The sequence below is a fragment of the Leptosomus discolor genome, chromosome 9 (genome assembly GCF_034619465.1).
Source record: "Leptosomus discolor isolate bLepDis1 chromosome 9, bLepDis1.hap2, whole genome shotgun sequence".
NCBI classification, from domain to species: domain Eukaryota; kingdom Metazoa; phylum Chordata; class Aves; order Leptosomiformes; family Leptosomidae; genus Leptosomus; species Leptosomus discolor.
This window is the reverse complement of record NC_141399.1, coordinates 21,545,909-21,690,087: the sequence shown is the minus strand read 5'-3', so window position 1 is coordinate 21,690,087 and position 144,179 is coordinate 21,545,909. Positions and strand designations below refer to the sequence as shown.

The 144,179-nt window shown below is 38.5% G+C and overlaps 1 protein-coding gene across 1 annotated transcript; it reads right to left on the bottom strand.

Moving 5' to 3' along the window:
* Window positions 1-32,872: 32,872 nt before the first annotated feature.
* On the bottom strand, window positions 32,873-136,500 carry SLC6A11 (solute carrier family 6 member 11). Its single transcript, XM_009946887.2, has 14 exons — window positions 136,281-136,500; window positions 132,370-132,504; window positions 132,060-132,200; window positions 130,608-130,698; window positions 107,709-107,841; window positions 86,288-86,422; window positions 52,289-52,392; window positions 46,217-46,341; window positions 44,042-44,154; window positions 42,506-42,643; window positions 37,351-37,453; window positions 36,408-36,508; window positions 34,893-35,063; window positions 32,873-33,025 (listed from the first exon to the last, which is right to left on the bottom strand). The coding sequence occupies exons 1-14, from the start codon at window positions 136,498-136,500 to the stop codon at window positions 32,873-32,875; spliced, it is 1,863 nt and encodes a 620-aa protein (XP_009945189.1).
* Window positions 136,501-144,179: the final 7,679 nt, after the last annotated feature.

Genomic DNA, 144,179 nt, shown 5'->3' with positions numbered 1-144,179 from the left:
CCAGATTGGCTTTGCAGTAGCAGTGATGCAAGTACTATTTGATGGGATGTAGAATGAGGCCATCAACTAATTCCACATGGGAATTAATTAGTTCTCGTGGAAAATGACTGGCCACCCATGAGCTTAGACCTGAGTTACAGACACTGAAGTCATGATCTCCACAGCTCTCCACACACAGATTTCAGGCTCCCTCTCCTCAAAATCTGAAAATCACGGCAGGTTTTCCTGCCGTGGTAGGCAATGTGGCCGGTAGGCACACTGTTACGGAAGCTTACACCTAGCTTTAAGGAAGGCAGGCAATCTCCCAGGTTGCAACCTGCAGCTCAAAGATGTCAACTGGCACTGTTCCCTCTATTTTCATAACAGAAGCAGCTCTCTTTAACAAATCAATTCCAAACAGAACAAGCTGTTTGATAATCATAATTTTGAACAAATATTTCCAGCCACGCGCAAAACACCGTGGCAAAAAAAGCAAACTTTCAATAAACAGAAAATAGATGATTGTTCTAAAATTACAGCTTTCATGCTGTTTATCCCAAAGGATCCTCAGAGCTTATGTAGTATGAAATAAATTTGCCACTGGTTAAAAATGTAAATTCTTTAAATACATAAAAACCTAACGAAAAGGCTTGTAACATTTCCCTTTTCCTGATTCCCACTTTTCTCTTTTTATCTTCCTAGAAGAAGATGTTGATTGTAATTACAGTGAAGACTAAAATGTATGCTTGATTTTGTGTTTAAAAAATTATTTGGAAAGTAGAATAGGCTCTTAATATATGTATGTGGCATTAGGCATGTGTATGTGCTTCTACACATGCATGCATATATGAATTTTTCATGGCTTATAAAGAATTTTCTTTTAATGCACCAAGTACATTTCATATTTAAATGCACATAATTTGTAGAAAGCACACCAAAGAGAGAGCCTGCCTATGGAGATGAGAGACAAAAGCTGCTTTGAGATTCCATCACCTCTTTGATACTTTCAAGAGGCATCGTAATGCAAAACACAGGGACTGACTCTGCCTTCCTAGTGAAGCAATGAGGACTGCAGGATCAGTGCCACAGCCTGTCACTTTCTGCTTATGGTTAGCAGGAGTTTGTGAACATCATTGCAGGGTCAGCTGTTGTCAGGTCAGAGTATGCTGCAACTGATGCTCAGTCTCCACGGCCCTGGAGGCACAGAATGGAAGCTCAGGTTTGAAGCACAAAACTCAGACTTGCAGTGGGACCAAGCATTTGCTAGTTAAGTGCACTGATTTCAGATGCCTTTTTTTAAAAAAAAAAAAATAGGATTTCCAGTTCAGCTTATTCCTCATGGAATTGAGGAACTAAAAGTGAAACTAACAGGGAAAGTAATGGTTTGCCTGTGTGGGAGCTGGGTGAAAAGAATGCAGTTTGGACCCCTCACATCCAGACACAAAAAAGACCAACTTGCTGCTTTAGTTCACTGTGTCTACTTCTACACAAAGTGAACACACAGGTGTGGGTTTTCTGGGTACTTCATCTCCCCTCACAATTATTCTTTTCTTTCCTTAGAAACCTCATCAGCACAGGTCCTGTGAGCAAGCTGCCCGAGTCCTTTAACAGATAACACATAGCCACTGCATATGTGCAAATCAAGTGTGCAACACACAAGCAGTGAGTCCAACACAACTCTTACAGATGGAGTAGCAGGTGCAATGTGCTGGACTTAGGACATACACACAACAAAGTCATACGTACACAAGTCCAGCGGACACATGCACCTCATTTGGGCAGAAGTCTAGTGCAATCAGAACACTTTAGCCTTGCTTACATATCAGACAACAAAAACGTGATTTAATGACTTTGCTAGGTATCCAAAGGTTATGTCTGCATCTAACCCAACAGATTATGATGATCTTTAGAAGTGTGACTACTAGAGCTCCACTGCATAGATCGTTGGATCAGAGAGCAGATGATCTGGGCCCTGGTCTCATCACTCCTGTTCACTTGCTGTACAGCTGTGTGAATGGTAGTTCACATCTCATTCTTTCTTGAGCAAGCAAAAAAGATCCTTTTGCATACCAAGCTTCCCTTGTCATGCTTACTTAGGTCTCATTCTCTTGGAATGTATCTCAGTGACTAAAATGGCTAGTAGTCTTTTTTTTTTATTTTCAGTTTCAGTTCACAGGGACTGAAATAACAGTGACTGCTGTGCTGCTGCCTGGTGAAATGCTGTTTGACAGATCAGTGCTGCAGGTGTACTGTGTGACATGGGTGCCATGCAGTGGCCTAAAGACTTTTGGGCGTCAGATTGTTTGAGATGAAGCACTCCTAGCGGGGTATGGACAATGTCAAGGCTACTGGAGTAGTTTCTGGAAAGAACTCTCCTACGGTCTGTGCCTGGGTCTCCTTTTGGATGGCAGCACTGAGTTCTTAGCAGATGGAATCCCAGGAGGAAACTAACAAGCACATAATACTGACAATCAGTTCTAGGGACCAGGGCTAGCCCTTATTCTTGAAGCTCAGCTTGGACTGCTAATCTGGTCATATGTAAGGATCAAAGATTAGAAGGAAAGATTTCCCTTGGCAAAGTTGTAGGTACAGGCAATGACTAGTTAGCTTCTTTGTAGTGCTGAAGCTGTAGTCGCAGTGAGCTCTCAGCATCAATGCATAGCCCGTCTATATTCTTGTTCCCACCCCTTATTTGTAATTATTCCCAATTCATACAAGCAAAAGCTAATGATAAGAGAAAATTTGTTATTATCCTTTTCATGATTAATGCTTTCTACTATCCTCATCAGAAGGTGTCTGTTGTGGAATTTCCTATACTTGCTTTGCCCTGAGCAGAAAGATACTAAATTAGATAAATTACTGTTCTGCTCCAGTGTGGACAACCCTACAGTGATGCATACATCTAGTCTGAATGCACAACCAGTAGCTGAACAACATCAGAAATTTTCAGTACATTTTGGATGACCATCTGTGCAGAATGCAATATCTTCTCTGGAGTGAGGCAGCTGAACAAAGAGCCAGGGTCCAGAGATCCCTTTATAGGGATCCTTAGCAACCTAGATCCTTCTCAGCCTCTTTATTTTTTTTAGTGAAATCAGCCTAACATCGTTTTTTATAGTGTATGTCTTGCAAACATTTTCTGTCTTTTTCTAAAACGTTACTGGATTGCCAGATATGACTCCATTAATGACAAAAGAATTTGAAAAAGTGTAAAATAATTTGAAACAAGCTAGACCATTTGTTGCCTAGTCTACATTTTTATTGTGGACTAGAAACGAAGATGTTGAGAAGCTTTTTTTTTTCACCCCAGAAGTGATTTATTTATGTAAAATATAAGAAGGAAAGGTTGTTTAGTGGAACAGATATCCCCATTCTCCTACTAATACTATTGTGTGGATTGAAACTGGTGGTAAATTAACATCAGAAGAACTATTGCAAAGAGGCTAGTAATTCTAGGGATGTGATTTCCAAAGTTTGTTTCAGGATTGTCTTCTTCACTACCACGAAAGGATTCAAGAGTTCTCATGAATGAAGGTTTTTAATACCTTTCTTCCATGTTGGTTTCCTTAAGTCAAAACATGACAGTGCAGCTTTTTGCTTTATGAGAAAATAGATTAAATTCTATAAATATAGCATCCTTAATAGGTTGGCTCTCCTCTCCTTGACCACCTGTTTTCAGGAACCTTAGAGGAATTTAATGTCCTAAGCTCTTTGTTCCTCTATCATATTTACCAAGTACAAAAATTACTGAGGGCATGATGAGAAAATAACTGTCAAAACCTCATAAGATGCATTTCCTTAGGAACCTAAGATGAAGAGAATTAAGTTCTCAAACATTTTTAGATAAAGCCCTGGTTGGAGAACTTTGCAGGCTTGCCTCTGGGCTCAGCTGGGAGCAGTTGATGCAGAGTTTTTCAGGCTCTTTCTCCTATTCCCACATCTCATTGTTTCTGTGCCAAAAGAAAAGAACCAGAAATCTATTTTTGTAGTAGCTTGTTCTAGCTAAATACATCTATCATCTTCTGAAGATATTGTATGTGGGTGAACCTTCTCTTTTCATTCCAAACCAGGCTGTAGTTTGCAAATACGATTTGCAATTCAGGGAGAGACCAGCAAACATGACTCTATTCTTCGGCATGCTACTGTCAGCCACACACGATACTTAAGAGGTTTTAAGTTGCCTGGCTTGCCCCTACAGTTTCTAGCCTGGATTCACAGAAAAGATGCAGAAGGGACTTTGCACCCTGCTACTACTGCTTGGAAGTCTCTGTATGATAGATTTGTCCAAGTTATTTCTGTTGAAAGCATCTATAAATAGCTTGTATAATGCCTCAAGTGTGTTATGAAATTATTGGGAGTTTTGCCTGATTAGAAGAAATAAGAAGTAAAAGCTCTGAGAAAAGAGCTCAGGATTTTACATAGTAATAAAGAACAGTAATTGAAGGGCCGTGGATCTATTCATGTGCTTAAAATTAAGTATATACTCAAGTGTTTTGCTCAGCTGGAGATACTTTGCCTCTGAAATAGTGTTGGTCCTTATTTTCTCAATACAAAAATGGCCACAAAATGTTTCATCTCACACAATATGTGTGTTAGATCAGAACTTTTTGTTACTATCAAATAATTTATTCATCAGTGTTCTCACAAAAGACTTGTTTATTCCGTGTGTTTGGATTCCCTTTCTTTCCATACCCAAGATCTGGAAGTAATTTCTCAGTAGGTGTCTAGAGGAAAAAAGAAAAGGCAATTGTATGCTAGAGAATAGGCAACAGCATCTTTGAAGCAAAAGATGCATCAAATTATAGCTCACAGGTTGTGTACATTTCCATGCCTAATGTCCAAAAGGACGTATCAGGGTTTTGAATAGTGCTATGGTCAGCTACTGCTGCTTATCCATTAAACAAAAGAAGCAACTAAACACTAGTCAGTACTGGTTTTCGAAGAGCAAGCAGCGATCGTGAGATGGTGGAGTTCAGGATCTTGTGCGATAGGAACAGAATACCAAACAGGATCACAACTCTGAACTTCAGCAGGGCCAAATTTGGCCTTTTCAAGAAATGGCTAGGGGAAATCCCATGGGGCAGGGTACTAGAAGGTAAAGGGGCCCAAGAGTTGGTTTATATTCAAGGATCGCTTTTTCCAAGCTCAAGATTGGAGCATCCCAGTGGCTAGGAAATCAAGAAAGGGAGCCAGGAGACCCACATGGTTAAACAGGGCACTAATGGGCAAACTCAAGTGGAAGAAGAGAGTCTATAGATCTTGGGAGGAGGGGATTGCCACTTCGGAGGACTATAAGACTATTGTCAGAGGATGTAGGGAGGCAACTAGGAAAGCTAAGGCCTCCTTGGAGTTAAGCCTTGCAAGGGAGGTCAAGGACAACAGAAAGGGCTTCTTCAAAAACACTGCAGACAAAACTAACACTAGAGGCAATGTAGGCCCACTGTTGAATGAGGCGAGTGCCCTGGTGACAGGGGATACAAGGAAGGCAGAGTTACAGAATTCCTTCTTTGCCTCTGTCTATACTGCTGGAGACTGTCCTCAGGAGCCCTAGACTCCTGAGGCCCCAGAGGAAGTCAGGATAAAGGAGATTGACTTGGTTGATGAGGACTGGGTTAGGGACCAATGAAGCAACCTGGACATACATAAATCCATGGGCCCTGATGCAATGAAGCCATGGGTGCTGAGGGAGCTGGCAGAAGTTGTTGCTAGACCACTCTCCATCATCTTTGGTAAGTCGTGGCGAACAGGTGAGGTGTCTTAGGACTGGAGGAAAGCAAATGTCACTCCAGTCTTCAAAAAGGGCAAGAAGGAGGACCCAAGTAACTACAGACCAGTCACCCTCACCTCCATCCCTGGAAAAGTGATGGAACAACTTGTCCTCGGTGCTGTCTCTAGGCATACCGAGGATAAGAGGGTCATTAGGAGCAGTCAACATGGCTTCACCAAGGGGAAGTCATGTTTGACGAACCTGATAGCCTTTTATGAAGACATAACCAGGTGGATAGATGATGGTATTGCAGTGGATGTTGTTTATCTTGATTTCAGTGAAGCATTTGACACTGTCTCCCACAGCATTCTCACAGCTAAACTGAGGAAGTGTTGTCTGGACGATCAGGTAGTGAGGTGGATTGTGAATTGGTTGAAGAAAAGAAGTCAGAGAGTTGTTGTCAATGGGACAGAGTCCAGTTGTAGGCTTGTATCTAGTGGAGTCTCTCAGGGGTAGGTACTGGGACCAGTACTATTTGGTATATTCATCAACGACCTGGATGAGGGAGCAGAGTGCACTGTCAGCAGGTTTGCTGATGACACAAAACTGGGAGGAGTGGCTGACACAGCAGAAGGCTGTGCTGCCATTCAGCGAGACCTAGACAGGCTGGAGAGCTGGGCGGGGAGAAATTTAATGAAATACAACAAGGGCAAGTGTAGAATCTTGCATCTGGGAAAGAACAACCCCATGTACCAGTATGGGTTGGGGACTGAACTGTTAGAGAGTAACATAGGGGAAAGGGACCTGGGGGTCCTGGTGGACAGCAGGATGAGCCAGCAATGTGCCCTTGTGTCCAAGAAGGCCAATGGCATCCTGGGGTGTATTAGAAGGGCTGTGGTCAGTAGGTCGAGAGAGGTTCTCCTCCCCCTCCACTCTGCCCTGGTGAGACCCCATCTGGAATAGTATGTCCAATTCTGGGCCCCTCAGTTCAGAAAGGACAGGGAAGTGCTTGAAAGAGTCCAGCGCAGAGCCACAAACATAATTAAGGGGGTGGGACATCTCCCTTATGATGAAAGGCTGAGGGAGCTGGGTCTCTTGAGCTTGGAGGAGACTGAGGGGTGACCTCATTAATGGTTATAAATACGTAAAGGGCGAGTGTCAGGAGGATGGAGCTGGGCTCTTCTGAGTGATGGCCAATGATAGGACAAGGGGCAACGGGTGCAAACTGGACCGTAGGAGGTTCCATATTAACATAAGGAAAAACTTTTTCACTGTGAGGGTGACAGAGCCCTGGAACAGGCTGCCCAGAGAGGTTGTGGAGTCTCCTTCTCTGGAGATACTCAAAATCTGGCTGGATGCATTCCAGATGCATTCAAGTGTTATCTACTCTAGGTGGTCCTGCTTCAGCAGGGGGGTTGGACTAGATGATCTTTTGAGGTCCCTTCCAACCCCTCACATACTGTGATTCTGTATGATTCTCTGAATAGGGAGCATCCCTCTTGTCATAGGTAAATATATATCCTTTGTAACTGATGCAAGCCAGAATGAATAGCAGCTTTATTAAAAATTGTTTTCATGTTTGGGTCATGCACTAAGGAACGCTTTATGTTTCTTCTGGAGCATGGAAACAGAGCAATCATCTTGCTCAAGTTATGTCCATCCTTCACAATGCTCCCTTACGGATTCATTTAAGAACACATTTTTCCATCTCTTCACTGTCAGGTAGCTAACAGCATACTCTTTGGAGCAGTTTAATTGTATACTTGTATGACTATAGCCCAAAGAAAATACTTCCCTCACATTGATTTTAATGTACTTTACATTAGGCCTCGAGAATCAAAACGCATTCACCGCTGTGATTTACAGGTGAGGCAAGAAGGATATGTCCACAGCGTATTACGCTACCTTATATTCATTTCTAAATGTGGATCAATTTACTACAGTAGTAGATGGGTCAGCTTTTCTTCTAGTCTAGCACAGAGCCCTTTATCTCACATACACATCAAACCTGATGAGATGCTGACTGAAGTTTCACTTAACTGGAGCAAAAAGCTGACTGCACTGAAAAAAGTGTGTACACTATTTTGTGTACATGGTATTTATACTGAGTATTTGTTTTCAGGGGATTGGCAGTAGGACAACAGGTCTGCAAAGCTCAGTTCTGATTTTTCTTCTGGAGTTGTAGGTGGCTTATTGTTTATTTCGTGTATATACGCTTAGGAGTGGACTCACGGCATGTCTTTGAAAACCTTGTAGAGAGTTTCTTTTTACCCAGCACAGAGTTAAATCTCCTTACATTCCTGCTTTTTCAGCTGTGTCTGAGTCAATCATCTGAGTGGTATTGCAGGATGAGACTTCAATCTGAGATAAAAGGATTAGATGAATCTCTCTGCTTCTCACAGGACCCCAAATCTTTAATTCTCTTTTGCTGCAAATTCAGCACAACAGTAGAAGCTTTTATCACCTTGGGTAGTGAGCTGCTGTTCTACTTGGGACCTAAATTATATTGGGTTTTGCTAAGGTGACTACCTACTGGAATAGCTTCAGAAGTTAGTTTTGCATTCATATACCACAAACCCAAGAAAATTTTCTCAGTTGAAAAGTTTTCTGCTAAAACCCACGGACTGTCATTACCTTTTGTAAGTGGCATGCTCAGGAAGAGCTGACCTGATGCCCACTAAAGTGACTGAACAATACCTGTGGCCTTGAATGGATATTTGATAAGACTAGCAATTGCAGAAAAATCCTGCAAAGATGCAGAGAGATCAGCTCAGTCATGCTGATGCCATATTATCGTATGCTATGGATGATGGTAAGAGAAATTTGGGTTTTATCACATGGCCAAAGATGTTACAAAATGATAGTTAATCTAAGCTAACCAAGAGCATCAGGCATCAATGACATCCAAAGGGTGTGATTTCTAGATTTACTGATCATAGGAGAGTTTTCTGAAGAAGTGACTATTGTTTAACTATGGCCCAAATACATATTTCTCTGAATAAATATGAACAGCTTAACTACCCATCAACATGGAAACTAAGAACTCATATTTTGCATGACTCAAGGCCAGAGTTCAAGAGCTAAAGAGCTAGTAAGCAAAGGGTTCATATTCCCAGCCTTCAAATGTAGCACTGCCAGCTCTACCTGACATCCAAGACTTGCCTACAGAGAACATAGTTCACAACCACCAACCTCCCCTGCAGAAGAATTGCTCCCCTCTCGTGCAAGGAAACACCATGTTTTCCTGGTGTGGTTGCTTAGTTTCAACCTGAACAATGTGTTATATACAATATCTTAAGCAACACACTCCAAACATGTTATAGTGATGTATATCTAAAACATTTTCTTTTCAGAGCAGCAGGTTTTGGCTTTCCTCACTATTAAACCCTTTAGAGAGGCTGTCCAAGGACACTGTACAGAAGTCAGCAGTTTCCTTCAAACAATCAAGCTGCTTCCAGTCACTTGAGAGCTGAACATCTGTTACTTAGCAACTGGGGAGGCAATCTGGGAGCGTACACCACCCTTGCCACTCTCCTGCAAACCTGTCACAGACCCAGCTACTCTGTACAAGTAATCCTTTCCACAAAGGCAGGAGGCTAATGTAAGAAGATTATGCATTTCCAGAAATAAAACTTAACTTCAACACTTCTCTAAGCTATAGTTAGGGAAAGTTTAGTGTATCATTTTCTTCACAACCGCTGGATACTTTATGCAGCAACTGATCAGTAAAAAGCTGTTTCTAGATCAGAGACACAACTTGGGTAAAACATTTAAGTAAAAGTGAATTCTTCTTTTGGTCAACAGTAGACCTGCTTGCTTTTACAGTTCAGAGAGACCCAGTGTCTGTATGAGGTTTTTGTTCCATTTGAGAAGCTGCTTGTAATCTCAAAGCCTTAAGTTGTTCATATAGACACATTATGTATGTTAGACACTGGTGGATTTATTTAAGGATTGGCTTACTCCACATCATTCTTTCCAGATAAAACAGGTTGTTATGATCTTGTGTTAATTTCTATATTTACTTTTGGTGCTTTGATGGTAGTTTCCTTCATCCTTGGTCTTATGTATTTTGAATTGCATCTTTCTCAGTCCTCAACTCATTATTTCTAGTAATGATTTAGAGTTGCAATTGAAGACCCTACCAACAAAATCATGACTTCAACTAACTGGTTTGGTTCTCTTGCAAAAAGGGCCATATTTACTTTGCTTTCTGCAATTTTGACGTGTCTTCGTCATGGGAAGAAGCACTGTAGGTGATAAGCCATTCAGGTGGACTTTTTGATCATCATATCAGCTTTAACTTTTGTTTCATGCTTTCTTTTATTCTAGTTTTCATGACAGTTATTGTTCCAAAAGAAAATATATTTGTTTTGCTTGGCATTTTTTAAGCTTTCCTAAGATTCACATAAGCAGAATGTTTATACACAGAGAGGTTTAAACCTGTTGAACATGTCACCAGATGAAGCCTTTTAAAATAACAACCTTTTTTAAATGAATTGCTTTGTCATCAATAAGAAACAGTTTCCTAGGAGTTCTGTGATTGCTCATACTAACAGCTGCTTACTATGTGACTAAGTTCGGCACATTTTCAGGCATTTTATTGTTGACTTGATAGGCAGGACAATTCACAACCTTTCTGTTCCAAGTTGGACAGCCAGGTTTAACTACTCAATCTCTTCTCCCTATGTCATCATCTACTTGGATAGAAAGATATTTATGTTCAGTTTCTATGGAAGGAAAATATAATGAAATAAGCAATGACAGTAAAGAGTAAGAAAAACCCCAAAGCATCCCCTCAACTATTTCATGAATATTAACAATAGATTTAGCAACACATCTTAATTCTATGGAAGGCTAATACAATCAGACAAGTCTACTTTGAAAATATGTATGTACAGCCTTGAGATATCAGTGCATTACAACAGTGCACCAAATCAGGAGAGCAGCTGATTACACAGAAGAAAATTACTGCATAGGTTTTCATGTTGTAAAGAGCAGAACCAGAGAAACATGCAGCCAACCCCAGTGACATACATGGTTTTATTATTCTTCCGACTTTATTGCTATGAAGCTATTCTGACTAAAGCTTGAGTTAATATATAGGTAGGCTACTAAATCTAGTGCTCTTTTTGCTTGAAGTGAGTAGGAATACAAAATTGTATTCTGTTTAAAAGTAATGTGTGTAGGTGACCCTATTTGTCACTGGCACCTGAAGACTGCTGCTACACACCCCCATCATTTTTCCAACATTCATGGTCACTGTGTCTGGGATTTACAGCTGCTTTCAACTGTGTTACCCAGCTGCAACTAAGAAGTATGGTCCTAGGTTGTATTTCCTCCAAACAGGTTTTGGGCCCAGGTGCTTAGAGTACTTCCAAGACTGTACAGTACATTTGCAATCCTACTTTCATGTGTGAATTTGAAATTTGTACTTTATGTGTTTAGTGTGAAGGAAGAAGAGTTGCCTGTGGTTTACACTAAGTTTAGATGTAGAAATTCATCTACTCCATTGCACTGGGGCGCTTTTATGTTCTGCATTTGCAATCTAGGCTCAGTTATCTAATTATGTTTGGGATAATGATTATATCTCCTTCCAGCTCTCTCTGGCAAAGACTTCTGCAGTTAAGGGAGTGTGGTTTGCTAAAATAACTTCATGCTGTTAAAAAACTCATAGAAGATCCAACACAAACTCCTAAATGCTTCTATGATACAGGTAGTTGTTCCTATTGTGGTAACTCAAGATTTAACCTACAGGTTACAGTAGAGATGCATCAGTAAAACTATGCGCTATGCAGAAAGAAGTGCAAGTATTAATAAAGAGGCAGCAAATATTCTTTAACAAAGGCTTGCTTTGTTACTTCAGTCTCCAGAAATGAATCACCTGAATTTTGGAAAAGGAATCTTTCCAACTGAAAAGCTAGCGGTAACAACTGTGGTAAAATGAAAGGAAATGCAGGATTAGAAAATATTTTCTCTTAGTTTTTCTGCTGTCACCTTGAATCTTCTTGCATAAATCCTTAAAGCTTGTCTAGCATGTAAATGAATTGAATGGATGATAGTTCACCATCAGTAATGCTTTGAGTCTTCTAAACACATTATTAACAGTTAATGATTTCCAATTATCTTTCTGTGGCAATTAAATTATTGGCTTCTTTTCAAGTATTAAATTAGGATTTTTGCTTCTCTATGCTGATACACATTTGGCATATTATAAGGTAGCCTGAATACTGCAATGGTGACATTTATACACACAGAATGGCTCCTGTAACAGAGCTGGAATGTATTGATGAAATGAAAGTATTTGTTGCTGGAAAGTGATCGGTGTGTTTTATGTAAAACTTGCCACAAAGCAGGTCATTTAATCTGAAGTCAATTGCAGTTTAAAATCTCAATGATTTAAAAAAAATCAATACTTCAAATAGCAAAGAAATCTTATTTGAGAAGGACTTTGAAGAGCTATAAATGCTCCTTCTTATAATTAGATTGTGAGATGTAGCCACAACCATATTACTTTACACTCTGAGATTATAAGAGAGTAATCAACTGTTAGAATACCTTAACAAGGGAAATAATAAACACTTTATCACTGAGGCCTTTAAATCAGCCTCACCATCTTTCTAAAGCATGCATTACAAGTTACTACACTTACTGCAGCAATTGTATGAAATATCTGGTTTGTGGCAGGCAGAAGCCAGGTGATGAGCACAACTGTCCTTTTATGGGAAGCCACTGGAAGACCTACTATAAGAAGGGAAGAAACACCTCAAGTATTGCTGGTGAAGACTGCATGTAACTGCTTACACAACAAAGCAGTACTGACACTATCCCAGGTTGACAGACCCAAGATTTCTGCAAACAGCTGTAATTTAAGCACCAACATGAATGAGATGATGTTAGAGAACTGATGGCACTGTGGTCAATATGCTTAGTGAAAAACACAAGATCACTTGGGGTCATTAGACAAGTGATCTTTCACTGATCAAGTGTCCTTTTGCCTAAGCAAAATTTGCATCTCACATATCATCTTACAAAGGAGACTGGCTAAGCATCTTTCAGTATCACTTCATTTTCAACAGTTTATTCTGCTAAGACATGAAGAAGTTTGAACAGGTCGATATGATGAGCTTAAAGGCTTAACTCTCAAGCAGTGTGAATAGCCTAAAGGAACTGTTGCCTTCAGCAGTGAAATTTGAAGTTACAGGTTGTTATGGGTTCAGACAGCAAGCACAAGGAAATTAAGTATGTAAATTTTACCATGATGCACAGTCAATCAAGTTTCTTTTGTAGATTTTCATAAAGAGGTTTTAGAAAAGAAGAAAAGGTGGCTACAACCTGTTTCCTTATATCAAGAGAAGCAGCTCTATTTTGAAATGTTATAATGCAATACAGACAATATAAAATGCCTTACCAAAGACAATATTTGTGCTCTGGGAGAGCACAATGAGCTATCTATGATTGCCAGCCTCTTACTGATAAGAGCTATGTGAAAACTTTATCTAAACCCACAACTAACTAGAAGCTTGTAATAAAGAAAAAAATAATCAGGCTACAGGCTGGGTGATGAGTGGATAGAGCGCAGCCCTGCATGGCCATACTGGTGGATGAAATACTGGACATGAGCTGGCAATGTGCAGGCCAGAAAAGCCAACCGTATCCTGGGTTGAATCAAAAGGAGTGTGGCCAACGGGTGGATTCTGCCCCTCTACTCCACTCTGCTGAGACCTCACTGGAGTACTGCATCCAGCTCTGGAGTCCTCAGCACAGGAAAGACATGGACCTGTTGGAGCAGGTCCACAGGAGGGCCACAAAAATGATCAGGGGGTGGGACACTTCTATGAAGAAAGGCTGAGAGTTGGGGTTGTTCAGCCTCGAGAATTCTCTAGGGAAACTTTATTGCAGCATTTCAATACTTAAAGGGGGCTTATAAGAAAGATTGTGTCAGATTTTTTTTTAGCAGGGCCTGTTATGCTAGGACAAGGGGTAATGGTTTTAAACTAAAAGAAGGTAGATTCAGACTAGATATAAGTTTTTTTACAAGGGTGGTGAAACACTGGCACAGGCTGCCCAGAGAGGTGGCAGAAACCCTATCCCTGGAAACTTTAAAGATGAGGTTGGATGGGGCTCTGAGCAACGTGATCTAGCTACAGATGTCCCTGCTCACTGCAAGGGGGTTGGACTAGATGGCCTTTAAAGGTCCTTTCCATCCCAAACCATTCTATGATCCTATGATTCATTTTGCACAATAGGCTCTTGGTCTATGGATCTGGCTGGACTTCTGACATTACAATGCAAATTCAATAGCCATCATCATCATCTCAGTCCACATGAGCATGAGCTTAAATTTGCACAAGAAATTGATAACCTTTTAACCACATTGGGCTGAGGGCAGAGTTTGTAGCTTCACCTGTATTTAGGAGAGCTCTCACTTACAAATATTTCACAGTCCACTGCAGATAAAAAAAGTTAAACTTAGCCCAGAAGCATGATCTCACCATTTTGCTTTAACTCACTAGATTAAGCAGGAAGATTTTTATTAAATCTTTTAAGCAGATTTTCATGAAGTCACCAGAAACTTTTCATGAAAAGCCTTTCTAGACTACTCACCCTGCAAATTTCTTCTTAGGAGTCTCATTCATCCAGATTTATGAGAGTTATGAAAATACACTTATGCATGAGGACAGGTATTGCTAGTAAATCCATTACTTAAAGCAGAAAGTAGCCCCATCTTGGTAGGAACCTTGGTTCCTTCCTGGCTTTGTTTGTAATCCCAGCTCAGAAGGTGTTTATATATACACTAGAAACCTGTTTAGATAGAGCTGAGGTGGCTTTACAGGCCCAAGGCTCTGGCATCTTTACCAAGCTCATACAAGAAGATAGATAAAAATCTTGGCTAGTAAAATACACACCCCAGAACTCACAACTGAGCTACCTCCCTTGAGAGAAGATCAGTGACAATTCCCACTCAGTTGCATAAAGCCCTTTAAATAAGGCCTTCTGGAGTGAATGTGACCATGAGAATTCACACACACACACAAAAAAAAAAAAACACGTAAACTAGTAAATACTGTTTTAAGGAAAAAAAGTCAGGTTGGATACCAGCATAGATCTGCTTTTCTGTTCTGTAGAACCTAGGTTTGTATTTACACTAGAGATGGAGCAATTTTCCAACCTAATGGATATAGCACATTGAAGTTTGGTCTCCTCAGGTCTAGTCTATCTATGTGACACAGACAAGCAGCCTCTCTTACATTTCCTCTTGCATCACAAAGACTTCAACCAGAGCTGTGTCTCACAAAGAACAACCTGTACGCTAAAATTTTGCATGGCAAGAGTGACATAATAATGCAAGCAGTTGATCCCTTTCCTAAGATTACTACTAGTAAGGACTTTCATTACTGCTTCAGGCAAGTAACTTGGTAATGACATCCATGACCATTAGTTTGAGCTAACTGTGGTTTGTATCACTTGCAGTTAAATGCACCAACAATCAGACGATATAATCAAGCTTCTAATCAGGAAAGTAACCAAAATACCTTGAAGTAGTCCACAACTACCTGTTATGAATTGATTTTTATTTTTATTACTGCTTTAATCAGACTTTTGTGAGGTGCAGTAAAAGAAAGAAAGAACGAACCTTTTTAATGCCCTAGGGAGGAAGTTGCCAAAGTGAGGCAAGGTATTAATACCTTTATGACTAAATGAGGCCAATGTTATTTAGTGAATAAATCAGGATACCTCTGCAGTGTTGAGAAAAAAATCAAGGATCCACTGCAAAAAAAGCCATAAACTGTGTCACTACTGCCTCACAAGTACTTGTATTTACCACCACTATCACCATTACCCCCAGCTCCCTAGCATTTGGTTAAGTGTTTGGAAGAGAGTATCATACAACCCTGAAAAAAGGATCACTGATATTTGACTCCTTTCAGAGGAGTTTGCTGGCAGCCTTTAATTCTTCCTAGGTTAAATAGGTGAATCTCTTCCCACCTGGGGCAGTAGGTAATACAACATAAGTCACAAGTCACATTTCTGCTCTGATTCACAAGGCTGCAACATGGGGATCTTGCTCTGTTCTCAGCATTCCCTTCTTATCACATTCACTCACAAACCTAAAGTTGAAACTGAGCCCAACATACCCAGTCCTCCTAAGTGGATATAGACAGTGTTTTTGTAGAGACTACCACATCAATTCAGGTAGCTTCTTTAAGGGGCATCTCATGGCCATGAGCTGACAATCTTAGTAATGAGAAACAATATTAAATCTCAGTGGGAATATTGTCAGAATAACGTGCAACTCCCATCTTCAATGGCAGCCATCACCCATGCAATGGGGAGAGATGAGAGTTGGGGCTTTTGCCTGGGAGAGAGGTCTGTCTGACTTTAATGAGGTTTTGGAAACCTGGAAGTGTCCGAAGACTCTATTTTTCTGTCGATTTAAGTGAATTATAATGAGACACATGGGGAAAATGAAGGCCCCTTCCTGACACAGGGTTGAGCTGTTTATGTATCATCAGGGAAACATTCATTGATTTCACACAGACGAGCTGGGTAATGAAATTCAGAGCTTTTCAGTTGTAGCCACTAAATCAACTGCATAACAACAAAGAATCATCCAGTTGCACTTTGGCAGTATACATGAAGCCAGCTTACATCACTAATGCAAATCTTGCCATGATCTCATTTTGTATCACCTCTTCAAAGAGCCTCAAACTACAATTTCTAGGATGGTACCTCTGAGATTTCTGTTGTTCCTCATGAATTTTGATGCCAGCAACCCAGATAAAGCTATACCAGGAAATAGTTTGCTACATGCCAAAACCATCTATAGTAGTGTTCAAGTTAAAGGAGAAAAAGTTGTATGACTCAGTCAATTAATTACATAATTAAAGTTTTGTACAGTGCCCTGACATTATTTTCTATTGTATGACACATGAAAAATTATCCACCTTGCTATAGCAAGTATATATTTTAGTAGTACTTGCTGGATTTTAGTGCTATCTGTATTTGGTATCAGATATATTGTAGGAGAAATTAGTAAGTCTATTTAAATTTTAAGCAGCAGCTGCAGCCTCTGTGCAAGCGTTTCAGGACTCTTTCATACCAAGATTAAAAGAATGGTGGAAGATAGCTATTCCACCTCTGCTAAGGTGAAAAAGGTAGGGAGAACTAGTCCAATCTGTGTGAAAGTGAGCAAGGTCAGTGTTTCATGCAGGTTAGCCAGAATGTTAAGGGTGGTAAAATCATGTGTTCAGCAGATCAAGATGTCGCTGTGCCTCAAGGAAGGATCAGCTGTTCCTGGATGTGAAACATTAAGTTACTCTTACAGTCTTTCAGTAATGGAGATTCTCTACTGGTGTACTTTAGTGCTTCTCTACACTCCCTAACATCTTTGGAGGATGCTTATCTATCTCTAAAGAGTGCCCACTTGCATTTATAGCTTTTGCTGATTTGTGATTTAATTTCTCTGTGCAGCAGCTTAACCCCTTTACTTTTGTTCTGTCCTCAGTTGAGTCCCTTCTCTGGTGAGACATTTTATATATGAAGCTCAAAACTGGCAGCAGTCTTCATCCCCGAGCTAAATTATCCTTTAGCAGATTTCTGACCTACAGCTTCTTGTCGCTCTTTGGAAACAGAAATTTAAGGAGAGGGTTAGATTCTATTGACTTTTAACTGCACTTGAATGCACAGCTTCCATGCTCTCTGCTTAAATTCTCAAACATGTATGGACATGGGACAGAAAAATAGCCAGAGTTGACATTTGCCTTGCTTCTAAACCCAAAACAACCCATACAAGGTAAGGTTCTAGAAAAGAAATTTTGAAAAATTCACCACGGTGGATTCAATGTTGATTTGTCATCTCTAATGGTTTACTGAAAAAAATGAAACCTAGTTGTCTTTTGCCCAATGTCATACTTATGTCAATGGCTTCTTCATGGGACAGCTAACACAGCTACTTCTATATTATTTTGCCCTCCTTTTGCTGAGGAATCCAGAGTTTAACAGGCTGTACACTGTTTTATAATGGAAGTATAAAGATTTGTACTGTCAAAGTACTTTGAGCTTTGTTAGAGTGACATCCAGTGGCATATAGTTTTCTTGCTTGTGGCAGCATAAAGCGGATAAATCTCTACTCATATACTACCAGCTTTAACACCATTTCTTTTCATGATCATGTAACTGAGACATTAGAAGGAAATGCATCAGCTGAAGTCTTCAGACAGGGTTGCCTGAAGTAGGATATGTAAATTGATTTTTAACATATCTATACAAGAGACCTGCTAGTGTTGAGAAAAGGAGAACACAGCACTTTGTTATGGAATTTGTGAATGCCCGAAACATCTGAAGAGCGTGGGTCTATTACCCACTTCTGAAAATCCCAGCTCATTTGTTTCCAAGACCACTTTAAGACAGTTACCTCACAAAATTCCTAAATGTATACCTCTATGAAATAACTAGATACTCTGCTGGGAATTGAAGAATTAATACCTGAGAAAACCTTATCTTTTCTTGCACAGCTTTTTTAATCCAGCTGTTTTGACATAAAAGGCATTAGAACTTCTAAATTAGATCCCTGTACACATCTTCACTCAAGTCCTGCAAAAAGGATCCTAACAGGGCAAGTCAAGGAGTCAACTTGAAGGAGGGTCCAATGTCACAGGAAAAAATGCTGGTGATTGCAGGCCAAGCTAATATTTATCAGTGGAAGGCAGGACCAGGTTTTAAGCAGTAGAGAAACCCACCTAAATTAATTCTTTAGTGCTCAAAAACCAACAGGGAGACACAAAAACAGTTCAAAGGCATCTTTGCCCTTCTCCACACAGGGCCCGCTAAAAAAAAAAAAGTAAAGGCTCAAATTTGAGGTAGAAGTCTCAAGCCAGAAAAGAAACATTAGACCAACTTGGACATGTTTTGCCATTCCAGTAAGAATTATAGCCTGTACTACTGCCTACTTCTTCTGCATGCTGACATTTAAGATTTATTCATTGTTTTATTTAGCATCTATGAACAGACATGCCCAATCTCTCAATCAGTTTCAACAGTAGATCATAGTTTAAACATCCTTCTGTACAGCAGGATGGTAGAACCAGGCTCTGTCCAGCAAATATTTTTCATTTGAAACAAATTTTGCATCGATATGGAGAACATACTTCCATCTAACTCCAGACCTTCAGTGTAAACTGGTGGTCCAAAGAACAACATAAAAAGGACAGAAAGGCAGTGTCTGGCTCAGTGTGCAAGACTGGCAGAGGTAATCCCATGTTCATATTTCATGTATTTTCTGATCTTCGTAACTAACTTCTCCCATTGAGAAGGTATTAAATCACAGAGGAAACTACATCCTTTCTAGGCTTATGGGGACATTTTCCTCCTAGCTTGGTGTCCAAATGCTCTGAAAACATTTTTGCCAGGCAGCTAGAGAAACCAAAATGAGCCCCATACTTCGAGCATGGGGCCAGTTTGAAGGTCTGATAGAAAATGAGATGAAACAAATCCAATTGCACCTTGGCAGCACCTGGAGACTCAGTCTACTGTAGCAGAGGACTGATACATCTGTTGAACTGTATGGTGCTACTGAGAGTGAGGTCACTGAGAATCTAATTCTTAATGCAATTTCTTTTGTGAGGAGGAGAGGAAAAGTGTGCGTATGAGGTGAGCCCTAGGCCAAACGAGTGTACTTCAGGCAGGAGGAAAGTTGCAGATTTTGAGCATCAACTTTTCCAAGAAGGAAGCCACTGGAATGGAGAGAGAGTTTGTACCAGAACAACTGGTGAGACAGAACCCCGAAAATTAACAGCGAAACAGACCAATGTATTTGTTTCTCTTCCTCCCTCCTTCCCCTTACTGTTCTTTGCACATTGAGGTGGAAAACATAGAAAAGGTGTTAGGGGCTGATAGCACTATCATAGAATCATTTAGGTTGGAAAAGACCCTTAAGATCATCAAGTCCAATCATTAACCTAACACTTCCAAGTCCACTGCTACACCATGGCCCTAAGCACCACCTCTATATAGCTTTTAAATACCTCCAAGGATGGCAACTCAGCCACTTCCTCAGGCAGCCTCTTCCAGTTCTTGTGTGAAGAAATTTTTGCTAATATCCAATCTAAACCTCCACGGTGCAAACTTGAGGCCATTTCCTCTCATCCTATCACTTGTTATCTGGAAGAAGAGACCAACACCCACCTCACTACAACCTCCTTTCCCCTCAGCCTCCTCTTCTCCAGACCGAACAGCCCCAGTTCCCTGAGCTGCTCCTCACAGGACTTGTGCTCTAGACCCCTCACCAGCTTCATTGCCCTTCTCTGGACATGCTCCAGCACCTCAATGTTTTTATTGTAGTAAGGGGCCCAAAACTGCATGCAGTATTTGAGATGTGGTCTCACCAGTGCTGAGTGCAGAGGGACCAAGCCTGTAGTGCTGCATGGGGTTGTTGTGACTCAAGAGCAGGACCCAGCGCTTGGCCTTGTCAAACCTCATACAATTGGCCTTGGCCCATCGATCCAGCCTGTCCAAGTCCCTCTGTAGAGCCTCCCTACCCTCAAGCAGATCAACATTGCCAGCTAACTTGGTGTCATCTGCAAACTTACTGAGGGTGCAATTGATTTCCTCGTCCAGATTGTTGGTAAAGATATTAACCAGAATTTGCCACAATACTGAGTCCTGGGAACACCACTTGTGACCACCAGTCACCAACTCAATTTAACTCCATTCACCACCACTCTGTGCCCAGCCATCCAGCCAGAGTTTCACCCAGAAAAGAGTAAAGTCTCAATGCTGACGGTTTTACAGAAGTCAAGTTCTAGAGTGCAGCATTTCCTTTCTCCTAGTGAAGATGGCTAACAGAGGAGAGGAACTGGAAAGAATGCTTTAAAAGACAAAAGTAGTTATGCTGCTTAACATTGCTGATAGTTGCTCAGTTAACTTAGAAGTGCTCCCATCTCATTCTTCTTGGCATACATTTTATTCATAACATTTGATACATAACTACTCATGTGATGGGAGATCAGTTGCAAACAGACTCTAGGTGTAGACCAATGTCTTCATTTGTAGAAAAAAGAAATCATAAATCCAATGCAAGCCAAGCTTTTGTGCTAGAATGCTAACAGGCAGATCCCTACACTACCACTAACTTGGTAGAAAACACCCTGGCTTTCAGCACATTCAGAAGGTGTATCATGCCTTCAGCATGCAGGCCTAAAAAAAGAAAAATCTTTTCATATGAATTAAGAGGCCTTGGAACATCCTAGGTAAAGTACTGCACAGCATGCAGCAGTTGCACAATTGTTAAGAGCTTGCTCGGCACATTTTCTTGCTGCAGCAGGAAAAGCAATACCATGTGTACCAGCATTACACAAGGAAACTGTAGCAGAAATGGGGACTTAATTTGTCCCTGTGTTTTGCACAATGCACACAAAACTATATATTAGACCCTTTTCTCATATGATTATAAGAACAGACCTCTCCCCTGCTTTATATGTGCTTGCATATATATGACCAATCCAGTCCATTTACAAGTGACAGCAGAATTCAGCCGCCATCAATCTGCAGTAATGCTGTGTTGTATAAGCAGAAAAAAACTATTTCTGGTAAAGCAGGTACAGGATAACATCACACCGTTATGTACACTCTCCTTTGTCTCCTGCAAATGTAATGGTCCTAGAGATTCAAATGTACATACATAAACATAGTTTAACATACAACACAATTTTCTTTAAAAAGACAAAAATCGCTGAAGCAATTTTAAACATTTTCAGAAGCAAATGTTGCTCAGAGACAAATCTAGTTTTGACATGCACTGCAAAAATAACCACATCAGACTCAGAATTTACATCTACATAAAGAAGGTTAATGAACCAGGCAAATTGTACTGCACAGGAAACAAATGCCAAATATTGCTCTTAGCTTTTTCTTGTGAGTCAGTGGCTGCTGTGGGAATGGGGATACTAAAATAAACAGTACCACATACTTAGTGAAGTTGGAACACTCAAAAATGCCATGAAGCTGTCAGTCTGCATGTCAGAATCAATGTGCAAGCCTGTCAGGAGAAAGGCAGGGTAAATTTAGAGCTTTAAATAGACACCATCTTTTACAGTTGTTTATTAGCAGTAATGGAAGGAAGGCCTCCTTATGATTGCAAATGAGGCTCTTTATTCAGAGCTGCACTGCAACTACCTTTTTGTGTGAAATTTGTAAGGAATACATATTTATTTGTGTCTGAAAGAAAAATCCTCATCAGAGGTGACAAAACAATTCAGATTATTTGGAGATGTTCAGAGCTCCAATCCAAGATTAAACTTGGAAGCGTTAACAAGGTTTGGAGGAAGGGAGGGGATTGAGAAAGCAGAAGAACAATTTTAACTGATATTGTCAGAAAGTCAACAGTGGAGCTACTGTGAAGAATCACAGAATCCCTAGGGCAAACCCTGAGAGTCCAAACTCAGTTTTTGAGGAGCTGTTTCAAGTAATTCTCAAATTAGAGCTGAAGGACCCTGATCGACCACCAAAAGTCCAGCTGCACAGCTACTTTAATGAGAAACCTCCCACTGACTTTAATGGTCTCTCAGTTGAAGCCTTAATGTGAATTGTTCCTTACTTGTCCTACCTAATCTCAGGTGGCTTTTTTCCTCTCAGCTACTTTCCAGGCCCATTTCACAAGGAATATATAGAGATACTGAAGGCTTTCCTTTATATGCATGTACAGGCACACACAATTAAATCCATATCTGCACCTTGTTCCCATTTTCCTTTGCATGCTGCTTATCAAGTTCAACCCATCACCTTACCTCTGTATACAAAGCTGTGTATACAGGTACTAATTATACCTTCTAATTTAATAGGATGTAGAAGGTTTGCTTCAATTATTAATTCTCCAATTCCCAGATACTCAATGAAGCATCTAGGAACCATAGTCGTCATTGAGGGTTGGCTGACAGTGAGGACATTTTAGTTGTGTAGACTGTATATTCTGAGACATTCTTCAGAAATATTTGACAGGATTCAGACAGAGCAAGAATAATGTGAGGGCTATTTCAAGGTTCAAGTAACTAGATCTGTGCAACAGATCTAATTTATGCACGTTACCTTGGAATGAAGCTCGTTTTACTGGGTGATCTGGCTCTTTGGAGTGGTTTTTTGGTGTGTGCTGTTGGTTTTAATTGTTTTTAAAAGAAACACACTTCATCACAGATCCACAAGTTTTCTACAAGTCTTCCGAAAGGTCTGAAGCAACTCTTATGTCATTACATTTAGGAATATAACAACTTGAAGAAAATCCGATTAGGTTCCCTTCCACCTTGGTGCATACAGCTTGTTTCAACTACTAACAAGAAAGCTGTGGTCCTGCAGTGTCAGTGAACTGCTGTAGACATCAACATCCACGAATATATAGGGATACATACACTTCCAAGCTCAGAAATTACTTTGGGGTCAAACTACATACATGTAGGATGCAATTAGTTCAATCTATTTTATATTTGGTACAAATATGAGAATCTGAGGACCAAATAATTATGTCGTCTCTACAGATAGTGTTTTTACTGTTTGACAGCAGAGGTTTTGTGGAAGCAGAAATAAAAGTGCTCTGCAGCAGCTGACACTAGTTAACACTTCCAGTTGACACCTGCACATTAGGTGTGCACAGGCATACAAGCTAGCCATCTCTGGTAGCATTCTTTGAACAGATACATTCAGTGAAGGCCAGTAAGGAAGTACCAAATCGCTCATCGCTCTCACAGTGCAGCTTCTGAACCAACTTCCGCAGCTCAGTGCAGTGTGTGTCCTACAACAAATATTTACAAATACCTCCTTATTGTGGCCTTGAGAAGATAATTACGAGAATTACTCATCAAAACTCAGATGAGGGGTAGTTGTGTTATGATCTAGACCATCTCTCAGACAAATAGGACCATAAACACTTGAGTGATCTTACCAGTAATATTTCATTTTCAAAAAGCCACATCACTTTTCATGACCTGTTTCCTGTCAAGTCGATTCCTTGCTTGATATTTCTCTGTTCAGTGCAAAGTATGACACCCTTATTCTCTTTATCTTTTCTATTTCACATGGGAATTACAATTTAATTCTGCTCCAAAGAAAATGCCATGATTTTTTCTTGAGAACACTACAACTGTTTAAGATAATTTGGTTGTGGTAGTAATGCCTCTCAATCACTGTGGAAAATATTACTGTGAACATCTACCTTCTTGTTTCCACAGGATATGTTGTGGGTCATCATTTTTCATTATTTCCCTTTATTTTAAACATCTGTTCCATTGCAGTCTCATTAACAACTCTAACACTACAATGGCAGTTTCAGCATGAACCTTTGGTGATATTTAATAAAAAGACATTTTCTTATGGCTTCTCTGTAAAGACTATAAATGCCTTCTTCATATGACAGTAGGGACTAAGGAATCCTCTCTTGACTCCTTGTCCCCCACTTCAGTTGCTGAGCTATGGGGACAGAATGATTTTACGTTGGCATGTGCTGGCACCTAATGATACAGAAACCATGTCTTTTGACGAAAAGACTCAAAATTGCATCCAAAAAAGGGGCAACTGCAGAAAGGGCTTGCAAACCTAATCACCTGAAATGGCGCATGTCGAGCACATGCAAAAAACTAGGAAAAGCCGATAATAGAACTGACCTCTACTTGCCTGCTGCAAACAGCGGGTATGCAGATGTTTTTTATATTTGTTTTTTATATTTAAACACATAGATTCATCAGGTTTAGACCAATTCTAACCAAAAGGTGTCCCCACTGCGCCACAGAAATGCTGTTAAAAAGTCTCTGAAGCACCGAACAGCCAAGGAGGCTGCTGTTATCCAGTACCTCAACTCTTCACCCGCACCAAGAAAGAAAGCCTTTCCTAGGGAACACCTCTACATCATGGCATAGCACAGAGGAAAGACTGCAAACAGCATAAGCCATTTTCTCCCATTTCAGTTCTGAAATGGAAGTCTCAGCTGAGGGAAATCAAATTTTTAAGTCAGAGGTTTTGTTCATTATTTCCATCTTAATAGGAATAAAAAAATATCTATTTCAGCTAATCCCATGTAAATGAAGAAGGGTAGCTGCTGCAAGAAAGCAGCACTCCAGTGTTTAAAGAGCACTGGCTTCACTGAGTTCAAGTACTCCTCAGAGTTCTGTTAGTCCATGAAGCTACCACAGTAGCTTTTATTTAGTAACCAACGTAAGAGACAGTTACTGCCCCCAGTGCTGTATCTTCACTCTATTTTACCGGCATATTATTTCCCAAATCAGAACAATGCAGCTTCCAATACAGAGCCATCTATTACAACATTTGATATTTTCATACACAACCCCAAAACTCTACAAAATACAGGTAAATTAAAGTCCTTCAGCTGAATAGGTAAAAGGTTACATTTACCCTACCTTTATATACCAACTCAAAGAACACCTAAGCCCATACATGGAGCAGGCTTACAATTTAAACTGTGCATGGGTGGGATAGATAATACAAGAACTTACAGAGGCTGAGTTTGGCAAGGACAGCATCAAGGGTTGAGGCTGGGCCAGCCACTAACATGTGACAGACCCTGTTTCAGCCCAAACCAGGACAGATAGGAACAATCAAGGAACAACCCAGCCTGCACATTCTATTAGTCCAAATCCTGCAACAACTTTGCCAATTCAGATCACGGCACACAAAAGCCTCCAATACAATCCAGAAATAAGTGAAAAGCTACAGACTAATTCCAGACCTTACAATGTTAGAAAGCTAGCCAAGACAGAACTCTGTTGTCCACCCCACACTTCACAATCCCTACCTGTTACACACTTGAGGAAGGTAGAAGCAACAACAATCACCCCATTCCTGCGCTCAGCCAACCCAAACCTTTCTACCTTCTTCCCAAAGAAGGTTCTCCCTATCTTCTCTTATATCCCTTTCCTTTCCTGCCCCAGTCATGGTCACCATGTGTTGTCAATTACTTTTAATTAATCCAATTAGATAATAGCCTCCAAGACAACCACTTTCTCCTCCTTCTATTGTAGAAGCAGAGCTTGTATTCTGAGTTGCACTAAAGAGGAAGCACAGGTATATAGAAGGAGAAAAGTGGTACCTACGGAAGCAGCAGGCCCTAAGGCTTGGCAGGGGAGGAGGAGCAGGGGACGTCTGTGCCCCAAGACCCCAGCAGCTTTTCCATGAAGTCTGAGGCAAAAGCTTGGCAAACAAGCAGAGACTTTTAAATATAACCTGGGCTAGCTTTCTGGAAAGAATATCTAAAAATAAGCAATAAAAGTTAAAAGCTGATTTAAATGTCACTTGTAATACATCATGCTTTCATCCCTGAAGACAACACAAAAAGATTGTTGTCCTTGGCTTGTCATAATAGCCTATTTTTCTCTTGATTTCTGCTTACTGACCTGGTACTGCTATTATTTGGCTTGTAATTTTTGTCTGCATTTCAATACAGACAACAAAACTAATTTCAGTGGAAAAGGGGAAAAACCGAAACACCCAAACAAAGCAAGCTGATAAAGCCCAAACTAATTCCTGGGCATGTTTCTGTTGAAGGTCATACATTTGTTCTTCTAAATTAAATTGGGAGCAAGCTAAGAGTAGGGCTTGATTAGAAAGAACCACAGTGTTTTGGCATGCCTACTTGAACAGAGCTCAAAGCAAGGTTGTGCTCTGCACCAGCTTCTGCTCCACAGCTCATGCAGCTGAGCTTGCTCCTGCTGACAAGCTCAGTTGTGCTGATTCAGATGGAAGGATGTAAACCCAAAACCACCCCTGACACCTCCTGTTACGTATGAATAAACCACAAAATACCTTTCCCAGATGCGTAAGGCTTGTGAAGGCACAAGTGGTACAGTGTCTTTCCTGTGTCCCTTTAGCATACTTTGTGTTGTCTTGATGTGTTCTACCTCTCACTCTCGCGTGTGGGTGCCAGGGCTTCCTCACACCAGTGCTGATCAGAGCACAGCTAAATTCCATGTCACTGACTGCAACCAAAGTTAGAATTGGCCCTGGAGGTGTCCACCTGAATAACTGTAGCTTGCTCTTTTGAGCATGGCATGCCTTAATTGCAGACAGTCTTTAGCCCTTTGGGAAAAGGAGAGGAATGATTCATCTGTGTATGGTATGATAATTAAGTGGGTGTTTTCATTTAAATAAAAAGAGATCAGCCAGCACTCTCAGTGTTTCTGATAAGATGTTTTACAATAATATTTAGGAAAAGCTGCAATGCCTCTTACATAGTGCTGTAGTAAGTGCTGGGAATGGATAGTGGAGTTGGTTGATGGCCTATATTACATGAGCTGATAGAAATAGAAAGCATACTCGGATATTTTGTTGCTAACCATTTATAGCCAAGAACTCTTGGCTATCTTTATGTCGCTCTTCCTGTTCAACTGGAATACCTCAGTAGCAAAGACTCATTTTGAAAGCCATGGACCTCATCACAATGTAAAGGACCTTCTCTATCAGCTGACAGTAAGATCTTGTGAGAAACAGGGGCCTCGCTGCAGCTTCTGGCAGCACTAGCAACAATTCCTGGCAAGACATTTCTCAGAACATGCAATAGATTTATTTCTTTCACTTAGGATAACATGTGATACTTGAGCTTCTGATTTGGCAGTTCCAACAATACAGCTCAAGGCTATTCTGTTTGCAGGATGGGCAAGCACAGGTAATGATCAAGGCAGCTGAGGAGGGCAGATGCAGAAAATTAGCTTGAAAGTCCAAAAGCAGCCTCCTGCAATCAACATGAGCATCGCCAGCCAACAAGGAGGTGGATGTGACTGGAATTCAGAATGACTTGTAGGAGAGCAGGACATGGCTGAGGCTGGTTACAGCTCTCAGAGAATAAAGGCTAAAAAAGATGAAGGAGCTGATCCTTTTAAAATTGAAGTATGTAAGAAAAGGGGTGTGCAACTCCCCTCAATTTCTCACATCAAATCAGCACCCAAATCTTGGTCCCTTTTGCTGTGTTACATTGTAATGAATAGTTTGTATTTTAAGATTAGCTTTAGGAAGAAGAGCTGGAAAATGTCTTGCACTGTTAGCACTCACCCCTTAGTGTTCATATAGCCCTGGGGAGTCTGAGCAGTTGTGCATTATGCCTTAAACTTTTCAGCCTTCTCCAAACCTTTTTTAAGAGAATCCCAGCCAATTTTCTCCTTTTATGCATGTCTGTGCAAATTTTCACACCTTTTCCCAGCCAAATGTCCAAATACATAATCCACCAAGACATTTTTGATCTAGTCAGAAATCAGTGTTTTTAGAAGTCTTCACTAGGCTTGCTACTGCACTGTGGGTGACCAAGTTCAGGTATTCTTCTGCATGGGGAGTCATCAGCATCTGAGGCCAAATTTGCCGATACATTCAGATTTACTCAATATTTAGTTGCAAGATGGGGCCAAGAACCTTGTAATGCTGCCTGACTGATCCTAGGTCTGCCACGGGCTGCTGCTGCAGGTGACAAGGACATCAACCCTGGAAAAGGATGCACGTCCTTCCTATGGTATCTTTGCTGCTGGGTAGAGTAATTGGTACAGTCAGAGTGGAACTGAAAGGCTTTGTCAAAATCCATAGAACATTTTCCTTATTATAGCCATGCTTCATTAATCAAGATGAGAAACGGCCTTTAAGAAAAGAGCTTTATTTCCTCTGTGGCAGGCTACTATATAACAGCATGCCTCAGGGCAGAATATCAGAATGTTTCATCAGTCTGTCATGTACTAAAGCAAGCATTTTTCCCTATACATGGACCACTGACGCAAGAAAGAATCACAGAATCACAGAATGGTTTGGGTTGGAAGGGACCTTAAAGACCATCTAGTTCCAACCCCCCTGCCACGGGCCCAGATTGCTCCAAGCCCCATCCAACCTGGCCTTGAACACTTCCAGTGAGGGGGCAGCCACAGCTGCTCTGGGCAACTTGTCCCACTGTCTCACCACCCTCAGTGAAGAATTTCTTCCTTACATCCAATCTAAATCTCCCCTCTTTCAGTTTTAAACCGCTACCCCTCATCCTATCACTACCCTCCCTGATCAAGAGCCCCTCCCCACATTTCCTGCAGGCTCCTGTTACATACTGGAGGGCCTCTGTAAGCTCTCCCTGGAGCCTTCTCTTCTCCAGGCTGAAAAACTCCAACTCTCTCACAGCCTGTCCTCACAGGCCAGGTGCTCCAGCCCCACGATCATTTTTGTGGCCCTACTCTGGACCCGCTCAAGCAGGTCCATGTCCTTTTTGGGCTGGGGGCCCCAGAGCTGTACACAGCACTGCAGGTGTATAAAAGAGTATAAAAGCATAAAATCACAGTACAAAAAGTCATCAAAGGGACAGAGCATTGGCCTGTGGCTGAGGCCACGGTCAGGAGGTTATTTTAATCCAGCATAACGTATATAGCAGCTGGAAGACGTAATTCACCTTCCTATGGTGTCTCCCTTCAGCACCAGCATTTGTGTGGCCAGGCAGTAAGCTGGAGGTACTGGGCACTAAGCATAGGCTTTTGCTGGGTGACATTCCAGCCGTGCCTGAGGTGGCTCCCTGTGTGGCTCTCTATGCTGCCAGCGACACAAAGAAGGCCACAGCAAAACATAGCCAGAAGTGGGAGGGATGGGGGTAGGAAGAGGAAAGTGGTGGCAGGTCTGCACTTTTCCATGGCAGCATGGATTTATATTAGATAATAGTGACATTAAGTTATGAGATCAGGAAATTTCCGTTTGTTTCAGCCACTGATTTACTGGATGAGCTCGAGTTGCTAAAATTTCTCGTTTCAAGTTCCCCATTTAAAATCAAGGGGCATATGTCTGCCCTAACAGGGTAGCTGTGATTACTTAACTTGTTAGCTGAGGGTCATATAAAATACATTGATATAAACTAAAATACACAGAACGGGTTTTGCCCGTTTCCTTTAATTTTTGAAAACAAGTAAGAGGACAAAATCTTGTGCCCTTCAAAACCAAACAATCTTTCTTTGTGTAAAACATTACATGAATCTTAGTGGTTGTTCATTTTTATTGTATTATTTTTAATAATCCTGCAGATATTTCAGAAAAGGGCAATATTTTTTTCTACTGCATAAAAAAATCATCACTATATAGTTGTTTTTTTACATTTTCCCCTTCATATTGTTTCAAAAAAACCCCAAACAAAACACAAATACTATTAGGAAATCTACCCTCCCACATCCCCCCCCCCCGCAAGAAAAATATTTTTTTTTAAATTAGTAAGGTGTTAAACAAGTCAGCTATTAAATGCACACATTTACAAGCACAGCACATTAGTAATACTGTATATAATACTTTAGACCATGCCAAACCATATGTATGTGTATAAAGCTACAGGTGAAATGGTTCATAGCAGCAGAAGAGGAAGCACGTTCCATACAAAGTACATCGTTCCTGTGGAGATATTTGGATGAGTACAACCGTTCAAAGTATACTGACACGCTAAAATGCACAAATCACGTTTTTCTGCTACAGCAGTGTGTGTTATGATTCAAGGGGCAATCTTGACTTCCTGGGATTTTCATTTTGTGTCTAAGGGATGGCTAGTTGAGTGGCACGCTTGACTGTAAACATTCATGAGTCCTGATTGTTGAAGATAACTTCATTGCAATCAAGGCCAAGCATAACCTAACAGTGCATCTACATTTGCACATCCTTCACTGATAAGCAAACGAAAACGTGTTTACTCTGGAAGGGAACATAATCCATCCCAAGGCCCATATGTGGCTTTGGGACCTTCGTTCTGCAAGTGTGGTGGGTGGAGAGAAAGACCAAAAAGGGGCACTGAATTAAAAATATTTGTGACTCATTAGGACTTCCAAAAATGTTAATTTCTAGGTTTTGGAGTGGGCATTTTTTCAAGGTCAATATGTAGCTTTCAGTTGCTTCTTTGTATATAACTCAATCTGTCTTTCAATTCTGGGAGCATTTCTCTTCCAGAAGTATCATTTTCCAATGGACTGTGATTTTTATTGGTAACCTCCAGTTCTGGACGCCAAGCTGAAGACTCCCTCTGAAGGAGGCCAGCATTCACAAGATGATGGTTCTGTACGTTCATAAAAGCAGGCTCCTTCAAAATGTCCTTTCCTAAGCACCTAACAATGGAGACATGCAAAAGCAAGCAGGACTCAAAATATTTGAAGTAGGATTGTGGTATAGAAGTTCCCTCTTAGACTTCTACCTTACCACACAGAAACTAGTTCGGTAAAGTAAAATTAAATAGATCTATTAGATTTAATGATGTGACTTGAGACAAAGTGATTCTATGAAAATGCTTTTTTAAGAGGTAACCATAAAATCTCAAAGAAATGCTGACTACGTGTACAGTTCTATGTAATAGTACAATACACCTAGTGACTTCCAGGGAAATGTTTCCTCTGTAGAAGGCCAGCAGCCACTTCTGTTTCTAATAATTCCAGAAGCTGGTGTCTGAGCTTTGGTGATTTTGAATTGCAGAGAAGACAGCAGATTTTATGACACTTCTTCGGAGCTGTCTTAGGCTGTTGCTTGTCTCTCTACATCAAATACTGTGCATTGTAGTACAGTATTTCTCCACGTTTCTCATACAACCATTAAATAAAAAAAAAACAGGAAAAGAAAAAACAATAGTTGTCCAGAACAAATAATAGTGTTTGGAATATTGGCAGAAAAAACCCCAAACAACCTAAGAGATAGTCTAGAGATTTTGATACTGGGACTAGCGTTAGCATATCTCATGGTAACAACCATCCATCAGCTGGATTCACATACAAAATCTGTTTTAAATTAGGGGAGACAGTTTGTACAATGGATAGAATAAAAAGGCCTGACATCACAAACCCAATACTGCTCCCTCTGTCAAACAGAGAAGTCACAACCTCTCTGTCTTCATTCCTCCATCTGCACCATACATCAATTACCTCCTGGAGCTCCTGGAGAGGTTAAGGACCAATTACTCTAGCCTTCCACTGAATAAGCTCCTATTCTGACTACAGCACAAGCCTCAATACTATTCACATTAGAAGAATCAGGGCCTGATCTGAGAGTATCTAGAAAGTACCTTAGAGATAAGAAAAGCTATATAGGGGTGCACATTGTCATTACAGGATCCCTGATCTCTTTTGAGGGGAGTGAATAGATGTACAGACGGACAGACTGGCAGAAACACACACAGAGAGGCCATGCAGAGCTCTAAACCTGCTCTTTTTTTCCTCAGAACGTCTCCAGATATATAAAGTCACCTTGATCTCCTGTTGTACAAGCACAGACAAACACATTTCACTTCAGGGGATGGGAAGTGACAACCAAAATGAAGTATTGGCTACCCTGACACTAGAGAAAAGACATTTTAGAGGTCTCCTGAAGCAGTACACATCACCTTAGAGACCATTAACTTACAAGAGCAGCAAAATTCATAGCTCTTAAGAAATATTCTCTATCCAATCTCCAGAAAAACAGTGACTCAGAAGTGGGCCCATTCCACCACGTTTTTAGACCTGTTGAAGGAAATGGAGGGTGGAGGGAAGGCGATAGGAGCAGCTGAGATGGTGCTTCTTGTCAGCTTCACAAAACTCAGCTTGAAAGAAGAGCTTTGTTATGTGCAAAAATCCAGTCTGGCAGCTGCCCTAGCCCAGGGAAAGGCTGAATTGCACACAGCCTGGTGCAAAAGCCACTGGCCTCAGCTGGAAAGGCTGCCTCTGATTTCAATGGACTTTGGATGGAGCAGCCCACGTTTAGACAGTAGTACGCAACAGCAGTTACAAGTCATCCCCCCAGCCCCTCACAATTTCTTCCTATATAAACAAAGGACATTCTGGTCCCCTTTATATACATACATTCAAAGCGGAAATGGTCTGAAATGTTTACAGATTAGAATGCATATATCTATACAACATTACATCTGACAGAAATCAAAGTAGAAAGTTTTACAGCACATTATACAGGTCCCTCTAACTTCTAAAAAGTTTACTGAAATCACCATATTACAAGAAGTCACCACTAACATACCTTATAATACTATTTCTTTTTCTTTTACATAATCATCACTTATACAGCAATTTAAAAAAAAAACAACCACTTTTAAACAAGTATACAATTTTCACTTTAAAATTAACTGGTTAATAAAATTTTATGCAAAACAAGCCAGCCTCTATAATTAAGTGAATTTCTTTCTTTCTTTATTTATTTATACAAAAAAAAACCCAAACAAAAATGATAGTTCTTTCAGAAATGTGTCTCCTTTTCTGTGATGGTTGAAATGGTGCCATCCCCTTTCAGTTTGGCATCGCAGTCATTTATTGCTGCAATGTAGGCTCCTCCTCCAAGTTTCCCTCTCATTTTCAGATCTGAGCTAGGTGTAATTAACTTCCGGAATTTCTAGAAAATTTGAGAAAAATGGAAATCATTATCTTTTTCTTGGTGACAGACACACATTTCTTAAACAGACTGACTATAAAACTCTGTTCTTTTGCATGTCTGCTCCTCACTTCCCTGTTAGTCCATCCATAAAACCGCATGCTGCACAGATCTTTACAAATCGAATCAGACCAAAGGCTGGAGAATGAAGGCAAAGACAAAGTCAAAGTGAATTTTCATGCTGATTTCGAGTAACATTCCTTTCCATGAAGAAACTCAGCACAATGATCTGGGTAAGGCCTGTTACACAGGTACATTTTGTTTCTCATGGTATAGTCAAAGGACGTACATTGAAAAAATAAATAAACAAGAGACTGCCAAAGTGTATTAAGCTACAATAAAGGACAGAAGAAAAATATATTGTTCAGCTGAGAACTTTCTCTTTTGTAGCAATAACATCAGTAGCAACGTTGCTGCTTACAGCTTGGGGAGCTGAGATGTCGCAGGAAGTTGGCTTCCTGAGAAGGTCTCCACTGTAATTAAAAAAACCGTCTCGTCGTTCATGTATGGGAAAGGTAATGACCTGTCTGCAGTGCTTCAGACTACAAGGCAACGCAAAACGGCATTCTACAAACAAAGTCCATTTACTTGCAGAGACCAGATAAGGTTGATGCATTAAGGAAATATTTAATGTTAAGATTTGTGCAAAACTTCCTTTTTTGGCATGCTAAGAAACTGTATTATGGACAATTCATCTTTTGTTTATGTACCCACAGTAAAGATTTCTTAGGTAGTCTCCAGGCCATAGCTTAATGGGGTCATTTCAGCATGGACTGCCATCAGCCAGCACAACAAATTGCACATTCGCTTCTCCATTCAAGAAAGCCGTAACTATTACACTGAGATGTACTCAGATATCTTGAGAAGTCATACCCTTCGGTTCTGAGTGGAGGATAACTTTGAGTGGGGGTATATACTGTGAGACAGATCTCTCAAACATGCCAGGTAAGTAGATGAGCCCCAGGCATCCTAGACACAGAAATTCCTGCCGTCTTGTTTTTTCACTTTGGAATTACCCTACAACTGCCAGAAAGACAGAAAGAGTGAGATGGACTGAATAAAGTCCCTTCCATCTACGTATTGAGATAGAAGGAGGCAATACTGGGATACGTACTTTTACTGACTAGTATCTAAGAAACTATAGATGACAGAACCAGGCTTTTCTGGAATATGAGAAATCCCAAATGGCCAAATAAGATTTATATTCTTGTTTCTTCCATTATAGCCATCTTCGCTGTTTACCTTACGAGAAAAGGTCTTATATTTAATAATCTTAACCTCAGCCTAGACCTGAGATAACCTGATACCAAATGTTAGTAAATTGCACTGAATATTTCTTTTTGCCTCTGTTTCTCCCTTAGAGAACTGGAATCAGGAAAGCTGTCTGGAAGACATATGTGAGTGTTTGCTACCCAGCTCCTGGAGGAAAATTCTGGCAACACAAACATTAGTTACCAAAGCCACAGAAAGGCAGTAGCTGACCTAAATGAATGAATGGCCCATACAAACCTTCTTGAGAGGTTTAGCTAATGTTACAGACATTTTAAGCTACAAATTGATCAGAAACAGAGCACCTGAAAGGTATAGTATTGGTTAGTTTCCCACAGGCTGAAGTCAGTGCAGGCAGAAGAAAAAGAAATTCAGAAGAAAACAGAGAAAATTCAGGTGCCTCTTTCCACAGTGCCCGAGAGGCCTAACCCAAGCTGCCACTGAAACACATACGTTGCATTGCTTTTTTGATTAAACTGTGCTTAGTCTCATGCAGGTGAGGACTCACATTCATTTCCACTTCTTTTTTCAGTATCATGAATCTGAAAATATAAATTACCTCTATAAAAGTGCCTTCTGCCTTCCACAGCTTAATGCAGATCCACAAAGGGATACAGATCATGGAAGAAAGCGCCATCATCCACCCTATGCCATAGCCCCAGTCAGGGTATATATATACGTTGTTGTATTTCAAAGGCTTATATTTCACCAGGAAAAAGATGAAGATTCCCTGAAATAAGCAGAGAAACGTATTAGCACTATTTGAAAAAGCATTGCCTGTGTAACAAGAAAATGACTGTTTAGGCAAGGCCAGTCTCTCTAAAGATGGAAAGCAGAGGTAAGCTTTTCAGTCAGAGAAACGAGACCCCCCCCAAAAAAAAAGAAACCAGCAGTATCTTGTTTTATGTACAGAACATGTCTCAGCAGCTTCCACAGAAACAAACAACCTTTCAAGTTTAACTCCTATTTACCTCTGGATGACAATAGAACCTGCAATTTAATGGCAAACAGTACCTGGGCAGGAAAGATTAAGTTTTGCTACCGTGAACCAGCTGTGATTCAGTAACACAAGCTGTCGTGATGAAAAAGGAAAGCCAAAATTTTCAAAGTTGCCTTAATCCACTGTCTGTATCTGCAGTTCTGCAAGCCAACTCTTTCATCCTCACAAGAGCTCAAATATATCAGAATTCGACAGGTGTCTAATCAAGCAGTTTGGACCATTTAAATTTGTGAAATATAGAAAAGTTACTATGTTACTTCTCCAAAGCAGTGAAAAGAATGTACAAGTGCAAGTGATATTAAGTTCATTTCAGAGTTGGTGAAAATAAGCCAGAAATTTTCCCAAGTTTGCAAATGAACTGACAGAGCTCAAGGGAACCTGGATCTCCAGGTGCCCCAGCATCTGTGGTTCTGCAGTTTGTATCATTTACGTATTGGACAACTGGAAGGTTTTAGTGTCTAATCCTCAATCACTTGTGGATCAAATTTATGGGCAATCTGGTCATGCTCCTTTTGTAATTTTGTCCCTGTTACATAGCCACAGCAGATTGCCAGAGTTGGCAGCAGTACTGCTGGCTTCTGGTATGGCAAATTCCTTACCCTTCTTCATGCATATGAAATGTGCTTTTCGCCTCTCCTGCTACTTTTGGTAGAAGAAAAAATGTCCTGTCTTCTTTGAAAAATGTGTACTCAGCCAAAGAGAGGGAAGGAGATAGGAGGCTGGAGCACCAAGTAAACGAGCACACATCTGGAGGAGCTGGAGTTATGTTGGGTAGACACAAGGCATACTAGCGATGCAGTGAAAAAAAAAACCCGTTGTACTGGCAAATGTTCATTTAGGGCCCTGAGTTTACTTTTTTCCTATTATGGCATATACTAAGATTTCTCACAATTCACAGAATATTTAACAATTTTTACAGATCCTAGAGTGGTTTTTTAAATTAAAACATATGCTACAAATCAATAGGCATTTTTCTCAACTGTTATAAACTATTAGCAGCAGCAAATTTCTAAAAATATGCATAGAAAACCCTATTCATGTCTAAACCAAGTTATGTGGATATTCAGTACTTACTGCACAAATACCTGGTGTTAAGACCATCCAGCACCACTTAATCAATGACAGTGGTTTGTACCCAATCATATCTTCAATGTTATCATAAAAGCGATTGCTGCCTGCCCCAAAAAAAAACAGATGAAAAGTAGATGTAGAACGTACATGTAAGAGGTCAGTATTTAAAACAGTAAAGAGAAAAACATAGCTTCTGACAGAGCTGCAAACTCTGTCATCTGCTCCATACTTGTGGCAGAGCCTGCTGCCTACATCTGTATCTGACCAACAGGAACAGAGAGTAGGCGTGGGCTAGCTGTCAAACAGAAATGGCTTCTGGTCAGAACAATCTGAGCTAGCCCAGTTAAAGAGTGTATACATAGGCTACAAGCTTGTGTGTGAATCCCTAGATAGCCAGGGACACATGTGATCTGATGATCAGATGTTGTTTTACACAGTAAATTGTCAGTCCTTTGTGTGCAAAAGCCACTTGAGGATGGAACTATGAACATACCCAGCATTGTGGTGGTTTTCTCTTGACTTTGCTGACAGACAGACAGAAACAGCAGAACTAGGGACACTACTATGTCCCTGTTGTGTTAATAAGGCATGAACTCCAACTTCCCTGGATTTATCTGCAAGTGTCAGAAGCAGAAGGGAACATGCCCTGCACAGCTGCTTTGTGAGAGAAACAGACTTATTGCCACCCCTACTTTCTAAGGCAGCAAGGACTTCCTGGGTGAAAGAAGGTGGAGGTCGGTCCTGACAAGGACCAAGGGGAGAAAGAAAAATATCTATTCCACTGTCTTTGTTATTCAGAGTGGAAAAAAAGGCATTCCCGACTTTTGGTATGGCATGGGAATGTGGAGGGCCCCACTCCATCAGGGTACAAGGCTTTCACACTGCTTTAATGCAAATAGAAAACTTTCATAAAAGCTGCAAACCACAGCAATTTTCAGCAACTCACCGTAAACCCAGCCTATGCAGACACATTCAAATATGGCAACAAAAAGAAGGCACATGCCACTAGCTGCATAAGAGTCAAATAACTGAAAGACGTACATCCCACCCTGAAAGTCAGAAACAGAAAAAGGAAAGAAAATATTGTGTTGGCACCAGCAGGAATATTTCATAGCAAACATGGCTCTAATTACACAGTCAATCTGTTGGTTCCCTGACAATCTTCCTACTAAATTTGGTTCCTTCTTGAACATAGAATATTCGTTTCTCAGTGATTTCTTACTGTGAAAGATTTTTTTCTCCTATAGCCCTTTAGATTATTCCCTATGCCAGTTGAATACTGTGCATTTGCTTTAAGGTAGTAAATTCTGGAGCAGAGAGAACTAAATTTGGCTTGTTTCCAAAATGCTCTCCCACCTCTATGCTTATTTTCCACTTCATTTGTTAACACATCAACCTGTAGACATCTACATCTGCTTTTGATCTCCAGATCACTGCACATTAATATGCAGGGTCTTGTTTCTGTGTCTGTGCTATTAATATGTAAAAGAAATAATTAAAATCTAGGGAAGGAAGGCAAAATCTATAGCTACTAGAATCATTCTCAAATGGCACAGGGACTGTAAAATGAGTAAACTGATCTATAAAGTTTGAATGTAGCTCACAGCCTTTAAGCCACATAACTGAAACAAGTCATTATTATTTGACCGGAGGAAAAAAAAAAAAAAAAGAAATAAGAATCACCCTGACTCCAAGCAAGCTTTTAAAAAATGTTTTCCTAACAAGTTAAAAATTGTTCTCCAAATGGCTTTAAAATAGCAACCTCCGCACTTCCAGAAAGGAGAGCAACCAAAGCCAAGCAGTGTCCTAAGGCAGCACAGCATCCACAGAAAAGGCGCACGATGCTGTCAATGGTCTGTATTTTTCTGCATACAGGGGTGTCACAATACCAACCAGTATGAAAAAGGTAAATGTGCTTCAGACATCCTCACTGTCTGTTTGACTATGACTCAGCTGTATCAATTGTCACATCCATCAAAGGCATAATTCTTTTCTCCTTTTCCTGTATTTTTTCTCCTGCTTACAATAGTCAGAACTGTTCAGAGAATGGGCTGGCTTCTATAGCCTTTGCCTCGAGGCAAGATGAGAAGAAAACCTATGAAGTCCAGTTAAATAACATTATGGATAACCTGGCTATTAAAATTATATCAATAATATTACACTATGTTCTATGCAGGATACTTAATCTTTTATCACATATGCATTCAGTATTGAAATAATAATGAGGAAGAGATTCACAAAAGATCATTTCAATAGAAAGGAATCCTAAGACTTCCCTCTTTGCAGAAAGCTATGTGAAGGAAATAGGGACTTGAGACCATCTCTTCAGTTGAAATGTAAAGCTATTTGGGTAGTACATATGATCCATTACATCTCAGACAATTTTCTGCAAATGGAAGAGAACCCTAAAAACAAAGAAAACTAAATCAAAAACAATACCTAGGATTTCCCCCTGTTTTCCTCTGCATTAACTGACTGAAGGTAAGTTAAGGTGGACTCTGTAAGCTTGAAAACAGGTCTAAATCTTATATAACATAAGAATGTTCTAAAGTTATTGTACATGAAACTGCATTGATGTCCAAGCAGTCATTTGGCAAAACCACTGCTGTATAGTTAGGAAATGACCACATATCTGAATGAGAAAGTTTTCCTACAAGGTAAAACATCTTTTATGATTAATCCAAAACCTGAACATAATCCAGGAAGGTGTACTTAGAAATGCAGGAGAGGATAAGGACAAAGCTGGGATATGTATTCACCCTTGGAAGTCTCACTCCTGCATAATGCTTTGATGCCTTAATGAAGTACCATGGAACGACATCAGTGTGTCATTCCTGCATTGGATCACAGCTACTTAGATTGCCTAGTTGATGATGTAAATAAGTTACATCTCTCAGTAGTAACTTGCGTCTCTCTAGCAATACTGAGAAAAAAAGTGTTTCTCTGTTCTTTAAGGTTTCTGTTGAGCAAAAAGTTACAGTAAAAGCACTGTAGAATGTCAGCCCTCTAGACCAGAATGCCAATGTTGAAGTAAAATTTTTTTAATTAAATGAGATATTTTTTTTCTCTTAATGCAGATGCTTTTTTGATTATTAGCTATGCTGCTTTTAGTCAGCTCTGCCAACTGGCTGCTTCCTGAAATCTCACAAGTGAACATCTTTACTGCAAGGAGCTCAAGGTAAGGTTCAGCAAATACCTGAGCAAATGGAAACTTAGAGATCAATCAACTAAGAAAATACAACATAAGGAAAACAACTCTGTGAAACTCTTGCAAGAATATCCCTGTCATTTTGGAGAACTTTCTTCCTCTTCGCTCTTCATGCTTATATTGCTTTTAGCCTGTACATGTTGATAATGTATCTCTCACTGCTCTGCTTAACACTTGCACTGTGGGAAGAATTATTCCAAAATTTCCACAGTTGCTATAGCAAAGACAATTTATCTTACCAACGGTAAGAATGATTACAGGCAAACTGGTCCCTGGTTGTCCTGCTCCAATGCTCAGCTTATAGGGACACACATCTGGAAGGAACTGTCAACTGGTGCCAATTCCTGTTCTCACAGGGAACTGTGTCACATGATACCTTTCACCAACTAACTGACAATCTGAATTCCAGTTTAAAGCCAGAATTATTTTCTCAGAAAAACTTCTAGAACGTCACTCTTCTGGTGGAGAGAAAATCCTTTCTTAATTTTCAGCCTAATTATTCATGGCCAGCTTATCCACCCTGGACTGGGGAAAGGGAGCCATTCTTTTTGATGAAATAGTTCATGTTTTATACTCACTGTTACATCTATGATGTCCTTACAGAAAGCAATCATACACCCTTGCTAACATTATGATAATTTTGCTAGTTTCTGGCAAAACCGTCTCTTTACTTCCAGGACCACCATCACTGCTCTTGCTTTGCATGCCGTCCCCAGCCTGAACAGAAACATCCAGAGTCATACATAGTATTTTAGTGGCACTATTACCTTGTCCAGTCATGGGACTATTCCCACCTCTCAATTGGAAATACCATCCCGCAACATCTAACAAACAGTTTCATGTCTACAGCATATTTGTAGTGCTTAGTTTCACATCCAGATGCCTCTCTTTCCTAATTGTTTTCAACATCTAGTAGAAATGTTTACTACCATATGGGTGACTTTATACCTTGTGCTACTATAGCCTACCCCATCTTTAGTGCTCCAGTCATCCACTCCTTCCCTGTCATTATGCCTTCTTCTGTCACTCAGGAATGTCAGAGTTAATGAAGCTTGATTTGGATTTAAATCTTATAGAGGACTGTGAGCCCTTATTCTTCACCTACTCATTAGGCCACAGCTTTTTTGTGAATTCTCTGGTTTTTAATAAAGACTGAACCCGTGCTTTGTTCTTTTGAACAATAAGGACATTTCTAGGACTTCTCTATCTGGCTGCCAGCTTTCAAGAACTATGATCTTCCATGAAAAAGGATTTATCTTCGAAACTTCTGTTAAATTAACAGAAATCTGCCAATAGATTAAAAATTTAAAATGAAGAAGGAATACATCTCCAGACAGCTAGTGGCATGTAGCCAATGACTATATGTGACTTGTTTCCATAGCAAGTCAACTACAGATACCAGATAAAATTTCTACCAAGCGCTGTCTGTGTAACTTCACTAAGAAACTTATTTTGGCCACTCTGTCTTTTAATACCAACAGTCATCTCCTCTTTGTCCAGTTACTTGTACAAGTTCTTTTGTTTTGATTAAAACTAATAATTTGTCTTGAGGTGTATTTTTAATTTCTTCAGTGAATTTCTGAGAACTGAATTTATGCCCAACTTCATTTGCTTCATACTGTGTCTCATATCTCTACTCAGAGAAAGATGTCTGATTAGTCTGGCACAAACTGTCACTAACAAAAATAGCAAAAGTTTCATTTTGTCCCAGCCTCCATGTTCCTCCCCATCTTTAGTTATTTTTTTCCTTGAAAGTTTATCTAAAGCTAATATATCCTGATTAGCTGATTTATTCTATTAGTTGTAAAAACTTGCATACTGAGGACAACAAACTAACATGCTTACAATTGCCCAATGCCTTTTTTGGGTGAAATTTGCTCATTTTCAGTAACAAAGCCATTTGAAAAGCATGTAGTCTAAGGACTGTGGATCTCTGTAGAGGGAATTTAAGTGACCCCAGATGATTTCATGAAGCTCTGGGAGGCTGCTTCGCAGGGAAACCCCACCTGATATTGCTGCACAACAGAGACACGCTGTGGCCCTTCACGGTTAACACAGCCAGGCTTCCTCAGGCATTTAATTCCACAGCTCCTCAGACACAAAACTTTTCTTTGCCTCTCTCCCTGGTACAGGGAGGCTCTAATGGCCCAGCAAGCAGAAAAGAGCATGGATTCTGCCCCTCTTCTTCCTGTCTTGAGAGGGTAAGGTGAAGGAGGGGAAGCCTGTTGATACAGCTCACTCTGAAACGTAAGCCCTGAACTGCTGCCAAAGGATCCCTGAGTCCCTCCCCAGCCTGGGTACCAAAAACCAGTAGCGGTAGACATGTTGTATCATGAGTTGATGGGATGGGCTCGCACCCTCAGAATTTTTGGTGTAGAACATCCCAGAGCAAACACCCTGGTTTGTTTGGAAAAAAAGTTTGTTGTTTTTTTTTTCTCCCCCCACCCTCTTACTGAAGCAATTTCTGCTCAGAGATTGGTTGCATTGATTGACCTGGGCTGGTGATATAAAAATCAAAGATGTTGCAGTTTTCTGTTTTCACTTAACTTCACCTTCTTTATTGATCTATTATCTAAAACGTAGTTGTTTTCAGACTGGTCTGCCCAAAGTAAGCAGAAACCAGCATACCTGGTTGGCTGGTGCAAAGCAGACGGAATTTCTTTGGCTACGCAACTTTTATTAAAATATTTCCTAAGTTCAACTGAAAAACTGAGGATACATTTCACACTTCAAATGTTTAGCAGTAGATGAGAACAGTCTCTCAAGTATTTTGTAGTCATGTTCCTGACAGTGAAATTTGTCTATGGCAAATGTTTTTACATTTTATCTGTTAAGATTATAAACAGAAACCCATTTCCTTTTTTCTGCAGTAGTACAACAGAGTGCATCTTACCTCAGTTAACATTATTAGGCCAATGAAGTATGACACAATGGAAAGGCCAAGAATCAACAGTTCTCTTCTGTATCCCCTTCGGAAAATCTTTGGGTACATATCTACAACAGCTGTCACAAGGCTTTCAACACACACAAACTAGAACAAATGATAGGAAAGTACAAATGAAATATGCATCTCATCTGCTGCTGGGATTTGGATTTGCTACCAAACACTTCAAATATCCTTCTCTGTTCTCATCATAGGGATCGAATGATCCCTGAGGACACTCTACAAGCAGAAGCTCCAACTGAGAGGAACATCATTTCAGAATTAAAAAGCCCAAAGCGATGGATTTCCAGTCCACCACCAAATTCAAATAGTTGAACCCATTAACATTATCTCAGCACACATTTGCCCTGTAGTAGATGGATTATATAAAAATTAAAACTTTCAAATATGGCCTGAATGGGACTTAAGTAATGTACAAGCTGTTCATAGGACTGCAGCAGAATTTCACTCTAAGCATCCTGCCCTTCCATCACTCAAGGGAATGCTGTGCAGTGTGCTATGCACCTTCAAGTACTGCTAAATGAACTGCAGGTTTTTCAGAGAAGTTCTCTCCATTTTACAGAAGAGAAGTTCCACAAAGCCATGAAGTGCCCAAGCCAAGTACATCTAACAAAAGAGGGAAGGAACATTCCTACTGACTTTAAACATCAGCAGAAAGGAAGAGGCCTGAGCTTCTGACTCAGGACTTCGGACCAAGGTTTCTAAAATAGGCACCAAAATTAATGCCCAAAAGTAGACACTATAAAGCCTGCTTCATTGGAACAGTCAAGAGTGGAATTCCGGAATTGCTCATTTAAAAAAAAGACTTTAAAAAGAATTGTTAGATCAGGAAAAAGAGCAGTTATTAAAATGTTCATTTTAATTTTAATTTAATGGTTGGAAACGTCATGCAAAATAAGCACTGAAGAGCTTCACTCTACAATATACAGTCATAAACTTTCTGAACCAAATCATGCCGAGAGCCGAGCTGCATGCTAAAAATGCCAGTTACTTTACATTTTTCATCAAATGACTTTCACAATTTTTATGGGCACATAGGAAGGACAACTTCTATGCTGTCACTGCTGCAGGACATAACTACACATTTCTTGCTATGGTATTTTGAAGTATAAATACACCATAGAAACTTACATTGTCACTATCTGATATTCATTTTCAAAATGCATTGCAAAGTGCTTTAAAAATGGGAAAAGAAGACACACTGGTATTTTACTGAAGTGTGAATTTTAGTGACACATATTTAAGTTCAAACTAATTTCCATGTTCATAATGAAAGCTGTAGTCAAGCTGAGTCAATGTTCACAGTAAATCACAAAGCAACCTCCAGCGGCACATAACTAAGGTTTAAAATAAGGAACCTGAATCAATGGTTTTAAGCAAGGAATTCAGTTAGGGTTCACTCTTTCATCAGGTTAGATGCTGTTTACATCAAGGATGCTGATATACACATGCTGACAAAATATTTAAATAGCGTTTTTTTCATACCTGACTATCTAATCCAAGGAATATGAGCATCATGAAGAACAGAGTTGCCCACAGAGGAGAAAGAGGCATCATGGTAACAGCTTTAGGGTAAGCAATGAATGCAAGTCCTGGTCCTGAAAAGGAAGAAAAAAAGGGAAATCATTTATACCTGTGTACTGGGTCTGTCTGAGATGGAGGTAACTTTCTCCTTAACAGCCTGTAGAGTGCTGTGTTTTGGATTTGTGGATAGAACAGCATTGCTAACACCAACATTGTGGCTATTGCTGAACAGTGCTTGCACAGTGTCACTTACTAAACTCTCTTTATCTGGACCCACCAGTTTTCTCACTTTTTCTCTTCCTGTTCCCTTCCCATCCCACTGGGGTGGGCGAGTGAGCGAACAATGGTGAGGATGCTTAGCTGCTGGCAAGGGTCAACCCACCACAACTTGTTCATTCATGGCATGTAAGAGGAGCTAAATAAAAGACTGAAAACCTTGACAAACTCTACACCTCTAATACTCTAAGTATTTGGTGATGAGGCTAATCAGTAATGAAGACTTGCTTGGTACTTCAACTCTGCCTACCTCCTGTCCAAATGTTTGAAGGTCAAGACTTCTGTTAAGACATGACTGTACTTTATGTTCTCCGTCTTCTTTATGTAGATGTACAGCAAGACTCACATACCTGAATAAATACTAGCATGTAGTCCTATGATTGCCTTATATAACTTATTATCATGTTCTGGAATCTTTTTTTTTTCCCCCAAGGTAGCACTGTATTTGACATTTTGTGCAAGAATGCAGTCAATGGTAAGAGCTGCATCTTGGAAGCCATACATGGTGCAAGCCAAATGTCTACTAGTTTGTTCAAAATCTGCTCTGCATTTTTGAGTGCTGCTGCTGGTACATAATATTAATTCATTGGCTCCAGATTTGCAGAAATCTTTAAATTAGAACATTTTTGCAACAGCATTGGTAACTTCTCAGATCTGCTAAAATACCATCTCACTTAGTTCATATTTTCCTGTTCACATTTATCTGTGCCCATTTTTCGGCTGCTGCAAACTCTCATGCTACAATAGCTTTTATTGAAGCTAGCCAGCTTTTAAAGCAGGGATGCAAGACCAGTATCGCAAGGCTGATAAAGGAGTACTCCTGCTGCAATAACTTCAGCGAAGACCTGTCAACACACTAGTGCTTCTTCATTTAACACAGTATTTACAAGATCCTGTAGTTTCCAGAGTTGCTGTAGTCTTTTAATCCTTTTCTGTACAGTTTCTATAGTAGTATAAGCCAGTTGTTTCAGAGGCTTTAGGAAGAGGGAAATATTTTCCATGACAGTATCAGTGAAGCTTTCCTGCTAATCTTGACTAACTTCATGAGAGTCATTTCTCCTCAACAGTTCAGCATTATACTGCTTTTTTCTTTTTCTGGGCATGTGATGCTTAAAGATGTTACATCCACAAAGGTGTTAAAGAGCAATTAACTTTCATTGGATGTCTTACTCCAAGTAATGGATGAATGTTAGATGGTTAATTTCTTGTAGACATGGACCTTTGTGCCTTTCTGGACTCAAAACAAGAACTTTTGTACTTAATCAACCAGAGTGTCTCAGCATATGACCCTGAGAGAAAAACTAACATTAGGAGATGGCATTAGCGACCTGACTGTTAGAAATATGTATTTAGATAGTATACATTAAGTGAGCCTTCAGAGGACTTCCAAGGATTTCTCCTAAACAGCTGGTTTCCCATGACTTTAATAGCTATATCTTTTTTAATTTTTCTTTCCTTTTTTTTTTTTTTTCCAGAAGGAACAAATGTTTGTGTAGATTAGTCTGACTTATTTAAAGAAAACTGAATGCTCCTTTCATGAGGATATGACACTCAAGGGAGAAATATAGCTCTGCTAAACAATTTTTCTGGATGCTCAGCTGGAGTAAGTTTGTGTTACAATAGCTCCTTGACTTTATGAATTTGGTGCTATGCACAGTACCATCAATATTTTTCACACAGAAATATATGACCATAAAACTATTTAAGAACTCTTCTTATAGCAGTTATTCTAATGAGTCAGGTAACGTGTTTTTAAAAGGAGTTTTGTAAAACTATCTGCAAAACAGTCAACTTATCCATAGGACATGGCACAGACTAAATACTCTGACAGCAGCCTCTAGGCATCTTTTGTTAACTCACCTGATTCTGCAACTTCCGCAATGGGCACGCCTTGTTCATAAGCCATAAATCCAAGAACTGAAAAGATAGCAAAACCAGCAACAAAGCTTGTGCCACTGTTCAAGCAGCAGAGCATGATGCAGTCTCTGAAAATATAAATAAAAAACACTGCAGTTGGTCTCCAGATCCTGGGGTTTTTTTCATATACTGAGCCATAGGACTAACAGAAGCCCAAGCTACAGGAATGGACATTAAGTTGCTCATTAAGAGTAAGCTCCCAACTGATGCTATGCCTGAGAAATCAGTCAGGCAAAAGCATTTGCAGGAAGGTACCTTCACAATACCCTTGCTTGTGTTTTAACCGGTTGAATTGCAAACGCGTCGCTACTGGCTTCCTGGTTTTCAATATAATATTTAAAAACATGTAAAAATACAGTGAGAACAGTGTTAAGAACAATTTTTCTACAGTAGTTGTAATAATGTATTCCAGCAGGTATGAACTCCTCTGTAAACTATATAAAAATGATAGTAATTTGTTTCCTAGGGAAAAATCCTATGGTCAGATCTTAGCTAATTCTATTCCAATTACAGCATATTGGCAATATGTATCCGCATGAAATACAACTCCAGTTTGGTTTATAAACTTTTTTTAAGAAGCCACAGTAATGAGAAACACCATACATAATCTAAGAAGTGTGTACATGCCTAAAAAAGTGCCTAACAAGTGGGCTAAGACAGTGCAAGGACACTGATCTTTTCAGACCAATGTGTCCTACACAACAAACAGTGACGATTACAAGGCCAAGGTGAAGAAATACTTTGTTTCCCAGATTGGAAATGTCACAAGAGTAAATCACTTTTTAAAAAGGGAAAATACACTTGCAGAAAGGTGCGACGTCTCCCCAGAGCTCAGTGAAATATCATTGTTCATCCTGCTTTCAGACAGCACTTCAGGCATGACAGATGATGAGGTAGGAATGATTTACCATGACAGTCAGTCTTTTAAGACTGTTTGCTACAAGAGACAGCTGTGTACTTGGGAAAGTAATAATCTAACTTAGATGCCTGAAAGAAAATCAGGATTCTAAACCACTGAAACATAAGGCAAGCCTCTAGCTCTGTCAAGCCTATACCTTAGTCTGGTTTATTCCCGTCCTATTACAGCTCTGAAGCAAATTTTTGTGCAAGCTGTTAGAAGAAATGACCACGTAAAACCTAACAGGTTCTGAATCCACATCTTCAATAATGATTCCTATCTTTGTCACAGATTTCTAGTGACTTCTTGAAAATCAGAGACAATTCATATTTTTGAAGTCCTGGAATATATTCCAACAAAACTTCTTTGGTAATCTCTCTGTCCTGCTGCTTGTTTCATTTGGTATTTTTATCCTGTAACTTTATCTCATCAGTTTATTAAGTGGAAAGTGATGTAAACAGTTCCAGCATCATCTTCCTTCACTAATGAGCCCTGCACTGCATTCCACATCTGTTCAAAGCTCTTCCTGTTACTGACTTTGACTCACCTTAGCATCAGGCACATACATTCTAAATGGCACGAAGCAGGCATCTATTTCAATACTGCCAAGGGAGTGATCAGCTGAACTATGGCCATAGGGCCATGGGAGGTTTTGGCTCTCTCTCATCACCTTATCTACAGTTAACTTTAACCATTATTTTGACAATGTTTCTATGTTTTCATAAACATTTCATAGTAAAAAACTTCTATACGGCACATTGTCTGTAAATTGCCAAAATTTGTCCAGAAATGAAAGAGAACAAATACTCCCATTTGTAGATCAAGACTCAGACATCAAGTAGTCAAGTGACGTTCACACTTTTTTCATGCATGGACTCTCTCTAATACTGTTTGTTCATTAGCAGGGGTGAAGAGGTCCTTTAAAATAGTTTTTGAAAATTCTGAAAATGGTCAGAATTTGAATCTGTTATTTATTTGCTTTACATATGAAATTACTTCTTGTAGTTATGCAGAGCCAGGCTAGTTATACGCTTTGGATGTTTTAAAGCAGAATAGCAATCTAAAAGAAAGCAATCAGAAGCATGGAGGTTCTTGTACTTTGCAGAGAAACAAAACAAGGGAAAAGATCATCTTCCTAACCATTCTTCTCGGTGTATTTCAGCCCTGAAGTAGCTCTGGAGAGATTCTTACCCCAGCCTATCTCACCTAAGAGACTGGTGAATTCAATGCTGAGAACCTAAAACTAAGCGTGATGAAACTGTCGATAAGAGACGTCAGACAGATGTGTTTTTTAATCCTTTGGGGGAAAAAGAAGAGGTACTACTTCAGTAGGATGGATCTGACTGCTCACCATTTGTATGACACCATTTGGAACAGCCTGTTTTCTGAAGATAAGATTTATTTTAGATAATTCCCAGGCTTGAAATGCAGTCCAAACAACAAGATATTCTTTTCTGGTGAATGGCGTGACACAGGACATTTGAGAGCTGCAGTTTCCTAACTAGGTGAAAAGGAGTTGAGGTGGAGACACATTGCTCCCTGTGCACCTTCAGAGCCCCTGGCAGTTTCTGCTGCTTCCTCTTGAAGGAAGGTCCTAGGGCAAGGCCCAAGTGGTTTAAGCTGGACAATCCCATATAACTAGATCATCTGTGAGAGAACAAGAGGAGCACAGCCATTTCCCCGCTCACAGGGAAGACCCATGAACCCCAGTGCCATGGTTCAAAACAGTTGCAGGGTAGGTACGCATTTCTCCAAGGAAATGGACAAAAGTGAGCCTAAGGGGATTTTCATCATCTCCAGTTAGTCAAGTACTTATTCTTTTGACATGACACAGCCACAAGCTCCATTGTTTTCTTCCCCAGACAGACTGTCACAGACTGAACACATGGTTCTCTGGGGATCTAGCAGTTTTCTGTCCTGATAAAAATATAACCTCCAATTTTAATTTCATCCTTCCTTTATCTTTGCAGGAATTCTACTAACCCCTAAACTCCTTCTGGGTTTCTGCCCTTAGATAGAAGTTTGTAACCTGTAGTTAATCTTTTTTTTTTTTTTTTTCTGCTACAGGAAAGAAAACTGAGAGCAGGATCTAGATCCATTGATTGTGAAACCAATGAATTTTCAAACACAAATGCCCAAGATCTGCTGGAAGGAGAATATGAAGTTTCTCTAATTTTCCATCAATTTTTTATAAGGATCCTTTGTAGGAAGTCATCAGAGCCTGACTGAAGCTCGAACATTTCAAATTAAAGGAAAACTTCCAATTTTTATGAAAACTTCACATTCTTCCCAATTAATATCTTGCCAATCACCTGAATAATTCAAGTCATGCATCCCCTATCCTCTCCCTGCCTGATAGGTATGATACTGCTGAAAATTGATTCTGCCTTCCTTAAGGAGCTTCTCTGATTAGAGAGAAGAGCCCACAGAGCCTTTTGCATCCCTCCAGTTACTTCCTTGCCTTTACGGATCCCCTCAAGACCAATTCACGTTCCTCTCCTCCTCTTAGACTAGAAGCTTGATAATGGACACATCATCATTTCTTAGAAGGTTTGTCCATTTGTTGACAGTGTGTGAAATCACTCATTTATCTTCCGCACCACAGTGACAACATGGCAGCTAACCCCTGATTTGTACATGGGGCTCGTACATAAAAATTGTCCTGCAGAGGTGCAGCCTCCAGTACAAAGGAGTGGTGCTGCAAAACCAAACAGCGTTTCCCCTGGTGGGGAGTGGCAGTGTCAGGCAAGGAGCTGGTTCAGTTCTGCAAATACAGAGCACATGAGGCAGGAACAAGAACATTTTCCTCCTCTGCCTGCTGACGTTGCCTGAAGTTAATCCATCCCTTAAGAAGGTCTGAATGGATTAGGAATCCTTAGCTTGCTAAAAATTAGAGGAAACATCAGTACACCATTCTTCAATTTCTATGGGAAAAACATTGCCTGCTGATGGTACTGCCATTACTTTCATCTTTTCGTAGGAGCCACTTTTGATATAAGGGGGGATCTGTATTGATGTATTACAATGAAAGATAAGTAAGGACAATAAAAATTCATTTCCTATTCAAAGATGTGAAGTGACTTCTTTGCAATTCATTTACAATGTTAATGAATTAGATCAGGTTGCTAATAAAAAAACCCACGTGCAGTTTAAATTTTCCCATTTCCCACTAAAGTTAATAACTCATGTCATCATTTTCCACTTCAACTGTCCCTTGGAAAAAGAAATTTAGTAAAACAATGTGCAATAAAGAATGGAAGTAGATGTTGCAATCAGACAACACACTGTGGGTATTGCAAGGGGCAAGTCCATACCTTGATTTCTTTTTTCTTTTTAAGTACTATTTAGAATACAAATTTGATTCTGCTTTCCACTGCGTAGCTGCTTTGTATGTCTTGCTCTGTTAACAGCCCTGTTTAACTCATCTGCTTTCTGCAGTTAACTTCTGTCCTACTCCTTTCCTCAGATTTCTCCAGAATCATACTTGAGGATACAATAACATCTGTCCTCTTCAGGAAATTTGTGAAAACATTTAGTTAGAGGAATTGTGAAGCTTGGATTCAGGAAAAAGCATTCTGTTGCAGCATCTTGCTCAAGAGCTCTACAAGAGAGGTGCTGATGGTTTTTACAAGCCATGCTGCTATGGTCAGAAGAAAAGAAGGAAAATTACATAAGGTCTCTGATCATACATCAAAATTCCTGCTTTTTGTAGTGAGTTACAAAACCGTAGTAAAAGATTATTGCAGTCCTTGAGGCAGTGACAGAATAGTTTCTAGATGGAATGCAACTGGAAAGAAATAAAATTAAATAAGAGAAAATGGCTAGTGTCTTTATTAAAGCCTCACTTATGCTAATTACAGAAAACTTCCATTGCCCACTGTTCCGTAGGGGCATTCATTACCCTCTGCTGCAGCATCTTTATCATTATTCTGAACGTAATGTCAGCCGGTGCTGAGGATTCGCAGGGACTCACACTACTTTATGCAGCTAAACTTTTGGCATTTTGGCCAAGCAAAGAGTAACTTATGTCGCTGCTGAGTTACTTTGCATGTTTAGATGGCCAAGTACCCTCAACTGCTGCTGGATAGCTTTGCAGACACTCAGCTGGTGGATACATTTGCGTCTCTGTGGTTTCCAGTATCCCAGTTCCCTCTCTGTCTGAAGGGTCCTACTGTTTGGTGTTCTCTGACAGCAAAGCAAATTGTTGCTAAGGCATTGAAAGAAGGCGGCATTTCCTAAAACTGTCTCCTGAACTTTCCAATTAAAACTATAATTTAGAATTTAAATACTTACACTTTGGGACATTTGCGGGTGGTGTGTTTGGGGTTCTTTTGCTTTTGGACTGTATTATTTCCTTTACAGAAAAATGAAATTTTAATTCTCTGTCTGGAGATTATAATGGAGTCAATACAATCGAACTGTCATTTACTGTCTTGTATGAAAGGCTGTTGAATACTAGTAAAACTAATGCACTAACTACTGATGCCAGAAGAAAAAAGTAGTGCTCATATTCCTGCCATGCCAGTAAAATGGAATGAGGATTTTGTCTGTGTCATATCCTTTTGACATTGATTCAGGAAAGATTAAAAACTACTGAAATCCTTAGCAAATTCCTTACTGATTTCTGAAAAGATAAGCAACGAAATGTTGTCCATTTCTGCTGTGCTCTAGCTAGGAGCCAGTAAACTATGGGAAAAAATGACATTCGGAGCATAGATCAAACTCAGGTGAGTTTCAACAATAATTTTTTGTAGGATTTTTTTTTAAAGCAGATATACATTATACAATCAAATATTGCACACATATGCAATTATACGTGTATGAAATTCAGTATATTATACATGCAATTGTGTATACACATGTGTATACTGAGTGTTTTGTGGCTGTGCAAGGGTCAGATATGATCAAAAGGGATGAAAATACCAAATTTTGGAAACGAGTTCTTCTGAAACAATTATAAAAAACATTATAGATCCGTGTTCTACAAAAACAGGTGGATGTGCTTATAATTCACCCAAGTAGCTACATGAAAAGGGAAGTACTTCTGAGTGAAGTTAAGTATGTAGACACTTCCATGACTGAAACTAAATGAAAAAATAAAGTGTGGAAAGTATTACCTGTAGCAGTTATTATTATAGTTGTTGTAACTTCCCAGGGCTGTCAAGCACCCCAAACAGATTGCGTAAGAGAAAAATATCTGTGTACCGGCATCCACCCACACCTGAAGACAAAAAACATGGAGTGGTTAAGAAAGTCAAGAAGGAATCACCTTTATGCATATATTGACTGCAAATTTGCAGAGGCAACTGTACAGGGTAGTAGTGTCTGGCAAAGCTTTTATAAGTCACAACGCTAAAAAAAACCAAACATGCTGGGAGTTAAATTCCCCTTTCCTTCCCAGTGGTATAAACAAGGAGTAACAGCTGGTCTTTAAAGGTTTGACCTAATCTAGCAGAAACAGAGACAGTATTTCTGGAGAAGAACCTCACCCAGTATAAATGCTTTAATGGTTTTATTAACATTATAAGGTGTTAGTAATCACAACCTAAATAGAATCATCTACATTTATATAATACTCACTTGATAATTATTTAATAAAATTTTAAAATTTAATGTGAAAAAATAGTCTAAAGACAAAATATGCTATTCATAGATAACATACAAATTAAGCTGGGGAAAGAGAAGAGACAACTTATCCAGGGAGAGGTGGGGTTTTTTTAGCAATACTTAATGGCCCCAATTAGGCACCAGGACATGGTTGTTCTGGTCACTGTGCAATTAACAAATAAAAGTTCTATAGGTCTTAGCAAGTAAGTAGCTTTATAACACCATTATGGTAAGATTTATATCCTAAAGTGATACAAATACTAAATTCTAAATCAGAGAAAAGACAAAAAAGATGCACGAGCTGACACAATGAGATTATTCTCTTCAAAGCAAGATCAGAACATTAATATAACAGGCAATTTTTTTTTTACTTTAAAAATACTCCAATAAACCAGTTCATTTCATCCGACTAAAGCCTGGGTGTGTTATTATTGGAGGTGAATATACTCTTTTAACTCCTGATTTTGCCATGAGACCAATGTAAGGAAGCCACATCTACACAGCTGAGTATTTCCAGTCCAATAAATTCCAACTCCTGGTTTTCTGGGATAAATGATCACTGTAAGATTTTCTTTGAAAGCAGAGCAACCAAAGTGCTTTTCAGAGAAGCAAGAAAACACTGACTGATAAGCAGAGGCAATAGCTGTGTAGCCATTAGCTACTCTAGGTTTGAGGCAGGGAAGAGGTAATGCAGGTAATGATTTCACGACTAATAATAGTAATCAAATACTCATAAATATATGAAGGGGATATATTTGTTTTACATGTGATCAATGAGACCTTTGTCTCCGGAGTTGCTGTGAGTGTTTCTGTTTAGGAATAACATTAAGATCACATTTGATTTGCATCAGTGGCTTAAATGGTTTCATTGCTGTCATATTGAATAAGATACAGCTGATTATATCTCAAAGTTTCACCACTTGGTAAGGAAAAAACTACACAGAGAAAGCCTTTTGACAGACAGGCTCTTTAACAAGATCAGAAGCTCCCAAAAAACTCTAAGTAGCATAGGTCAACTGACAATGCACGGTCTTCTGAAGCATAAACAAAAGCTAGGAAACTGGATCACCACATTTAGAACCTGCCGTTTCCTTCTATTTCAGTTTTTGCATAATGTATTGTTGCAGTGCATTGTCTAGCACTTAGATGAGCACTAGCCTTTCCTGTTGGCATATGCCAGCTCTACAGAAGTCTGATTATTCCTTGGACAGCAAGTCCTAGTGGAAACGGGGGCAAAGAAGAATTGTACTCTGAAGTGAGAACATCCAGAGCTGTTTGAGAAGAGGAGCAGAGAGCACATCCCTCTGGAGGTCCTATGTACTTCGAAAAGCAGACAAAATTCTAGTCATAAGTGATATTATTTCCTTCAAAGAAAACAATTCTCCTCTAAAGACCATGACGTTTGCCAGTGCTTCAACATAAGAAGTGGCAAATATTTTATGAGAAACATGTTCTGCAAGCAAATGTTCACATATTCTATAAAAGTTGAATCAGATTGAAGAGCCCTTTGGTTTTGGTACACTATATGACATCCGTCTAGAAATTCCATCAGAACTTATGGCTAATGTTTAAACAGAAAGGAGGAAGTAATTTTATTTCCTGAATGGAATAATTGTATCAGTGTAGCATCTTTTGGGTTGTATACTCAGAGAACCAGTGACATTTAATTTGTGATGACCATTATTTCAATTTCAGGTTTCTGAAATGGCAAAAACATCTACAACTGATCAAGGCAGTGGCAAATAGGGAAATGAATTTAGAAACCACAAGTAGATTTTGAGAGCTGGAAAAACATGAGAAATGCACTAACTCTGTGGTATTCCGTCGCAAGCCTAGACATGTCAACATTTTAAAGCCATGCAGTTGATATTACAGATCAGTTCTTCATATTCTTGCCCCTACAGCTAGTGACCATTTAACATTTAGCATCAGACTGCAGTACTTATTTCTGGTTTGATAACTTGTTGAGGTACACAAACTGTTTACTAGCCTAAGTCACACCCAGTCTTAGTCATTCATAAACCGTACCTCAGGGGAAGTTGTTCTCATTAAAACTTCTAGTGCAAACAGATGGGCTCTTGTTGATACCATTCACAAATATCCACGTGTCATGCTTCTGGCTTACAGCAACAAAAGCATTATAAATTATGTCTGAGAGTGCTGAATTTGCAATGTCTGGCTTAGACTAGAAGTTGAAACATTTTCTAAGTACATAGAATGAATGTAGCACAATTCTGCAGGACAATGAAATTCGGAGGACAGAGACAAAGAAAGCACTGCCAGTAAGCTGCAAACCAAGGGCTCTGGAGCCAGCAGCTGGTGAAAGGCTGGGACAAGAGTACATTTTTTCCTAAATGAGATGGGGGTTGATAAGTTTCTTGCATGAGTAAATTCCAGAGGAAAGGACCCACACCAGAGAACATCCTGTCCATGCTTTATAAACTTTGTACCTTGAAAATCCTTTGGTTAGTGATAATTAAGCCAATTCAGTAGTACGCATTCATAAATTGGGGACTAAAAACATATTATAGTTGTCTATTAGCTCCTACTTTAAAAGATGGAACTAAGCATTTTTTCTTACTTTTTTTCAGCTCATATTTAAAATGTTTCCATGCCAAAACAAAATCAAAATTAAAGCACAAAACCTTTGTTTATTATACCCTAATATTTAAAAAAATCCAAGTGCCACAGGACAGAACCTTTATATCTGCCGTGCTTATGTTTTTGCACCCATGTTACAGCCATTTTCTAGACATGCTAGGCCCAGTGCTACATTAGTGACAGTATGGGCGAACTAGAACGCAAGCACTAACTCAGAATACAGCAGCACAAATAGTGCTTTGGCTCCTGTGCAGAAATAATTCTTGCTGGCTAGGAAGAAGTGGCTGTTCAATGAGCCCATGTGATGAAGCTCTGTTCCAAAAGGGGAAAAGGCAAAGTAAACAAGCCTCAAACTCTGTGGTGCTGCCTGCATTCTCCAAGTAGAAATGACGCATGACAGTGAAAGACTGTGAGTCTCTCCACTTTCCATTTTTGGAGTGGGAAGGGGAACAGCAGGACCGTTTGTGCCTTGATCTCCACATTGAGGCTTTCCCACACTTCACAGCTTTCCTGATTCATAGCATTAGCTCACAAGCAGTGGTCTCTGCTGTGTCCTGCTGTTAACTAACTTATGTTGGTACAAACACAATTCCACAAAAAAAAATAGACAAGAACATTTTTTACTAAAAATGGAATGTGATGTTTTGTGAAGTCCACCTCACAAAAGCTAGCAACACCCAGATATGAAGTCTGCCTGGATAACCTTAATTTGGCCTTCTTGTGTGTAGGTCTAGGACAACATCTTCACTTACATGACCATTCATCTCTCTATGCCCAGGAAGATAAATTGAGCTAGTCAAACAGAAGATCCTGTTGTCTGGAGGATCCCTTGCCTCTTTTGTTGCCATGATTGTAGCACATGTAATTAATGCAGAAGGTTAAAGAAGGAAAGGGAATGTGCTGTTGTAAAGACAACAGAATACTGCTCTGGAGAATTGGATTCTTTTCCCGTCTCTGCCATAACGTTTCTATGTGACATTATGTCCATAAATCACTTAAACCAACTCTTTCTCAAATGTTCATTAAGTTGGTATCCTCTAATGGGTGTCCAAAGTGAAGTACAAAATTACTGAGTGTTCACTGCTGCAACCGAGGTGAATGGAAGCCATGTATACAATAAGTAAAAAAACTACAGTATAAAAAGCCAGGTCAACTAACTTCAAATTGAAAATCCCAAAATGAACGAGAGCCTCTCATTTTAGTCTCTCTCTCTATCTCTTTACATCAGTAAGATGGCATCATGCTATACATTGAAAACAAACTAATTGAAGTTTATGAAGCACATGGACAGTGCAGCAATAAGTCACTTTGAGAGGCTGAGCCATTTTTAGTGATGGTCAAGGTCTGAACGTTATGCAGTATGTTTACAGGGCCAAGCAATGAGTGAAAAGGATAAAGCAAAAAATTGCATAACTGTCCTGAAATGAGCTTTGTTGATGCTGTACCTGAATAAACCAGAGACCTTGGGGAAAACCTGTTTTATGTTGACGTTTATTATTTCCATAACGCATGGAATAAAAATGAACCTTGCTCACCTGAAGGACTATAATTAAATTCCAGGGTTTTCTCCAACTTTGTACCTTCCCTTTTCTTTCTGTACTCTCTGTATAGATTCATGATGGAGTTACAAAAAATATAAGCACACAGTTTAGGCAGTGGGGGAACAATACCTCCATATATAGAACCAGTGCTGCTATGTCTCAGTACTTACTGCTGCCTTACAAGAAATGTGTAGCACATATTGTGACAGTCTCATGTAGCACGTAGGGTTATGTGTTACCTGTGGTTTGCATTCAGCAGACTCACAGTGGAGACACAGCAAGCTCCTAACTGCTTCAGAGCACACGTCATGTGAACTCATGTCTTCCCAAAAGGGTCTGCACAGGAATACTGACATACTCCCTGTGCTGGGATGGGGAAACCACAACGATCAGGATCTACGGGGATTTCCGCAGCAGCCTTTCTCAGGAGGGAGCCCCTGCCCTTCTACTCCATATCATTTCCATGTATCAAATAATTGGGAGCATGTTGTTCACCACTTAAGGTCATACCTCATTCCAGAAGTCCTTTCCTGGTCATAAAGCAAAGCAAATACTACTATGCAGCTATTATGGAACCTTCCTGTAACTGCAGGAAACATCTCCCAGGATAAACTGACTTTAACTGGCACTTCCACAGGCTTTTGGAATCATGACAAATAGCTGAAGGTAACTGAAAAGGTGTAAAATTGTTTCATGTCTGGGGAACATGAGAAAATGAAGTAGCTATTTTCAGTCTAATCCTCCTAAAAGAGATGTACTTTAAAAAAAAAAAAAAAAGGAAAAAATGTTTTCACCTGAAAAGTTTCATTTTATACCTCAGCTAAGAAGCTATTAATGAAATTTCACTATTCTGTCTTGTTGTGCATGTCTCTGCATATTAGTCTAACGGAAAAACACAAGATGCCTAAAATGCATGTTGAAGACATTTTGAGCAGAAGTGAGAGGAGTTTGTTAAAAATGTGATACTTGGAAATTAGGTTCATGGCAGGTAATATGTTCAAATCCAATCCACAGCCAGGCATCTCACACCTCCGTGCCTGGGCCCGGGCAGAACACAGGACCTGGTCAGCCTACATTGCCTCTGCCTGTGAGGATCAAGTCTGTGGGCTGGGTAGACAAGCTCTTGGTTTAATTTTTTAGTCTGCTGTTCAAATAATGGTAAGAATGGGAAAAGCAACCAGAAGAGAACACAATTTTTTTAGAAACAGCCCAGTGCAGCACTAAATCACCTCAATCGCTTCCTATACTTAGTCCTTGTTCAAATGTCCATCTCTACGCTCAGCTCTGTGTGTACGTGCACATCCTCACAGCATCCTGCACACAGTAACAGCAGCCTTCTAACTGTTGGTTCACAGATATACTGTGATTGCAGGGTGATTTTTTTTTCTACTTTAAGTCACAAATGAGAATAACTGTGTGACACTAGTGCTACTGTCACTGTGTCATTAGGTAAGAAAGGCCATATATAGGCCTGAAAGATACAATGGAACTTACACCCAAAAAAAACCCATAAAAGCTCTAAAGAGCAGGCAGCGTCTAGACAACTAAATATGTGCCTAATTACACACAAAGAAAAGTAGCAGGAATGAATAAAGCTACAATAGAGTAAGGCTCGTGGCTCTATACCAAACAGGAAAACAGCATTGTCAATGTCATTACAACTGGCTGTAACCTAAGAGCTGTAGCTGACCTGTCGCAGGAGAGTTGTCACGATTTCCTCCCGATGGTACTACTCTCTGAACTCACAGAATCAACAAAGATGTTGAGGGAGTAGCTATGGGATCTTGATGCTAGTCTGGACTTACATGTAGGCTTTAGGTGCCTGTGTATTACAGTTTCAGAGAGATTCGTGTATGTAAAGACACACAACGTTGCCTTTTCGCTTTTTGCAATCTTCTAAATTGTATTTTACAGATTTCTTAATGGTACCAAACCATTGTCATAATTTGGTTCGAGAAACAGTTTAGAGAGTTTTCAATGTAATGGCTGATCTAAAAGAACTGCAACATCCATGTTTCTCCATACAGAACTAGAAGAATAATCAAGCACTATGAGGATTCTTCCATTAAATGAAATATATATATTGTTTACATGTCTTTCCATGACCTTTCCCACAGTCTAGATCTGTTTGGGCTGCTAATATTTGTACCCACACACTTAAGTTTGCTTCCTTGAGTATTTCTATCAAAATCAAGGGAATTCATTTCACAGTAGTGTCTGAGTACTGGCTGAAATATGCATCCCAGTGGTGTAGTTTCATAAATATACACATTTTTCATTCTTAACAGCGTGACTGAACACCCACTTCAGCTGCAAAGCTTAAAGCATCCTTAACCACAGTGTAGCTTATGGCAATTTCATAATGAAGCACTATCTGAGAATATGGGAGATCTCATAGACCAGTTAAATGTTGCGCTCACTTTTAAAAACATGATGTTCCAAATGCTAATAGTAATTTATTTTCCATTTTGTTATCAGAGAATGAGCAATCACTTTGGAGTTTTCTTTTAATTCAAATTATTCATTACTTTTTGATGAATCTCAGCAGTGTCTATATTTTAAAAAGCAGTTTGCCTTTGGTTTCAATTAAGAATTTTAAAAATAAAGCCTTTGCTGTCAAGGATATAATAAATGAAATTTCAGGATAAAAGCACAGAATAGTTGCAGATTTTTACAATGGCAAGAACGTCTGAATAAAGCAACCTGTTGCCAAAGAGACTTAAATAGGAGCATTACTAGAGTTTAAGTCCTACACATCATGATAGATTTGATGTTCGTGTACCAGTATCTCTCACAATATGTTGTGAGTGTGTGGAAGAAGTCAACAATTCATGTCAGCTACAGAACATCTCTACCTGTTCTATACCACAAGGTTTAGCATTTTCAAGTTGGCTTCTAAAGCACGTCCTTTGTGAGTCTATGGTTGCAAAGCACGGTTTACGTCCAAGTCGCCTGGGAGTCAGTCAAGCTATCCGGGTATTTCATGTACTGTAAAAGGTAGGCGAATTCAATAGATGGAGGAGGCCACAATGAGAGGACTAAACGAAGATCAGAAAAAAAAAAAAAACCAAAATCCATATGCAGCAGCAAAAAAAAAAAGAGAAGATGGACAGCAAACAGATACTGAAAACCAGTCATGGAACTCACACAGGGTGGCCAGGATAAAAATCATAGCTTTGCCTTTCAAAAACTACTGTACATTCTTACATTATCATACAGGTTTAGACATGACAGGACTGTAAGAAGCTATAAAACGTTAGGTCTTAATCTTGAAGTAGCATCTGCGCTTAAAGAGTACCCCTGTCAGACAGGCGGGAATTAACAACATGTTTAATTATGAGCACTAATAGAGGCTTTTGGAAAATCAAACCATTTCAAAAGAATTTGCCAGCTGTGGCCCTAACACAGGCTTCCTTCCTCCCACCCAAATTAGATAAAAGTGTTTAAGGGACTGCCTTCGGTGATGCCAACTACAGCCCCAAGCACTGCTACAACAGGCCAGAATAGATCTAATAATTTCTGACGTAAAACCCCCAAAAAACAGAGCGTAGGGTAACGTGCAACTGTAAAAGTCATTCCTGGAACTTTTCTTAAATTACTATTTACTACATTCCTCTGCTACACATTACATTTTTATGTATATATGAATGTATATTCTAAGAAAAATGACAAAATAGGCAGTAGCGGAGGACTGAGCATTTTACCTCTGATCTTATTCCAATTAAAGTAATCTTTTTCCAGCTTTCTCATTATGAAGAACATTCAACTACATCGCCAACTATTATGTTTGGCATAGTGTATCACAGTTGACAATATCGGGAGAGAGCACCAAGACAATAAGTAGACTGCTGTAGGAAGGCTGCATACATATACACTGGAAGAAAAGCAACAGGTATATGCGTGGGGTCTGGGGCATGGGGTTGAACTTCCTATGTTCCTTATATGCTAACCAAGATGAATGACGATACACATTCACAGGACACCCCACCAGAAAAGACAGACAGAGATTAAATTTGGATATTTTCAGTTTCAAAGCAGAACACTTTGTCAAAAGGATGGAGAAGAGGCCGAAGCACCTTCATCTGCCCTGGAGGCCACAGTAAGCAAGAACATGCAGTGGTCTTAGACCCTGTTGCAAAAAGGGCAAAAGGTTATACTCTGGACAAGTCACTGCCATCAACTAAAATCTGTGTTCAAAGGCATGAAAAAGAAAATGAACCAGTTTTCATTTATTCTCTAGTCACTCTGCCCTAATCAACTGAACATTTTTCTTCAATAGCAGATAAGACATCAGCTGAACGTCTGTGCTATGCAACTGTGCAAAATACATACTTCGGTTCAAAGTACTCTTCTATTCTCAGAAACAACCCTAACACTTAGAAGATGCAGACATTCAAAGTGAATAAATCCATTCCTGGCATGCATTCTGCTCTTTTTCTGACTAGCAGTACACTGATAACATCTCCTATTCCTATGAATCTTGCAGAGAAAAATCAAACAGGGAAGAATAAACTTTACTATGTTAATTTTCCCACATAATTAACCAGTTACTGCAAGTGCATAGTTCTCATTTTGACTATAAAATAGCAAAAAAGATTGATTTTCTAATCTTGGTATATGCTTATTTTTTAAAAAAAATCTAAAACTTTTTTCAACAGTTACTTCAAAAAAGATACATTTATTTAGAAATCAGACAAAAAGATATTTCACAAAATTAAACTAGTTAATCCCAGGGGTCACAATGAAAAGCTTTTTGCTGACTAGAAAAATACAGCTTTCCACTTGCAACTGAAATCTTGGAATCACCAGGGAGCATATCAGACTGTTGCAAAGCAATTTTAAAGTAACTTTTCTGAGTAGAATATTACTCTAACTAAAAACACAGTTTAAAGCTTCTGTGAACTACATGATGACCTTCACAATAAACCATTCTGAACGTCACTGCCTCAACAAATATACTTTCAAAAGTAGTTCAACGTACTTTCAATACACTTATATTTGATTAAATATACTCCTTCAAAAGAAAACTTTCAGTGTCTAAAATTATCAAATCTACATTTATTGAATTTAGGGTAGAACTGTGACACAGAAAAAATAAGGATATAAATCAAAGACTATTCATTGAAAATGTGCCTATCCTCGGGCTACTTGAAAGCCGCAACTGTTTGTTCAGTCATCACCGTAAAAGAGTTTAGCATGATGTTTCATAAGTGAAGCCTACTCTAGGCTTATCCAGACAGCAAGAATAGTACTAAAATGTTTCTCCGTTATCTCCATGCAGCCTCCACGATGCCTTGGAGGCATTGTGGCTGAAGGCAAAGCTGGAGTCCCTGTGAAAAAAAACCCAAGCATGCTGGCACCAACTGTGTTACCTAACGTAAATAAGATCTTTAGCCCCTGGCCCCTGTCTCCAAATGCCTTCCTGGAAAAACAAGGGGAAAAAAAAAAAAAAAAAAAAAAAAAAAAATTATCTTGTTACTCTCTCAACTCAATGGGAAATGTCATTAAATGGGAAGCTAAATCAAAACAAAATATGAACTGTTTATTGTGGAGGAGCAGCAAAAAAATGTTGAGTTTTGGATACAGGACTCAGATTGTTTTTGAAGTTTACTACCCAGGGGTTTTTAAACAACATAGCTTCTGAAAGCAGAGCCTTCATTAGAGCAGGAAAACACAACTTAAACGGCCAGGCAGAAAATGGCTGAATTAAGCTCTTTTTTCCCCTCTCTTTAATGCTAATGATTCTCAAAAGATTAAAAGTAGGTTAGGCGAATAATGAAACAGCTATGTTTCTAGTGTCTACCTGACAACAGCTTTTGTAGAAGTGAATAATTACATGGAAACCACTTCCTTTCCACCTCTCTTTGGGATTTCTGTGGGTTGCTAGGCAGTCTCTCTCCTACCTTCTGGTAATGTTACTTACAGACGGGCTGAATACAGTATATTCATTATAAGAATGGTGAGCTGAGGGGGAGATGGAACTAAATACTTGAAGTTTTGTTTATTCATTGCTGCCTTTGGAGACTAATACTATAGTTCAGATTTACACATATTTAAATGCTAATTTTCTGACGCATAATTCTTAGCCAAGTACCACCCTGTTAAAATGGAACAGGACCTTCCTCAATACAGGAGCCACACTAGTAGTATGTTTCTGTGTTCCCAGCCAATGTTGAAAGTCAGGTGCTGGAGCAAAGCATACTGAGGTTCCTTCTGGGACTTAGATGAAGAATTCTATCACTCTGACTGCTTTTCATGACTGAAATAATGTTTGTTATGAGGCTGGTTTACTTTCCTGAACTCCTTAACCGAAAACTTGATTGCCTTGGCATGATTCCAAAACTAGCAGCCACAAAGTACTGCTGTGCTTCCCTGACTGCATAATCATGAGTACGCTCATACAGGTTAGGGTATATGTTCATTAAAAAAGAAATAAACATCCAAAAATCACTCTTCTCTGCAGAGTGCTAGCTGAGATAACTAGGGGCTTGGATGTTCATTACAGATAGCAGGTATGTGGGCGTGGTTTTGGGAAGGACAATGAACCAAGTGCAAGGCTTTGTGGTTTTTAAAAAGTGTCTGAATTCCAAACTCTGATTTTAGTCTTCTGAGCTCGCAATTTGCTTTGATTATGGACCTGTCAGTTGACATCCTCAAAGTTACCTCCCTCAGCATGGTACAACAGGAGACAGGAAAGAGACCATAGGCTTCGGATTCACTTCCCAGTCAGCATATTCTGATGGCAGGATTCAAATACACAAACTAGCACCCCAATTAAGAGAAATCCCAACCTGGAAAAAGCTAAGGTGCTAAACATATTGCATTTGCATCATTATTTTACTAGTTTCTTGCCAATTGTCTCCTTAAGGTGGCTAATCACTGAGGACAGCTAACTGCACACCTCATGTGTGCCCCACACATCTACACAACTTTGCTTCAAATTTAACATCATTACAGACACAACAGAAGGTAACAACTCCCAGCCATAAAGCTGTTATTTCATTAAATTGCAGTACAGTGAAGTAATTTATTAAAAGAGCAATCTCTGCCTCCTACTTCACCCACACTCTGAAAGGTACAAGGCTCAGATACAAACTTAATGCTGGGATGCTTGTTTGTCTACTTCCATTTCTAACCTCTACATGATCTCCATTTCTAATTGGCATCTCAGACCTCAAGAGGGTTCTGAATTCTAGGACACTGAATACTCAGGTGACCAGTTTTCCACGGTGGTATACCTGAAAGCCTGTTGTTTCTGCATGGTGTTGTCACCAGAGTGACACCCTGGCAACCTGGAGGCTCAGAAGACTGCCTGGGCCACTACAGGCGTGGCAACGCAGTTAAGAGCGTGCTCTGACCTCTGGGTTGTCCTAGTGTCTTTATATCCCCAACTGCACTCAGAAACAGCAATGCCTAAGGGCAGTTTTGCTTGCAGGTGTGTAAAAGGAGACTATTATGGCCATGAAACCCCCCTTTCAGGTTTCCACATTCAGAGATTTAGTCTTACCCAAAGTTACATCACAAAGAGCAACTGGAAGTGTGTAAAATAGCATTATTAAGGCATAACCCTTTCGACTTGCTCTCTCCAACCAGTATTTCCAAGGCTATTAGTTATTTTGTCCTGGCTGTCCAAGAAATTTAAAAATGTGAAAGAAATAACAGATAGTTATCTGATGTTCCTTGTTAAAGAAAGAACTTTGACATAATAGCACCAACCGACCTTATGCCTTGCTTAATTTCTTCTGTGCAGGAATAATTTTCATAGGACTTTTCCCATATTTAGAAAGAAAAAAAAAAATCTAACAAAAGAACGAATGTTTGGCCAGGCCTATCTTTATCTGAAAGTCAATACTAAAATTCCAACTTTTGTCAAAGGAAAAATCCCATCTACAATGGTAGTTATGAGTCCAAGAATTTCTCTAAACTATCTTTATGATAAAACTTGCATGTTTTCATTTACAGCAAATAGTTACAACAGTTGCCTAGAATACATGTAAAGAGAGAGTTATAATATAAGATTTTCCCTCGAAATATATACTAGTTCTCTGTTACCTTAGTTCTGGAGGAAATGTAAGGTAAGGAGATGGCTGACAGAGTAAGATACATAGAATATTCAGGCAATATTACTCACATAAAAACATTTATGTCCCTATAATGAACAAAGTTTCTGAAGAAAAAAAAAAGTCACTGAGTAGCTAGAACATTTCTTTTGTGTCTGAGCAATAAGAAATGACAACTGTCTTCAGTAACTTCATCACTTAAATTTGGGAATCTGGCAAGCTGGAAACCTTTTTAAAAATGTATTGTTGAGAGGCAAAAATATCGTTAAATCCCAGTATCTCTTGGGAGCAGCACCTATTTTTTTCACTGACTCATCTCTTGTAACTGCATACCAAACGTACATAGAGTTCAGAGCAGCAGGATGGTCTGCATCATTCCCCTGTGATGAAGCCTGATTGTATAAACAGTTCTTGGTTACTGAAAAGTATCCGGCATTCTGGAAAGGTAAAGTCATTGACTGCTAGATCATCCACATGTTCCAGTGCAGCTCCCTTGTAGCATGCCCTAAAAGCATCAAAAGTTTTGCCTTCTCATACACTTGTGCTATGTAAAGCTTCAAGCATTTAGAAACAAAAGTAGTTAATTTTTTTTCATCTTGTGCATGATACAAAAAAGCACAAAAAATGTCCATTGCCTTCCTTTCTCTTTCCAACAGAGAGTATATTTTCAGTGTCCTAGAGAAACCAGACTTCACCAGGTCTTTTGGGGGGTATGTTTGACCATAAATTCTTCCTTTTATCGAAAACGGCCTAACTCTTATAGTAAATTAAGTTTTCCACAAGGGGATTTCAATTCATTTCTGCAATTTAGACATTGTCTGAGTATCCGATAATGAGTGCTAAAGTGACACATAAACCCTGACTGAAGCAAAGCTTGCCTGAGAAGTAAAATGTTGTGTATTGTATATGTGATATTGTTAAACAGTTATTGCTGTAGAATGCCAATCCAAAAGTTTCAGATGTATTGATGAAGTAACTTAGTGCCATGTATTATTCATACCCAGTAATAACTAGAACACATACTAAATATTACTAAAACCAACTGAAATAATCATATTGGACTGCATATGAACCACTCCTAAAGTAGAGGCCAGATTTCTTGAAAGAAGAACGGACAAAAAGCCTTTTGGTTTGTGTAAACCCGCAACTCAAAGACAGACAGACTGCAAAATCACACCTTAAAGATTATTTTCAGTTAGCACTATTTTTCATTTAGGCAGAAGTGGACCCTCATGGTACTGAGAACATGGCAGTAGCATACTTGTGATCTGGTCCATTTTCAACATTTACATGCTAGACAGTTCCACAGCAAGGTCGTGCAATATGGCTGCATAATGTAGTCAAGCCTGTACTAGTTGCTAAGCAGCCTCACAACAAAGTAAAATTTAAAAAACACTACGGCCATATGCAGGCTACCACTATTCCACCCATGCAAGGAGGATGCTATACTATAAGGCTGAATCCAGCTGTGCTGTGAAAGAAGTTGTGCAGGTATGCCTGAACGGGAACAAAACTGAAACGCTGCTACCAGGAGCAGGTAAAAAGGTGGCTTACAGTCCCTCTCCCTGCTCAGTAAATCTGTGCCTAATATGATGACAGAAAGATACTCCCAGAACGGATTCAGTTTATGTTAGGAAAACAGAACTTCTGGCTGTAGAACAAACCATTTGCACCACCAAAGAAGGAATCACATCAAAAGCATCATTTTCCCAGAAAAGCTATCACTATAGCGGGAGTTTTTTCAGGATTCTTGAGTCAATCTAGGGTCCTGCTCCTTCCAACTAGTTATTATAATACAGCTATGATGACAAAACCTGTCTGCCACCTAGGTTAGAGTCTAACAAGAGTGCTTAATTTAAGACTGTACTCTCCTGAGTTCTCCTGTAGCCAAAGAAGAGAGATTGGCCCCTCCTCGAAAGTAACGCAGTCATTAAGTGGAACAAATTACCCTCTAGAGGGGCCTATTTTCACTCTATTGCTTATATGGGGAATTAAAAGCATTACATTAAGGTTCTTCAGTAGGGTACCTAATATCAAATGGCATGAACACTTATCTTCAGAAGTCTCCAGTGATTTTCAGTGGGACCTGTGGGAACTGAAGATCCTAGACCACTTTTGAGTCCTGGAGGTTCTACTCAAGTTGCATATTTCACCTCTAACATCTTTTGTCTACTTTGCAATGTAAAAATATCTCTGTTTAACGAAAACTTACATTTAGCACTACATAGTTTAAAAAAAAAAAAAAAAAAGAAGGAAAGGAAACTCAAAACAGAAGAAAAAGAATGTACTACATCACTACTGAATGCTTTAAAATTTTATAGTTAATTTTAAACAGATAAAGCTTCTGCAATGTTAGGGCACACAATTTAATGGAAATTTTCCCATCAATTTCCAGGGGCCAAGAGTTTACCTTGCTAGTTTTTATAGAACCGGAATTTGTGAAAACAAGAAATGCAAATAAAAGACTTGATTATTGGCTTTTATTTGCTTGCAGAAATATTTATTAAGCTAAAGTCTGAAATACATGAAGAGTTATTATATATTCCTCTACTCTAGTGTAGCATTTGGCAAATTACAGGCTTGAGAACACCGTATGCAGAGTAAAATAAAAAAAATACCCATCCCTTATATTATAAAGACTTCAGAGTTGAGCTGGGTTGGAATAATTGAAGTTATGATATAAATTCTCATCTAAATAAAAAACATCCCTCAGGAACATATTCAAATTTTCTAAGCAGTAAATAAAAGTTGATCTCACAAAAGCTTATCTATGTTCATTATATCTTTGTCCACTTCAGAAATCCCTTTCATGACACAAGAGATTTTCCTGACTGCAAATATCTTGCAGAAAGAATCTTAATGTTGGCATTTAGGTATTAGGTCAATTGTAGCAAATATGGTAAAATAAGCATATACAGAAATTCTACCCTTGTAAACACCATTGCAAAGACAGAGAAGATCCCTGGTTTAGGTCACTGAACGATCTGATCAAGTCAGTCTGAAGATACTGTTGATTCACAGATCTGAGAGATCAAGACTTAATATGTAATGCATACCCAAGGTCTTAATTCTGTCTTTGCACATGCACACAAATATCTCATTAACTCCCAATAAAAAGAATGGTCTTTCACTAGAGAGTCTGTGTCAAGGTATATATTAAAGTGATTTGGCTGTATGTACTAATACTGTAATTTTTTTCCCAGGTTGCATTCTGCAATGAGATCTAACAACTCTATTTTCTTCCTCAGAGTGGGGTGTGCAGAGATTGACATGCAGTGTTGATACAGGGAGAGAGCAGACAGAGTGGAAACAGCTCTCTTAAAATGTGCTCTTCATTTTTACATACATTTTTTTCTTGTTTGTTCTTGCATTTTCTACACTAGCAGTACCAGCATTAAAGTCTGTTTGGGGCAATCAATGCACTAAACATTTGATTCACACTTTCTCAGATTAGATCAGGTTACATTACTGCCTTCCTCCAACTGTGTTGGGGAAGATGGCATTGAGTCTCAGTAATTTTTTTTTATGGCTGTAGTTTCTACTCATACAACCTCTTTTTTTCAGTGACTGTAGTCAGCAAGTGATTGTAAGAAAATGATCTGTCTCTACTGACTCTTCGTGGAAAGCAGAGAGCAGCAGTCATAAGAGCATAGCTTCTTAACTCACAGCGTTACCTTTCTCCGGCCACTGCCAAAAGCACAAAAGCCCAAAGGCAAACTAAGCAAAAGGCTGCAGTGTTGACTTACCCAGAGGTGAAGAACATATTTCCCCTTCTCAACTACATTGGCATAGTGCTGTCGGTGGGTACCTCAACATCGGATTCTAGCCCAGCTGCTAGAATTGCATCAGTGGCAGCTGCATTTCGAAAACTAAGAAACCAGTCTTTCTTAAGCATTACCAGTGCAGAACTCATCTCTCTCTATTTCCAGAGTTTGCTCCATCCGCTCCTTCTGTTTCACCTATACTTGGCATTGGAAACATGACAGAAGCTGCTGGTAAAACTTAGAAACTCCAGAAAAGATAAACCCCAACCAAGAGACACTATTGCTCCTAATTTTTTGGCAGTGGTCAGCAACCACGTTGTTGAAGGTGATGTAAGCCTGTTTTGATTTTCAAAAGCATTTTGGAAAAATCGGTCACCAGAAGCTCCTCAGGAAACTAAGCATTCTATGGTTTAAAAAAGAAAGTTGCTGGAAAAATAACTGATGAGAAGATAAGAAATACCAGGTAAGAGTAAAGGAATAATTTTTACAGTGGTGGCCACCAATGGAATACTACAATGACCTGTGCCTCTGCTGTTCATTCTCTTCACAATCCACTGAGAAAAGAAGAGGTGACACAAAGTCAGTGAAATTAGCAAAGATGATAGTTAAAAAAGAAGTGTCACTATGTTACCCAGACTAGCCGGAATGACAGCTAATTTTGATGATTGATCTTACGAGCTGGTATGACTCAAAAATAAAATTTTAAAAAATGCCAGATAAAATTCAATTACATTTAAAGTAATATATACAAGAAAGAGCAACTCTGATTTGACCTATAAAATGATGTGATCTCATCTGATGATTTTGATTTGGAAGCATTATCTTGTAGTTACGTTAGATAGTTCCAACAGCACTCAGCAGTGGTTAAGAAAGCAACTTAAGTACTAGGCATTATTGAGGAATAAATACAAGGAATATCAAGGAAGAGAACAGCATTATATGACTGACTAAATCCATCATTTGTCCACATCTTGAATACTCTTTGCAGCTCTCGTTGTGGTCTCCTCAAATAAAAACATTACACTAGAATTTGAAAGGGCTAACAAAAAGGGGAAACATGTAACCAAAACCAGCTCTGTATTTTGTGGTATGAGCAACCACATGCATCCATAAAGGCTAGGGGCTGACCTTCTGGAAGGTCTTAGGGGACAAGCTGACCATCAGTCAATAGTATGCCCTTGGGGCAAAGACAACCAACAGCATCCTGGGCTAAGCACTACTAAGAGCATTACCAGCATATTATGGGAGGTGGGTAATCCTTTTTCTCTGCTAAGCACTGTTGAGACATATCTAGGTTGGTCTGTTCAGTGCTGGGGTCCCAGTTCATGAGAGACATAGACTTACTGGAGTACAAATACTATTAAGGGACTGTTGCATGTAACGTGAGGAGAGGTTGAGATGGCTGGGACTGTTCAGGCTGGAGAAGAGCAGACTCAAAGGGCTTGTAACAATATGTATAAATACCTGATGTGAGGAAGTAAAGAAGACGGAACCAGTGCCACCTCAGATAGAAGGACGAGAGGCAACAGGCACAAAGTGAAACACAGGAAATTCCATTCAAACATAAGAAAAACCTTTTATAGTGAGAGTGGTCAAACAGTGGAACAGCTTGCCCACAGAGAGCTTGTGGAGTCAACATCTCTGAAGATACTCAGAACCCAATTGGACATGGTCTTTGGTGTACTTGGAAGTGTTGGGTTTATGGTTAGACCCGATCTTAAAGGTCATTTCCAACCCAAATGATTCTATGAGTCTACGGTCCTGAACAACCTGTTCCAGTCAAACATGCTTTGGGAAGGGAGGCTGGACTAGAAGATCTCCAAAGGTGCCTGCCAGCCTCAACTATTCTGTGATTCTGTATGAGAACAGATTGAGTGGGCTAGGACTTCTTCAACTGAGATGGGATGCCAGTGCAGTTTAACAAATCATGAATGAGAAGTAGGGATTACTTTGTTCACTGTTATTTCCAGTGCAAGAACTTTTGAATCATCAGATGGAGTGTCTAGGAACCCAGTTCAAAAGGAATAAAAGGATGTAGCTCTTCCTGATACAATTAGCAGACCTGTGGAACTCGTTGCCAAGAGATGTTGAAGGTACTAGAAGTCTTCATGGGCTCTAGGGGAGACGAGAAAACTATGTGGAAGGGAAATCTATTGAGGATTTATGAACATAAAAAACCACACAGACATCAGGAAATCACCTGAGCTGAAAATACGGCTATCCAAAGAGTTCAAGGGACAAATACAATATATTCCCATAGGAATCCTCTTAGGTCCACTGCTGGAGACAGCATACTGCACTACATGATCTTTGTTCTAGGTAAGTTTTTATGTAAAACATCATCTTATACACTTTCAAGCAAACAACATATTGTTTGATGCTTACTTTAACGCTCTGTTCTGCAAAAGAAATTATCATGTTGAGTTGACTGTCCCTTCCACTAACTAACATTATTTAGTTGTTTTCTCACACTCATTTCTATAATCTCTTAATCTCTCACCTGGTAATGCCAGTACCCAAACAAGGAGTGTTATGTTTCCATGCCTATACAACTTCTGGCACAACCTCCCCTACCAATCCATGCATAGGATAATGAAAACGATGAAGAATTGCTATCAAAGAATTAAAGATATCAGTTAAACTACAAATATGTAACAGTCAGCTACTAATGTGCTATTTTCTATAAAAATAAGCATGTTCTGACTAGCTGGCATGTACTTCCATCTTATTTTATAGGAGGGACACAGGAGACTGCACCTGCACGGTGGACACCCCAGGACTAGGAAATTGCCAGTAGAAGCTACACAGAAATTCTCCAGGAGAAACAAGCTAGAACCACAGGTTACGTGTGGACTCTTGTGTTTAACAGTGCACAATTGACCTATCTATAATTGATTGAACGAATTTATACTTTTGGTCTCCCACATCCTCTAGCAGTGAGTTCCACCATTTAGTTATTCACTGCGTGAAATAGTACGTTCTTTTCTATTTTTCTAAACCCATGACAACTCCATTTTTATAGACTTTTGCCAAACCCGAGGCAGGGTTCCAGTAGGACCTCCTGAGTTACTGGCTGACTGCCACAGGGAATGGTGCCTTGGCTGCAGAACCAGGAGTGCTGTGCTCCAGTTTCAGGTCTGACAATATATAAAAGCTTCCCCCCCCAGCTGCTTTTTCACAAAAAACCCTCCAGTGACTGTGGGCTATACACTGCCCCATAGAGCTACCATTGTTATTTAATGAGCAGATCAGTCTTCTAAGGAGCATCACAAATACAACATGACTCTACGGTACCACCAAAACCATGGTTCAGCTTACACCTAATATCCACTGAGTACCTCTACTGTAGTTTATTTATTTAAAAAAATATTTATTGCCTAAAGACCAAAAGGAAAAGTGATTTTTTTTTTAAAATTTAACAGAAACATCTCTAGAAAATCCCTCAACTAAAACCAGTATTTAATAAACCAATTGAAGGTGCCAAGTGACAACTTATTACCTATCATTCCGTTACACAAATAAACACTTAATTGAAGACAGCATTGGTTTCATGTTGCCCACATAATAATCTAAATATTGCCCTTCACAAGTATAATAAAACCTTAGGCAGAATAAATAATAAAGACACAATTAAAAGTTAATTATCTTTTTAAAATAGTAATCTCAAAACAGAGAACTGAAATCTTGTGCAACATACTCCTTCAAACATTGGTGCTGACAATATAGGTCAACAATCCAAAATGACAGACAAAAAAGTATATCATGTTATAATTTGATCACATTTTAGTCATTTAGCCTTCAACAAAGCTACAGATGTGGACAATCCCATCCTAGCTTGGCAAAAATTGCCCCAGAAAACTACAAAAACCCACACAGTTAATCTAAAGCATTAATCACTTTAGTAAAACATCTTAAATCCTCCTTTCGTCTGAGAACTGTCATTTTCTGTTTAATACGACTTAAGACAACAGAATGGAAAGCATTCAAACTACTATCAAGACAGTCAAACACAAACATTTTTTCACTTTAGCTATTATGTACAAAGGATACATATTTTGATACAAAAGCAGCTGTTTGGGCACCATTGCACTGATGCAGAGGTAACGTGGAATGTACCATCTGACTATGTGCCTCAGAGTTAATTACTGGTGAATGGTAGCTGGAATTTGCTTGGAACCAGACCAAGAGCCTGGCACCTACCCAGGGTTATGTGCCAAGAATCTCTGAGAGTCCTCTAGCAAGCTTAGAGCAACAACTTATCCAAGCAATCTCAGATCTTAAGCAGGTTTTTGTTGGTTGGTTTTGTTGTTTTTTTTTTTTAAGGGGGCATTTTCAGTTTTCTGGTTGTTCTCTGTTACAAGTCACTGAGACTCCACCTGACAATTTAAAGAAGCTCCCATCACTAGGTAAGGAGCTACTAACAACATCCAGCTCCATAAGGGCCTCAACAGATATAAAAATCAGAATGAGTTTGCTAGATAATTTTCATAAATGAATTCAAGGGGGAGATGGAGAAAGCCAAAGTAGTAAAGCAAATTTGTTTTAGACCTTCAGGCATAAGCTTGTCATCTCTTCACTGTGACAGATTTGTCTTGAAGAAGTTAATTTGGGAAACAAATGTTGTACTGCTGATATCCTAGGCTTATTTTAAATGGTTATCTGAAATGTTCAAAGAGCTGATGTGCTGGTAGGTATTCTTCATATCCAGACAGGAGCATGGAGTAATGTATACGTCATTCCAACCCACAAACATCTTTGATGCCATGCCTGTTCCTCAGAATCACTTCCTGCATGTTTCCTCTCCAGCTGAAGGACAATTTGCTTCTGTCTAATACCTCCAACCTATAGTACTCAGTAAAATAAGATGGAAAGAAGACAAAAAGGGATAGCTTTTTTATTTCTTCCCCTTTCCCACTTGCTGCCAACTCATTTAGTCTTGCATTCTTCAACTCTATATTTTGGTAATGCACACTCAGTTCTTACTTCTACTTGTACATGTATGACTATATAGCTGAAGTAAAAATTTAAACCACTGTATAAAAACAAAACAACCAAATCAACAAACCACCTCTCTTGGACCTAAAGAGAGGGCAATATCAGTATTTTACTATTTGGAGCTGGGTGTGACAGACTGGGTTCTTTAACAACTGACTTATTTAGTGACTATACATATTACCTCTTTGTGACCTAAACTACTTAAAAATCTGTAGGTAAGTGGAGTTATATAAATACAAAAATGCAATTATCAGTGATATACCAGTACTGAAAATCACTGCCTGGTCAGTCTCAAAATATCCAGGAAAGTAAATTAGCCCCTATGTTATTTAGCCTCTGCCTTATTCATTCAAGCTGAGAAACTGAAATAAAATTCAGAGCTTCCAAAACCCCTTGCTTTCTAGCACTCCTCACCAAGGTGGGAGGCTAGGTGCAGCTGGGTAAGGATTCCGAGATGTAAACTCAATAAAAACAGAGTGTTATTAAGCACGCATTCTTTATTGCAGTGCTGGGCAGCACTGGGGATGTTCCACCACGAGTGCTCCACCAGAGTGGTCTCACAAGGTAGCTTAAGTACAGTTTAACTCATGCATATTCATTAAGTTTCTCAGAACTAATTATAATACTCAGTACTTTCCTAGAACTCATTACTATATGCTAATGATTTTGAAACATGTGCAGGTAAATTATGGTAGGGGTCTCTTCTCCCTCTGGTCATTGTCCATAGTCTTCCTCATGTTGTCCTTTCTTTAACCCCAACCTGTGTGCATGCTCAATTGTCCTTTGAACGTTTTTTTGTGTTCCCTGGTCTCATGCTTTACTTGGGTGTTATTCCAAGTTCCTATTATTTACATATGTCGGTATGTCTGTATCTTCCAGACATCGAAGGTCACACAAACTGTTCTTCCTTTACATAAACACATGATTAAGTTCCCTATACCTTAACTAGTAAAAATATTATTCTCTAGCAAACAACGTAAACTACAGACAGAGGGTGTAAGATCAAATGTTTCTAAAAGACTAAACTACATAGTTTAAAACAACCAGGCTTAACATGGTAAATACAAGAAAATCTTAGACCTATCATTACCTTTCTCCTCCGGCTGTAAGACTGTGGTCATTCCAAACGCTTTACAGAATTAGTGCAAATAGGAACTTATAAGATTGATGCAAATGGTGGGTGACCAAACAATGCTTCCAAGACACCTTTACCTCTCCACTGATGAAAGAGGCAGCCATCTACAAAGTCAGAACCTTGCTTACACATGCTACATATATGTAATGTTAAATATGATGACTCTAGACCACCTTATCTACTTTGTTGTGAAGATCAAGATACAGAAGAGATCATTTCAGTTTGTAATCCCTAATCACGTGCCACATTTTCTGCATTCCTCCATAAGATAGTAACTCACTGAAGGCTAGTGCGTGCTCCAACTATACCTTTTCCGGTGCTTTAACTGCTTTAACTGCTGCAATCGTTTTTCACCTATGTTCTGCTCACCTTCATGGATGGATAAACAAGTTCACCTAGACCTCCAGGCTGGGAAAGTACCAGCTTTCCTTATACCTTATACATCCCTCAGAGTCACCATGTTGTTTTATTATTTTACACAGAGGGATTTAGAGTATTTTAAAACCATGAGTTGTTTCTAGAGTGACAGGAACTGTATACTCAACTGGCAAATTTTAGTAAACAAGTCACTGAACTTTCACTAAAATTCTGCTGTGAGCCTACTCCTTTTTAAAGAGAGCTGGGCAATGAAAAACTTCTCATTTATGCCACAGAGCTGGCAGAAACTTAAAGTAAAACAGGGTTCAAGATAATAAAAGCACTAGAATAAAAACATGCCACTTAGGAACTGTATTCAGGACCTGCTTTTCTTTCAAAATGTAATAATAATAGTAAAAAGAATAAAAGAAAACACCTTTTTAAAATAAAACCACTTTTTGAAGCTCTGGTTTGTATGAAATGTTTTGTATTTGTTCTGCTAAAATATCAATATGTGAACACAGAACTTAAGTGCAAAATCACCAGGAACCTGATTCTGCCTCCCATACCTTACAAATTCAGCTGCGCTTTCTTGATTCAAATGTTCTCTGAAAAGTTCACATGGGTTGACAATAAACAAATAAATGCAAGATCAGTGAACCCATATCCCAAACCGCATCAACATCTGATGATTTCCTGCCAAGTTTGTAACAAATTTACTCAATGCATTTTATTGCCTCTCTCTGTGACAGTCAGATGCTTTCTTTCCTTATCCTTATTTACAGTCCTAAATTGAAGTAGTAGTGTTTAGTTGGCACTAGTGTGACAAAACACATGCTATTGCCTCTGTTCTCTGATGGCATAAAAAGGATTCTGGTGCAAATGGTCACAGAATGCTCAGCTTATTTGAGCCTTAGTTTTCAAAGTAGCTGTCTCTAAATATCCATATGGGAAAATATGTTAACATATGGAAATTTAAGACTGTGAACACAGTTAAGGAAGATATCTTTAAAAATACTAATTACCTTTGCAGAAATTCCTGTATTACAAAATTTTCTGGAATTTAACATTAACACAGGAATAAATTTATTTTTTAAAATACTTATTTCAGAGAAAAGAATATGAACTGTATCCCCAAGTCATGTAATGCATCACAGCAGAATCATGTTGACTACCCCATCCTGTCATTCATCTTCATGGGCAATTTTGATGATATAACTTCAGCGTGTACATATGTGTGTGTGCGCACGCGTATAAATATTTTGTAAAGCATAAGAAAGAAAGAATTATGCAATGGTAGGTAAAGTAGTGGACAATCAATCCAGCTTCAATAGCTTAAACAAAAACTATACTAATACAATGGAGTTACTTTATCCATAAGGAAGGAATAGCCAACAATTTATCATAGATATTCGGAGTAGAGAGCATCAGAAAGTCACAGCTGCCAATACACACATCTCCTCATCTTTCCCATTTGCTCTCCTGGATATGGATCCTTGCTGTGGGCTGCCTGGCAGCTGGTGACAGTTCATGATGGGAGAGGCAGCTTGTTTTCCCACATACATTAGGGCAGTATGCCAGCAATGTCATCAGTCACTTCCCACCTTCCCTCTCCTTGCTTTCTATCACTTTTTTCTCCCTCTCCCACACTGCCCTTGCAAATAAATCACATACATACGCACAAGTGTCACACAAACTATATGCCAGCAGATACAAAAAGCATGGTGGAAAAAGGGAAGAGGAGCAGTAAAGCACATTTAGTTGTAAGATGCCTACATAGCCCAAAGCTCAATCCAGCCCCCAACTTTCTTATATCACCCTGTTCTGCCTTCTCCTCATTTTGTATTTCCACTAGTTCAGAGAATATCTTCAGGGGAGAACTTCAGTACGAGTCTCCTCTAGGCTATATCTGAGGGAAAAATGTGTGTGAACCCAACTCCATTTACTGTAAAAGCCTTAGGTAGAAACCCTTCCAGGCTCACAGTCAACTCCCACATCATAGCATCTTTCCAACAATAGTTTGTGGGGTGCACACAATACACTTTATCCATTATTACTTTTCTGAAGATGTTTGCCCAGCTGCCTTTGTGTTGGGTTGTTTTGAGAACTCAACTGTTATTTCAGTTCTAGGATGGAAACAAAAAGAGTCTCAGAAATGTCTGGGGGATTATACAGCATTTTTGGTACCACTCTCCAACGAATAATCTTTAGGAGCACTCAATTTTTTGAACAGGAAGCTTTTTGAACTGCAAGTTGCACACCATTTCACTAGTGTAGTAGTAATCTTCTCTTTTTCTTTTTTCTCTCATTCCTCTGAAATAACAGGATTAACAAGAATCCTGTTAGCAATTCTTAAAATAACTATATATTTCCAGTGCCTCTGTTTATATGACACCATATACTGCCTTGTGACTGTCCCAGAAATAGTATGGAATATTTATTTGTTTCACTCACTGACTATCCTGACTGTGCACAAGGTCCCTTATTATTATTCCCTCATTAATATCCATATATCACTTAGTATTTTTTGTACTGATTTTTAATTTCATATGAAAGAAAGTATTTCTCTTTTCTCTTGCTAGGAGACTTCTAGAGCAGCTGATAGGCTGGAGTCATTGATAGCATTTGCAATTCTTTAAATGTTCCTGATAATGTTAATTTATGCACAAAACGGGTTTTCAAGTTTATCTAGTACTTCTTTTCAGGTGCCATCGTTGTAAACAGTGAAAAATCTCTCCCTGTCATGGCAATACACTGAGTTAATGTGTGGATCCTGTCTCCCTCCAGTGGCATATCACACTAGCCATAAAGTCTAATATTAAGTGCAATTAGATTTTCCCTGAAACTCGGATGATGTCTTTCATTGCCAAGGTGCTAAGGGGTTGCAGGGATAGCTGGAAGAGATTTCATGAGACCTAGAAGCCCCAGAGAAATTACGAAATGACCCCATTCTTTCAACAAGTCTCTTCTAACTGCCAAAATCTGCTGCTGCCTGCTCAGCTTGCTGTTGCTTCTGCAGCACTAGCAAGAAACACAAGGAAAAAACATAGGGAGGAGGTGGCAAACTATTTGTTCAGGGCTTGAAATAACTCTCCAAAGCAATAACTGGACTTCTGAAACCACATTTGCTACATAAAAATTAATAGCCACAATATTATGCTGTTGAAAAAAAAAAAAGTTGTACATTGAAGCACAAAAATGTATGTCACGTTCATTCGTATACACCAACAGTTTTGGGGTGATGGATTCAATTAAGGTGGTGCCTTTCCCCCAGCATACTTAAACATACCCAAAATCTTTGCAAAATTTAATTTACAGTAAACAAATACCAAGCTGTTCCATGCATCACAGAGAGTAATTTTTTGTCATAGGAGTAGACCCTGAATGTCTTCAGCCCAAGCTTTTTGAAATATATGTGCCCAACCACTATAGCACAGATTCACTGCAAGAGAGCAGTATGCATGCCCCTTTGAGCAGGGGAAATGAAGTGTGCTCCCAGATTTGCCTTCAGTCTTTCTTTGGGAATAGCATCCATCCCAGGAGTGATTTATGGCTTTGTTAGACACCTCTGCCCTTTCAGCAAAGAACACTGAACTACAGCAATTTGTTGGTCTTCCTATTCTTTAAAACCATGTAAACAATTTGTAATGCAAAAGCCATAGGACATAGTAAAATGAAATAGTTCCTCATTGTGGAGATTATGAACTCCATTGTAGGGCAAAATGTTTCCAAACATTGTACCAGTCTATATGCTGTGCTTACCTTACAATTTAAAATCTCAGTAATTTACTGTGATTAAATCTCATAGAACGACTTAGGTTGGAAGAGACCTTAAAGATTATCTAGTTCCAACCCCACTGCCATGGGCAGGGGCACCTTCCACTAGACCAGGTTGCTCAAAGCCCCATCCAACCTGGCCTTGAACACTTCCAGGGAGGGGGCAGCCACAGCTGCTCTGGGCAACCTGTTCCTGTGCCTCACCACCCTCACAGGAAAGAATTTCTTCCTAATATCTCATCTAAATGTCCCCTCTTTCAGTTTGAAACCATTACCCCTCGTCCTATCACCAGCCTCCCTGATAAACAATCTCTTCCCACCTTTCCTGTAGGGTCCCTTTAAGTACTGGAATGCCACTATAAGGTCTCCCTGGAGTCTTCTCTTCTCCAGGCTGAATAACCCCAACTCTCTCTGCCTGTCCTCACAGGAGAGGTGTTCCAGTCCCCTCATCATTTTTGTGGCCCTCCTCTGGGCTGGCTCCAACATGTCCACATCTTTCTCGTGCTGGGGGCCCCAGAGCTGGACACAGCACTGCAGGTGGGGTCTCAGCAGAGCAGAGCAAAGGGTCAGAATCCCCTCCCTTGACCTGCTGGCCACGCTGCTTTTGATGCAGCCCAGGATGCAATTGGCTTTCTGGGCTGCGAGCGCACACTGCTGGCTCATATTTTGCTTTTCATGCACCAGCACCCCCAAGTCCTTTTCTTCAGGGCTGCTCTCGATCCACTCATCGCCCAGCCTGCATTTGTGCTTGGGATTGCCCTGACGCAGATGCAGGACCTTGCCCTTGGCCTTGTTGAACTTCGTGAGGTTTGCACAGGCCCACCTCTCCAGCTTGTCAAGGTCCCTCTGGACGGCCTCCCTTCCCTCCAGCGTGTTGAACACACGACACAGCTTAGTGTCGTTGGTAAACTTGCTGAGGGTGCACTCAATCCCACTGTCCACATCGGGGACAAAGATGTCAAACAGCACCAGTCCCAATACCTACCCCTAAGGAACGCCACTCGTCACTGGTCTCAACTCAGATATCGAGCCACTGACTGCCACTCTTCGAGTGCAACCATCCAGCCAACTCCTCATCCACTGAGTGGCCCATCTGTCAATCCATGTCTTTGCAATTTAGAGACAAGGATGTCATGCTGGACAGTGTCGAATGCTTTGCACAAGTCCAGGCAGATGATGTCGGTTGCTCTTCCCTTTTCTACCAGTTCTGTTACCCCATCATAGAAAGCCACCAAATTTGTCAGTGCAAACAGTTCAAATGATGGTGCGAACAGCAGACTTTGAGAATAATTGATTCTTTTTCAAGTTTAAGTTTTTTAAGTTTGGGTAGGGGATTACTACTTAACAGCAACATGAGAGTCGCACAATCAGCAGCAATACTTTCTCGTTTCATAGAAAGAACAGTATGAAATTTATCAAACGAACAAAGACTGTTTGTTCAGGGATACATGTGTAAAGTGGGAGTTACAGTTGTATAATTCAGCTAAGGATTTTCATACCTATGGCTCATGTACAAATTTCTGGCATTTCAGTCTTTTTTAAATTTACTGCAACTCACACGCATGCGCATTGCAAATGCCTGGTTCAGAAAGTGAATGCCTGATGAAGCAAACAATAGAGAGGATGGGAAGAAATTGGCAGGAAAAAGAAGAGTAAATTCCACAGCTGTTAACAGAACTGCATGAATGCGATGGGAACTGAACATCATCCTCCTCTCATTACTACTATTTTTTCCCCATTTAACTGTTTTTTTTTTTTTTTTTTAAAAAAAAAGGCTGCATGAACTCTTTTCATGGTAAAAAATGCACAGGAAATTGCTGAAGGTATGACTAGACTTAGTGGTATTAAAAGGCTGCTAAGATTTAGGATATGTGACCTGCCTCTGAACTACTATGCTTAAAAAATAGGCTTACCGTCCAGTATTGAATGCACCCTATGGAGTAAGTTATTAGACTGCAAGTTTCTGACTCATCACATTCCAAACAAATAAAAATATCAAAAAATTCTCCAGCAATTAGACATCATTTCATTGCCAACATATCAAAAATCCTAGGTTTCAATTTTAAGGATCAGTATGCTCAGATAGATACAGTACAGGTCTAAAATCCACTACTCAGGAATCCATACAGTTCCCTTGATTTTCTAAGCATGAAACCACACAAAAATGAAATCAAAGTTTCTTCTACTGTTTAAACGCAACAGTTTTCTCCACTTTCAAAGTTAGGAAAGAATTTTTTTCTTCGGCCTTTAAAAACGTGGGTTTCATTTGGCCTCACGGTGGCGATACAATTGTGAGAGTTGCTTGCTTCCAAGGCTGCATGTGGTAAAATTGAATCAATCTGGGTTAGGTCTTCTACTGCTAAGGAGAGAGTTCTTGGCAAAGAATCAGAGTGGTTTTACTGCTGCAGCTTTCATGACTAAAACAACTCTGCATTATTAAACTTTGGAAATAAAAAGTTAAGGGAAGATGAATTCTCAAATACTTTTTAGTTTGAATTTTCAGAATAGAGTTTGAGAAAATATCATCTCTACACCAATACAGTATTCCCAAACGACTCTTGAACATATGCATATCAAAATTAGCCTAATTGGATAGTAATTATTTACAGCTTTGGTGAGTAGCATTGTTTTTAAAAGTATAATTTTATGTACATGCTCAAATACACTAAGATGATGTTGATGAAAGAGTGAATAGCTAGCAAAATAAACTCGTGCTTACCTGAAAAGTAAGGAGTATGTAATGAAAACTACAATTTTCAGGCAAAAATAAAAATGTGCATTTATTCTAAGCAATTTTCTACCAAAAAAAAAAAAAAAGCGTTTTCCCTAAAACAGATATCCAATGTACTAAAATGTTCTTTTTCTCTATAAACACAGAGACCATAAAAACTTAGTCTAAGCGCCACATAGGAAAAGGCAGGAAGAAATAAATTTTTTAGACAGAGGGCAGTGTAAGGAAAAGAGTCACCTTTCTATTATAAGACTTCCCAAGTATAAGGGTTTTTTCGGGTTAAGTTGATGCTCATTGCTGTACATTCATATTTTGGTACTTACTTTCAAGAAGCGCAAGAAGGGAGATCAAGTGAGCTACAAGCCAGGCAACAAAATCTCATTGCCAGGGAAATTTATGGAAAAAAGTTCTTCTGGAAGCCATTTTCAAATCAGGTACTCATTGCAAGAGTACCTATAAAAACCACCTAGAAGCTCTGCACAGTCATCTGCACAGTTATGGCTACTTAATAGTTGAATTCTCATAGTTGAGCTACTAGAGGTGAATTGTAGAAATGTTTCTGCCACCAGAAATTTTATTGCAATTTTAACACTTTCCCACTGCAAAAAAAAGATCAGAGAAATTTAGAATCTATCCTAACTGGTGGCTCAGATGTTCCTGTACCTTATATGTAATTTGCCCTGTCATTCATTTATAATGCTTAACATTCACATGACAGTATATTAGAGATAAAGTACAATCTGAACTCTTTCCACATAGAAATGTATTCTCATGTGCAATTCAGTTGCAAAACACAGGTTAATTACATTTATTCAAGATTTTGGTAAGCACCAACTGTTCAGAGGACAGTATAATTCTGGCTATGTTGTCATGTTCACCCCTACAGATGCTATAATGAATATCTTCATTAAAACAATACAATTTTTTTAAAATTAAAAACCACAAGTAACTCAGCCAGTTATTATCATACAAGTTCACAATAAACAAGAAGGCTTTATTCTTATTTTTCTCCTCATTTTAAGACTCCACTGCTACAACAGGGTTTAAATTTACATGTGCGTGTTTTCGAGATCATTGACCGTAAGTCAAACATTGAAACAAGCTGCCCAGGGAAGTGGTGGAGTCACCATCCTTGGAGATGTTAAAAAAATGCATACGTATGGCACTTCAGGACATGGTTTAGTGGGCGTGGTAGTATTAGGTCAACGGTTGGACTTGTTGAACTCAGAGATCTCTTTCAACCTAATGATTCTATGACAATTTTACTCCTTGATCCATCGGACTGGTACCTCTGCCTGTCCCTAACTGACTTAACCTCTTCCATGCACAAATGTTTAGAAAATCCCGTTACGAAGTACCAAATGTTTTCCCCAAAAAGGAGCAGCGAGTGCCACACAGAAGCACAATTACATATTAAGTGACTTAAATCTGTTGAGGGACAACAGAACCATATTCCGAGTCAGGCTTGCACACAAAAACCATAACAATTCTATTAACTTTGTAAAATACTTCTTTTGTGTGAGTTATAACTCAGGCAAGACACCATATTTAAGCTATAAACAGCACCTGTATCTTCCAGATTAGGGTAGAGGGACATATTTCAAACCAATTTGAGAACAAAGGCTATAGGGACCTTACTGTTGATGAAACAAAGCATTTCTGAAGCTTAAATATAGCACTCTACTATTATAATGAAGAGTGATCTGTACAAGCTCTACATAAGCACAGGACAAAAGATGGCATTTTCAGACCAAGAGGATTCAGTCTGCTGAAAAATAGAATATAAAAATGAAATACAGAACACAGCATTTGAAAGATAAGAGGAACTAAAAAGACAGATGAATAGCTGCTTAGAAAGCTATAATGAACCATGGAATGCAAATTACATGAAGACAAAAGATTCAAGAACTTCAAACTAAAGTAAGGCTTGAAGAGAAACTTTATTTAATCCACAGTAAACATAGTTGGCACGTTGGTTCAAATACCGCTCTCCTAATACAGACACAGTAGTCTCCTTGGAGCATTATTTAAACAGACCTCCAACTGCAGAGGAAAACAACTTCTGCTAGTACTCATGTGTTATGCTTTGATATCATGGAGTAAATCCAAATAAAAAGTAAAGATGAAAACTGGAAGCAAAAATGTTGTTTGCTTCAGTTGTCCTATGCTTGCTTCTAGGCAAAAATCTCTAGAGCAAATTGAGAAGAGCCTTATGGAATGGGTTTTTTTGATGCAAAAATTTGTGGTTTTGAACATTATTAAGTACTACTTTTCCATAAAATGGAAAGTGTGTGTGTATATATATCTCATTACTATTAAAAGGTGCCAAAAAGCTGAACAAATTACATTTTACTTTTTTAATAAAACAAGTTGTGTCAAATTCTATTTTTAAGTTTGAGAAGCTAAACTTCCTTCATTTCTTGAAGACTGACCAGAGAACCTGCCCACAACTCAGAAACCTTTCTTCAGAAGTTGAATTGATTAGTCCCAACAAAATGTTTCAATTTAAATGAAATAGCACTTTTTCAACACAAAATGAATTCTCTAAAACCATTTCATCACACATACCACAGTTAAAATACCTGTGTTAGTGTTCACAATCTCTATTACTGTCCGTCCTACTTCAGCTTCTTTCCTACAAAAACGTGCTTAAAATACTGAGGCTGAGGTATGGCAACGCATCAGTTAAAGTCTCATTCAAATGGAGGAGAAAGTTGGCTTGTTAAAGCAATCAATCCATTTAGCCTTCCTAAAAGACATTGTAGTATCAGCTGAGCTATATGTGTGGGACAAACATGCATAGTGTCCTTTACGTGCTTTGTACCTCACAGACCGCTTAAACTAATACTATGGTGCTTTGGAAATTGTCATGGCAACAATGTATTTCTTTACAAATGGGAACAGTACAGTAAATAGGCATATAAAAAACCCTTGTAGCCCAACAATAATGTTGCTTAAGCTTGCATGCCCTCCCTCAATGACAAACAGAAGCAAGGGTGTCAGTGGCATGTGAAAAATCCACATGCAGGGCAAAATCCTGTTAACTGGCCTCTCACAACGCTGGACAAGTGAAGGAACCAAGACTTAAGCAGGAGGACTACCTCCTATTCATACTAGGTCAGCAGACTTCACAGGTGGGGGAATCATCACGGTGTAGTACAAGAAAAAAGTATTCAGTAACCACTGTTTGTTAAGCCAGTGAGTAACTTCAGTTGTTAGAACCATGCATCAGGGTGAAACACTACTTAAAACTGGACAAAATAAATAGATGCCGTCGATTTTCTCAGAGAAGCATACGACAGTCAAATTTCTTGTCTCTGCTAAAATGAGTTAAGACACCTGGGGTTCACTTGAAATTGGACTGGCTTGCTATATTTACTACAATCTATTACGTGTTGCAAACAAATAACTGTCAGTGTGTCAGAGAATCCTGTCGGTTTTCTCTGTTACTGTGCTAATTGGAAATCCATAGCACATCACTGATGTTCTAACACCACTTCCACAACTTTTCTTTCTTCCTGTCTATGCTGACATAGAACAGTGGAAACATTGCGAAGTCCAAAAGTGGCAATGTAATTAAATTCCCATCTAAAATGTCAATATTTTAAAAGAATCTTTTTCTTTCTAGATTTTTTTTTCTGTAGAAATACTGTTTAAAGTGAACTTTACATGAGTCAGTCATTTCACACTTCAAGGAAATAACCTGGAGGGTCCCCTCTTGCCTTTTGCAACAAAATACACATTTTTCAGTAAGTAGAGGATAAAAAAAAAATAATAATCCTGACGCATTTTCAGTAAGCAGACTAAAAACATTAACTTCAAACAAATATTCCCAAACTTCCTTTCTATCTCCATCTCAGGATCCATTTAATATTCTAATACCTTTAAGAATAAGAGTGTATAATGTCTTTCACACTGCCTAACCAGATAGTAACATGCTGTCTGCAACCTGTCAGGTTTTGTAGAGTTTGTATCATTTTTCCTCTTTGATATCAGACAAATTACATATAATAATGGTTTTATTGTACTCATCTGTCACTGAAAAAGAAGCAACTTAATCCAGAATTTCCACATTCAACTCAGGAAACAATGAAAATGACAGAGTTCCTCGTTGAGTACTTCATTCCTCCTTCATTGCATATAGAGACTTCTGCTTCAAAGACAACGATTACCTCAATGATTAATTTCTCTGTTAATCTTGACTAAGATTTAGATTGGGAATGAGCAAAGAACTGTAAAATGGATAAGTCTATTAAATTTGTTCCTGTTGAACCAGCAGCAATGTTCTTGCCCCTCAGTGGCAGAAGCAGCAACCGCAACTGAACACTTCTGAAAATTCTAATTGATCAACCGAGGTACTTTCTACTAAAAGAATAATATATTCCAACATATGTAAGCAGTGATAGCTTTAAAGCCCTACCTGCAGTTCAAAACCTCTCACAACGAACAACTGTCCAGCAATCACCTGTATTCAAACTCTAAAATTAAGAAGCTCTTGCAGTTTTTCCCTATCAGAGAGGAAAATAAATACACGAATCATGATCCTACCTGTGGGTCAGACAGTCGTGAAAGGTCAGGGTACAAGTAGAATTTTATCCCCTCAGAAGCACCTGGTAACGTTACTCCACGAATCAGAAGAATCATCAACATGATATAGGGGAATGTGGCTGTTACGTATACAACCTAGCAAGAGGAAGCAAACATCAGAAAAATATTTTCTCCAAACTGTAAGAAAACTATCTCATTTCCACATCCATTTTGCTATTAGATAAAAATCAAATCCTTTTCTGGAAGAACAGTGCTTTTGCTGCCTTTGTTCACGCAGGTCAATTTTGTCCTCCAACCATATTCCCTTCTGAACTATTAATGTCTTGCAGGAAACATCAACAATTTTTACAGATATACTCTTGGCGATATGGTTTAGGGGTGTACTTGGTAAAGTAGGGTCAATAGTTGGACTTGATGATCTCAAAGGTCTTTTCCAACCTGAATGATTCTATGATTCTTTAAGTACATTATTTACTCTCTCTTTGTGACAGGTGACCAAACACTATACTATAGTGTACCTGTACACTATATCACATACTATTCCAAACACGGATACAGGGAAATTGACTGATAATAGCAAGTAATTAATTGCATTATATGTATTGTATAACAACAGATACAATTAATTCTCAATCACCTAGTAATTACTAAAATGCCATCTCCTAAGACTGCTTTGCCTGAATGTCTGTGTTTGAGGAATAAACATTTCATCAAGCCTAAAGATTGAATGCTATGTATATCTCCTTACGATTTGCTATAGGTGCCCTTATCACCCAAAGCACCTTCAGGCAAAATTTCTGAAGTGCTCAAGCCCAGCAACTTCTGTTTTCACACAAATGGCCACTTTTTTTTTTTTTTTTCTTCCAGAAATCTGTTTGCTCTGTGCATGGGGAGCAGCTGAGCTTTTCTGGAAACCTGCAAGAAGTCGTTTTCGAAAGGAAAAAATGAGCAGAACTGATGCCATTTTACAATCACAAACCTGAAAGCAGTATATACCTATTCAAACTTGGAGATGGATTAAATTATGAACTCCATATCACTATAAATATTTTCTTTAAATAATAACATCTTAAACTTAACTCTCCCTAATTCTCTATAGCCATTTCTGCCTGTGCAGAGTAGGTGTAAAATATCCTAATATGAGATGATACTCTTACACATCTGCATTGCACAAGTCAAAATTACTTAACCAGCTACAAGAATGGGGAAAATAATTTGGTAAAAAATACAACCTGTATAGCCCTCAAAAATATGCATTTTAAATTCAGAAGTTCATTATCTGTCTCATGGCTATGTAAAAGAGACGCATCAGAGAATGCACCCATGAAAGTTTCTCAAATGCATTTTCATGACTAATGAACTGAAATTTGATTTTCAGACCGTGCTGAGTATTAACCCCAAACACATAATCATTTTATGTGTGTCTCTAGTACACACAGAAATGAAGGAACTTAAAATCACATGGCAGATGTTCAAAGATGTCCAGCTGCTCAAGACGTATTTAAACATTTCACTTTCACTGACCTTAACAGGAAGTAATCATCTATACATCTTTCAGGTATCTTACACCTTTTGAAAATACAAACCATGATTTTCTTAGGAAATTGCAGTTGCTTTTAAATAGAGAGGAGTCAGCAGACACATACATCTGATGACATGGAAGGTATTGCACCTGAATAACGTTAAAGAATAACATTTCATTTAATCTTGCTTCATTAACTATACTGGTTTGCACTCTGCTATCTTGCGCATCCTGCCACTGCCTTGAAACGTTTTATATCAGTAAATTTGTAGACGCAGATTTCTTCCCAGGTTCCTTTGGGTGTAGTTCCTCACTTAGCTCCATCGAGGAAGCACTGAAACCACTCATCTCTACGCCCATGAAAGGTCAGGTAAAGGTACCCTCATACAGTAGTCTGTAATCCCGCAGCAGCCATCTAGGCTTGTAGAGTTATACTTCAGTTTTCTGTTTGCTTTTCAGAATGCCTTCCACAGCCCATCTATACCTGTTAGCATTATTGCAAGTATTAGAACCACAACCTCTAGCATAATTTTTTATCATGAGGGTAGTTGTGCCTCAGCTTTAGAAGAATGAGGACTCTCCTTCCTTTCTGGTTACCATGCAGAAAGAGGATATAAATAGGGCATAACTGGCTCAGTATTTCAGGTAATAAATACTAATGCGGGTATCCAGAACAACAGTGAAAGAGATATCAAGGAAGCACATGTGGGAAGGATACACCCTTCCTGAACCAGATGATGTTGACAATTTATCCGTGTTAGTGCTCATACAGCTAATGAGGCTTCTAGAATTGCAAGCTTCTCTTGCACTGCAAACAGGTATGTGTGTTGTGTTCTGAGAGGGGAGAGAAGGCCACCACTTGTAGATGGTGTTTGAGGCTTCCTGTATGTTGAGCCACTGAATTTCATTGCATCCAGTGCATCAGTTACTCCTTTTATCATGCTTCTCAAGAGCTCAGGAGATGAGGGGGGATGGGGCATTTTAGAAATCAAATGCCATTATTAGTATCATCACCACATCTGTAGGCATTAAAGTTTCCTTTTCTTTCAACACATCAAACCTTGCTGAATATAAATGTGAACACAACTGTTTCTAATTACACTGCATCCTGCTTTAATTGACTTTAATTGCTTGGTATGATAATTTGCATTCCAATGCTCAAAATGCTTTTTTTAAACACTTGTCAGAGAATGCCAGTGTTTAAGCAGTTGGAAACAAAAATTTCTGGCATGCTAGTTTTTGCACCAAGTTCTCCTATTACAATATAATCGAGTAACAAATTTACGAAGATATTTAGACATACAAGTGTGTGGAAAGGCATCTACTGGGACATCTAACAGTTCTTAAGCATACATAGGTGCTTAACTGAAAGTACATTAGGACCAAAGATCCTGAGAATAATGTTTCTTTGACTGCCATGAGCCTGAAGTACTAAAGTACTGGAAATGAATTAAGCACCAAGTACTGGAACTTTAAATACCAAAACCTTAAGACACTTAGATGTCTGTATCACTCAAGGTTAGTTATAGAGATATCTAGGTATCTATGCAATGATTTCAGGAGTAAGGCACAACAAAGATCTCGAAAACTGAACTAGCTGCCAGTTTGCATCTTTTGATACCTAAGTATCTTTAAAGCACAAATATGGTGCATAGGTTCAAATTCGGCTACTGGGACTGTTGAACATATTGTCCTAAATGAAAAGGTGCTTTTCTGAGCATTCTGGACAGATCATGCTGCAGAGGTTCAAGTGAGGATAAATTGGCTTGTGAGAAAATGTAGAAGAAATACACGATAAATCTGTTCAAGAATAAGGAAGCAGCCCTGCATGCAGTGAATTGAGACACACATCCACAGAAATCTAATAGCCTAAAAATAGATCTCTCTGGCTACAGCTACCACAGAAGACACCAGCCCATACCTCACAGCAGCTTCTTAGCAGGGCGAGTCATGAATAGAAAGTAGTGAACTTTAACCCTTTGTTTGTCTCTGAGAACGTAACTGAACTAGAATGCAATGAACAAAATATAAACTTCTGAGGCTAGGAAGTTGAGGGGATACTTTTGTGCAAGCTGCAATGTTCAAGCTTCTTTGTACTATAATGAACCAATTGCATTTTATAAATGGAATAAAAGTGTTTAATTTCACTTGATGCTTCAGAAAATTACTGGCTTCCTAATCCCCTTCCTCTAAAGTCCTCTATTGCTCCATTAGGCTATAAACATAAGCAAGAATTGCCAGCAATTTGCCTGAACTCAGTATTAGAGGAGTTATATGGAAAATAAGACCTGACCCTGTTCACTGCTCACCCGTATCTTTCATTTAGTGTTTTCAGTCTATTAGCTAGTCATTTAGCCTACTTATTTAACACTGTGACCAAGGACAACTAGATTGACACCACCAACTTCCTTTGTTAGGAGGAGACTGCTGAGCAATCTTTAGATCTCAGTGACATACAAGGTTTATCTACACAGCACAAATAAGAGAAAATTATGCCCACAACGCAATACATGCCTGTGTGGAGAAACAGCTTGGGAACCAAAATTTCACTGACTGATGTGATGGTGAAGGGAATAATTTTTACCCTGCTTTACAGTGTTGATGCAGAAGAGCATATGAGTACAACTATAGAAATATAATTACCTTACCACTGTCTGGCAGCTCTGGTGTCTTTGTAGATGCATTCAGGTATTAACAATCAGGGCATGATTTCCATCAAAATTAAAAAAAAAAAAAAAAAGTTCTGCATGCCACAGTTAACCCAGACATCTTGGCTCCACAAATATTTTCCAGTTTCACAAATTCTAACTTCCTAGATGTTAACAGCAGATAATAACACTAGAAAATATTTTCTTTTTCAACAACCATGCTATACTGCAAAATTTTCCATACAGCATTGTTTGAAAAAGTGTCTTTTGTGGATATTACACTAGTATCTATAGACATACAAATGAAAACTGAAGAGAGATATTTTCAACATTGATTTGATTTACAAGAAAAATTGTATAAAACAGTATAAAGGAATGACAGCTGATTCACAATTTTTTTTAAAGTATGTCAAAATGAGGAAAAATTTTCTAGATCTGCCTACATTTCAAAGCTAAAATTTCATACACAGAAAAAGAAACTAAACCAAAAAAACAACAGAATATCAGTTGAGCGGATGGGTCTGAGGAATGATTGAGATGGTGGTGGTGGAGACAGAATCAGCAAAATGTCTGATTTTTCAATTTCCTCTGTGTGTTTTATTGATTTATTCAGCATCATCTTCTGTTTGTCTTGTTTGTTGACCCACAGAGGGAGATTTGCTCCAGAATATCTAGTGAACTATCCTTAACCAGACTGCTTACAAACTGCAGAATTTCTTCTAAGCTACTAGTGAATCATGTGTGACCACAGACAGTTTCACTTGGAGTAGAAAGAAGTTCAAACACCAACAGGTAAGAAAATTTAATGAGATTTGAGAGCTGAGAAATAAGTATCAAAGAGGAAAAATTCACTTGGAATATGCAATGAGTCAGAAAATAGTTCCCAGCATTCGACACTTAAAGAAGGTATGTAAGAACCTTGTTAAGTACACAGCGCTCATAGGAAGCAGAAGATTCTACATGACCCAATAACAGCAGAAAGGAATAAACACTTCTAAGACCACATTGCAGTGAGATCATTGGCTGGGACATAGAAAAATCTCTATCTAGCAGAGCTATGCAAGTCATTATTTTTATCCATGTGGTAGTGAAGGCAATAAATAAAGAAGTAAATAAAAGCCTGAGTCAAGCTGAAATAGTTTCCTTTACAATGAAATGAAAACTCAACTCCAAAATACATTTTGAGTCAATACCAAAAAATTACATTTTATTCCATTTTGGTTTAGCATTCTTTTTACTGAATGGGTGCAAGGGAGATGACTCGTGACTGAAAAATGTTTTAACAAGCCAAAGTCATTATTTATAAGCTTCATTTCAATACTAAAGAATGGGTGAAAAAAAAATTTTTTTGGCAAGATTTATTCTTTACATTGGGTCTGACTTTATGAATGTTTCAGCACTTCTCAAATTCCATTTCAACAGTACATTCTGTGTTCAAATCCTGCCTACTTGTACTCAAAAGTTCCAAAAGGAGGGGAGGAAAAATATGGTGGAAATTTTGACTGTGCTGAGGACCCTAGTACATCAATAACCTCTACCAGGCCAATCCAGAAATGCAGCTAAAAATGAAAAGCAATGAAAAAATACCAAAAGCAGACTGTATCAATGCACTGCAGCAACTCACATTCCTGGTTGGAGTGAGGGAACAATTCACTTAGATAATGAGCTTGCTCTTCCCATAAATATTCCTTAAGCAGCAGCAAATTTTCTAAATACGTGTTACTTGAAATTATTTCCCAGCTAATTACCACAGCTGGTTTTGTTTCCAAATCACCCAGGACCAGTGAAATCAAGATACGTCTTATTTCTGCTAAAATTGCTCTTCCAGCTTGTTGGTTATTTTGATGGGGTCCACAGGCCTCAGCAAGCTGTGGGGTGCCTTTGACACGCTGGAGGGAAGGGAGGCCATCCAGAGGGACCTTGACAAGCTGGAGAGGTGGGCCTGTGCAAACCTCATGAAGTTCAACAAGGCCAAGGGCAAGGTCCTTCTATGATTTAGCCAAAAAAAATTTACTGCCTAGATCAAAGGCAAAGATAAATCAGGGAATTTTTACCCACATATATGGAAATCTAACAGATACTGCTGCCCTAAGACATTCATTTGTTAGACTACCAAGAGAAATCAAACAGAAATGGTCATAAATATGGCCTGAGAGATTTGAAGACACGTATATGGGAACATAGTTGTATCTACACTGCAGAACTGGTACACTTCACGCCGCACCCCCAGCAACGTCCCGGTTCCTTGGTTATCCCTACTTCTCAACTCAGTGTTTGAGCACGATGAGAGGGTTCAAAACTCCACACATTTCCTTCAGAAAGTAACCTTGCTAGGTGAGTAGAAGGGAATTTCAGTGATTCTGCAGAGACTGCCCAATCCATAGAACTGGAAAACACAGACTAAGAAGTGCTTCTTGGAACAGAATTTCCCCTCTGTGCAGACATAATCAATAAAGCCCAAACATAGGGACCAGAATGTACAAAAGTGCCTATATAACATGTAGAAGCAGTTAATTTTATTACATTATTTAGTGCTTAAAAATTAAATAATGTAAATGCACATAACCAGATTCTTTCTTGAACTGACCATATGTACGCACAGCTTAATAATCTAATCACTTATAAAGAATGTGCCAACAGCTTCTAAAGAAGTGGGACAGATCGTAATAGATGTGCTGGATCATGAAAGAATGTCTTTAAGTCACAGTTCCATATATTTCAAGAACCTGTTCCAGTCTGAATAAGCCTCAGTCAAATTCAGAGTAAAATTTCATTCAGGGCATAAAGAGAAGGGACTCACTTTATCTAGATTAAGGCTCATACGAAACTATTTGCATGGTTACCCTAAGTTTACAGTCTACAAATTAATGCATAGGTCTATAGTAGTTTTTAGAGACTCTGCTCTGAACAGTACAGAAAGATTCACTAGTGAATCCCCACAATGCTAACATTGCTGGCCTGAACAGGGACACAGCCTGAACTAAGAAACTGTGAGACTGTTATTCATACTGTTTCATCAATGCTACTACACTTTTTGCTATCATTAAGTGCCAAAGGAACAGAGCAGGAAGACTTACTTCCTGGCTAAATACTGCACTGATTTTGGCTGAGGCAGATTTAATTTTCTTCATTGTAGCTGGTAGGGGGCTATGTTTTGGAGTTATGCTGGAAACAGTGTTGATAATTCAGGGATTTTTTAGCTACTGCTGAGCAGTGCTTACACAGAGTCAAGACCTTTTCCACTTCTCACCCCACCCTACCAGCAAATAGGCTGGGGGAGCACAAGAAGTTGGGAGGGGATGCAGCTGGGACAGCTGACCCCAACTGACCAAAGGGATGTTGCATACCATATTATGTCATGGTATTAGCATATAAAGCTGGGGAAAGAAGGAGGAAGGGGAGGGCATTCAGAGCTATGGCATTGTCTTCCCAAGTAACCGTTATGTGTGATGCAGCTCTGCTTTCATGGAGATGGCTGAACACTTGTCTGCCAATGGGAAGTGGTGAATGAATTCCTTCTTTGCTTGCGTGGCTTTTGCTTTACCTATTAAACTGTCTTTATCTCAACCCACGAGTTTTCTCACTTTCACTCGTCTTTATCTCTCCCCCATCTCACCAGGGGTGAGTGAGCAAGCAGCTGTGTGGTGCTTAGTTGCCAGCTGGGGTTAAACCACAACAATACACTTGCCAACTGCCTAAGTGTCCTCAGAGGAGTTATGCTGTTAGAAAGCGTGTTTGTCACATTGTTAATGTATTAATACATGTTAATACACTGCCAATGCAAAAATCCCAGTAGTTGTAACAACAGTATGCCCAAAATAATTCTGTGAAGCAAAGCGGGGTCTGTAGTGCAATTTTCAAACGCAAAAAGTTGCAAAAAAACTTCAGCAAAATCAGCACTACAATTTGGCAAGCAGATACAGCTCTATCAGTTTAAATACAAAAGAAGCAATCCAATGATAAAATCAGGGTATTATTATCCCTAGTACCTTTAGGGTGTGGTGGGATTTTTCTGTTTTGTTTAGGTGGTGTTGTTTTGGTTTGTGTATTTAACTCTGAAGAGGCTGTTGATGTAAATTCATTGTTTTATCTCCACCATAAATAGGCCAGCCTCTAACTAGAATGGCAGATAAATAAATGGAATCCTATAACTATGAATATCTAAAAGAATAATATTTATTTACTGTTTTGGTTAACATTCAAGTGCACAAAGAAGACAACCTGACCTGTGGTTGTGGTGAGGGAAGGGAGGACTGGTAGGGAGGAAGCAATCATCAGCATCATGGCTAAACTCATTATCACAAGCAAAAGTGTTTATGTTGAGCTCCCCTTTGCAGGGAATTTGCAGAGCCACAAATATCTCAAAATCAAAAACTGCTATTTAATCAAGTAAAAGTTATTTAATCAAGTAAAAGTCAACTTTAAAAATCAATCAAGAAGAATTTTAAATATAAATTAGGACTAATTAATCAACCGAGGGGTTTCTTTCATTTTGAAAAGGTCTTTAAAAAGTTCAAGCTTTTATAAATCAAAGCTGTTCCTTTTCAGAACATTCCAGGATTTTCAGACTTCTTAATGCCATCTAGTCTGCCTTTATACGCAAGCAGCCAGATACTGATATTAGTCACACATATGCAGAGAAACCTGAATTTTGCTTAAAAAACATTTCATATGGGATGACTATTCCTGATATAGGATAAACCCATTTCTATGAAAATAATTTACAGTTCAGAATTATCCCATATTTACACCTGAATTTCCAGCTTTGTTACAGGCAGAAATTATAAGGAGCTAAATGAATTTGACTTCTTAGCTACTCTAACATGCCTTCCAGCTCTCACTGACAGCACCAGTCATTAGGTTCTGATAAATTCTAAAAACATTTAACCTGTAAAGCAGATAAAGACGGAAGGGTCAGAACAGGACAGGAGATGATTTTTCCTGTCACACAAAGAAGTGTAAGATCTTAAGTCTGCCCTGGAATGAACTAAAATCTTTGGCCAACTCATTCCTCAGATCTAGAGGACAGTAACAGTTTGTTTACCCTCTGACTGCTTGCTGGAGAATATGAAACTCTGTTTTCCAGATGAGTGTGCCATTCTCTGTAGAATGACTAGTTTCAGTGAATCAACATTTTCCAGTAAAATGGGTCTTTACTAGAACATTCCTTACCACCTCCAGCTTAGATTGCTTGCTTGTGCTGCTTGATTTTCCTCACTTGTCTTTTAAAAAAAAACAACCTCAAACGAACAAAACCACACCCCACTCCACCCCCCATCAAAACCACTAAGAAAAGACCGGAAAAAAAAAAAGAAAAAAAAAAAGACGACTGCATGCAGTCTGGAAAGTGGATACAATGTTATCTACCAAAAGATTAGCAGGTCAGGTTTCCTAGCTAGAACTCCTCCTTCAGGTAGCCACAAAAGGTAAAAGATGCCAGTCAGCAACGATCAATGTAGCTATCAGAATATACTATCTGCACAAAGGCCTTGACTGGGAAGGAGATAAGAAGAAAAGCAGGCAACGTGGATAGCACATGAGAAGTCATCAAATAAATGTATGACTACATTAGACGTTTTAAATAATTGCAACTATTAAAAAAAAAAATCAATATAATAGGAATTAGGAGTTTCCCTAGAACTTTGCATCAAAACTAGTCAGACACAAGCCTCTTTTTAATATGCAGTCTATCAGTCTTCCAAGCACCCAAGCAGATATGTTAGTGGCCATCTCTAAATGATTTATCAGTCAATTCTGCACAGTTTTCTGAGAGTACCACAGCATTATTTAATCTTGTGCAGTAAATGTTGGGAAAAAAGTGATTTGTAAATACGGAGGCAAAAAAGACATCCCTATAGCACACTCATACCTCTTCTTTCCTTTGATAATTTTTGTAATCATGAAACCATCTTGTATATTGGACTAGATGACCTTTAAAGGTCCCTTCCGACGAAAGCCATTCTATGATTCTATTGGGAGGTTCAGGACTTTTATAGGAGAATAAAGAGCTTATTGTTTATTATTGAAAGAAGGTGTGTGTTTGTCTACCCACAGGACAAAAAAGTTCTATCATCTGCTGAGGAATATAGCCCCTTATCACCATGGTGACAGCTGAGAGATATATTCACCATAAAGCACTTGCTATACTAGTTCTGCATTAAGTATTATAATAGAAATACAATAAATAGCCTTACCACCTAAACTAACAAGTAACCTTATCATCCAGACCCTAATTCTTCACATTTCCATTTCCTATGAAAGAGCTAAACTCTGACAGTCTCTGGCTTAGGCCTCACTGTGATCTGTTTAGTTTTACTTGCTTTTTTTTTTTACTTTACTAGTCTTCGTTGTCCTGAGTTTTTCTTCCCCCACAAGGATGGTTTTAGCGATTTGCTGAGCAAAGTTGGTAAATAGATAACATCTTGCCTGATACCAAGGAGACAATGCTATCTACAGGTGCCAGACGTTAAGGAAATGCCCAGCAAACATCTACACGGCTGCTTGTTACAAGAGGAGGTTGCATCAGAAAAGGGGCCCTGGCTTGTGCTCAAGAAGGAAGATTCAACTAGCATGAGGAAGAGCAACCACCGGAAGATGAAAAGGCCCTAACCCTAAATTTACTGCGCATGCTTGGACCATGTAGATGAATTCCGGGAACTCATCACCATAAGACTGCCCTTCTCAGGAAATCTAATGAATATGTATGATTTTTGTGTATAGAAACCGGTGTGTTTTGCTAACCCGTTGGAGCACTCATGGTGGAGCATCCCCAGTGCTGCCCAGGGCTGCAATAAAGAATGCCTGCTTAATAACACTGTGTTGTTATTGAGTTTACATCTCTGAATCCTTACCCAGCCGCACCTAGCCTCCCACCTCGGTGAGGAGTGTTAGAAAGCAAGAGGGTTCAGAAGCTCCGAATTTTGAATCACCTACAACTACCACATCTATTATAATGCAGTTAGTCACATCTTTATTTTACTTAAAGGCTTATTACACTGTAACTTCCCTAGCAATTAGCCTGTAAATCTGGCCCCTAAATCACCTCAAGGCTGACTTGTAGGACACTGACAGTGTGCTGCAATTTAATTGTGTTTTTGAGCCAAGTTTGTCTGAGAAGACAACACAACATGATGCATAGGAAAAATGACAGGAATAACAATAAATACATTGGGCTGGAAGACAGCGTGACTTAAGAGTATGTTACTGCCACAGATTTATTTTTTTGATCTTTGGCAAATGCTTTGATCTCTCTGCTCTCCCTTCATTCCTTCAATTCAACAGAGATCTCTGACTGTCTGTTACACAGACAGTTACACAGTGGAAGAAAAAAAAAACAAAAAACACCAAATGGATGTAAAGGCAAGCTTTTTGGGGAATAGAAGAATCTCATTGTGTTTATCCAAGACTTGGTACACTGAGATTCTAACCTCATTAAGGCACTCCAGGAACAAGTGACATACAAACTAAACCACAAAAATACTTACTGGCCTGAACTACAGTTAGTTATCTGAGATAGCAACAAACACATTTTATACTCACAGGAAATAACTCAAAGAAGTTTTTATTACGGTTAATTCTTTGTGTCAGACTGTTACAGCAGTGGATTACACTTTCCTCATATTACACAATCAAGCTTATACTGGATGTTTTGAGGTTTGGTTTCTTGGGGTTTTTTTTGACCACAAATTTTTCGAGTGCCCAGCAGTAGAATTGAATAGCAGGTGTGTGGCAGCCAACTCACTTCCCAGGGATGTGTTTTAGTTACCAACATAGTACTAGCAGCTAAAAAACCTCTCACATCTGCATGTGTCCTGAGCTGTCCTTCCATGCGCTGAAACACACTTTGGATTTGCATGGGCTGTGGACCAGGGCTTAGATCCAGCCTAAGTAAGTATTCATATAAAAAAATGGATCTCTGCTGATAAGGTACAGCTGGGAAGGAATGAAATCATGAAGATACAATTCTGATTTAAGTTTACTATTGGATATTTTCCCCAGTTGCCAAACAGAAGTTTGGGAAAATAACTGAAAGGCACAAACAACTCCTTTTTTAACAAGTCTGAGGCGTCCTTACATACTCAGTACACAGGAGAGTGAAAAAAATATTGCAGTGGCTGTTTTAAAACCTCACACAGAAGAGGTGGATAACAGGAATTCTGCATGCATCTCATGAACGTTCTACTTCCTCCCTTTGAATACAGAGATCAGTCTTGGACAGAGTGTTAAAGCCTTGCCATGAAGGGCTATTCTTTGCTATTACTTTACGCTAAAACAAAAGACACTTCAGGAGATACAATCATTGCTGCCTAGTTCCTTTTCCTGGGCTCCTACAATGGGCCCCAGTTTGGTGTTTTTTGGTGGTGTTTTTTTTTTTTTTTCCTTCCACACATCTTTCTCTTATTTTCTCTTCTGTCCTTTTCCTCTTTCTTTCTGCCTCATTGAATCCATTAAGGCCTTTATATAGCCTGCTATTGAGAAATAAATTTTCGTTGGGACTAGGGAGTGAGTCTTAACTGCTGGCAAGCAAGGCTTAACTCCTGATGGGAGGGTAGAGAAAATGATGGGTAAAAGGTATGAAAAGTCCGTCTCTGAGTTTGGGGTCTTCAAACGCACCAGATACCTTACAGTGTCTTGCTGGTAGTCAGCTGAAAGAAAAGGAACATCCTAATCCTAGCAGTCTTTCCATCTCTTTCATGCATTAGTCTTGACAGACTGTTTTCTTTCTGCTTATATTTTCAATCAGATCAATATACTTTTTTCAATTATTTTCCTTGGTTTAGGTCCATATGCCAGTCGTTTTTGCACAATTTTAAATTAGGCACTCTGACATCAACAGAGATGCACTGCTCTGAAGGAGATGTAAAATTGGGTCTTCTCTCAATTAATACAAAATTATCCACAGTCAGAAATACAAGGACTAGTCAGGTCTGCCAGTAGTGTGATAAACCATTTCAAAGACACTAAAGCTAGATTCAAACCAAGTGCACGGTTTACCTCAGAACCAGAACAGACCTGCATGCAAGCTAAAAAATCTGTCACTCTGGGGTGATAAACTATATTTTATACAGGTGCAAAATGTAAAAAAAAAGCAAAGGAGCTACAGAGGGGCCAAGCAGAGACCTGTGTGAGGACAGAGAAAGAAAATCAACCCATGGCCCTATCTAGCATAAGAAAAAAGGTCTGCATACAACAGGCCAGTTTAAACAGGTGTGCATGCAGGCTGGCACAGAAGTGCTGGTCCTCCGTGCCTTCTTGTAGTGGGAAGCTCTGTGTGGTCAGTCTTTTGACATTGGGATACAACAGTACTGGCCATGGCAGATGATTTGGAAAGTCTGAGGCTTGGAATGAAGGGGAAAAGCCTTCAAATCTTGTAGTTCTGAGTAGCTGCTCCATAAAATTGAAAACATCTCAACTGTCTGAAAACCATATAAATCATTCACAAAATACAAAGAAATACAAGCAGGGCGGGAGGGGACAATTTGCTATTAGTGTGCCCTCTATTGTTTCCAGCCTGGATAATGGAGTTATCTGGGGGGATGAAAAGTGAAACATCCATAAGTCATTCTACACTCCTCAGCACTGCAAACGCAGGTGAAGCAGGGAGCATGACAAAAAGAGAGGTAAGGTGGGGAGGAATGTGTAGAGTTCAATAGTGAGAGATGACAGCACACTCAGCCAGAGCCTGACAGCTTACATTTTGCATTTTAAACTGTTCACACAAATTCTGAGATTTTCCTCAACAGAAAAATGAAAAATAAAATGCATCAAATAGTTAAGTACAGTTGCAGCCTTTTTTTTTTTTTTTCTACTAATGCATAGCAAGGAGTTTGATTTGTTGGAATAAACTCTCAGCAGCTTAGATATCTATTTTGTATTGAACTACTCATGCCTATCAGAATTGCAGCCTGGGACAGAAGGTCTTCAGAAGCACTATAGAGTGAAAAAAATAGGGCTTTACACTTTCAGTTAAATCTTGCTAAAATGTAGATGCTAATTAAGTTTATTTTAGTACATTTCATTGGCCATCTATTTTATTCATTATAAATGGTCTTAAGAGTTTTCAGTGATTGTTTCCTGTCCATCACATTCACAGATTAACAATAATGTCAAAACTACTTACACCAAGCCATTCTTCTATTATTGTTAATAGGTCTATATCAAGATGCCCCAGTCAAACAGGCTGTACTGTACTGTTTCCTCTTATCTCTGGTCTTTTTTACACAAAGAATTAACATAGACTTCCATAAAATTTCCTGACAATTTACACTTAAATGGCCCTTCACTGTGTTCAGCTCAGCAAATCAAACTGCTCTGCTGAACTAATTAAGAAGTAAGCAACAGTACAACATTGGGAAGGACAACAGCCATGCAGTTACAAAACGGATTTCACAAAGTCCAGCCTAAGACCCTCATACTGATCACAGCTATAAAATGCACTTTGCAGCCTTTACAAGACTCTTGTCTAAGTTTTACATGTAAAGCTTAAATGAAACACTCAAACCAGGAAAAAGCTGGAAGTCCATATGGAATCTAACCAAGTTTGCCAAACATAACATTCAGAATGAGACAGGCTCCCATCAGAACCCTTAAGCAGAAAAGAACTATGGAGAACATTACAGGTTAAGACATTATGCACATACAGAGGAAAAAAGAAAAAGTTCAATAACATAAGAGTAAAATAACAAATTAGGCCACCCCTTACACATATTCAACCTGATTTCCTGTTTGCTTGTGGTAGGTAAAACAGTACTGCTGCTCCTTTAAGAAAAGAAATTTCTCTGCTTTGCTAAGGTGTTTATAAATTTTCCAGTGACATCATGGTAGAAAGTGAAATACTTGAATGAATAATGAAAGTTACCAAAGGGGAAAAAAACCAACCAAACAAACAAAAAATCAGAGTGCCACATTATGTTTATATACAATAACTACATCACTAAGAAAACTTGCAAGGTCATTTCTAATAGTTTACAATTATGAACTACAAATTATTTTCTTAACCAAGCCAAACTGTATGCATTTTAGAGATGCAATGGATAATATGAGGCTATCCAATGCTAAATTAGGAGGGAAAAGTCATACATGTTTCATGAGATGCTGCGTAATCATTAACATATTATTTTAGCTTTTGACTTGCAGAACTATTTAATCAAGCTCATGTTTATGTAGAGCTAGTAGCTATATCAGTGCTTTTTCTTATGTAGCTCTTTAACAGATGTGAGCACAGCAATACTTTTCAGTAATGCTTTTGTGCTATGGTTAAGAGCACCTACAGAGTGAAAAGGAGTAGCAAGCGATAAACAGAACCACAGTAATGTTTTCCGGCATATTTTCAAGTCAAAGCTTGATGAGACAGTGTGCAAGACATTTTCAAAGTTGATTATGATCTGATGCACCATGCAAATTTGGTTTAGAGCAACGCCCAGAGCTTTTTACAGGGGACACAGACTTAGCTCTGGGTCTACTTCTCTAGATTGTTTCGTAGATACTTGATACCTGTGAAAGAGTTGATGCTTTCTGCATTTTCTTGTGTCAAGTCAGGACAATACTCCTGACCTTACCTTTCAGATCACCCTCTATTTTTATTAGTCTCTCTGTTGTAATTTTTGAAGTATATCAAATGGAGAGACAGCATAAACACACTGTGATGAACTTCAGGAAACTCAACACAAAGAGTAGGGAAGGATCAAAAGATTCAGAAGTCAGAATCAGATAAAACAACATTCAGTGCTTACTAAAGCCTATCTCTGCAACACATAGTTCCAGAAAAATTTGAAGAACGGACTCTTTTGAGATTTGCCCGTCTACGAGATGATCTTGAAACAATGTGTGAAGAACACAGAATACATGGCAGAGTAAAGAAGATGGTTTGGTGTACAAATTCACATGACAATATTATATGTTACAAATATTCTGCAAGATGAAAGATGCCCTTTTGGAAATGTTTATCTATAATATCCTTTAGCAGACCTGTTGAAGTCTTCAGCAGACTCTGCATTAGTTGTTCATTAGGTCCAACTCTTTGCAATAAGACTGAGAATCTTTTAGCTTGATTTCCCAAGAAATGTAAAAGGTACTGCATATGGACAAGGGCAGTTTATGGCATTTATTACACATCAAATACTCACTGCCTAAACCAGCTTTTTGATCCAGATCTATTAGTCATTATTAATATTAGTTTCGCTTTTACAAGGAGTTTTGCTTTTCTCTTTGTGGCTTGCTTTTGGACATAAGATATCACACTTAAAATGCAAAGCTGGGTGTGTGGGGTAAAATGTTCTAATATCCATACTTGAAAAAGATAGCAAGATGGCAGGTTGCTTATTGACGCTTTTGATTCAACGCTTTCTCATCTACAGAGTGGGCAGAAGTAGTGCTCTTTTACATAGCACAGAGAGGAGAAGCACATCATACAATGATATTATAAATACATGAGAAGTTTGATCAGTTGTCCCATGGCTGCATGACATACTGTATGCTGATTAGCTGCCACTCCCATTCATGAATAGGTCAGTGCTGCTGACTAGGAAAGAAAGACTCAAGAAAAAAAAAAATACAGCTATTAACTTAGCGTATTAATACAGAAGTATTACCAAGTCATTTTATGTGCATGAATAATTGCAGGCACTCAAACCCATGCTATGTAGTAACACAGATAGTACAAAAATGTGTTTTACTCAGGAATAGATGACAGAAATACAGTAAGCTAAGCAAAAAAAATTATGATTCAGGAAGAAAATTAAATATTGGAATGAACGTACATATAGGAACATGGTAAGTGACTTCTATCATGAGAACAATTAAGCATTGGAATAGGTTGCTGCAAGACATGTGAAATATCTGTCCTTGGAGGTTTTTTTAAGATGCAGCCAGTCAAAGCACTAAGAAAACTGTTCTGAGTTCAGCATTGATCCTTTTTTTGCCACCAAGAGTCTGGACAAGAAACTTCCCAAGATCTCTTCCAACCTGTACAATTTTGTGATTCTATAAATCCACATACCTGACAGGGTTCCAAACTAACAATACCAGCACCAGACAGGGACGTGTTGATGGATTCAGAAAGCAAGCAAGGTGCTTGAACAGAAGAAGAATGGACTGAAGAATAAGACAGACTACCATAATGGCTTTATACAACTCTAAGTCTACCAGCCTCCTCACTTCAAAAGGAATTGTGCAGAAGTTGCTACAAGTAAGGAGTCACTATGAACTCAGAGGAGCAATCACTATCTGAAAAAACTCCTACACTCTCATAAAAAGAAAAAAAAAAGAAAAAGAAAAAAGGAAAATATTAGGATTGCTTCCTTCAGCAAGCAATTTAGGAAAAAACTAGATTAGGAACTTCTGCTCTCCCTTCCTCAAAGTTTAAAAGCACAAGGACATTTAGTTCAATTAATACATGGATAGTCAAGATCCAAAGAAGAATTGGTTCCCTGGCACCTGAAAATTTCATGAATGTTATATGAAGATCAAAAACTAGCAAGACTCACCAACTATGTAGGTATACACATTATAAAAACACTCAGAAATATCATAGTCAAAAATATTTTGGAAAAATAAGATTCTAAATCAAGCCCAAATGATCAGAGTCTAGAATGACACTTTAAACTTTTAGACACTTAACTTTCTTCAGCCTTCTACATAGTACTTACCTCATCTTTGGAAGCATTTGATGCTAGCTACTGAAAGTACTTCTGCCTAAGATAGATATCATGTATTATCAAGCTCAGCAAGCTGCAATATACATATAACATTATGATAACACTACATTGTTATATTTGTCTCCTTTTGATTTTTGAGTTTCTCTTTCAAAGATCTTGCATTTAGAATATACGTAATATTTTAAATTTGAAAGCTAGCATACAAATAACTTCATATCTAAGACTGAATAATTAATGGCAAGAATCTCAGAAAAGGCACAAATATGTTTCTCCTGAAAGCTGCCAGAACCAACTGAAATTATTTTGATATTACACACCTGTTGGAAAGGAAAACTAAAATGTTTTGTGAGAAAGTGGTGACTTTCAACAACACTAATGGAAAAGTTTGAAACATCACGTTAACAGTGCCACAAGCACTTCATTTAGAGTCAAACTTTATGTTAATTTTAATATATTTATTATCTTATAATATTAAATATTCATAATCTGCGTAGATGAGTTCTGTGATAGTGCTAGTTGGAGAATGATGGTTTTATTTTATGACAGCTTTTAAGGCTTGGATTTTTTTTCATCATGCGTTAGGATGCATAGTAAAAAGAGGAAAAGAGTAAACCAACCTCTTGGATATTTTACACAACACAGCTGCATGAAGATGGTAAATCTCTCTCTCCTCGTCTCCATTTTGTCTATTTCCCCTGTCCTCTTTCTCTCTAGCTATATTGTCCCACAGACGCTTGCCTCTGAAAATGTTTCCAAAGGTGATAAAACTTTAAGAAGTTTTCTGCTTTGAATAAACATGTCATTTCATTGAAATTATTCTATCCAATTAAAGTATATAGCAAATTTAACAGGCTAGCCTAAAAACACTTTTAATATTACAATAAAAATCTAGAAGTCAATTTTAAATGTTTCCTGGAAATAAGCATATAATACATTCAATCTAGTGTAAAGGACTATGATTGGATGAGCTTAAATATGAACTTTCAAAATGCCAATATACCAGGAATGGAAATTGCAGCCCAGAAGACTGCTTTGGCATCTGTATTTCAGAGCATTTTGTTCCTTTGTAGCATTCACAACACCTGACTGCTATGTCTTTGTTTAGCTGGTCTGGGAAGGCAGTGAGATGGCAGAGATTTCCAGTGACTTTGGCAAGTGGAAAGAATAAGTGGCATGTGTAAGAATATTAAAATTCTTAAATACATCCAAAGACTAAACTTATGTCCAGGAAAAAAGTATCACTGGAAACCAATTGCAACGTCACACATTTATCTAGTAAAAAGCTTTCCTTCCTAGTTACAGGAACTGGAAAAAGAAGTGATCAATATTGGCTATGAAAGATCCTTACTGCATGTTTCTTGAGAAGCAATGGATCCTCTGCATAGGTAGACTGCTGAATACCACAGCATCTCCTGAGGAACACAGGAATCTACCAGCCTGCTTCCTCATGATTTCAGAAATAGAACTGCTACTTATGTAAATCAATCTAAATAGTGTAAATATATGATGAATATATTTCTTACAGGACTGTGATCCAATTTTTTTAAGCTTGAGACCTATAAATCTGAATACTTAGTATTAATTCAATTTTCTTTGCACTTGTGTTGCAAGACTGCTAGTTATTTCGGCTTAGTTAGAAGCTTATCATCCCATTTCAAGCGAGCAAGACAGGTCTCTTTCTCAGGCTGTTCCACCTAACCTTATCAGAAAGGTGGTTATCAAAATGACACTGAAAGAAAATCAAATAAAATTTATTCCACCTACCAGTAAGGTGAGGTTTTGGCTTAGCTGGGGGGGGGACGGAGACAGGACGGGACAGGGGGACGGACCACCAAGTAAAAAAAAAAAAAAAAAAAAAGGGTCTAATAGGTCAGGTTTCACTTTAATTACTTCCAAAATGAAAGATCTTTTTCTGGGGAAACAGTAGAAGCTTGTGTGATATGTATACAAAGAACAATAAAAATCTGAACGTAAACCACAGAAATGAAGAAGTGTAAAATATATCCTTACCAAAATCACTAGAGTCTCTCCCTATCAGCAAATGATTTCTACCAACGCTATTTTTCTTAAGTACAGTGCAGTTTTGCACAACCTTGCATGCAAGCACGCATGTGCATTCACAGTGTGTTTTTAACTCCACCCTTGGGTCAGATTATACTATGGTAGAGTGGATCTCCATCTTCAGAAATTCTTTCTGATGGAAAAAAGAAAATTAGTTTTGCTCAGCCGCATTTCTTCACTGCCAGCTGTAGCCCCTCGGACAACTCTAAACCACTTTTGTACCTCCCTAGAGTGCATGCTTCAAAGACATATGAGCATTTATCTTGTCATTCCCTTGTATTACCTTTGCTTCTCCATATTTTTCTCTTAGATTTTTCCCCCCTATTTCCTCTAAACTATTCATGTTTATATGTATCCCTAGACAGTCTTTCTCAGCATTTTTCCTACAGTGACTTGATAAAAGTAGAGCTGCATAAATCTGTGTGTGCAAATATAGATGAAAAATGCAGTACCAGATTGAATGACATAGTTGGCAAATACAGACAAAATTCAGCAAATAGTTTCAGCCAAAATTTTGATAGGAAGGATGTGTGTGGTTGAAAAAGCTGCAAAATTTCACTCTGACACTTTCTAAATTAAAAAAAAAACAGTGCATTTCAAACATTTAATTTATAAATGTAGCCTACTAAAACAGAAACAAACTAACCAACAAATCCAACCACACTTCCAAACTAATAAACAATTTAAAATTAAATTCACAAAATATTTCAATCCACCAATATTTTCCCTTACGTTCTTTGGTTCCAACATGAGAAGCCACTGGTTTTTTTAAAATGCTCCCCTCTGCAACTACGGCTTTTTTCCTCCCTCCCTTTAGTTGATTAATCATATACTCTACTCAGAACTATGTCTGCTACTACTCCACGGACATCCTCTCCATCATCCCACGACTCACTTAGGCTGTGAAGAAGTGTCTCTCTGTTGGGTGTCCAGTATGGAATGGCATTCACTCAAAAAGTTGCAAGATTACTAGATATTTTTCTTCCCCCCACCATATATCCATCTTTATCTCTGAGTTTTTTTCATTATTTCTGCTTTTGGTGTCCCATTCACATGTGTTTGCATTTGCATTTGTTGTAGATTGCATATATTTCTAAATTCTCTCTGCTTATGCGTGTAGTTCACTTGTGTCACCGAGAGTTTCAACTCCTGTCAGTTTGGGACAAAATTCAAGTTTTGAACACCTGATGCACAGCAATCCACACAACTCAGTATTGATTTCAGGGTTCATGGATTGGCCAGTGGTGTAGTCCGCTAAATTAGCAAAGCCAAAACAAAAGAAAAACAACCAGCCTCATCAACAAAATTAGGGAAAAAGCAAATCATGAAAACCAAAAGGAAAAAAATAGTGCAAAGTATGACTGATTCTTAGTTACCTAGTATTACAATTTATATACCCCCAAGTATAGTTATTTACAGCAATGCAAGATGCATGTGAAATTCTACCATTCTGATTTAAATAAATATAAATGACAACATAGGTCTGGTGCACAAGAGTGTCATAATACAGCTGATGCATAGAATTTCAACCTCACCTTTCCAGTAGACTTTGTTCCTTTCCAAATGCAAAAATAGCAGATAGTCCAAGCAGCAAGGAGGCACAGTGCAAGTTCCCAGCGAAGATTCCCAATATGTTCAATTCCATCAGATATAGCTAGTACCCTCCGTCTTTCAAGAAAAAAAAAAATAAAAAAAATTACTATTGAAGCAAACCAGCACTACATATAAAACACTGGGCTAAATTCAAATCAACTTCAACCAAGATGACTCCTAGCTACTGGCTACTGGAAATGTACCGTGCTAAGACAGAAATGACAGAAGGAAAAAATAGAATATTCTCAGTGGATTTTACATCTGGTTAAAAATGAACAAAGGTTTAATTTTTCCAGGTCGGTGACAAAATACAGAAGATTCTAAAATAGTTTTTGTATAAAGAAAAAGTCAAAGAAAACTCCCCAAATTTTTTTTTAATTAATAACTGACAAATATAAACCCAAAATAAAATACTTCAATAATGTTTTCTTAAAATTTTACTATTTTTTCCAGAAAAGAAAAGTTCTAACCTTTATATTTTTACCTTGTAACATTTATTTTCATAAAATTCCTTTTGTAATTGAAACTATAAACATTCCCTTTCAAAACCGTCCAACATCGTGACATTTTTGCAGCGAGAGTTCATTTAGGAATTGCTAGCATTAATGTTAATATTTTAAAAACAAATAAACAAGCTTTTTTTTGTGAAAAGTGGTCAGCTAAAATACATATTGCATTTACTATTTGAAATACTAGACACTCAGTGCTAAAAACGTAGGTCCTCATATATTTTAGGAATACCCCTCATAGCTCACAGTCCAGGGTGAAAGCATCTACTAACTTAGTAAACAAGGTAAAGGGAGAGAGTAAAGAGTTTTTTGGTTTGGGGGTTTTTTGTTTGGGGGGGGGGGGGGTTTGTTGTCGTTGTTCTTTTTGTTTTTTAAACAAGAATTTGGAAACAGAAAAATCAAGTGAATTGCTAGTATCCACACAGGAAATCTGTAGAACGAGGTTTCAATGCTACTTTCCAGAAAACTGGTCTAGCATTTTATTCACAAGAATAGGTTTTTTTATATAAGAAGGATGCTCTTATCTGAGAGATTCACGGTCCTTTTACACCACTTTTACTTTAAATAACACTCAGATTAAACAAAATGTAAATTATTTACTAGCCCATAAATAAAACATAGGTACTGCTGGCTCTATGGATGAAGAAGTTAAAAGCAAGAGCAAATATTTACTCCTACAATGCTCAATGAATTCTCTTGAGATTTTTCAATTACTCTAAAGCCTGAAAGAACCCTATAGATAATTAAAAGACTGTTTTTCAGGATTCTCAATTTTCCAGAACAATAAAAGTATGATTTAATTGGTATGTGGGGTCAGAAGTTGATACTTAAATTTGGGAAGTTGAGATTTAATTTTGGGTTTGGGGAAGTTGAGATTTAAATACCATACATTCACAGATTTGGAAACACCTCATCATTTTCAAACAATTTAAAGAAAATTATTAATCCTTTACTGATTATATACACAGAATAATTCATTTCAGTCATTCATGCCTTTTATCAGCTTAAATCAAATCTCTATAGGGACTGGTCACAGTTCATTCCATGTGTGTTTCCATAAATATATTTGCACACCTGTATGCACACATTCACATAAAAATTTCCAACATTCAACCTCACATAAACTGTCCTGAACAAAGTTTTCTCCAAAATCTGTATTATGTGTTATCATGTATGATAAATTATTACAACCTCAGAGACCTTAGACTTGCATTACCCTCCCTCCCAGAGGCATTGTGAATGAAAATAAATTAACTGAATTTCACATGTACTCTGATACAGTTAAAAGCCCTATAATAACTGTATTTTATATATATATAATTACTGTGCATACAGTTATACAGATAATGTAATTATAATGAAATATTTAGGTTGAGTTGAGTATTAAGTTAAAAAAAAAAAGTCCAATCCACAATTACCCATATGAAGTAATTCTTCCTTTTGCATTTAATTTATCCATTGGCCAGATGGCCATACAGATACTGCAGAACCTATTCAGTCTTTCACACATTTCAAGAGCTCCAGCTGCTGTTCCTGCTGCAGCCCTGGGGTGCAGCCATTTACAATGTAAAAAATGCTGAAGTTTACTGCTTAGCTAAGGCAGGATAAAGTCTAACAGCCTAAAGAAAAAATCACAAAAAAAAAAAAAAAAAGGTTTGCCTTCCAATTTTCCACTGAATATAGAAGTAGAATATATCTCTCTTAAAAAAAGAGGGGGGGGGAAGGAAAGTAAGTTACACAAACTTTTTGCAATAGAAAGTATTATGAGCTTAAACGTAAAATTACTGCCACTTGTCCACATTTCCTCCTCATCCAATAACTAGCTTTATTCTGCAAAGCTTCTGCATCGTCTAGTTAGGGAGAGAAGTGATCTAGCATGGAACACCCCAGAACCTAATGCATCAAAATGCATTCAAAAATTAAGAGAGGGAGTTTTTAATGAAGGATATATTTTAATCAAGAAGGGAAAGCACATATTTTATACCTACAGTCTAGAACTGAAAATAACATCACTGAGCCATAATTATACAGAAAGACTGATGAAACAGATACTTAAAATTCAAGTTGTTCTAAGCAATTTGACAGATGATACCACATGAAATTTGACTTATGATGATGTCCACCCTCTTTACAAATTCTCATTGAAAAAGCAAAAGAAATCTTTGAATTCTTAGCTCACCTCAAATAGTAGGTTCTCTTGCAAGTAACACCCAAGACAAAAAGTGGTATAATATGATTAAATAAGGTCTAGGCAATAGAAGACCCATGAGTGTGTATTGACAACAGGCTACAGATAATCATGTTGAAAGACATGTTAAGACTGAATAGTCCACCACAGAAATCTGATAACAAAACCCAGGTATTTGCCAAAGGACCTATTTTGATTGCAGATATTAAAAGTTTTCTTTTTAACAAAAAAAAAAAAAAAAAAAAGTATAAATGGACTAAAAAGCCTCAAACTATAAATCACTGTCATGGAACTAGCCAATAAATCTTAACATTTCTCATTTGGGCACCAGTGTTTCCATGCAGAACCTACCAGACCAACAATCTTAACCCACCAATAAAACTTCTGCTTTGCCAGGATTAAGGAAGAACAGATTTGCCAAATGCAGCTGCTAATACCAAGAAAACATCGTTGGAGAGTAAACGCTCTGACCTTTTGCAACCCTATGAAAAGCAAGCAGCATATCATCAGCCTGTGGGCACATAGCATAATATACGGTCAGCACATCTACACAGTATATACCAGCAATATGGAAATTACATATTGCTGTTGTGAGACTGTACATAACCAGCCTTTCTGCAATGGCACAGAAGTACACATCCCCCATAACTTCCAGTTTATAGCTGCAATTTTTTTTTTTTTTTTTTTTTGAGGTGCAAGTATTAGTATAGTGACTTAAAGAGGTAGGTTGGAAAAAGACAGTTTGAACTTCACAATCAGATTGAGAAACTCGTAAGACAAGCAGAGGCAGCCTAAAGAATTTTAGTTGTTGTTTTGCTTAGAAAGGATCTAATTTTTATTTTCAAGTGGCATACTACATTTTAAAATCAATACTGCAGTGTTTTTTAAGATGAAAAAGAAAACTAAACCACAAGAACAACCAAAACTAATGAAATAAAATATTTGTGTTTGGGCCACAATAATTGTGAAATGGAAACTTTTTCATTTTAGCTTTATTTTTACTGAAAAATAATAACAAACAAATTTCCTTATGTTTCAATCAAACCAAATTTTTTTTTCTGGCTATTTGGATATTTGTGTACATGTGCACTTTCTTTTGCAAAATGGGGAGGCGTGAACACATGGAAGATGGCTGCAGCAACACAAGTCAAGGCTATGGAGAAATTTGTAAGCTTATTCAGCTACTGGGTGCCATAGAGCCATGCTAACACAGCACTCTGCCTGAGCTAAGATTACAAGTAGTTACTTGGCTGTAACATATATTTCATGAATATAGGTATGCTGCTTTGGTACATGAGCTAGCCAGATTGGACAGCCCAGAACCTCTGCACTAGGCTCTGTCGTATCATGTAGGTAAGAACTTCATGACAAAAACTTGCTACAGAACAAACCCCCAGCAACATGAATGGCTCCTGGAGAACTGGTAAATTTATTTAAGAGAGGCTGGCAACTTCCTCACTTGAAGATTTGTGCACATCTATATGGATGATGAACTGCATCACATCAATCACTAATTCCCAAGAATGGCACTTGCCCAGTCTCACAGTACCTCTCAATACTCATGTCCTAATGACAGTTATGCATAGGGCTACAATCACTCCTTAACTTCCAAACCCATGCATGTGTTAGCTGATCAATCTTTATTCAGCTGTCTTGTACTGTGGTTGCAGAACTGCATGCTGGAGGTGGGGGGGAAAGGACACAGAAAACTTTCAAAAATAATTCCACAGTACTACCACCACACTGCAAAACAGTGAGCATGATGGTAGTATATGACTGATACAGGGGCTCAAACAGAGCTTGCAGAATTACTTTAGACTCACATCATAATCCACGTCCAGCTGTCAAAGTAATCCATTTCAGCAGCCAGTTACTTGAATTACTACACTCTTTTTCCCTAACTGCATAACAACTTCTTACTAAATAAATATTTTTACTCTCTCTCATAGTTATAATGTTTCACACATCAAAAGACAACATTATCTTAAGAACACAATTCTTGGTGAAGATTTGAGATGAAGATTTTTAAAAGCAACCAGTTTCTGGAACTTGCCTGCAGAAAGTCAATGCTCAGTCTTTTCTGAATGCTTTGTGACAAGTCTCAAATAGCAGAGACACCTAACTTACCTATCCAAAAATCTTGGCCTGATTCTTTTGTAAAGAGTGTCATAGAAAGTAAACAGCAAATTAATGGCCTCAACCCAATTATCCCTGCTGCTCCCATTTAAAAGAGACACATGGTGCCAATCAACTTTAACAGTTAGCACCATAATGAGTATTTAAATATACTGAAGTGTCATAAATTGTTTTGTATTTTCTTTGTTCAAGCAGAACAAAGGTTCAGTGTTTCCCTTAGAAAGTAAGCAGCAACAAGTCCAGAACATATAATTAAACCATAACATACAACGTATGCAAAGAATAGATCCAAGGAAGAGAAAGTGTTGCTCAGAGGCTAGCAGTGATTTCCTCAGCTAGCACAATGCAGCTCTCCCTAATGCCAGTGCTTTGGCTCTCCTGCTGAAACCACTTGAAACAGCAGCAGCAGATACAGGTTTTGAAAGGAGGCGGCATTCACAAAATGAAATTCTTCTCATAAATCCTCAGTACAGTCTGACTGTAGGTACCCTCATTTCTGCTCTTACTCTTTTATTATTCAACTTAAATAAAACAAAAAAGGACAGCATTTTAAAAATACATGTTTTTCCCCTGCCCCTGCATCCATGAAGTGAGGTTGATGTATTCAGGAGTCTGAAGATGACACAGTGGATTCGCAGCTTCTTGCTCCTCAGTAGTTCAGGTTCTATCTAAAAGCTTCCATGACCTTGCATAAATCGCACAGACAAGAAAGAAAGAGATAATGTAGCTTTCACTAGGTGTTCCTCCTCTTCTCTTACCACTGCAAGTCCCCTACACTACCTAGTTCTCCTGATCTCCTAATGCATGGAAAGACAGAGAAAGAACAAGAGCACTGAAATCAGCATTGAAAGTGATAGTCCCTGTTTTGAAATAACAAGCATTTGAAAAACAGAAGTTCTATAGTGAAATGCCCAGGAACAGCCAAATCTATGAATGTTGTTTGCACCAATATTTCATCACTTGTAATTGCACATATTAATGCAGAGCAGAAAGGGGTAATCTATGCACATTGCATAATTTATGCAGATTGCAATGGGAAGATGTTGCAAATGCCTCACAGTCATCATAAGTAAAATTATTCTTAAACAGAGGGCCTAGTCTCAACCTAAGCAGCCCCAGCTATAAACTACATGGTCTTACCCCAGCTATAAACTACATGGTCTTGTAAAATAAGACAATAGGATTATGAGACAAGCTACAAACTCGTAGTGTTTTTATGTTGCAATTATCCAGTGATATTCAAAGTAAAAATGAAACAGTGATTTTCTGAGCACAGGGTGCCCTAGTTAGATAACTACATAAGCCTGACAGTCTCAGGTAAGCCATTGGAGATAACTGACAAAGCTCATTTATATAACAGTTTTATCAAGGATCAGAAACTTAAGTTAAGCGACGAGTTCAGGATACTTCTTTGTGATAAAACTTCTCAATTGTCCAATCTGAATATCGCAGGAGGGATTAGAATGCCAGTGGCCATATGACTTGGCAAAGGTATGACTACATGTCAAACATCTATAAAAAACCCCAACATGTCCAGTAATTGCATCCTAGACTTTCCTTCTTGAATTGTATATGCTTTCCCAAAGGAATCACATATGTCTGTGCTTAAGAGCGTTATTAAAAAAAAATACAGGCAGATTCCAGAGAGTTAATTTTTACTTTGGGTGGTTTGGTTCACACCTGTGTGAAGGAAAAAAAAAAAAGTCTTTTTCCTTATATATAAACAAGACTTATTAAAGCTGAGGATCTTTAAGTAAAATTCCCCCAAATTAAATGAGGAGAAATATTTTAACAGACATTTCATTGGAATGTCTTGAAACTTTATCACTAGAATTCACTACTGCCACTGGCCTAAGGCCTGAATGTACTCACCTTCAAAAAAATATTGCAAACTCATGTACCTTCAGGGCATTTAGGGGAAAAGATACTGAGTTCAGGAAGGTTATCTAATGCCTTCTTAATAAATGAATGTTCCCATAAATCTTCATACATTTAAAGACATTTTAAAAAAAAAAAATCAACAACAATCCTGATAGAAAAAAGCCCAAGAACCTAGAGAACCACTGTAGCTGCCAGTACAACAAACTGGAGGTAGCTGTAGGTAACCATTTGAATTAGTACAGAATGCAAGATCACGGGTTAGTACAAGCCATTTTAAGCAGAGTACACTAAGTTTGCTGCCAACAACTTAAGACTATGTGAAACTTTTTTGTAAAAAAGATTTGTCTTGCACAGAGACCTGAAAGTACAAATCACTAACCATTTTTGGATCTCATTGAAAATAGAAAATGAGAGCTTGAAAAGATTTATTGTAGGTATTGAGTTTGGGGTTTTGTTGCACTAGTTGTTTTGGGGTTTTTTTGTTCTGTTGTTTGAAAATACACAGCAGTTCAGTTTCTTGAACTGACCAATAGCCTGGGAAAGAAGCAAGAGTACGGGCAGTATTTGAGCATCTTGAACAGAATATTGAGGGAAATAAGCTTCACTAGTACTAAGGATAATTTGGTATGCAAAGTTAACTCAAACCAGAGAAGGCTTTTAGTCGAGTAGCAGCAAACTTAATTCTACACAGGATATTTTGTAAATAGAAAATTTAATTTAAACCAGAGTGGATTTGTGATGTGTCTCACACCCAAAGACTCACTATGTTTGAAGATTTTGCTATCTCTAGTCACACCTATAGCTTGACCAAATGTAATTGAAAAAAAAATATTTTTACTTTTCTTCCCATACATAAGACAGAAGAGAAGTGATAAAAGTTACAAGAATCTAATGAATAAAAGAAATTTCAGTGAGATAAGAGGACATATATCTGAAGGGTGGCATTCTTTGTGTTTCCCATTAGCTGTCAGAAATGCTGATGCTTGCTCACAAGGGTATTTACAACTAGACTGAATAAAATCATTGCATAATTACTATAGTGTAGATTTATTCTCGTTACAGCTTATAGTACCAAATATTGTAAACCTATTTTAAAGTTACAGTTTAACTTCATTCAAAATATAAGTGTGGGTAAAAACAAATATACATGGACAGATCCGGGAAGAGATAACAGAGCCATAGAAAAATTTCAGCATACTTTAAGTACACATACTTCACAGGAAACTAGACAGCACACAACGACCTTCTGCTACCTACTTTCCAGGAACAGACTGCTGCTAATGGGTACCTTTGTTCTTTCTATTAACATCATTGCATGCATATGCCCTAGCAAAATTTAGAAAGATAAAATCCAAGAGGAAATTATTTCAGGAAGTATTATATACTTAATGAAAATTTATTTGAGAATGTACCAAAACACCTTTCAATTTAGTAGTTCAGTACATCTGACAGTACATTCCCTCCGTTGTTGGAATTGCTGTAGAGGGGCATATTACAAGATAACTACTACTTCTGACTGCTCATAGCTGAAAAGCATCCTTTCCATCCAAATTTGAAAACTAATATTTTGAAAGCTTATGACACTGCATTATCAGCTGGGAGAACACTGCATTTTCCTGGGAAAGAATGTCTCTATTAAAGTGTTCCAATATGTGGAGCTGTACCAGGCTCTTGAATAGAAAGAGAATTAACTGCTGCCAACTCATTGTTAAAAGGAATGTACCAGGGTACTTAATGCATTATTCCATGATTTGGAAAGCTGAAGAATAGATTCAGTCTATTGAGGAATGATCCCTCATGTTCCCTCTCTGATTTGGAGCAGTTTCCAAGACATTTTTCTTTTCAGAAAAAAAAAAATCCCCAGAAAAAAACCCAATCCTAAACAAAAACACCAAACAAAACCCACTCAAACAGGAGGCAGCCTCTTGGGTCACTTCTACATCTGTATCTGTTCAGCCAGGAACATAGGTGGCAATGTTCCTTTTTACTCTGGGCCAGACTCTGTTTTCAGAGCATTCTGTGGGAAGTGTAAGGAAAAGAAAATGAAGTCACTAAGCAGCAGTAGCGTTACTGTACAGTGGTCTTTCTTATTATAGGTTTTGGTATGCTCCTTTCATCCACAAAGATTTTTCAGACCCAGTCCATATTTACTTTATGAACCTTGTTAGCAAGCTCCTTGTACAAAAAGTATAACATATTTGAATGCAAGTGCTGCATACATTTCCCATCAGTTTAATAAAGAAGTATCAATAACTTTCAGATATCCTTTATTCTTGGGTTAAAGGAGTTCAAGTTTCTATAAAAAACTTGTTTTCTAAACTCTTATCCTTCTTTCGCTCATTGCACTTTATGCAGTTAATATTCTTTAATTTTTGTGTGAATTTATTGGTTTGAGTATTTCATACCTGAATGTATTCAAGTATCTTGTGCAAGCATACAGTTTCTGACATGCAGAAACTCAAGCAGATATTAACTGAATTTTGAAAACGGTGGGATTCAGATTCCATGTACCAGAACCCTCTGTGGATGCTTGAACTGCTAGGACAGGGAGTTACCAGTGTCCAAGGTTCTGGTAAACATCTGCATGAAGACAATCACACTGTGGATTGTTGCACTGTCAACTTATTCAACCAGTTAGCAGTCATAAAATCAGCCTCCTTTGTAATACCATAATGACTGCAGTACTTCCAGGTATACTGGAAGGCCGAGATGTTTGCCAGGGACACACAAAAAGGTAAAAACTAACGTTCTTTTTGTCACAGAGATCAGAGGCAGCTGCTTCTCTTACATGTTTGTGACACAGTATTTAGTGATGAGAGCGTTGCCAACCACAGGACTATAGGAACAGCTTAGAAACAGCTATTTTGAAGTGTTTCACCAGCAGCAGCATTTGTTCTCTCTTAGCTGAACCACTGCAGCTTTCCCACTATGTGATAGAGAACCTTAAAATTGAATGCTGAGGCTCATTTGACCCTGCACCCTTCCCAGGCAGAGCTGTGAGTTCTTGCTCAAGGCAGTGCTTCCTCAACTCTTATGATTGCAAGCAGCTTTAAAGGATCTCTCAGGCAGTGAAACTGCTCCTTTCATTCTATTAAAACTCTAAGTCCTGCTGAACAGCACAGAAGCTTTCCTGCACTGAAATATATTTCAGGGAGTTGTGACATTTCCCTGTGGCTGTCTAATTTGTGCTAATTGTTGTCTAATTTGGAAGAGAGGCTGATCCATGCATCCGGACTGCATAACTCAAAGGTTGAAAAGAAACAGCTTAGGAGGAACAAAAACTTTTGAAAGGATGCTTATTTTAATAACAATACATAAACATACAAGCAGTGGTATTTCAGAGAAGGCTCTTTCCCTTAAGTCAGTAGTCTCCAGTTTGCTGACTAGACACACTAAAACTGTCATAAAGTAAGGAATAACAGCTAAGGGAAGGTGAGTTCACCAGAATTACATGCTTCTCACCTTTCTTTTAACACAGAGTGGTTTTCTCTCACAGAGAGTAAAAAAAAAAAACAAACAAAACAACCACAAAAACCCCACACAATATTAAACAGCGTATAGAAGACGCTAAAGATTTGAGATAGTATTCTCCACTGCCTTACATACATATTTGATAACTTTTGATAATAGTACTCATACAAGAAATTTATAAAATCTATCCTGAATGCAAAAGGATACAAAACTCTAAAACCAGTTTTTTTGTAAACTCCTCAGGACTTTTCACACACTCTCTCTCTCTCTCTCACATTAGAGAAGGTAAAAAGACAAATTATCCTTCAATAAAACAAATCTAAAAAGAGTCTTCTTGTTACTTCCCTAGTCAATTTGTTACTGAATTCATCACTCATACTGTTTTCCAAGATTTTTCTTCTCCAGCATAGTTCATTATCTCTTGACACAAGAAAACATACTAAGACAATATTGTCTTAGGCAACAGTTATTGCAACATTCTCTGTTCTAGTGATAACAAAGCCGTGAAACATTTTTCAGTTTTAAAACATAAATCCACCACCCTGTTCTATACTTTACAGGACTATATATATTAAAAGGTAGCTGCCAAATAAAGAAAAGGAGATTTTCTGAGCTTCACTGAACAAGCAACAATCAACAGAATGAAGATTCTTGTTAGAAGAGAACTTACTTAGTGAAGGACTTTGACAAAAATGTGTGGGAGACCTCTCCCGTTTACAGGAAGGGAATAGATTCATTAACAGGGGTAAGCCTTACAACTGTAAGCCCCAGAGTTTAACATATACTACATACTACTCCTATACTACATATAATACCCACTGCATTACCTAAACAAATGTCAAAATTTAGCAACACATACAACTCAGGCTGCTTATTAAATTGGTTCTGATCTTACTTGCATCCATATTACACAGTATTGAATGTTAGGAGGAGTGAAGGAGACAAGTGTTCAGAAGACGCACTGCTTGACTGGCTAGGGCATGAACCCCCCTTTAGCTTGCTAACCTGCGGAGCTCTGGTTACATGATGACGACGATAGGAAAGAATCACATATTGATAATCTTAATACTATATAGCAGGCACATAACTTCAAGAAAGAGAATACCTTAAAAAGAAAGGATTCTTTTCAGACTATCTTTTTTCTTCCCCTCTAGATTCCAACATTTAGGAAACTAAAAACAGGCTGGTCGTGTCAGGTTGGGGGGGGGGGGGTTTGTTTGGGTTTTTTTTTGGGGGGGGGGTTTACAGTGTAGCACTGAGGTAATCACCAAAACACTTCCAGAACAAGCATGGATACAACCATAAAGCTGAACAAAGGTAATCTTCCAGTGAATTTGTGGCAGATTTAACACAAGTTGACACTTTCACTTTTCTGAAAGTTATGTACCCAGAACTGAAAAAGGATACAGAATCTGTGTACTGTATTATTTGTGGCACTTTTAGAAACCTGTGGCTATGTTATATTTCCTATTTTCATGTAAACTCTAAAATAGGAAATACAACATATCCACAGGTTTCTAAAAGTGCCACAAATAATCCTTGCCACATATTGCTGGCTATCTATTTGTAGTCTCCAAGCATCAGTGCTCAGTGATTAGAAAGATGTATTTAAGTTTTTAGAAGATAGTCTACAGAATACAGATTAAAGAATCTGTAACCAAATTCTCTCAAACTGTAAGAATTGTCTTCTGGAAGTCCACTTAATTCCATACCTGGCTTTTTTTTTTAAAGCAGCAGACAAACAATTCCTGGTGTTCACATTAGCAAGAATCCCTCAGCTACAGCATTATGTGCAGCTTTAAAATACTTACTTCTTGGAGGATATTTCTGTGACCTACACTTATCAGAACGAACTATCCCTAGTTGAGCCATATTTGTTGCTGTTCTTCCTAGTTCTTTCAACTTAAAGCCTGACATGGTTGAATGTTTCTCCATTCATTATCCATTTTTACACTTCTTACCAAATTAAAAGGCAAGATCAAACTTTCCTCAGCAGACTTTTCTCTAAAGTTTCTAGTACTACTTGCAAAAAGTGACACATATTCCTTGTGTCAACACTGCCTCATTAAAGTCAGTACTATCTGAATGTAATGTGACACTACTTATCAGCTACTGTGTATATACATATATCACTTTTTTCATTTTTATATGTACATGTGCGTGTTTGTGTATACCTATAGCAAGAGACAGAGACAGTGATGGATAAAAACAGAACACATCTCACTTCTCTAGCCATTCCTAACCTATTTTCCTTCAACGTCTTTCACTGAAGTCATGGCAACTTCTTCTTAACCAAGTCTGAGAGTTTAATCCTGTCAAATAACTTTTTCATACTGTTCCACTCACCTCTGCTCTATAGTTTCTTGGTACTCTCCCAATACATCCAACAACTCTTTCAGTCTTTTTGCAGTTTTCCCCCTACTCCTCTCTGAGGAAGTCTTGCAGTGACAAAAATCTCCTTCTTATTCACCTTCTGAGTGACATAAATTAGTTCAGCACACACAGCAGCTGCAAACTGAAAGCATCTAGAAGAAATGTAAGTCAACCTCATGTCTCTCAAAATTTGTTTTGAGCCTTTTAGACAGTCTGTAGATTTGTACACAGTTGTTCACTCTACATTAAATACTCATAAAATAAGAGCTACAGACCACAAAAAAAAATAAATCAGGAACTGTTCCACAATTTTGTAAAATAGTTCTTCATAGTGAGCTCTTGGCTACAAGCTCATAGGACAAATGAGTGGTAAGATCTTATCTCTTCTACACGGAACAGGCCAATATAAAACCATTACCCAACTGACAAAAAGAAGAAAATAAATATTACTCTGTCAAATATTTCTCATACTCACTGGCCTTGGACTAAATCCTAGTTAAAAAAAAAAAAAAACAAATCCCAAAAACATCAAGAAGTGAAACTGCAAAGGGGCAGGGGCATAAGGCAGTAAAGAATAGCTGATAGGTCAAAAGAGAAAACTGCAGATGTACAGGAGTTATTTTGGGAGGTCCCAAGTCCTTTGCCGACATTTACAGCTACCGAGTCTTCATTAAATACCACTCTCCTACAGCACTTGCAACTTACAGTAAGATTCTTAATTAAATAAATTCAGATAAATCCTACTGGCTCAGTTTTTCATTTGTAAACTAAAACCAACAGTCAGCAGAGTTGAAACCATTAAAAAATAGCTGTGGAAGGGAATTTGGGAAGATATGTCATTTCCCTTTCCACAGAGAGGACAACTGTGCCTACATCATTGTTTCAAGGCCTCACTGATCAATATGCTGTAACATTTACAGGAATTCCATAGCAATGTTTACTGAGTCTCCCTCAGGAAGTCCTCCTGACACTGCAAATCAATTTCTTTGCTGCCATGTAAGGCTATAGTGGAAAGCAGTGTAAAGTTTACCAAAGTAGTTTGTTTTTCCCCCCAATCTGTGTTCACTACATATTTTTGCACAACAAGAACATCTTTCCTTTCAGCATTTAATTTGACTAAAAAACCCCAAGAAACCACCCTTTCTATTAATGCCCTCAACCTACAAAGTCATACATGGGAAATACTCGTAAAAAGCGTCTACACTTTCTTTTTTCTTGTGATGATACTTTTGCAAGAGCCAAAAATAGAGGCTTGCTTAATTGCATGGAACAATTTGCTTTATGCAGTACCCATGCTGAGATGGCCAAGAAGTAGATGAATGTGACTTCTGTTTAACATTGCTTTCAGAGTTACTTGAGCATCTCTAAAATCCCTTGCACCAAGTTCCTTAAGATTCTCAGTTTCAAGACAGTGAGCAAATCTAATGGAGATGTTCTTGGACAGCTGAGAACGACAGTCTATTATTTACAAAGCCATATGCATATTTAAAGCATTCCAGAGGTATTGAAAAAATATGTCTTTGAAGAGTTACATGCTATTTGTTTACACATCTAGTCTTATAAATTCAATTCCCACGATAAACTGGTGGAGAAAATACTTATTAGGTTGGACAATCTTGTAAAACATGACTAACTTTTTAGCTTGTTCTGTGTAAGAAACCTCTGTTCTTTAGCAGAGCTACTAAAGTGGACTAATTGGTTTCAGGCAGCAACTGCCACCAATCATATCTTGCTTTTAGTTTTGAAGATTTAAAAGTTTGCTTAGGTACAAGTGTAGGAGGCTATACGTAACTCTTAAAGAAGGGGATGAGCTCACTTCTGTATTTGCACAAAACCAGACATAACTGAAAGGAGGCTTTTCTGTGGAGGTCTTCTCTTGTATAAGTAATAACAACAACAACAACAACAGAATAATCTATGAGAAACCAACTAAAACCCCAACAAAGCCAGCAGAAACATGCCTGGTTATTTTGGCATGTTCTCCAATTGACTGATTTGGCCAAGCTTGTCATGGCACAGCTATGGTTTTGCTATTTAGACCTTTACTTTTTTTTTTTTTAAGTTTCCCTGCAAGCAAACTGTGCTTCTCAAATATTTCTTTCCGTACAGTATCAAAAAGTACATATACAGATAAACATGTCCATGAACACACACTCCTACATTAACAACAATAATGAAAATGCCTGTAATGTTACAAATTCCTTAAAAAAAACAAAAAAGGGGGGGGTAGCTTTCTCCAGCAAAACTAGGTATCTGAGCCAGCAGCTTCTTAAAGTCACAGTTTAAGCACACCACTCAGCTTCCTGGGCATGTTTTCCAACTATTACTAGATAATAATATTATTGCTAGAGCTTCTACAATTGTTTAATTCAGGGATATTTTAAATAGCTCAGGTATGATCTTTGACACAAAAATGTAATCTCTATTTTTGCCAACACTGTAGGCCAAAACTTTCCCATATTTTATCACAGAATCATAGAAAGGTTTGGGTTGGAAGGGACCTCAAAGGTCACCTAGTTCCAATCCCCCTGCCATGGCAGGGACAACTTCCACTAGACCAGGTTGCTCAAGGCTCCATCTAGCCTGGTCTTGAACACTTCCAGGGATGGAGCCAACTGAATGCTACAAATTCCCAAAAGACATTCTAAGTAGTAGATGGTGAAATAAATGTTTTATAAACTATATCTGAAATAACAGTATCATTCTAAATAACTAGGAAAATAAAAGATAAAATTTGTTCATCGTACCTTCACAAAGAAAAGTTTATTACTACCTTAAGCACCTACGTCTCAGAAGAGGAGTTTATAACACTTTAAAGTTACTTTTCCAAAACATAAAGGTACATCTCCTAACACCAAATGTCGGGGATAGCCTGACTGAGGAAGATGAAATTGGCCTCGACAGCACCACAGTATACCCGTGAGATGAAAGTAGTGGATGAAGAACGTTGTAAACAGGTTTGAGGAGGTGATAAGAGACTGAGCAAGAAGAGACTAAACAAGTGAATACCACAGAACAGAAATTTGGCAAGAGAATGAAGTGGGAAATACAGTAGGAGCTCCAGCCGATCAGTATGTGAATAGAGTGAATGGACAGAGGTATCGAGCGAATCATTTTAGCAGCCTTAATGCATGAACCAGTGGACAGATAAGAAAGGTTATAAAAGGGTATGTTTTTTCTGCTGTGCCATCTCGGCCATCTTGGCATTTTGTAACTTAATAAAGGCTGCCTTCTTACATATATTTTTGTCGGTGTCGGTCCCTACCGCGACAACCAAATTTTTATTATTTGAAGTCCTGGGTTTGGATACAAATACATTTATTCAGAGTCCTACTGTTTAAATAAAGGTTTTTACAATTGCTGATGGCAATTTTTGGCCGCACCCAAAACACAGGCACAGGAAAAAATATTTATTGCAATAATCTGACAGCCCCATGATTGAAGAAAAGCACACATCACCAAGAAATTTCTTCAGGATACAGGTAAAAATCTTCCTAGATTCTTCCACCAAAACGCTGTAATGCTGCATACATACCAACTTCATAAACTTTGCAGAACTTCAGGAAGAAAAAAACCACCCAGAGGACTGGGAGTTCGGGAGACTTGAAGATAAATCGGACTGAGACAATCTGGACAAGGAGGCCAATCTTTCTCACACAGTGGATAGGCATGGAGAGAGGAAGAGAAGCAATGAGCAGAAGGAAGAGCAGTCATTAGCTGGCCAATGAATTTAGGGAGCAGGCAAAAAACGTTTATAGACTTAAGACTGGATGCAAGTTTGGGAAGTGGACAACTGGCTGGATAAGATGACTGGAGGTGGGAACCAGTAATATACCTGATTTAGAGACAAGTCAGAGGACAATTTGAACTGCCCAAGAAAAGAGACTAGGATGAATTACAATACAAAGAAGAGACAGCAGTGGGAAGTATATGTGGGAATGGCAGGATTGGATGCAATCCTAGGGGAAAGATACTAAACTGAATAGTTGTGGCAGGGATGCCAGGCAGGTACTACCATGGACCAGGAAGTAACAAATCAACTGAGGAATTAAGATAAGAACTGAAATAACTTACCAATGTCTCAGAAGCATGCTGACATTTAGGTTTCCTCTGAATAGACCTTTCAAAGAGTCCAGAACCAAGATAAGAAATGTGTGGAATGAAGAAGAGCTGATTTGCATAAACAGAGAGAAGAGGCATGGATAGGGAATGAACAACCAAAAAGCTCACCCACGGTGCTGGAAACCCATACTCATAGCCTTCCTCTACCCTAAAGCCTATAAAATTTTCTACCAAGAGAACTCCCTAGCTATCAAGCTTCCTTCTATTCTGCAGAAGGTTGATTCAGAAAAAACATTCACTCTCTCCTGTTAGTACTGTGTATAAACAATTCAATATTTATTGGCATAAAGACTGGAACTGGATGGTCTAACTACTAACCTATAAAGTATCAGAACAGACTCCCTCAATGGCCTTGTCCTCATGTATCTCCTTCAATCTAAACCATCTAAAGTGCTGAGACAGGGGGAGAAAAATCCTCTAAACTTCTGGCCAAGGCAACCACCTGAGAAGCAAGATGTAAGCATCCCAGTCTATACTCCATGATTATTCAACTTTTATACAAAGTAGAGCAAGTCCAAGAGAAGATGGTGAAATTCCCACCCCATACAGAACATGTTCAAGTGGAACATATGTATGCCAATTCTTGCAAGCAAAATACAATGAAGAGAGCCTTCTAAATACAGAGTCATTAGAGCAAAGATTACAAAAAGTAACTGCTTTTTAAAAAATAATTCCCTTAAATTTTCATACAAGTGCACAAATAAAATGTTTTGTTTGGAATGAAGTTGCAATTACTGGTTTCAAACAAGTTTCAATTAAGTAACTTTTTTAAATCTTTATCTTTGGACAAAGCTGACTTGCATACATTTTCTTGTTTCTTAATGGAAATAAAATTTGTGCAACCCTAATGCTAAATAGCATTAAAAAAATGTCTTGAGCCTCTAATGCTCAGCACTTTTACTCTCTCTGTAGCTCAAATCCCCTTCTGTAAAATGGGAATAGTTTGACCTTATCAAGATTTTGTGAAGATAAATGAACATGTAAATAATCAAGAAAAAATATGATTGCAAAGCCATTGAAACCAAGTACACCCTTGATTAAATTAATAACTTTGTCAGCAGAGCATGAGCTTAATAATAATGAGAATATAAAACATAAGGAAATGAACAAAGAGAAGAACAACAAAATATTGAATACCTCCAGTATTGCTCCCTATTCATCCTCTAGCAAGAACAAAGCAGATCTATTGAAAAAACATTAGGCAGCTCTTCAAATAAAGTTGATCACGTTCATAGAAGATGTTAACCTAAAAATCACAGAATATTAGGGGTTGGAAGGGACCTCAAAAGATCATCTAGTCCAGCCCCTCTCCCAGAGCAGGAAAATTGCACAATGTTACTTCTAATATTTCCTAATACCCAAATACTTGACTATGCAACATTTAAGGTCATTTTTTCTCCATAGTAAAAATGTTACGTACAACGTCCAAGACAAAAATCAAAAACCTTGGAAGTTCACCTGCCTGGTTTAGGGTAACATTTAGGGTAACATTTATCCGTCAATATTAGGACCTCAGATTATATTGACACCTATCCCACTTACTTCTTTCAACTGAAACCAGGCAAAGTCACTGGTTTTGAGGCCAACCAGATGAAGAGCTCATGTGACTCCAAACTAAAAGCAATTCTCACACAGCATCTTATGAGCTGAAAAGAAATGAGCAATTTGGCACAACTCAATGTTCTACAAGACATGCACAAAGGGCCTAGTTCTGAGAGGTGCTGAAGGTCTCTGGGTACTGAGCACCGCAGGATCAGGCTCAACTTGCTAATGACTTTTCATAGCGTTGTTGCGATTAACCACAATGTGACTCCTGCAGTCATTCTCAGCCTGAATGAAACAGGAAAAAACTCTTTTTGACTTGCAAGGAAAGGGTTTGTGCCTTTTTCTCTTTGCTGAGAACAGCCCCTTTTCTTTTCCCTAGACAAAAAAATGTTTTTTCTTGCTAGGCTTTACTTGGAAATGCTAAAGATGTGTCACCCCCTCCTGAGAATGACAGGCCAACAACTAGACCTTCTTTAACAGTGGACTAACTTGTTATACAGCCAATTAAAAAAAAAAAAACAAAAAAACAAAACACACAACTATTGAGGTGGAATCAACCACAAAACCATGGGTCCTCTGTCTGTCCAGCTCCTTTTCCAGGCACTAGAAACCTCAAATTCCTGACCATGGTGACAGATTGGAATAGCAGCCAAAAGAGCACACAGACATGGCTGCTGCCCCCTGTATCTGCCAGACAGTTTTCCTCTCCTAGGAAAGCAGTAGAGTATCTTCTCTCCATTCTGCTTCCCAGGTTATAAATACAACCTTATTCACAGCTCAATCTATCCATCCATCTAAGACAATAAATAGGCCTTTACCCTTAGAGTGACCCAGCCATCAAAGCTGGTACAGAATGCTGAATTATCAGAGAAAGTGAATCTATACTGCTAGGACAGCGAGGAAACAGTATCCTCTGTACAGACCTGAGGAAGGGTAACTGTTAGTCTACATATCAGAAAAGCTGCATAGTGCTGCAAAGTATCCTCTCAGTCATCACTGCACTTATGTGAGTTGCTGTTTGACTTCAGCAATAGCTTTAAAAGTAGACAAGCCAACAGGAGCAATAAGAGCTAGAAATATTTCAGCAGAGAGGCTGAAGTCTTTATTTGCAGCCCTCAAACCAGCTGAGTATTTGGATTTGCTTCCAGTCACAAATAAATAAGGGCTGAGCCTTCTAGCCTAGATGATGGAAAAGACCTAATAGTGCTAGTTAAATGTGAAAGAAAAAGCCAGACATAAGACATCCTTTGGGGCCTGGTGTATTCATCTTCGCGCACACACACACAAAACCAAATCCAATGTGTGGCCATACTACTAACCTCTGCTGGCATCTACATAATACCAGTCTAGTCTGCTGTGTGGTACATAGCAACCTGTATAACCCTCAGCATTATTCTTAGACCAAGAGCACTGGGCTTGAAAGAAACACATAGCACTGCTAAAACATGCGTTTGTGTAAATACTGAGTTTTCCCCAAACATTTTTGTTGTTTCTTTGCTTTTTTTAATTAAAAAAAATCTGAAGATGTTGCAAATATTCTAGAAGACTGTGGTAATGTGATATTAAAGGAAAGATGTAACATCAGCCTGACAGTTTACAAATGCAGTATTCAGTTCTACATGTATAAGAGATCACATACAGCAGCAAATAGGATTACTATTCACAATTACCACTCTAATCCACAGATTACCTCGAGTATATGGTAATAGACAAAAAAATCACCACACGCAATCAAAAAAACCCCAACAAAACAAGAAAGAAACCACCACAAAACCTGAAATTTTTCCCCACAGCTGACCTTTTACACAATAAATTGGCTTTGTGTAGCCACGACTTAGAGGAATTTCAATTGCAGACTTGCCATTGTAGAGACCAAAGTGTAAAGGTTTGAATGGAGTGGTTGTTCAGAAGAAACCTAGAGCCTCCCCTTTCCTTCACAGGCAGCAACTTAATTCATTGTAAGGAAACTGGTCTTTATGCCAATGAATTCAGTCCTGAGATTGGTTATTGCAGCAATGAAGGTTCTCGCAGGCTATCTGCATGAGTTCTGAAAATAGTAACAAGCATCTTCTCTGTGCAGTTTACCCCATCAACTTTCCTTTTTCTATTTGTTTAAAGAGTCTTTCAATAATTTTATGGTTCCTGACACCGGAATTTATGAAGGAGTAAAGCAATGTCATGAGAACAAGACCTCTGGCTAAGTGAAATAACATTTCTGGTAACACTTGTCTATAGACTATAAAACTACTTGCTGGACAAGTTAACTAGTCTAGTAACATATTTACTTTGTATTAACTACTCTGTGATCTACATTCGTAAACTGCACAAAGACCTTTACAGTGCATTTACGTCTGATATATTAAAGACTTACTTACAACATAATTATAATCTTCTGTTCATTCCAATTAGTTATTTTAATGCAAAATCAGTCCTGATGTTTAATAAATCTCACTCTACCACTTCTAGTTTGTCATGTCTATTTTAACTTTTGAGGCCACGTAACATCATACCGACTTGAATTTTAACAAGGCAAATACCTTCCTCAGCAGGAAGAGAGTACACTCATTTTCCAAGGGTGAAAAGCTATGCCACTTCAGTTTTGCTTGGCAGAGAAAGTAGATAAGTTTAGTATCTTAAGTTATTTTGGCCAGTAAACTGCTAGTGTTATGACAACTTTGGCCACCAGATCACAAAGAAAGAAGTTTCAAATAAATAACAAATTATTTTGTCTACCTTCTCTTTTGGTTTTGTGATTTTAAAAGTTTTGGAGTGTGTATTTTGTGTTTTCAACTTTGCATACACAAGACTTTAACATAAGTTAGAGAAAATGCTAAGTCCATTTATCCCTTCTAGTTTCATAATTCATTCCTAACTCAGCCAGAATCAGGTAGGCAAATACGTCCAAAATTTGAAGGTTTTAAGTCACTGTAACTTGAATCCAAGTTTAGCTACAGAATCTTGTATAGCTTCACTTTTAGAGAATTCTGAGAAGAGGACATGCTTAAAATATATCTGTATGTGTATCAAAATACACTGACATGGGAATTTAGGCTATATAGAGACAAGCACTAACAAAACCACTGCAAAACCCTAGAAACATGAGGAAATAAAACTTAGTCTGTGCCCCTCATATAATTCAACTGAAAGTTGCATATTTCTCTGGATAACTGGACTTACCATCAATTGCAGACTTTTGAATATTGTTGAACAAACAAATAAACATGGTGGGTAAATAAGGCTAGTGGTGGAGAAAATACTTTCTTCATTTACTCTAACTATATGAAATCTTAGTTAACTATCTCTAAGAACTGTAAGATTTATTTGTTAAAACGATGAAGTTACAGCAATAAGAAAAGCCACATAAGAAACTCTTGTCTATTCTGAAACACCAGCTGGGAAGCAGGTAGAGCAGGTATATTTAGATGTAACATGTTAGGTGTTCAGATTATTGAACATTTTAACAGAAAATAAAATTACAATTTTAACCAGAAAATGTAAGCATTTTCATTCCTTGTTCAGATTTAATTTGGTTTTGGTTGGTTGTTTGGGTGTTGTTTTTTTTTAAAAAAAAAAAATAAAACAGTACTATTTACTGAAGCAACAATTACCACCAATAAGGTAAGGTAACTGGTGTAGCAAGACAAAGAGGTTTAAAGGCAAAGACATTAGCATACACTACCATTCAAGAAAAAGATGTCAATGTAGAGTTATCTCTTCAAGGATAGTCTTAATTTATAGTCCTTTCAAAGTGTAGCTATTGCTGTCCTAAACATAAAACGGAGGTCTGAACATACAGCCTCCGAATAAGGCTCTATCTTAATAATAAAATTAATGAGATTAGAATAGGCACTCAAGAAATTTTAGCAATGCAGAATTTTGTAACACGCTTTGAATTGTGAGATAACTTAAGTATTAAAAATAAGATTCCATTTCTATGACTGTCTTAACGCACACTGTGCCCTGCAAGGAACAAATATATGACTACACATGCACTAATTAAATATTTATAGTAAGAAAAAAATGTGTCACCACAAAAGCAGACTATATTCTGTAGAGATATAATTCTCTTCAATTGCTCTAACTAGAAATCAGAATGACACAAGTTAAACTCTCACATTATTGTAGCTGAATAACTAACACTCACATAGTCCTTTAAAAAAAAATGAGATACAGAAGCCAAAGTATTAGTTAGCTCAAACAAAGATGAAGATGCAACTCAAACTCTTAAGAGAGGAAACAAGGAAACATCCTGGAAAAAAAAAAAAAAAAACCACACCAAAAAAAACCACCAAGAGATTTTTTAAGTCATCCTCTTTCTTTCACCTCTGCCTCCTCATTAGTATGGGTTTGAGGCTCTTTCCTCCAGCAGCAGGAGCCAAGCTCCCAAGCAAGTGGCACACTTTGTTCTATGTTCTTTCAGGATATGGAATTCCTTTCCTTTAAAAAAAAAAAAAAGTTAAAACTCTCATCCTGACTCTGTCTGTATGAGAAAATTTCCAGCGGAACACACATCACTAAGTGCTATAGGGTTACAAGGTATCCAATCACGTGTAAATGATCAAAATACTGGAAGATAATGAATAGTCTGATCAAATGTAAAGTTTATGTGCACTTACTCCCAAAATTCCATCACTGGAGAAGTGGCATTTTGTAAAGAGACTTGACTGCAGTTGCTCATATTAAGTTTTTGAAATTCCACACAGTTTTCTATAAAAGAATAGAAAAAAAGAGTTTGCTATATTGACATGTAAGTACATTTCTTCATGTGCATCTTCTAACTTATGCATCTTGTAAAGCCACCGTTCTATTACACATTTTCTCTGCATAGTTAAGGGATTTCTAGGTACACTAAAATGCCACAGCTGCTACTTCTGCAACATGGTGTTTTGATCAGCAGGTCACAGGCCTAGCCCAGAAAAACATCCACATAGTATGCTACATTCTCCTATAACACTTTCCAAAGGCACAGTTGCAATGGCAAGAGCCAAGAAAACATCTGAGGCAGAAGAAAGACACTTTGAGAAACTGAGGCAATTGACTGGGAATTATAACATACTCCTACTCCAACTGCTGGTTCAATGGCTCATGAAAAACTGCCAGCAACAAGTTTCCACTTTGCCTTAATATGGCAAGTGAAAAGTCATTCTGGCTTATTATTATCAACTCCAATACAGAGAAATGAGATCAAAGCAGCTCAGCATTGTCAAGTTAACAGTATTTGAACAGCGATCAACATTGGCTAAGCTCCTTTGCATGGTTGCCAAAATTGATACTGAAGCCTTCCACATCTCTTGGGCCCAAGATTATTTCCCTAACATAATCTAAACTGCAGGATTTGAAATTGGACAATAACAGAAGAAATAAATGCAAAAACTTCAGGAACATGGAAATAAGTGCATTGGTATGTATTCCTCCCCACATATGTTTGTGATCTTGAAGTCGAAAAAGTAGAGCATTACAGGTAAAAATATCAATGAGAGGACAGACGCAGAGCCCTGTACTGCAAACCCTCACAACTACACACCTCATCTTTCATGTAAGAGGCTAGTTTGCATGCAGTAAGCATTATTTATTGACTAAATTTTCAGAAGTAGCTTGATAAGCATTATTCCTCAACATCTAGCATTAAAAAGAATGAATCCAAGGTTCCACATTTAATATTTTCCTCTCCATTTGAACTCCCCCTGATTTCATTAGCGTGAAAGAGAAAGACTGTAACCTGTCATCAGCTCTTCAGTAGAATTCACTTGCTGTATTCAGGGAGAATAGATAGGATTGCAAATGAGTCTTGGGATTTAGCCAGAATATCTTACAGAATTAACAAAATCAAAATTTTTCTTCCACTATCTGACATTATATTCTGCAGGAACAAATGCTTATGCAATGACCTAAACCAAAAAGGTATGAATAAGTCTTCACTCCAGGATTCCTTTGTCAAGTCGTAGTGTGATGTGACTGGCCCATTTCCACAGACTGTTCTACCAAAATAGTTTTGTTCCTGACATTTTAATATATTATTCAATTACTTGGAAGTATTTATATAGCAATAACACCTACTGAGGTCATACCTGTATTCCATTCATGCCCACAAGTAGCCCAAGGAAGCTCTGTAGTAAAGCAGTTAAACAAATAGAAGATAGCCCATGCTAAAATGATGATGTAATATACATTTAGATGTGCTTCTATAACTTGGGTAGCATATCCAATGCCTAGAGGAAAAAAAGTGAGATACAACAGAAAACTTTCACTTTTCAGGTAATTTAAAAACAAATGCTTCCTTCTTCAAGTATATCTTAACTTCAATTTTGATACGATTTATTTTATTTTACTTCCAATTTAATGCATTCTATTGCAGTAGAACACAAAACTATTTGTTACCTTCAAATAGAGGGCAAACTTTCCTCCAGCATGTAATGCCTCCTTCACTAGTAAACTGTCCCAAGGCTGTCTCCAAGAAAAATACTGGTATGCCACAGCAAATAAAAAAAACCACATATGGGATGAGGAAAGCACCTGCAAGCAAACATTGAGGGGGTACTGGTTATAATGAATACGGCTCCTTGACAGCATAATAAGAAATTAATGTTCTTAATAAAGGAAGGATCACCTATTAGCCATTGCTCAGGCATATTGTGAAAGTGAAGAAAGCATTTACTCCTGGCCCCAAATATCAAAAGTTAACCTGTAAGCCAATGTCATGGACTAAAAAAAGAGCAGACCAAAGTTCCTTGTTGTAGACTAAATTCTGCTCATGTCTCAAACACAGAAAAGACCACAGTCTTGCTCAGCCACACAGTTCTGCTCTGATCATCGCTAGGTCAGTCTATACTGCAGTCTTCCTTGCTTTTCTCAGGAAAGCAGGGATGAAGAAGGGTTATGCAAATTAAATCCAAGAAGTCCTGTGTATGTTATTTGGACAGGCCTGACAATAAGAATCATAAAAAGGGAGTGATGAAATAAACTTTAGAACTACTTACAAGAACAGGAAAGCAGGACTTGGCCTTATCAGCTAGAAATGCTAATGTGAAATTGTAGGAAAATAACAAAGCGTCAACATTTTTGTTAGATGCTGACAGTAAGCTCCAGCATAGACAATGGATAGCACAATTGAATGCCAAAGTTTAGAACTGAACTTAAATAATAAGGACTAAAATACAGCCTTTTGACTACATAGAGAATCCATTAACATATAAGGAACAAAGAATTTTTTTTCCTCATTCCCCAAGTACTTAGACTTTCTGATGAGTCAAAGGATGAGGTGTAAAGCAAGCAACTATATCAGTTCAGACTGAAACAAGAAAAGAAGGAAATAAATACTGAGAAGGCGGCACAAAATAACTGATTCTGACGTTTTTACCTACACCAAGAAAGTTTTACTGGTTTAACCAGGTAGACTAGCACAGCAAATTACTGCACAGAATAATTTATCTGAAATTGTAGGAAAATTACAAAGCATTAACTGTCTAATTAAGTTATGAAAATAAAGCTTAGTACAACACAATTGTTGTATCTAGGCCTCAATCTGGCCAAACAAGTAATCCCAGAACTTTTATTAACTTCATTTAAAGCTCCCATTAAACAATGTAAGCATCCCACCACACATTCCATTTCAAAAGAATACAAGACATGCTAAACCCACAAAAGTTCTGGTGGATGCAGTTTTTCCTAGGAAGATGTGTTTTACAGTGCTGTCCATCACTGCATACATTGATCAGTTCTTTAGAGCACTGGCAGTAGCAGCATCTCCTTCCTTTAGTGGGAGTCCTGAAGATCAATTTGATTATTAATGAGCAGCACCTTAATACCTACCTCTCTAATACTAAATCTCTGTCAGAATATTAACTATGAACAAAACACTTCAGGAAAAATTCCACAACTACAAGGCAAATGGGTATCCTGTTCATGATTTTAAAACCCCCACCCAACCAAAAAAAAAAAAAAACCAACCCTCCTGAAAAATCCACCAAAAACCAAACACCACAACGCACCCACAACCTGCAACAACTGTTATGTTTTAGCCAATTTGATTAGAAAATTGAGACAACCAAATACAGCTGCCTTCACTTGCAGTTTCTTTCTTCAGACCCAGCACATGAAGAGAGATCTCTTCATGAGGAGTCTCTTCCATCAACCAGGCAGTTTGCCAATAGTTGAATCTCAGCTGCATCTCAAGCAATTCTTGTGGATTTTACAAAGAATGGAATCCTTGCATCTAAGGCATGGTTTCTCCGTGTGATTTACTGTACAAATGGTTTGAAAAAAATCCTTACAGGTCATGCAAACTGCTGTCCAGTATCAAATCCAGCTTGGCCCACTCATGCCCACAATCATAGCGAGTTTAACGTGGCAACCTGTTGAAAGTATTAGCTTTGACTGTGTTTTTCCAACACTGTTCTACAACAGGCATATATCATGAAAATTAGAGGACAGCTAGGTTTCCTAGCTTGAAAAAGAGATCATATTCCAAGAAGTATCTAATTCTAAACACGCAAATAAATTAATTTTCCTAAAAAACCCACTAAATATCTGTAAGAACAAATTAAAATTATACAAGTTTATGCCTACACTACCTGTTACTAGTCAGAGTAAGTAACAGAGAGAGGTCAGACCTCAGAAGTTCAATACTACTGCTTCCAGATTCATTCTGTATCTAGCAAGTTATTTCAGAATTAGCTCATATATCTTACCATTGTCTTCACTTACCACACATTAAGTAGTTTTCCATATTTACAAGTGATCCACCAAACAAGTCCAACTCTGGTCTAATTCCAGCAGGGCATTCCAGAGAGTTACAAAAACACAGGTCATAGACCAAGTCCTCATTGAATAAAATTGAAGTCAATGGCAAATTTCCCATGATGCCAGGACATGACCAACTAAACCACACGCATTAATTCTATTCTTAAAGAATAGAGCAGTGATTAAGTAATTATTTTTTCACCAAATCACCAAAAAACATGGTTAGAATTTTTTCTACCTAATTCTGTAGCCTTAAAAATTGCAGTATCACATTTTGACAAGCTAGCATGTGCATACAAAAGGACTAATAAAGGTTACTCTATGAACAAGGAAAATATTTCTATCTTTTCCTCTGCCAAAATTTCTTTGAGAAAACTTTGACAAGCAACAAAAGCCTCTTCTGCATATCATATTCAGCATATTAATATTTATGTACTAACAGCAGTACTTGGTAGCGTCATTCTGAAAATTGGTGAATTCTTGTTATCGAAGTTTTGCCAAAGTATGGATATATGAAGAAAGGAGCTGCAAACCATAAACACATCTTCCACAGTAGTATTAGCCTTACAGAAATAGCGGGCAAAATGAGCCAAAACTATCCCCGAGTTCAGACAACCGTGATTAGTTTTGGAAGGACAAGGGAAAGAAATTTGGCACAGCATTGGTAGCAAACAAACCCATTAAAGAACAAATCTTTGCATATCAGCCACGGAACACATTATTTTTCTCCCAGCCTATATGCTTACACTAACACTGATTCAGGCCTTAAGTGGCAAGAATGTTGAATCCAGCCCACAAAATTCTAAACTAAATTTTTAATTCACTTTTCTTTCCCCATTGCTTCGCAAGTCACAGCTGACATGCTTATACTTAACTGCAGTGTATCCTACATAGTTTATACTTAACAACAATCAATACATGCCACATTTGTAGAAGTCTGTTCTTTTCTGTCTCAAATAATATTCTTATTCTAACTCGTATAGGGTTTGCTCTGTTAGAGTAACAGGCAGCTCTACCCTTTGGGTAGTTCTCTGGGAAGTAATGAGAAAAAAAGTATAGCTGAGTTACAGAAGTTTTCATGTGACAAAGGAAATAAGTAATCTTTGTAACATTATCAAAAACAATATTCATCCTTTCCAAGGTATAATGTTGTGAAAAATAAACCTACATGCTTTTCTATGTCAGGCAAACTTATTTAAGTATGCTTGGGCCTGTATTTGCATGCAGAAGAAAATACACAGTGAACTACTCTAACAGAACATGGGCTTCTTCCACGTTAAAAATCTCATAGAATAAAATATGACAATTTATTAAGAGAAAAGAAGCTTGTGAAAGTAAGCCACAGAATATTTGGGGAGGAGAAGGAAAGAAAAACACAATGATTTTTTTTTCTTAATTGTCAGATGCTTAATATTTCCCTGCCCGCACTTACACTGAAATCCTGAATACCTATCTGTTACTAGTACAAGAAACCACTGTAAAGCATTCTTAAGTGTCTGTTCCCCACATGTTTATGGTGAGCTGTAAATCAACATATGATCCCATCTTACCGCCTCCATTCTTGTAGCAAAGATACGGGAATCTCCATACATTTCCCAAGCCAATAATCTCCCCTGCCACAGAAAGCACAAATTCAACCTTATTGTTCCAGTGACCTCTTTCATGAACTTTCTTATCATTTCTGTGGACGAGGTTAGTACTTGAGGCTTCTTGGTCCAAAGCATCTTCTGGTTTGCCATTAATTATAGGAATAGTCTTTTCAGCTGTCATGACTGTTCAGCCTAGGGAGACCAAAAGAAAAACATACAGGTGTTTTAAGTCACTTGTTTGCAGAAACCTTCAATGACTAAAGAAGTCCCTCAGCACATCATTGGCTTCTTATTACCTACAAAAATTTGCAGGTGAAAGCGAAGGAGGTAACTCTGTAAGGCTAGAAAAGTTGTAAAGTAGAGAAAAAGGAGGAAAAAAAAAAGGAAAAAAAAAAAAGAAAAGCTTATATAGAAGGGAAGGAGAAGAAGATTTCCAAGTTGAGGCAGACAACTTAGTAGTACAACATTGTTTTAAGGCTCAGGTAGTGAAGCCTTTCAAAAATCCCTCCCCAAGCAAGGATCCCAGCTCGGCTAACCTACCAGAGGACAGAGACCTCCCACACCTTCCAGGTATACAGTGGAGAACAGAGAGGTGGAGAAGGTGGCCTGAACGGTTCTGGCCTGCCTAGAGGAGTAAGAGAGCTCCCAGACTACTCACCCAGGGCTCTGCCTGTGCCTGCGCGGCTGGGAGAACAGGGTCTCTGGCTCGGCACTCAGCTCCTAGCGGACTCCCGCAGGCTGCCGCTCCTCGCTCTGTTGCACGGGAGGCACAGGGCAGGGCAGCCACGGCGTTCGGCGGCAGAGGCGAGCAGAGAGAGGCGAGGATAACGCGGGCAGCGGTAGGATAACGGGGACCCGGTAAGCTTCGTTCTCTTCTGCGGCTGCTGCCCGGTCAGCCGGCGGGGATAGGACGCTCCCCGCCTTCTGGAGCCGGAATTTACAAATGCTCAGCCTTCCCCGGAGCGATGGTATAACACCGCCTCCCCCCTCCTCTTCCTCCTCCTCCACCCAGCATCACCACCCGAGCATTCCCAGCCCCTTGCTCCCCCGCCCGGGGCAAAGCGACCGGGGCCAAGCACTGGGCGGTCCCCAGCCCTGCTTCTTGCACCCCCTTGGCTTCCCTCTATGCGAGGGGGAGGCGACCCGCGTGCGGCTTTGCGGAGGGCCCGCGGCGGCGGCGGAGCGGGCGGCGCTGGCTGCGCACCTGCGTCCGCCGTGCTGCAGTGTCCGGCCCCGCCGCCGGCTCCCGCGGCCGCTGTTCACGGTCTTTGGTTGAAGTGCAGGCCCGACAGGTTAAAAAAACGATGGGGGGGGGGGGGGGGGGGAGAACATTTGGAAAATGCAGTAACAATGTGGGCACTTTCGAGTTACACTGGGAAAATGCAGAAACGGCGCACGTGGGCATTTCTAACAAGGGTTTTGCTTAGAATTCAAGCTAAATAAGTGTAAAATACAATCAAGAATAGGACAAAATAATCCGAATTGTTTTGTTTCAGATTGAATGAAATATGTCAAATAGAGATTTTTTTTTTTTTCTATTTAACGCACACCCCCCCCCCTTTTTTTTTTTCCCAGTAGGTCAGCTATTCCCATCCCATAGTTTCTCAACCCAGACTAAATACCTGTTCCATTATTCATCTCTGCAGCTTCTCCTTGGCAAATGGCAGGTTTTAGCTTCACATCTTACCGCAGATCCAGACTCTTAGTTGTGCTATGATCACCAATTTTTTGCTCTGCAACTGCAGGAGATGCTCTTTGGAACACTGTTTCTTAAATCCTGGATTACATTTAAGCGTACAGGAGGATGCTGTCCCAGAGGCAGTGTGCTCTTCCATGTGAACTTTCTCTCTCTTGCTCTCCAGCTCCAAGGTCTTTTCACACTGCCAGGAAAACTGTTATCCAAGTGCTTACCAAATACAATGCAAAGATTCCCATGGATAGATTTTATATTAACTTTAGCTGACTTTGGAAGCTAGAGCCTGATTGTGCCCTGCTTATACATGTAGCCTCAGTGTGTTTTACACATTGAAGCTCTTACTGTGGTTAAAGTTTTTAGAATCTTGCTTTTAAATTATGCATGCCACAAGAGCTGGTGCTGGGGCCTCACCCTACATTTTCTGTCAGCTATATATCACATAAACACAGGTGCAGGATGAGGCCCTTTCTTTTCTTATTGATAGCAACATATATAGCACTAGTCAAACCAACATTGTGAAATGAAAAACTGCCAGTGGTAAAACTATGACAAAACTGCAGAATTCTGATTTTATTTTTAATTATTTTTTTTTTTTAAAGTATCCTCCACACAGATATCCTCCACAGATATCACCGCCAGAGCTGGGTCTGGGTGGTCTTTTTGTGGTTTGCTTTGTTTTTAATGCAGCTGGTATTCATTAACTGAGGATGGAATAGGTCCGTTTTTCCCAACCTGGATTTGTACAAACCAAACTTTGAGGGGTTTTTGTTGTTATTTTTTCCCCCTTCTTCGTCTAGTTTTCAGCAGAGATCAAAACAGACGTTGTTTTTCTATATTCCAGCCAGGCAGAGCAGGCTCAACAGGATACACTTAAACATCAAAGCTGAAACTGAATTATTTCATTCCTGAGAGCAATTCTAAAAATGGAGGGAAGCTGAGGGAGAGTAACCACTTGGCTGATAATTCAATACATGGGAGAGATCAGTCTTCTTCAAACAGACTAATGATACCAAATTGAAGGGGCCTGCTCCAAAGAACAGTCTATAGGATGACTGGCAGATGCAAAAGGTGTTTAATCACTGCTGATCTGTTCAGTATTCGAAATTATTAATTCCTGGTGGCAAGTATTTTATCCACTGCTATATTCTTGCACTGATTCCCATTCAGTCTCCTACCAATTGAATGGTTTATAGAAGTAATTGCTAGCTGCTAATCTTTGTGAATACTTTACTGACATGCAGCACAGTGTTTGCAACATAAATCTTAGATTTTAAAACAGGTTGATAAACCTGGAGTTTGTGGTTTGGTTTGTCGGGGTTTTTTTCGATCTTATGGAGCCTCCCCTATTGCAACAAAAAAAATTCTCTGTATTACAGGCTACATCTCAGTTCATGCACTAACCTAGTGTATCTCATGCTCCTCATCACAAATTTATGCCTGCTTCTGTCAGTCTGTAGGGAGATCTGCATGTGACACGCAATCAGAGCTCAACTCAATGACTGGCATGAGAGCAAACCTTGCAACATGGATGTGCTGTAAGACAGGAGGCTGATAGTTACCAATATCAGAAGGCTGTTACCAGTAAAACCAATATCTACTACTAAAACATTAGTTAATTAACTATTAAGTTAATAGTTAAGTACCTATTTTGTAGAAGGGCCAGCAGCATCACACATCAAGTAATCTAGTTATGTCCAAGTAGATTTCTTCTGCATTGTCTACTCCATTCCTGATAATGTAGCATCAGTTCTGCAGAAGCATTTAGAGTTTTTGCCTCCAACCCACTCACCAGAAGTAAGTTTCCTGGCCATTCCTCTCAAGACCCACATTAAAATGATGTGACCTAACAAAGCAATTTGAGTTCTGCCTTATTCAGGTTTGTCTCCACACTCCCAAGGAAATCATTAGAACTCTGTGCAGAAAGTAGACAGGGGTGGGAGTAGAAACCAGGTGTTTCTGCTAGCCAAAGAAAGGTGCTGTGAAGTATCAAATTTTCTAAGACTACATTTATTTAGATATATAAACTAAAATTAACGAAGATGAGGAATCCATATATAGAGTAACCTGAGAAAAGAACCTCCAAGAAAAATCCACTTCCTACAGGCTTCTGCCAGGATGCTGAATACAGATGCATTGAGGAATATGCACTGTACCCAAGATACTTTGGTTACTGCCAGAACTTGTACTCAGCCTATTTTTCCGATTATTGTCTTCTGGGACTTCTACTTGGTCCATATTTTCAAGACACAAATACACGAATTGTTAAGACATATCAACACATGTGGAGAATTAACTTTTTTACTTTTTTCTCCTTAGTGCCCAATGCCTACACAATTCAGAAGTCACATAAAGAAAACTGCATGACAGTTGCGCATTTTGCTTCTCACACTTTGGATGTATAACTTTTCAGTTTACAGTTCAGAAACTGTAGCACTACAGTTGGACAAGAGTGAAGTCTCTGCTACAGTATGTAATCTATTGGCCCACGTCTGTGCCCCTAGATTTTTGCATTTTTCCCCGAATAAAGCAAACAAAAAAAAGGCAATAAATAACTATATGAAAAAAGAAAATTCTCATTAGGATTAAAGCTACCATGAACAGAGATGATTTCCTAATAGAAAAATCAATGCAATGTTCATGCAAGTGTTTAATATGAGCAAATTCATGTCATATAGCTTTGGAAATAAGGCTTGGGCTTGTCTCCCTTTCTTCTCCTTATTAAACCATTGTAACTCTGTTGATTTCTGTGTTGTTTCAACAATATAGAACCCTCTGTCAATATATGTGAAGGGAGGAAGAAAAACAATTCACTACGGATTTAAAAGCTTTAGTTTAGATTGGATATAAGCAAAATCTGCACAAGCCTTACAAAGACTTCAGTTAGACTCTTCATGGCTAAATAGCTACACAAAAGCTAAGAAATACAATAGAATTTTATTAGTGATAGTGATCTGACACAATATTTTATATCAAAAGCCTAAGGTCATGAAGCAATTTGTGAAGTAAGACACCTTTAGCTACGCTATTACAGACTGGACTTAAGTCAAAAAGCAATAGGCTGTCTGATTTGTGCCTAATCACTTTTCTGCAATGGGGAAAAAAAGATTTATTTGTTGCAGATAACTTTAAATTAAGCAACAACTGATTGTTGGGCTTCTATTTAGAAAGGCGTAACAGCTATTATTGTAGATCTCTCTCTCAAATGTATTGCCCGCTCCTTACATAGTTGAGGTGCTGTGAAAACCACTTTTTCATCTATTGATGTTGCCCTTTGGGGGATTTCTCTTGTCCCTTGCTGTCAGTCTGAGATACATATTTTCTTTGTTACATGCATTTTATCTTCCAGGCCATCTTATCTTCTAAAGAGGAGTGGGTGATACATTCTACAATATGAGTTTTCTGCTACCGACTTGCACTAATTGTCGTCATCTTTGGACCACCTCTGAGGCGTCTTGCTGTGAAAGGATTAACTTCGGTTCCCACAGCACCTCAGTGCCTTTTGTCAGACAGACTTTTTTGACAATATTTGGTGACTGCTTTTATTTCAAGATATGACAAAGGTGATTTAATGTCTCATGAAAAAAGGTGGTACACATCATGGATTCCTCATGTTGCTACATACAAGTAACCACCATTCCATTGTTTTTATGGAGACACCCCTCTGCTAACATGACTAGTAGCATCTTGAACTGCCTAAACACGAGTTTTACAGACAGCACTTGGAGGGAAATTCCAATAGTGAGGCTTATACACAACTTCCAAGAGTTAGCAGTCATTTGTCTAAATTGAACAGAGTCAAAGTCTTATCTGCTGACAGCCAACAAAAACGTTTTTACTTTTGTTAGCACTTAGAGCAGCAGGAAAAAACCCAAACAATTATTTTTATGAAAAAAAAATCCTCGTGCCTCTGACTGTAAACTGTGAGGCACTGTACTTCTGAATAAGACAACATGAAGTATATTTGTACATGTTGACAAAAAATAACTGCTCTCCGGTAGTTTAGCAAATGTGTGCAAAGGTATCCCACAACACAGAGATAAAGAGTAAAATGCACTAGTTTTTTTGTGAAGAAAGGAAAATACCTATCCAGATAAGCAGCAGCACTAAAAGAAGATACCTATGGAATGATGTTTTAATGTGGCTTACAAGTGAGACCAAATAACAGAAATACCAAATAAACACCTCAGAAAAATTAAATACATATCACCACAACTACCTTACCACTAGTGGTTACTAGTCAATCATTCTTCCAGATAAGAAACTGAGCTTGCAGTCTTCATGCAGCTATGCATATCATCAGCATGCCAAACTCATACTTACTGAGAGATGCTACAACCTCAAAAATAAGACCTCTGAGGAAAGTTGGTGCTCAGATCCTCTGGACGAATTTTCAACTACATTAAGATTTCAGAATTTCTATTATTAACAGTATTCAGATTATAGATGCTGTCTGCAGGCACCTAAAGTCCTTTATCTCATCCCAGGTATTCTTTCTTGCTGTAGAAGAAAGCAGGGTAAGGAGCTGCTTTGTGCACTATATGCTCCAGGTTAATGTGGGGAGACTGTTAGGATTTACAAAGTTCAAATAATTTAACAACTCTACACCTCAGGTGGAAAAGAATGAACCTGATAGGAAGAAGCATCCCCCTCAACCCCTAGGTAGTGGTCCCATTGCAATTCTTTTGCATGAACAGTCTATCTAGCCAGGCTTTATGTTAATCCATGATTTACATAACTTAACTTGACTTTCAGGCTTTAGACAGTCTATAGAACAGTACTTCAAACAAACATTTTCCAGCTTACAAATGAAGCTAATCATCAACAGGCAAAGTAAATAAACGTGGAAATGTAAGTATCTTGTGATTATATGCCTTCACATGTCTTTTTTTTTTTTTTTTTTTTTTTTTACGTGTACATGTCAAGGAACAGAAATGTTTCTTGATTAATATTAATTTCCCCTGATTCAACAGCTTAGTATGCTCATCTATATAACTTCCCTGCTGTACTGGTTTTAGCTGAGGTGGAGTTCATTTTCTTCAGTAGCTGGTATGGAGCTATGTTTTGGATTTGTGACCAAAACAGTGTTGACAACACACTGAACAGTGCTTACACATCATCAAGACCTTTTCTATTTCTCACGTTGTCCTTCCAGTGAGCAGGCTGGGGGTGCACAGGGAGCTAGAAGGAGACACGGCCAGAACAGCTGACCTAAACTGACCAAAGGGATGTTATGATGTCATGCTCTAATAAAAGCTAGGGGGAAGAGGGAGGGAGGGAATACAATGATTTGAGTTACAGCATTTGTATTCCCAAGTGACAGTCACACATGATGAAGCCCTGCTTTCCTGGAAGTGGCTAAACATCTACCTACTGGTGGGAAATAATGAATTAATTCTTTATTTTGCTTTGCTTGCACATGCAGCTTTGCTTTACCTATTAGAATGGTTTTTATCTCAACCCATGAATTCTCTCACTTTTACCCTTCCTTTTATTTCTGCCATCCCCCTAGGGGAGACAGAGCAGCTGTGTGGTGCTCAGCTGCCTACTGTGGTTAAACCACACCACCTACCTAGAAGCAAAAGACCACCGTACATTCAAGATTAAACACTGAAGTGTCTTATAGTCCCTCACAAACATGGCAACCTATGCCATAGTCATGTTGAGCGAGGGGTGGCAGCAGCACTGCACACAGTCTGCCAAATGTAGTTTTAAAACACATCAGAATGAACAAGTGCAAGTTATGGTAAGAAATGCAGTCATAAGATGTGAATGAGGGAGTGGTTTGATTCAATTTCAGATCGGAAATAGGAGAAAAGCTCCAAAGGACAGGTCAACACATAAGGAGGATTATTTACTTTTCTCCATGACAAAAAAAATGATAAGAAATACATATGACAAATTACCCCTAAAATTCTGTTCAACTCAATCACGTTTTATCTTAAGTATTTTACATCTTTGAAAATGGAGTGTAACATCAATATATTGCTTCAAAATTAAAAGAGGTCTCATTTTCAGGATGTTTCCTTTATTGAATTCTTTTTGTCTGCTTTACTAACATGCAGCTTCAAAGTAATTGCCTGAGAAATTTTGATCAGCTCTTACCAAACACACCCCATCATATTCAGTATTTATTTACATTTTATCACTGTAAGCATTTAAGTACT

Bases quoted from the DNA above. Each gene is read 5' to 3' on its own strand.
- SLC6A11 (XM_009946887.2), bottom strand. From the start codon at position 136,500: ATGACAGCTGAAAAGACTATTCCTATAATTAATGGCAAACCAGAAGAT. The intron at 132,201-132,369 runs GTAACAAATAGT...TTTTTCCTCTAG, and splicing joins AGTTTGCCCTCTATTTGAAG to GCATTGGATATGCTACCCAA. The intron at 52,393-86,287 runs GTAGGATCATGA...TTTTGTCTTCAG, and splicing joins CACGACTGTCTGACCCACAG to GTGTGGGTGGATGCCGGTAC.